At 40.2% G+C, this 144,179-nt stretch overlaps 1 protein-coding gene across 5 annotated transcripts; it reads left to right on the top strand.

Annotated features, from left to right (window-relative positions):
• Positions 1-26,453: 26,453 nt before the first annotated feature.
• Positions 26,454-92,192, top strand: RNF182 (ring finger protein 182). Of its 5 annotated transcripts, none has more exons than XM_036026485.1 (3): positions 27,239-27,354; positions 68,633-68,710; positions 89,100-92,192. In XM_036026485.1, the coding sequence occupies exon 3, from the start codon at positions 89,312-89,314 to the stop codon at positions 90,050-90,052; it is 741 nt and encodes a 246-aa protein (XP_035882378.1). In that variant the 5' UTR covers positions 27,239-27,354; positions 68,633-68,710; positions 89,100-89,311; the 3' UTR covers positions 90,053-92,192. The 5 variants fall into 5 exon arrangements, with proteins under 5 accessions (XP_035882381.1, XP_035882378.1, XP_035882379.1 ...); XM_036026484.1 differs by lacking the exon at positions 27,239-27,354 and adding an exon at positions 59,470-59,579; XM_036026488.1 differs by lacking the exons at positions 27,239-27,354; positions 68,633-68,710 and adding an exon at positions 26,454-26,539.
• Positions 92,193-144,179: the final 51,987 nt, after the last annotated feature.

Genomic DNA, 144,179 nt, shown 5'->3' with positions numbered 1-144,179 from the left:
TACATAATGGGCAAGGTTTGACTGTGGTGATGACAGTTAATGGGGGTAACACTGTGCTTTACTCCTTTCTCTGGGTAGGGTACCACCATTCACCTAGTTTTCCAAACGACTCTTCTCTTTGTTTTATCACTGGTGGTCAGTAAATCACATCATCTTCTTGAGTTCTACCTCTTCACTGTGACTCAAATTGCTGTAAGGACAGAAATTTCCTTACCAGAGGTCACCATGCTTTCTCAACTGATTTACTGCAAGAGTTCTGGGACTGGTCTTCATCACTCACCCTCTCTAATCCATTCTCCATTTTCCATCCAATCCATTCTACAGTCAATTTCCCTGCAAAACAAATTTTATCTCATTCTTTCCTAAACCCTTCAAGTAAATTCCATGTAAATTCCAAAGGCCTGGGATGGCCTGGTCACACTGTGCTCTTTCAGCTTCCCTGCTCACCACTTCATCCCCTCTTACTCTGCATTCTACCCTTCTGTTAGTTAACACACCATCAATGCTCATTTCCCTACCTTTGTCCATGCTGCTCTTCATTCCTAGAGTATTCCTTCTCCCTCTCAGTCTCATATCTTCTACTTATCCAGAAGCCCTCCATGACCACCCAAGTCTAATTAAGTGACCATATCTGTACTTTCAGGATGCACTCATTGTTCATCCTATATCATTGCCCTTACCATGTTATAATAATTACTTCTGTGTTTATAGTCTTCAAGAGGACAGGAACCATGCCTAGCATGCTCATTGTATTGTTAGTACATAGCATTATGCCTGACAGAGAGAAGGTGATTTATATTATTATTATTATTATTATTATTTTGGTGGATGATGAAGTAAATTGCTAGTTACATAAAGGAATTTATGATGATGGAAGTTAAGACAGGAATGGAAAACCTATTTGATAAATACTAGCCTGGCATTCTGTATTAGTCTGCTCAGGCTGCCATAATAAAAGACCACAGGCTGAATGACTTAAATAATAGGAATTTTTTTTGCTCACAGTTCTGGAGGCTGAAAGTCCAAGATCAAGGTGTTAGCAGATTTGGTTTGCTATGAGGAGGCATCTCTTTTTGGCTTGCAGATGGCGGCCTCTTTGCTGTGTCCTCACATGGCCCTTGCTGTGTGTGCATCTTTGGTGTTTCTTCCGTTTTTTAAGGACACCAGTCCTGTTAGACTAGGGCCCACTCACATGACCCTATTTAACACCAATTGCCTCTTTAAAGGCCCTATCTCCAAATAGAATTGTGTTCTAAGGTACTAATGTTGAGAATTTCAACAAAGAAATTTTGGGGAATAGGCTGTGCCAGTTCCAGAGTTCTTTGAAGGAGTTGCTGAGGTCCTGTCACAACTGCATTGCAAAGCAGCTTCTCCCTCTGCCCATGTCCTGCCTTTCTCATGTTTTTCCAGATGCCTCTTCTGAGAGCACTCTTCTTCATATACTGCATATTCTCATTTCTGCTTCAGCATTACTTACACTAAGTGTGATTGAAGAACTTATCTCTGAGGATAAGTACCATTTATAAAAATAGATGTGATAATATCATCAGCCTGAAAATGATATTTGTATAATACTTAATAGTTGAAAAACTGCAGAACAAAGAATATGAGATGAAGTTTCAACCACTGTGACTCATTTTATAAACTTGCTTTCTATTTCTTTGTGTTCATTTTGTAGTTATTACACTGCTAAAAATATATGGAGCCTATTTGAACTTCAAAGATTCTTTTCTAACAGGCTACTGATTTTGTTGGCTCTTTAACTGCAGATCTAGTAGCCAACATTTTCAAGACAAGAAAGATTATGTCTGATTTGTACTTGCATTGTAGATGGCAGAATAGCCCCAGATACTTAGGAAACTGTTTAATTAATTCAAAACTACATTTATCCCACCCCATGTCTTTTGAGGACTTTCCTGAAGAGTATGGGTGTAACTGGTTTAACCATTTTTGCCTTTGTATTTGCAAATATTTCTCTTCTGTGATGTGATTAGTGGCATTGGCTCCTTTGTTTTCTGTAAAAGGTAACCACCTAAAGTGAACCTGTGCACAGTAAATGAGGACCATCATGTAATGGGCAGAGAAACCCAATAAAGGCCTGTCATGGTGGGGGCTGCAGCTTTTGTTCCCCTTGAGAGAGACAAAAGCCATGCTGTCCCTTTTCCTCCAGCAGACTCGGTAGTCTGTGTGAATGTCTCATTTCATCCATAATGACATGGACAGTGCAGGCTGGTGCCTGCATCATGTAGGTAACTTGAATTTGCATCTTAGTTTAAAAAAAAATAGGAAAAAAGTAAAGTAAAGATATGATTGGCATTAAGAGATCTGGGTTCTGGCCCTGACTGGTGAAATAATTCAGTCCTTTGAAGGTTCACTTCCTTAACCTACAAAATCTTAAAGATGAGAAACCAGACAGCTTGGGACTGACTCCTAGCTCAGTCACTACTGTGATAGACTTTCTTGCCCTGATTATGTATTCATTTATTTATATGTCAATTAAAGATAATGATATCTATTTGATATGTTCCTGGCACACAATAAGTACTTCCCATTCTCTTTATTTTAGGGAAATTCTAAGTCTAAAATTCTGATTCTAGTTCAACACAGTTTATCTACAAGTGAAAAAATTAAAAATGGAGAGATTCAATAACTGGCAGAATATTTACTGGGTAATGACTGGGTTGTCCCTGGAACCCTACTTTTCTGCTGTTGGACTGTCACCCCTCCAGTAATCACTGGTTGTTCACTCGTGATTCTAAACTTAATGATTAGAATGATCTCCTTTCATGGGAATTTCATTTTTCATATTATCCATTTTTTCATTTAGCCTAATGAAAAAGTCTAATTTTAGAGCTATTGAGGGAAGAGGTTGGTAGTTTGCTCCAGAGCATGAGAAAGTTAGGATCAGTGGTAGCATTAGAACTTGATTTTCCTTAAAACGGACCTCTGGATGGAGTGAAAGACAAAATTGTGAATAAATTTATATGCCAGGACAGTCATATGAATGTTGCTATTTTTAAAACTATCAAGTGCAATGATTGCATCATTTTCCATTATAAATGTAATAAATAGTTGATTAGAAAATTTGAAAATATGAAAATGTATAAGGAAGAAAAATAAACAAGATTATTACCACTAAACAACACTATTCTTAACTCTGGTAAATTTCTTTCTAGTTTATTTTCCATTGAGAGATCTTACTGAACACATTTGAATATATAATTTTATATGTTCCCATTTCCCTTTAACTTTGTAATATAAGCATTTCATGTTATTTCACAGTCTCCTTGACACTTCATATTAAATGGCTATGTAATATTTTATTGAGGATGACAGTTTATTTAGCTATTCCCCTATTAACCTCTTGGGTTGTTTCCAACTTTATGCTTTTAAAATAGAATTGTAATAAACATCTTTATGAATAAAGGTTTTCTGTATTAAATATTACTGGATGAAAGAATACAAACATATGCAAAACTTGTGGCATTGAGTAATTCTCTGAAAAGCTATGTTCAGTTTACATATAAATTGTTATTTTAAACTTTCAGTTTATTAATTTTAAATTTATCATATTTATTTATACTTAAAATAAAATTGGAGCATTTTAAAAATTAACATGGGGATTGTAAAGATTTTACATAATGTAGAGATGAGTAAGATTGAAAATGAAATTACTCTATAACACTATTGCCTAGAGTAATTACTGCTATAGTTTGTTGTATATTCCTCCAGATTTTTAAAAAATATTTTATTGATTGTGCTGTAACAGTTGTCCCGATTTTTCCTCCTCTGCTGTCCCCACCCCACCAAGCTTATCCCCACTCCCCTCAGGCAATCCCCAACCTTTGTTCATGTCCACGGGTCGTGTGTATAAGTTCTTTGGCTGTTCCATTTCCTATGTTGTACTTTACATCTCCATGGCTATTTTGTAACTACCAATTTATACCTCATAACCCCCTCACATATTTACACATTCCCCCAAACCCACCTCCCATCTGGTAACCATCAAAATGCTTTCTATATCCATGATTCTGTCTCTGTTCTTTTTGTTTGCTTAATTTGCTTTTATATTCAATTGTTGATAGGTATGTGTTTGTTGACATTTTATTATTCATAGTTTTGATCACCTTTTTCTTTTTCTTTTTTTAACCTTATTTTTCTTAACTAAGTCCCTTTAACATTTCATATAATAATGGTTTGATGATGATGAACTCCTTTAGATTTTTCTTGTCTGGGAAGCTCTTTATCTGACCTTTGATTCTAAATGATGGCTTTGCTGGGTAGAGCAATCTTGGCTGCATGTAGGTCCCTGCCTTTCATCACTTTGAATATCTCTTGCCAATCCCTTCTAGCCTGCAAAGTTTCTTTTGAGAAATCAGCTGGAAGTCTTATGGGAACTCCCCTGTAGGTAACTAACTTCTTTTCTCTTGCTGCTTTTATGATTCTCTATTTTTAATGTTTGGCATTTTAATTATCATGTGACTTGGGGTGGGCCCCTTTGCATCCATCTTGTTTGGGACTCTCTGTACTTCCTGGACTTGCATGTCTATTTCCTTCACCAAGTTAGAGAAGTTTTCTTTCAAATTTTTTTCAAATGAATTTCCAATTTCTTGCTCTTTCTCTTTTCCTTCTGGCATACTTATGATGTGAATGTTGATTTGCTTGTAGTTTTCCCAGAGGTTTCTTACGATATCCTTATCCTTATCTTGTCTCTTCACAAGTTGCCCTGCTTGGTTATTTTTTTTTTAATGTTCCATATCATTGACTTGATTATTGGGTTCATCCACTTTAGTGTTGATTCCCTGTAAATTGTTCTTTATTTCACTTAGTGTAACCTTTATTTCTGCCTGGCTCTTTTTAAAGAACTCACTGAGTTCCTTATAACCAGTGTTTTGAATTATAGGTCTGATCAATTGCTCATCTCCATTTCATTTCATTCTTTTTCTGGAGTTTTGACCTATTCTTTCACTTGGGCCACGTTTCTTTGTCTCCTCATTTTGGCAGCCTTCCTGTGTTTGTTTCTGTGTATTAGAAAGAGCCACTATAACTCCCTGTCTTGGAAGCATGGACTGTAGGCTCCAGTGACACAGCCTTTCCTATCATCCAGACTGGGTCCCCAAGGTGTTCCCTCTGTGTGGGCTGAGTACAATCTCTTCTTTTAGTTGAGCCTTGATTGCTGTTAGCTGATCTATGGGAGTGATTTCCCCAGGCCAGTGATTTCCCCAGAACTGGCTGCAATCGTAGACCCCTAACCTCTGCCCTCTGTGGAAGATCAGCTGCTCTAGGGCAGGGTGGTGGTGTTCCAATTTGGTCTTTAGCTGTCCACTGGGTGCACAGGCTCTGGGGTTTCTCCAGTAGTACAGGTGTGGGTCATCCACCACCTGCTTTCCATCCATGGCTACCCAGAATGAGCTGCAAAGCAATCTGCAGGTGGCTGCTACTTGTGCTGGGTTTGGAAGTTCTCAGGCAGATCCAAACTATGATCCAAAGCTGGCTGCTGTAATGCTGGGCCTGGAGCTGCCTGGAGGTATGGGTCAAGGTGGTGGGCCTTAAGTTGGGTGGCATATAGCCTCAGGTAAATGCCAGGGTGGGGCAAACAGTGTAAGTCAGGTTGATGGGGTCTCAGATATTGCTGCCATCTGCCAGTTCTGTGGCTCTGTGCGGGGAGGGCTAAAAAAAAGCACAATGACCTCTGCCCACTTTTCTGTCTGGGAGAAACCTGTCCCTCAGCTTTCCTCCTGGAGCTCTGAGGTAGTGTGTCTAAGTTTGGCATGGGACCTTTGAGAGGAACTGCTTGGGAGTCTACTAGTTTTCTTTACTGACCCCAATCCTGCTGGTTTTTTACAGCCAGAAGTTATGGGAGCTTCTCTTCCTGGTATTGGTACCCTGAGCTGAGGGGCTTGGTGTGTGTCTGGGACCCCTTGTTCCTGAGACATCCCTCCCAAATTTTTATTTACCACACATGGATGTGGGATGTGCCTGTTCTGTACCTCCATGTTTTCACGTCTCCTACCAGTCTGGATTAATGTGGTTTCTTTAGTTACATAGTAGTCAGATTTCCATTCAACTTGATTCCTAATAGTTCTGAGTGATGTTTGGTCTGTAGTTTAGTTATCATTTTGATGTCGTTTTGTGAGCAGTCAAGCTGTGTTTACCTATGTCACCATCATGACTGGAAGTTCCCTTGTTGAGGTTTCAACTGGGTTTTAAAGCAAATGTATAAGTCCACCGAACTACCTTAGTGAATTCCTCATACACTTGCTTCATAAGGTATGCCATCATGGCTGTTCATGGACCCTCTCTCAGATTTTTTGATATGTATATACTGACATTTGTTGCTGTTATTGTTAGAAATAAAAACATGCATAGCATTTTGCATCTTTTTTCTGTTTATTGCAGATGTTAAATATCTTGTCACATTGGCACTGGCATACCTACTTCATTCTTTCTGATAGCTGTATGGTATGAGCATAACACAATTTCTTTACCTCATCTATTTTGATGGACATTTGGATTAATTTCAAGTTTTCTCTTACAAACAACGCTGCAATGAGACTTCTTGCATATATGGATTATTTTTTAATGAGCATTTACTGCTGCAAAAATGTGACTTTAAACATAATTGTTGGCAAGACTATTCTCAGTGAGCTGAAATGTCCAAAATGTAAACATCATTTAAATTTAGTTATTTCCATTAAAACTAGGTTAAAATCACAATGATCTTTTTCTTTTATACAGATATGAATCCTCTTGCTCCAGATGGGACATAAAGCTCCTTAAACTGAATTCATTGCATGGGGGCTCTAATGGCCCTTAACAGATGGGACAGCAATTTTGTTTGGATGGTTAGATTCTGTAATTGAGTGATTATCATGGCATCCTTCAGAGAGGAGGTGGCACATTAAGGAATGGTGGCAAAGGCAAGTAAAGAAGCTATGGACTCACTATACTTGTCTCTTTGTGTGTATTTATTTGCTAGTATCAATAAAATTAAACTAAGACCCGAGCAACATGACATAGTCTGGCTAATGGCTAACCTTCAGATTTCAGAAATCAAGCATTTGGATACCAGTTGCAATTCAAATAGTTTATTGTTAAATGGCCTTGGAAGGATCATTCCATTCTTCTGAAGGCCTTATTTTTACAAGTATGCCAGACAAGGCCTTTAGTAGGAGGGTATGGTATTAATATTCATTCATAGATATTAATTGAGCCCTATATATTAAAAACTGTTCTAAGTAATAGAGTTATAGTTATAAACAAAATAGATGAGAATCTATTTTTTCTCCCAAAGGCAATATTGTTATTTTCCTTAGTTGAAAGTGATATGATCTACTTGAATTTAGGCAACATACTATACCAAAGTTTAGCCTTTGTTCATTACACCATCTTAGTAATGCAGGTTAAACTATGGTAAATTTATTAGTCAAATCAAACTTGTCTGAGCTTATCCACTCAATGAGATACTATTCCTGCCTCATAATGTGCCTGCGTTACCAAAGTCAGCGCCCATTTTTTCAGCACACCCTACAATCCCCTCCTTCCTCCTGTCATTCCTTTTACCTATTACAATGCCTAGAATAAGCATCTAGAACAGTGCACAGTGGGTGCAAAATGAATTTTTGTTGACTAATATTCACAAATATTTATTGTTAAAACTTCAGCATTATGAATAGCTTCAGAGTATATATGGATAAATAAAATACTATTTCTGCTTTCAGAGCCCTCATACCTAGTTAGGAGAAAGGCATATCAACCAGAAATATGATGACTACTTTAAGAATTGTGTGCCCAAGTGTGTCTACCTTCATTTCCCTAGTTAAAGTTGCCAATTCCCATTTTCCTATATTATTTGCCTACCCCAGACTTTTTAATTTGCCTAAAAATGGCAGACAAGTTAAGTCCAAACAACTTTTTTGTTTCTGAATTTTGATGAATCAGAGATTACATTTCCTATTCTTTTCAAGGATGTGTTTGGAGGTAGAACTAGGTAAATGTTTTAAGACTTATATGCAAAGCTGGTATAATTTTTTCAGGACATAATTGAGCTTCTCTCATTAAAGCCAATTCTCTGTATGTGGAAATTTCTAGCTATGGAAAGTACTATTTTAAAATAATTGTGAAGATCCTAATTCCATGGTAACCACAACAAATGGACCTTCACTATTGATATAATAGGTTTTGATGAGCTTATTTTTTAAAAAATATTTTATTTATTTATTTTTTAGAGAGGGAAGGGAGGGAGATAGAGAGAGAGAGAGAAACATCAATGTGCGGTTGCTGGGGGTTATGGCCTGCAACCTAGGAATGTACCCTGGCTGGGAATCGAACCTGGGACACTTTGGTTCCCAGCCCGCGCTCAATCCATTGAGCTATGCCAGCCAGGTATGAGCTTATTTTTAGCTAGAACAATTAAAATTTTTGTTATTAAAAATCTCTTAGTCTAATTTAATCTTTGATCTCTGTGTTTTAAACTTTCAGTGAAAGGCTGTGGTGAACTACACAAATCAGAGTCAGTTTTTCAAACCATATAACATAATCCGTGAATCATTGTTCTCAGGCAGGCTTGGTGATATTTGTTTTGGGGCTGCTAGATATCCTAAATCTTCCTTCTTATGTTTATGCATTTAAGGAAAGTCAGTGACTAAGCAAAACCTTCTTTGGCCCTTTTTGTACAATTACATTTAAGTATACAGTAATGGATGTGATAAATTTTCATTCCCCGTTATGTCACTTTTAATGTCCTACCCATAGGTGGCAGCAAGTGACCACTCTGCTAACTCTTCTGGCCTCTAGTCAGTCCCTGTGAGGCCCCTGTGCTAGAAAACGCTGGTAAAAGGAAGAATGTGGAAGATGACAGAGTACATCTCTGGAGGATGCTTCAGTTGTCTGAGATGTGGCTCTTCTGGTCAGAGCAGGAGAACTTTGCTCTGTTTTGATTCTTCTAAAGTTTAAGAGAAAAACCCCAGTAGCATTGAAGGAATGGTCAAGGCCAGGCAGTGAGGGCCTGTGGCTTGGGGATTGCCAGGATTGCCTAGTCAGTTCCCTCTGCTTTTTGCTTCAACCCATTCAATTTCAGCACTATGAAATGGAAGTTCCCTCTGATGACGGAGCCTTGTGCATTTGGTCACTGTGGGTCTGGGGTCCTTCTCTCTAATTCCCCAACCACCCAGCAAATTATATTCTGGGGCAGCCCGTCTCTGAGTCCTGATGGGTACTGCTGTCCCCATGAGGTTGGAGAGTCAACCTGCATATGACTTTAGACAGAATAATTTAAAGTAACATATATGTATATATATATGCATATATATGGACACACACACAAATCTATGTGCATATATATGTGTGTGTATATATATGGCATGTAATACATCTTTCATTCTGTGCTTATTATTTGTCTAGCACTCTGACAAATGCTTTATATATAATATCTCATTTATTACTCATAACAGCTCTATAAATTAGAGATTAAGAATCTCTTTTGACCAGTGAGGAAATGGAAGTGAATTAACTTGTTCAAATTTACAAATCTGGTGTAAACTGCTTTGGCCAGTTTAAGGAAACTCCTCATAGAGATGTGGTAAGACTTTGACCTCCTCAGTCAGTACGTGCAGATTACTCAGATTACTTCCATGTGCATTAGGAAAGATACATAAGTGTTCCATACCTTGAACACAGTGGGAGAGCTTACACATATGAGAAAGACATTAAGGCTGCAGAATTTGAGTAAAACTAAATTACGGTTATTGGGACCTTTGGAACACACTGGAATAAAAGCATTTCCATAGAAAAGAAAGAGGTCTGGGTAGAAATGGAAGCTGAGAAGCCTTGTTGAACTCAATATACACCATCCTATTCTTCTAGTTTCCCTTGATTGGGATAACACTAAGAACATGGATAGTGTCCTCATCTTTTGAAGGTCAAATTGTATGAACTGAATCTTCCCAAACTCTCATGAGAACCAAGATTTGGATCTGTTCTCAGAGTATCTCTGGTAATAGTAGGTCTTCCGAAGCATCAACAAGAGGTGTTGTTAAAAATCCACAGGTTTCAAATAGCCAGTAAGGACATGCAAGGATGCTCAACATCATTAGATATTAGGGAAATGCAAACCAAATCACAATGAGATACCACTTGATACCCTTAATAATGGCTAGGATTGAAAAGTCAGGAAACAAATTTTGGTGAGGATGTACATAAATTGGAACACTTATATACTACAGGGGGAGTGAAAAATGGTACAGTTGCTTTGAAAAAACAGTATGGTGGTTTCTTGAATGATTAAACATAGAATTACCATAAGACTGAGAAATTCCACTACTAGATTTATTTTTTCTGTGAATTATATTTCATTGATTATGTTGTTACATTTGTCCTAATTTTTCCCCCTTTGCTACCTCCACCCCGCACCACCTACTCCCTCAAACATTCTTCCCACCATTGTTCATGTCCATGGGTCATGCGTTTAAGTTCTTTGATTACTCCATTTCCTATGCTGTACTTTACATCCCCATGGCTATTCTGTAACTACCTATTTGTACTTCTTAATCCCTTCACCTCTTCACCTATTGCCTCATAACCACCCCCAATCTGGCAACCATCAAAATGCTCTCTGTATCCATGATTCTGTCTCTGTTCTTCTTGTTTGCTTAGTTTGTTTTTTAGATTCAATAGTTGATAAATATGTTTTTTAGATTCAATTGTTGATAGATATTTTCTGCCATTTATTGTTCATAGTTTTGATCTTTTTCTTTTTCTTTTTTTAAATCTTCTTTTTCTTAACTAAGCCCCTTTAACATTTCATATAATAATGGTTTGGCGATGATGAACTCCCTTAGATTTTTCTTGTCTGGGAAGCTCTTTATTTGCCCTTCGATTCTAAATGATAGCTTTGCTGGGTAGAGCAATCTTGGCTGTAGGTCCCTGCTTTCATCACTTTGAATATCTCTTGCCAATCCCTTCTAGCCTGCAAAGTTTCTTTTGAGAAATCAGCTGGAAGTCTTATGGGAGCTCCCCTGTAGGTAACTAACTTCTTTTCTCTTGCTTTTTTTAAGATTCTCTCTTTATCTTTAATGTTTGGCATTTTAATTATGATGTGACTTGGAGTGGGCCTCTTTGTATCCATTTTGTTTGGGGCTCTCTGTGCTTCCTGGATTTGCATGTCTATTTCCTTCACCAAATTAGAGAAGTTTTTGTCATTATTTTTTCAAATAGATTTCCAGTTTTTTGCTCTTTCTCTTTTCCTTCTGGTATACTTATGATGCAAATGTTGGACCTCTTGTTGTTGTTGTCCCAGAGGCTGCATATACTATCCTTACTTTTTTTGGATTTTTTTTCTTCTTGTTGCTCTGATTAGTTGTTTTTTGTTTCCTTATATTCCAAATCATTGATTTGATTCTCAGCTTCATCCACTCTACTATTGTTTCCCTGTAACTTGTTCTTTATTTCAATTAGTGTGTCCTTTGTTTCTGACTGGATCTTTTTTATGTTGCTGAGGTGCTCACTAAGTTCCTTCAGCATCCTTACACCCAGTGTTTTGAACTCTGCAACTGATAGATTGCTTATCTTCATTTCATTTAGTTCTTTTTCTGGAGTTTTGATCTGTTCTTTCATTTGGGATCCATTTCTTTGTCTCCTTTTTTTGGCAGCCTTCCTGTGTTTGTTCCTATGTACTATGTAGAGCTGCTTTGACTCTCTGTCTTGGTATTGTGGCCTAATGTGGTAGGTGTCCTGTAGGGTCCAGTGGCACAGCTTCCCCTATCACTCAAGGTACTTGAAGTGTGCCCTTCGTGTAGTCTAAGTACACCCTCCTCTTGTAGTTGAGTTTTGGTTGCTGTTGGCAGATCAATGAAAGGGATTTCTCCAGGCCAGTCAGCTTTAAGGACTGGCTGTGACCACTTACCACCAACCTCTGCCCTCTGTGGAGGATCAGCTATGCAGAGATAGGGCAGTAGCACTCACACTGGGTTTGTAGTTGTCCATTGGGTGCACTGGCTCGGGGGTTTCCTGGGTTGTGCATGTCAAAGTCCACCCTCACCTGTGTTTTCTCAGGGCCACCCTGCATGAGCTGTAAAGCAATCTGAGATGGCTGGTACTTGTGCTGGGCTTGGAGATTCCCAGGCAAAGCCAAGCTGAGAATCTAGGCTGGCTGCTGCTAGTGCTGGTCCTGGGGCTCACTGAGGCCAACTGTTGCTTGTTTGAGAGGAATTAGGAAGTTGTTCAGCATGAGCCAAGACCAGCCATTCATATAGAAAAGCATTTTGGGTGGGCCCATAAGTTGGGTGGGTCAGTCTCTGGGGATCTCCAAGGAGGGCAATCAGTATTAGCCAGATTGATGGAATCTCAGATATGACACCTGCTTGCCAGCTCTGTGGGTGGAAGGTTTAGAAAAGGGACAGTGGCCTCTGCTTGCCTTGATGACAGACACTTCAGTTTCTCCCTGTATGCCACTGGTGCTTTTCATACTACCACCCTGGTGCTGGAGCTCAGAGGGAGTGAGTCTGAGTAGGTAAGTCTGTGTGTGGGTTCTCTAGGGGAAACTGCTTGGGAGTCTAGAAGTTTCTTTTTCTGACTCAATCCCCACTGGTTTTTGCAGCCAGAAGTTGTGGGTATTTATCTTCTTGGCACTGGAAACCTGGGCTGGGGGATCTGGTGTGGGGCTGGGACTCCTCACTCCTGAGATAGCCCTCCTGAATTTTTATCTACCACACCAGTGTGTCAGATAAGCCTATTTTGAGTCTACACCCTTCTTACCGGTCTGGATGGATGTGGTTTGAAACTGGAAAAGATCAGCATTTGTGCTGCTTGTCACATACCGAACCCAATAAGCAGAGACAGGGATTGAATCTTTTTTTTTTTCAAAGATTTTATTTATTTATTTTTAGAGAGAAGGGAGGGAGAAAGAGAGGGAGAGAAACATCAATGTATGGTTGCCTCTCATGTGACCCCACTGGGGACCTGGCCCACAACCCAGGCATGTGCCCTGACTGGGAATCGAACCGGTGATCCCTTGGTTCGCAGCCCACGCTCAATCCAGTGAGCTACACCAGCCAGGGCGGGATTGAATCTTTATGGGCATTTTATTCAGATGGCCGGTGATCTGAGAAGATGGCAGGTTCACACCCTAACAGACCATCTTATATTTTCTTTCCCAGCCAGCCTTTTTATAACAGAGAACAATGTGCAGTGAAAGGTTTTGAGATTCAGGAATAATTAGCTTAAAAAACTGCAGTATTCTCACCCTGGGCAGCTAGCTGTCCCCAGGTGGGTGGGTGGTATCTGTCTCTCCCTGGACCACAATGGCTTGGATGTCTCCAGCCGTGCCCCAGGCAGTGGCCTTTGGCTGTGCCCCAGGAGGTCAGCTGTCTCTGCTGGGAGTGGTGGGACTTATCTGCAGCTCCTGAAACAATAGCTTTAACATGTTCATTACCTACTAGGCTGAAAACTATTTGCCTTAAACTAAAATTTTCCCACTCTTAAGTCACCTATCAGTTTGTTTAATTCCATAGTTGTCAGACTACCATCAGCTCAACTTCTGATGGTTCTGAGTGATGGGTGTTCTATATTTTAGTGGTAATTTTTATGTGATTGTGCAAAGTGGTGAGTTATATCTGCCTACACAGCCATCTTGACCAGATGCACTCCTGCTTCCAGATTTATACCCAAAGGAAATGAAGATGTTATGTCCACATAAGCACTTGTACATGAATGTTTATAGCAGCATTGTTCTTATGGAAACAACCCAAATGTTCACTAATTGATGAATGTATATATCCAAACAATGGAATATTATTCAGCAATAACAAGGAATGAAGTACCGGTACGTGTTACAACATAGACAAACCTTGAGAACAATGCCCTGAGTAAAAGAAGCCAGTCACAAAAGACCACTTATTGTGTGATTCATTTGAATGAAATGTGCAGAATAGGCAAATCTGTAGACACTGAAAATAGGTTTGCTGGGGGGTAAGTAATGTGGGGTGTGGAGGATAACAGGGTGATAGCTAAAGAGTACGGGGTCTTTTTTGAGGGTGACAACATGTTCTAAAATTGATTATAGTGAGAGTTACAACTCTATAAATACGTGGAATTATATATTTGAAATGGGTGAATTGTATGTGTGTGAATTATATTTCAACAAAGCTGTTAAACAAAGGAAATAATTCATGGTCTGCTATAGCTACTTATGTAGAATTTATTTGCCAGGTAGTGCTCTAAGCATTTTGCATGTGTTAACTCTTAATTTTCACAACAATCTCATGAGTTGGTACTTTAATCTTCCCTTTTTTACAGTTAAGGAAACCTAACTATAGACGCAAGGCAATGAAGAATCTTGCCCGTGGTTATTCAGCTTTCAAGAGGCTGCTTTAGAATCTTGTGAGCACAACTATAGAACCTTCAAATCTCTGCTCTTAATCATAGGCCATACTGCCTGTAAGACAAAAAATCCTGGTGTACGATCACCTAGTCAAACCCTCCCACTTTATATATGAGGGGAAAGGACACACTTACGGTGGAGCTGGCATGGAAGCCCCATCCACTGCCTATCACCCCCAAACCCCCACTCTCCTTTGCCTCATATCACCTAGGTATGAAAGAGTTAGCAAGGACAAAGTCTGAGTCATTGATGTATTCAGAAGACAGATTTTTCTTGAACTTTGTTATTATTATTGTTGAATCTAGGAGAAGAGGTAGGTCAAATGCATACATGGTGGTGGTGAAGGAGAGTTAAAAAGAGGAAAATGAAAGAGCAGAAAGTAAAATTGGTTGGGGATTTGGGAATTTCTGAGAGGTAAAGTGAAATAATATGCAAGTGTGTCTATGAAATAGTGCCCATTTCATCTTTCATTATGTATTATCGAAGGTTTCAAGGGAACTAAATTTGCAGAAGGATCTTGCCTAAAGTTAGAGCCATTCTTTTTTATATGAGAAGCTATTAGGTATTCCATATTTCATTTCTCCTTCACTGTGAAATCTTTCAAGGAAGTGGGTGGATAGCAGCAGGCAATGGAGAAAGACAGGAAAGCAGAAACAAACCTTGACATTCTGTTAAAGTGAATTAAAGTCACAGAATACCAAAGAAAGACTTCTGAATCAGCATATGATGAAATTCTGCATGATTGTTCCTCCTCAAAGCTCTCTTTCAGGCATTATTCTTTTATTTACCTAAATCAGCCTTCTGTAACAGACCTCTGACAAGTATTGTGCTTCTCCTGTCTCTTTACAATATTGGCACTCACTTTGGCACAAGGTTTTCTGAGGGTTTTTTTTTAAACCAAGCTATCTTTCTATTCCCTGGCATTTTAGTCATTCTTCTAGAATTGCTCAATTGCTCTGTTCATTCCCCCTGCTGTCTCTTGAATGGTTCAATATGAAGCACAGCTCTGAAAGAGCACTGTGATATTTGGGGTCTTACCTTTGATTTGTAACCTTGAAGGTTTCCCTAGGGGGAACTTATATATCCCTGGGCAATGTTAGATTGCAGCATGATCAAAGAACATTTTGGTGAACATGTGAATGCAAGACACCAAAGCATGAGCAATCCATGCAAAAGTAAATAAAATAAATTTGAGGTGAGAAAGAACATCAAAAAAAGGAAGGATACAAGAAGCATACTGCGAAGCAGTGATGAAAGATAAATGACAGCTGTAGTCGAGCTAGCAGGAAGTAATAAAGGTTGGGGGACTCATTTTGAATAGAAGCTCATGATGAAGGGCAGATAGAGAGGAATTTTCCAACAAGTCAGGTTAAGCTTCCAGGCCCAGTAATTACGCATAAGCCACTATTTAATTTAGTGACTAACATGAAAAGAATAAATAGTGATAGCCTTTCAGATTAATTTAAGTAAACAGAAAAATGTTTCCAGTAACCATGTATAATAACATCCAGGACAATAAAACAAACAACAGCTTAAATTAGGTAGATGGTCTTGGTCTGTTAGATTCAGCTCTTCATCATCGCTTATTTTAATGATAATAATAAATTAATATTATTATTTGATTGGGTTTGGGTTAATCTACAGGCATACCTCAGAGATATTGTGGATTCAGTTCCAGACCGTGGCAAGAAAGCGAATGATGCAATAAAGCAAGTCATAATCTTTTTGGTGGCGAAGGGTTTTGTCTTCAATTTGTACAAAACGCAGTATCTGTGAAGCACAATAAAGCAAAGGGCACTAAAATGAGGTATGTCTGTGTATGGAAAGTCTTTCATTCACTCCTGTCAGGAGTGATTAACTGCCTATAATGTACCTTCTCAGCATTAACCTAGATGGAGAATATTATACAGCATTTGGCAGGTATAGTATGTTGTCTGCCCAATAACCATTTTGCCTTTTTTCTTACTCTCTGAACCCCATTTCTGTTTTCACAGTGATGTGCCCAGCTCCAGGGAATGATGTGATTGGCCTCCACCAATCATGGTTTTATTAGAGTTTCCCTTTGACAATGATTGGCCTAGCAGATGGGACCCAATTCAGTTCACTGAGACTTTTGCTGCTGAGGAATTCTGGGGGAAAATGTTCCTCTCTAGTTAAAGGGAGCAGCATGACGAGAAAAAGCTTTTATCACATCCTGTTTCTCCCTGTTTGGATGTAGTTACATGAACACATGAAGTTTATAGCCATGCCAGCCCTGTTGTGATTACAGGAAGGGATACTGCTGACTTTACTGGGAGAAGAGAGGAGAACAGAGACATAGCAAGAGCCCATCCTTGGCTGATACTATGAACTGCAGGAATTGCTTTCCTGTAGATGTCTTGTTTTGTGGGATAAAAACCTATTATTTGGACTACTTTTAGTCAATTATCTCCTTTTTTATAGTTGAAAGCATCCTACCTGATATGTGTTATTCTAGTCTGAATGTCTGTGTCCTCCCCAAACCCATAGATTGGAATGGAATGGTCCATGTGATGATATTAGGAGGTGGGGCCTTTGGGAGGTACTGAGGTCACGAGGGTGGAACTCTGATGAATGGGATCAGTGCTCTTATAAAAGAGACCCCAGAGGATCACTTCCCCTTCTGCCATGTGAACGTGTAGAAAAAGATGAACTATGAACTGGGAACTGGGCCCTCACCAAGATGAATCTGCCAGCACCTTTGTCTTGGACTTCCGGACTCCAGAACTACATGAGAAATAAACGTTTGTTCTTTAAGCGACCCAGTATCTTTTTATAGTGACCTATATCTTTTTATAGGAGCCCATATGGACTAAGACACAGGTACTTTAATAACTTAACATTTTGCTGTCATAAACATGAAAACACTCAAGATAAACATCTGGGATACATGCCATTAGTTTGTCCCAATGTCCCCCAACACTGATCTAACTTTCTGGCATTTCATTCATTGTAATCATCTGATTTTGTGCACACACATTCCAGTTTTACAAAGAAAGTTCCTGAAGAGAAAACAAAACCAAATTAAAAGTTTACTCAGACAAATTTATCCTATACAATCTTTTTGGAGTAAAAGCTGAAGAAAAAAAATGTGTCTGTAGTGGTAGGGCATTCAGGGCTATTAGGCTGGGCAAAAGTCCAAGAATGGAAAAAAACTTCCAGCAAAGGAAGCCTGCATGAGCAATTAGGAATGTAGGAAAGGGAGCTCAAATTGCAATTTCAAAGCTGTGCCAATAAGAGCACTTAGTGAAGCCTGGCTGGTGTGGCTCAGTGGATTGAGTGTGAGCCTGTAAACCAAAGGGTTGCTGGTTTGATTCCCAGTCAGGGTACACACCTGGGTTGCAGGCCAGGTTTCTGGTTGGGGGTGTGTGAGAGGGAATCACACATTGATGTTTTTTTCCCTCTTTTTCTCTCTCCCTTCCCCTCTTTCAATAAACAAATAAAATCTTTTTTTTTTTTTTTAAAAGGAGAGCCTTCAGAGCAATGGAATAAGTTAATTTCCAGGCTACATTTTGTACGTTGACACCCCTTCAGCTTACCTTCACACAAAACCCCGAACTACCAACCACCACCTTCCACACAGAACAGAAAAACAACAAATCTTTGATGTGCACTCCCATTTGACAGCTACACAAAATGCCACAGTAATGACCTCAGTGGAAGTTGCACCAGGCCTGGGAGTTCTGTATGCAACAAAATACTTAACTGATTAATTCAACAAACTGCTAACGAAGGGCAAGACACTGTGTTAGGAGGAAAGATGCCATGTTAGGGGGTTATGGGGAATTCAAAGATAAGACCCCAAACTTGGTGGTTTAGGAGTTTTTATTCCTGATGTACGGGAAAAATTCCATCTCACCACAAGGGTGAGAGATTGCTTCAAGGAAGTGTGGGCATTTGGAGTGAGCTTTGAAAGGTGGGTAATATTTGAATGTGAGGAGATTTGGAGAAAAGGGCATTGTAAGCAGAATAAACCTGTCACTAGAGAAGAACACTGTATTTTAGTTTAGTTGTAGCATGAAGACTGTGTAGTAGGCATCATAGTGGGAAAAGTAAGTTAGTGCCAGATCACAGAGAGCAAAACATTTGGGAAAGGTTGTCATTCCAGAGGCAATGGAGGGTTTCAGAGTGCGTGGGAGCAGGGCATGGCATGTCAAAGCTGTGGTTTAGCAAGATGGAGTCAGCAACAATGAGTGAAATGAGTGAGATGACTGAAAATGTAGGGGGGGACCACCTGACCAGTTAGTTAAGCAGCTACCATGGTATTTCAGGTAAAACATAGTAATGTCCTACTTAGGGTTATGAAAATGAAAGTGAGTAGGAGAACAGGTTTAAAACTTACATATAAAGGCAGAGTTGATGTAAAGTGGCAAATGCAGGGGAAAAGGTTCACCTAGGCTTTTGTCTAATGTGAATTTCTAAAAGGACAAAGTACCCTCCCAGCCTACAGCTTTTGTTTCATTAAAATTAAACAGTTCTAATCAATGTCTTTCCTGCTAAATGAGTTAACTAAAGCCCCTTGTGATCCCATGATCTCTGTCAGCCTGTGCAACAGGCAGCTTTGGAGGATTCCTGGCTCGCTGCCTTTCTCCAGCAAGCTGCCATTGATGAGGCTAACAATGGAACCGGTCTTGGCGACACTGGATATCCATCCATGGGAATCTGGACTGGGACCAACAGACCTCTTAACTTCCAATATTCTTTATTATTAATCACTTTTGGCTTTAATATTTGCTAAGCTCTTTCAAAGGCCGTCTCACAGAGAATGTCAAAGAGCATTTAAGGAAGGATGTGTGAAGTCCTAGTTACTCAGCTGCAATGATGAGGGCCCTCTGAGGCTTTAGTATTGAGAGTTACCAGTGGAGGAGAGAACCTGAGAGGGAACAGAGTCAGACTCTGTGAGGTTTGTTCATCAGGAAAGCATTTTTCCAGGGCTAGATTTTACTGTCCTAGGATTTAATTTTACTAAAGAGAATGAATTTTGCTTACACTGGTCCCACCACTATCCAATAAACACTCTGAATTCTGGCCACACAGAATTGAGCCATCAGAACTTGAGATGCTGGCTCAGTGCCTTGCACCTGCTGTTTCCTCTACCTGGAATGACCTCTCTTCTTTTGTTGCCTCAAAAGCCAGTGGGAAAATTTCCACCTTGGTAGCCTTCAGGGCCTGAAGCATGGTCTGCAGACCACTACAGAGAGCTTACCACCCATTCTGCCACTGAGTGTCACTCAGGTGTCCTCTGCAAATTGCCTTCCCTCATGGTGGGGCTGCCCCTTCCTCATCTCTGGTCTAGCCCAGAGATTGTGCATGAAAGGAAGGCAACACACAAAAACTAAAATCTTGATATATCTGTTCTAATTTTTAAAAAGTTGTGGCTTTTCCCTTTATTATGGATTAACACATCTCCTAGTCTTTGTCCAGCCCTCTGTTCATTTGGATTCCTATGTGTATTCTGAGATAGCCCTGGCTGGTCAGGAAAAGAACCCACTTGAAGGAGGTCAAAGAAAAGGAAAGACTGTAATAAGAGCATGACTATTTTATAGTAGCCAAGGGCAGAACACAAACTATAGTCACTCTCTGTGAACTAGAACCTGGAACTGGGAAAACATCCACCAGAACCTCATTCAAGAGGTATCTATTGAGGACCCACTGTACCAGGTGCTGTTCCAGGGGCTGGGGAGTCAGCATGAAGGAGACTGGCAATCTGTGCAGTCTGGGAACTTGCTTTCTAGAGGGTGGGGTGGTGGACTTGTAAACGAAAGACAATTTCAGAAGATGGTGTCTTGAGAATACTAAAAGAGAATAATGTGATAATGAAAACCTGGGTGCTATTTCAGACTGGGTGGTCAAGAAAGTTCCCTTTGAATGGAGGACATTTAAGTGGGTAGCTGAAACAGAAACAGGAGATAAATGTGGTGGGCAAGATAGGGGTAGGGAGGGAGCATTCTGAGTTAGGAAACAGAGGAGCAGGGGACTGAGACAGAAACACATTTGATGTGTTCCAAGAGCAGAAAGAAAGCTTGTGAGGCCACCCTTCCAGCCTCTTAGGGGGCCGTGGAGCCCTTGTCTCTGTTTTTCTTGTTGCTGTTGCTTATCTTCCTCCTGCCCTGAGACCAGCATGGCAGTTACCTCTGGCTGTGCATTATGACATGTCAACTATATCAGCTTCCACCACCTGGTCTCAGTTTCTTCTTTCAGAGAGGTAATCTAATTGGCCCAGTTCCTCTCCTCTACAGAATTCTCTGTCTCCCAGGACCTCTTCATTCTTTCTCCCAAATGCTTATTTAATCTTTTTCCGTCTCTCCATCTCCATTGCCACCACCCACCCTGCTCAATTCTAAACAATCTCTCACCAGATCTACTGAATTGGTGCAGTCACGGAGGTCTCCCTGTTTTCATCTTGCTCACCTCAAATCCATTCTCTATAAAAAGGAGTGATCTTCAAAAAATTGTCAGTTGGGGGATAGACTGATTTGTGGTGGTGATACATGTTAGAAGCTTTGGGGTGGACTTTTCAGGCCCTATCGATCTCCTTGTTGGGAAATTTGAAACACCCCTGGGGTAATATAAAGTGAGGTATTACTGAATGGAGACTTGGTTTTGTGGATGGTATGGAGGTAGAAACATTGAAAACCACCCCTCTAGCCCAATGTTTTGGGACTCGGCATCAGTTCGCTTTTGTTTGAGTGGCCTTGATCTTGTGCCCTGTTCTAATTACTGTGTTCTTCCTCTCCCCAAGTTTCTCTACATCTGCCCCCACCCCCTTCATTGACCACTTACCTGTACCACCATTACTAACCATTGATTAATATCATGTTGACTAGAGATATTGTTCTGCCCACTACAATTTGTTCTTCCATGGAGCTGCATCTGCATGAAATCCTCCTCCCTGGGCTCTCTGCCTAAGGCTCACTATTTAGCAAATAAAAATAGAGGATGCCCTGTTAAGTTTTAATTCTAAATAAACACAAAGAACAAGTTTTAATATCTGCAATTCCAAAATATTGTACATCCTGTGTTTTATCTGGCAACTCTACCTGCCTTTCGCCCAGAGTCCTCCTCACCCCACTGAGCAGAGCTTGTTTCAGGCCTCCACTCCTGCCCTAAATCTGCCACACCAGGCTACAGTTAACAAGCCCGCATCTGGGTATTTGCTGTGATCTGTGCCTAACTCACAAAGCAAGGTACGCTCTCAAAGTGCTGGTGAGGCGTCGGTGGACATGCTGCTGTGTGCCTTTCCTCTGACCTGTTGTCTACCTCATCCGTGAACAGTCACATCACCCTTGGCTGGCCTTTGATGGTGTGGAATTCTTCATTTATAATGTTCAAAAGACCTAGCCATAAAGAGAGCCTTTAAAATAGTTTTACTATTTTAATGAAGTGTAGAACACACAGTTTCCCTTTGATAACCTCTTCTGGTCTCTCACTCCTGTAGTGTTATGGCATTAGAGTCACACAGAACCTTTGATCAATGAGCTTTACTGAACAATTTAATTCAAACTTATGAAATCCTTTCCTGGGGATAAGGACAGTCTTCAACACCCTCATTTTATAGATGAGAAAACTAGAAACAAATGATTTCCATTCTGTTAAGAGCTCATTTTCAGTTGTGTCAGGAGTCAATAAGTAAATAACTATGAATTTAAAACAGATAATATTGGAACTAGTTCATATTCTGACACTTTTTTTTTGCTACTGAAATGAGATAAGCTCTGAGTGTGGAGAAGGTTTGATGCCAGGGAGACCTAGAAAGAGATGTAAACCTTGAATTAATGACCCAAGAAAAGGGAGTGACATCTTTACATTCACTCTCTGAATACATTTTGAACACAGCCAAATGTTAATTTATTTAAAATAAAATTTACTTAAACCAGATTAAAGAACATCAAAAGTTTACCTCAATCTGATCAATATCAAATTATACTTTTGGCTGAGATATCATGTTGGATCTCTCCAAAGGGAGCTTTTGGCAAAGAACTGTGATGTTTTTGTTTCTTTAACTCTCTGTTTCCCTGCCACTTTCCTCATTGGCAAATAATATGTATATATTTTTAAATGGACTGCATGATAAATACAAAGAGATAAAAAATGATGAACGAGACAATCCTTCTCAATCCCATCTACTTTGGCTGTGTTTTCCAGGATTCTTAAAACACACGTTTCTCTAATTAGCACAGTTTTTCTCACACTGATACTGACCGATGTGTCAGATAGCTCAGTGGTGAAATGTATGGCCATTACCAAGTATAGACGATATTTTTTTGCAATACTTGGCTAAGTAGCAACGTAATTTCAAAATTCATCTTATCTTTGTGGCATGGATTGCAGGGAAGAGTTCATTTCCTTCATTTCTGTAAGCAATCATGGAACTGTTTGGCATTGATAAGAAAGCTCGGTGTCTTTATTTCTTTATTGTTGAGGCCATTAGGGCAGTCCACAGTCTATTGTCAACCAACACAGTATACATAGCGCTCATTTGCAGTTAGGTGCAATTCTTGTCATTTGGATGGATCTTGTTTCTCTAAGAAAGTAACTATGATGAAGGAGCTGAGCATGTTAATTGAGCATCCTGAAGATTTTGAAACAAATATGATTTAAACTCTCCCATATGGCCAACAGGTTTTTTAGTCCATGGGACCAATATACCTTCTTTGAGCCAGGATATCCATTATGCTTAGGAGCAGCATACAGATAAGTACATTTTTCTCTACTTGCAGAGATATTTAGCCAATATTTGCCTTTTAGAGCAGATCTGCCTAGTGCCCTAAGGGGGATATTGGGAAGAGAGGAATTTGAGAATTCTGCATTTTCAGGTCCTATGGACTCAGCAGGGTGTTTTGTTTTTCTTTTTCAAGGCTTTGGAATAGCTGGAGCTGGGATTTTCCAATCAAAATGTAAAACTCTCCATGAAGAAAACTAATTTTAAGACATAAACAACAGAAGTATTTTTTCATGGATTCTGAATGTATTGATATCACCTCATTAAATAATATCAGACCATGACTAGAAGGCAGGGGTCGAAGGAGTTGTTGCTTAATGAGATTGTAACGAGAGAACATTGAAGTTTGCCTTTTTCTCTGCCTGTTCCAATACTCATGGCTTAATGGGATAAAATATATTTGAACTCAAGCTCTCAAATAAGATATTTCTTAGTGTGTCGTGGTTAAGAGTCTAATAATTCTTCTACTAAATAACTTTGTGACCTTGGACACAGTGTGTAATAAGTATTAGCTATTATGATTTATAATTGAGAAAAAAATAAGGGCTTAGGTAGACAAATTCCAAATTATAGAACAAGAAAATTTTTATTCAAATGCTTCAGTAGGGATAGCTTATTTATTTTACACATTAGAGGCTTGATGATAATAAACAGAATGTAAACTGTTTTAGATATTTGTTGCATTTTGTTAAACCTGGAAATTTTATTATCTATCAAAATGAAGTTATTATGAATGTAGATCTGGTGATTGGAACTCTTCATTTATTTTGCTAACTTAAAATGGATCAAAAGAGCTCTTTGATTTTGACGATTATTTTATAATCAGTTCAGGGGTAAGGAGAATTAAATTTTGATGGCTTAGTCACAGTTCCAATCAGCTTATTTAAAAGATGAAAGAATTATTATAAATATAGACTAACCTGGACTGAAGGTTAATAGAGTGTGATGGATCTGACAAAGTGGAATAATAACAGTAATAATAATAATAGCTGAAATGTATTCAGCATTGTGCATGATCAGGCATTGTAATCAGAGTTTTCCATGCATCATTGCTCTCATTGATCTCATTGCTCCCATTGCTTTCATTGATCTCATTCTCACAACTCAATGAGGCAAGCATCATTATCACCCCCATTTTACAGACGTAGAAACTGAGGACCAGATATAGTAAATAGCCACATTATCTAGTGGCTACTGAATTGGACAGTATACTTATAGAATGTATTTTTAGTAAATTCATTATTTTACATATTTCAAAAATGGTGAGAATAAGAAAGGCCATTCATACATCCATACAATAATTTTTAAATTCTAGTATCTTCATTTCCAAATTAAATAATTGCTGTCACTTAACCTGTTTAAATGATATACCCTGGCAGATAAGGTGACAAATTTTAGAAGGATGCTTTCCTTATAATCTTGCAATTTTGTCTAAGAGCTAAAATGGAGCTGAACTTAAGTTAAAACTAAATGTCCCTGGGAAAAGTGAATGTCTACAAGAATACCTACCTCACAGAATAATGCAGAACCAGGTGACTAAGGTATTCAGTAAGTGTGGACCCAATGTGGACTTTCCAGGCCTTCAGCATCAGAGGACAGGGCTGGCCAACTCAATAGCTTCTTGCTGTTCTATATTCAGTTCTCAACCAGGCAGTTGACAAACATTTGTTAAGGATCTTTGTTTCTGATTCTTCACTGAAAAATTACTAATATAGCCCTGGCCGGATGGCTCAATTGTTTGGAGCATTGTCCTGTAGACCAAAAGGTTGTGGGTTTGATCCCTGATCAGGGAGTGTACAGGAGGCAAATGATCCATGTTTCTCTCTCTCTCTCTCCTCCTCCACCCCAACCACCACTTTCTCTCTCTCTAAAATCAATAAAGGTATCTTCTGGTGAGAATTAAAAAATAATTACTAATGCATGCTCATCAAAAAGAAATGTCAAACAAATCAAGCAATACTGTATTGTTTATAATAACAGGTAATAGTTCCTTCAATTCTTACTCTAGTTCAGAGATAACCACTGTGAGCTATCAGGTATGTATTCTCTCAGACCCTGACCTATATGTCTATGTCTATGTTTCTACCCTATCTAGAAATTTTGTGTGTGGAAATGGGATTACCCCACACATATTGTTCTGCAGCCCCTCTTTTTTTATTTAAATGAAATCAGTCTCTATGTGTTTTATACATTTTATTCTTTTAATGGCTTCATAGTATTATATGGTATGAATGTGCCAAGTTTATTTAACCACATTACTGTTGATGAAAAAACAAGTTGTTTCAAATTTTTGTTATTGCAAAACTGCTGCGATGCACGTCCTTGTACATCTATCACTGCATGCTTGTGTATTTCTGCTTGAAAGATTTCTCAGAACTGAGATAGATGGGTGAAAGGCATGTACATTTAAAATTTGGCAAATACTGCCAAACTGCTTAACAGCCTGTGGGAAAGACCTTGTCTCTTGACTTCATCTGGAAGTACCAACATTTCCATTACAGGAAAGTGTCCAATCTTTCTCAGAAGCAAGCTGTTTCTATTCTCCACTCTAAAAATAATCTTATATTTTCATTAATATGTGTGGCTTCAATTGATAATGACATTGTTCTGCTTTATGGCTTTTCAGATATGTCGCGAACTCAGAAAACATCAGCTACTCCGGAGTTTTATCATAAGTTTTGGACATTCCTTTGGTGATTTATAAATGCTAGAAAATAAATTCCATGCCCCCCTGGGGTCTAAATGAAGACACTGTAGGTTTTGGATTCAGTAACTGATCTTTCAAGAAGACACAGTATGGGATGATGACTCATTCACCCCATGGTAGCTGACCTCTAGCTCTGTCCTTTAGAGGAAGCATTACCGTGGGTCTGCTAGTACTTCTCCCCCCATCTCCAAGAATTTCGTTAGGAGAGGATGCCTAGCATATGTCAAGGTTAGCCTTGCCCCTCTCTTTGCCGGAGCACCATGGCCTGCAGTCCGCAGCCCGACCTTGGCACAGAGTAAGCCAGAGCTCATGGCAGATGCTTAGCAGTCACAGCCAGTAGCTGAGCAGTGGCAAGGCGGAGATTCACAACGCAGCCCGAAAGTTGTGTTTTCGCCTGTGAGGTTACAAGTGTGTCCTGGGTTTACAGTTACAGAAATAAAGCCCTCTCCCCACTCTGTCCTACTGGAGACCTCCAGAAGACAGATGCAGGATTTGGATGGAGAGAAACCAGACCTCGCGGAGGCAAGCTTGGGGAGGGAGGGAGGGGGGAGGAGGAGGAGGAGGGGGTATGGCGTCCCTTGGCAGCTCCGCGCACGCTGCGGCAGTGGCAACCGAAGCGCCGAGTACCAGTTGCTCAACACTTTATCAGTTCGCACTGCTCTTTCTTTTTCTTCACTGAATTTCCATTTTGAGGGTGCAGCTCCACAGAGGAAAGGTGTGTTGAGGGGCTTTGGAATGTCCCGCGTGGGAAACCAAAGGGGGTGCCTCCTCGGGTGGAAGTAAGAATGGGCTCTGGGCTCCGGTCCGCTCCTGCCGGGAGAGACGACGCCTTGGTGAGGGAGACTGAGGGTGGTGTGTTTGTGTTGGCGGCGGCTTCTCGAGGGTCCTCGTCCCCTCGAGGCTGCAGAGAAGAGCGGGGATTCCGGCGGCGGCCGCCACCCGGAGGGTCCTAGACATTGGGTGTCCCGGGTCCCCACTGGGCCCGGGGCCCCCCGGCGGTTGCCATGGCGACGCAGGGTCCGCGGCTCCGCGCTGTGGAAACAAAGCGGCCCGCCCGCTCCTCGCCCGAGCTCCTCGCCGGAGCTCCTCCTCCGCGGCCGCCTCCCGCCCTCCCAGGCGCCGCCGCCGCCGCCGCCGCCGCCGGAGCGGCTCCGGGCCCGGCGGCAGCCGGGGGCCAGGTATGGCGGGCGTGCCCGGTGGCCAGGGAGGGGTCGGGCGGGCACCCGGGGGCGGGCGTCCGCCTGCCTCAGGGAGAGGGCGCCTGGCCGGCTGCACCCCGGCCCCCATGGGGCGCGTCCCCGCTGGGAGGCGGCCTCCCCTGCGCGGAGGAGTCCTCTGCCCGGCCGCCGACGCGCCGAGACCGGGGACCGCCGCAAACTTCCCGGGCATTGGCGGGCGGGCGGGAAGGCTGAATCTCCTCCGGCCACGGCGTCCGGGCCGCTGTCCTGGCGCCACTCGACGGTCGGCGCCACGCGGGGCTCGGAGCTCCGGCCGGGCGCTCGTTCGATGTGATTTTGCTTCTTAGAGGCGGTGGGTGGTACCTACCTACATTCATTCTCTCATTCTCGCTCATTCTCTCTCTCTCTCTTCCTCTCTCTCTCTCTCTCGTTATCAAGGCTTTCAGAAAAAAAGATATGGATATATTTGCCTTTGGATTTCCATGTTTCATAGTTTCCTCTCTTTGAGGATGGGATGGGGGCGTGTAAAAGGGAATATACAAGATATTTTTCACAATCTTTGGAAAGGGAGCTCATTTTCTATGCCTGTGACTGAAGCATTTCGAGGTGCTTCTGAAGTTCGTTTGGATTTTGAACATAACGACCATATCTCTGGAAAGTGTAGTTGCACCTGTAACTGAATGGGAGAGGTAGCTCGGGTTCCTCATCCAGCAATACCAGAGTCAATAGCAGGATCCGTACTTTGTAGATTAGATACTTGGCACCTATCTCATTGCTATTGTTTCTGGAATGTATTGTGTTCATGCTTTAAGGAACTGGAAAATGCCTTGCGTTTTTATACTCAAGGAAAAAATATAAAGCACCTCTGAAGGCAGGTAGATGGGCGGTATTTGCATGTGTTTATGAGTGTGATGAGGGTTACACCCGTTGCCAAGGGCATACGGGTGCTGGATGGGGAATTGCTCAAGTTATGGTACTCCCCCTCCTTTCTCAAGGGCCCCAAGCCCTGCCATCATTTCGTGACATTTAGTTGCAGAACAAAGAATGCATTAAAAATATGATTGTGAAGACTGTTTTGTGGCTACTTAGATATCATCTGTGTAATAGTGTGAAAGAAAACTATTCATTTTCAGAAATATAGCTGATCAATTCGGAAGGAAATAATATATTTGTTAGTATCATTTGTTTTAGTTGGTGAGAGATGTCACATTGATAACTGGAAAATAAGTCAACTAATTAAATTGTACATCCAATTTAGTAAAATAATTTGTAAGTTGGAATAGGTCAGTTATTGAACATTATATAGAATAAGAGAAATATCTTTGCTAAAAGGTAGCTAATGAAAAGAAACCAGTGGCACAGATCACTTTGAATTACAGTTAAGTTGATTAGAATTAAAGATATTAAAGCTACCAGAGGTGTCAGACATAAAGTGATTATCTAATATTCCTTCTCTCCCTTTCGGGATTTCAACACCTGTTAGCCTGCTGATTACTAGTTTTCTAAATCTGTTTATATTTCCTAGCAATTTTAAGCAATGTCACTTCATTAGAAGATTGTGTTGAAAACTAAAGAAGTAAGTTGCACCAATAATTTGCATGTTATTTCACAATTGGGTTTGTTTTTAACGGAGTTTCACTTGTAGAGTGATGTACAGATGCTCTGCTAACTACTCTTTGATGATGGTAATGAAATGGTCCATTGATTAAAATGAAGTAGATGTGTTTATAGAAGATAACCAGGAGAGGATATACATATTTTCTCATTTAAACATGAAAGGCAATCAGAACATTAAAGTCTAAACATATTAGATAGACATTGAATGTAGTTTCATGTTTTGTACTAAAACACATTTTGTGTTCTTTCTGAGCTACCAAGAGTGCAGCTTCAGATCTTCATAGCAAATCTAATATTCAAGTGCAGGGACTCTGGACCTGCTTTTCAGCCATACAGAACTCTCACTGTGAGTTTTAATCTGCACATATATTTGTGGCTAAAAAATGTACTTTGAAGAATGGAGGTATCCAGTGTTAATTCAGCACAGTAAGGATTTATGTTTTGCCTTTGCTGCTAGCTCACAGAAGGCCCAAGATTCAATATAGTTTGGCATTTTAAAGCAGTATTGCCTTCTGCCAAAAAATAAAATCAGTAAACGTCAGAAACAAATAGTCATGCACTATTTTGTTGTAGTGGTTTATTTACCCAAGCTCTGAAGCATGAAATGAAGCTTTTATCAGTGCAGCACAAAACAATAATTTGGCAGGTTTGTATAGGTTACTAGTGTTCTGCATAACCAGTTAATGAAAGAAAAAAAATACCATGATATCCACAGTATCTCCTTAGCAAATACACATGGAAAGTGTGCTTTATGTCCATGCTTTAGATTAGCCACCTGGTGGAAGTAGGGAACAGCACAACACATCCTTGAGTGTAAAACACCATTTGTCACTTTCACTGATTCACAATAGTATGAGACTTCTGCGTTTCTAGGGTTAAGAGTCTTAATTTTATGATCTAAAACTGGTCTCTATTTTTGGAATGGGTTAAAAAATATGGTCTATAATCGTAACAGCCATTTCTCTACCTGAAGAATTCTGTAATTTATCAAGCATGTCCAAAGATATAAATCAAACCAAGAAATGCTCTTGTTTAATTTAGGATTAACATTATACTTCTGCCATTGAAAGTCAGTTGTTTGTAACTGTATGAGCCTGCATGGGCAACATAAGGCCACTGAAGCCTTTGTTGGCTCTTTCTGGGATAACATTCTCTTGCAATTTCTAGTTGCATTGTGATAGATAATGTGATGACTGGTTGGCAATTTAGCATTCAGTACAATGTGTTACAGCATTTATAAAAACATGTTTAGGAAGGATGATAGTTTTTAATGATTTCTTCATTATCAAAACACTTAGGTTTGGATTTGTGGCTGGGGAGAATAATGTAGCCCTAAGACCTGGCTGAAAAAAAGCTATAAAATATAAGGTATTGTAAACTGACCTGCCGTACATGGGAGATATTGATCATAACTACCGTCCTGAGAAGAGGCAAGGGAGACACGAGATGGTGGGTGACAGGAAATGGTATTTTGTGACATGGATTATTGATAGTGATTGGTAGAGGTTGAAAAACTTTTGTGGGTATGTGTTTCATTTTTTGTGCTCCCATTAAAATGAAGATAAGATGACTTAAGTCATTTTGTAAACCACAGGTGCTTGGGGAAAATGCATACATTTACACTGTCTGGAACATAATTTGAGTTGTGAGTATAGTTTGAGGTTAAGGATTGATTTTCTTACGTGCCAGTTATTTGTAGCAGTTATATACTATAGTTTTGGAATCAGTCAACAAATATTTAACAAGTGTTTCCTTCTATATATTCCATATAGCTTGATGCAAGTCATATGAACTCTTATGGATGAGGAATTACTTGTTTTCCAACTATTACGATTATTCATTTTATTTTATGTATGACACCCAAATAGTCTCCTTTGGCTTAGATTTCAGCTTTTCTTTTCTTACAGAGAGAAGTTACCACTTAGTTCCTTAATGTTTTAAAAATAATTTTATATCCCTAGGGCTTTAAAAATATGATTTGATTAATTTGTTATTCAACCAGAAGAATATTGGAAACTAAGTTTTTAATGGTGTGCATTTAAAACACAGTACATATTATAAACCTTAATATCACATTGTGGACAGCTACAGATTTTGTATGGTGGATAGGGAAATTTGGCATTGATTGCTCATTGCCCTAAGTGTCTTGAACTAGATCCCTGCTTCTTTATTCTGTAATTGGTGAAAGCTAAAGGACCTGGAGATGGAGGCTTCAGTGACTTAAAAAATGGTAGTTAAAAAGGGAGGTTAATATATATTGACAGCTGGCTTGGTGGTGAAGGAGAAGAGAGGGAAAAAACTCTGATGGCTCTAATATTCTCTTCAACATGTTATGGTTCAGAATCCTGAAGCAATTATTCAAGGGCTGTTGATGTTTCCAAAGGTGGGCCACTTCTGCAACAGAGATGCTCCTTCTGATTGCTTACCCCCATCTTTTCTCCCGACTGACTAAAAAGTGACTCCTTTGAATTGTGGTGTAAGTGCACTTTGAATATTATAAACCACAAATTAGGGCATGGATATATTATGTAAACTAATTGGGCAGGTAGACCAGCTCAATAATCAAGATAGTAATGGAACTATAAAATCAGGTGATGTCTTTGCTCAACATATTTGATGTACCTGAATGAGAAATTGTTTCCATCAGTCTAAGTCATCTTCCTTCTCATGTGACCACAGTCATTCAAGGGAGACATGGCATTTTACAGTTTTATCACTGCATGATGTGTTGGGCATAGTTATAGATGCTTACTCAAACTCTTGAATTGTAAATCTACAATAAAATGTTTCCATGTGGTCTTACCTGGTATTTTCTCTTGATGTAAATGTTTTCCTCAGGCACTGTGCAGTATGATTGCAGTTCCATCTTTTCTATCATTCAGTGAAATCTTTACTAATGCTTCCAGTGGGCTGGGCACCATTCCAAGCACTTAGCAAATATTAACTTATTTAATGTTCCTATGAGGATTCGGTACTATTATGATCCCCAAATTTAAGAAGAAAGAAACTGATGTGATTGATCTCTCTCTGTTATATTAACCTAAAGGTATATAGAATATACCAGGATTCTGACTTCTTTATGCCAAGGAATGCAGCAAGGTTTGCTTTTCAATTCACTGATCTATTTTAAGTGTAGAAATAAAGGCACTAACTTTTATGGCACTTAGGCTTTTTATTTATATTGATAAAAAGAAACAAAACCTAAGGTCATAAAATAAGAAGCATTTCTTCCTAGCATACTATAATGTGTACAGTATTTTCTATACTGAGAAACCAGAACAGACTAATTTACAGAAAAGATACTTTCTGAAGATGGTTCTTTCACTCATTATTTATATTCATATACTAAAATAATGCATTTTTCTATGGCATTAGCCTTACTATATATATGTAAATGCATCTTTTAAATGTTTGTCTACTTTTTATTGCTTTACATGGTCTATTATCAATCTAGTCTCACCTTTTATTTTCTTTCCTTTAAAAACTTTTTACCATGTTTATTGACTTTAGAGAGAGAAGAAAGGAAAAAAAGAGAGGGGGGGAGGGAGGGAGAGAAACATCGATGTGAGAGAGAAACATCGATTGGCTGCCTCCCACATGTGCCCTAACAAGGGATCAAACCTGCAACCTAGGTATATGCCCTGACCAGGAATCCGACCCTTAACCTTTTGGTGTATGGGGCTGCATACGCTCTAACCAACTGAGCCACACTGGCCAGAACTCATTTTTTTTCTTAGCTAACTCTAGCCTGTCCTAAAGACACACACTCTCTTTCAAGAGAACTGTTTGTATACTTCTTTTTAAAAACAATTTAGCATGTTTTTGAAAATACATCTTTTTTTTTTGTTCTAGATCGTAAGGTTCTCAAGAACAAGAACTATGTCTTAATCATTTTCAAAGATAAAGTAGGTACAAGTATGCTTTCTTAATTGACTACTTATGTGATATAAAATATTATGTTTTAACTAGTTCCAAAGTCAGTATTGAGGGCCTTAAGAAAGTCAACATTAGTGCCATAGGAAACTGACTCAGGTTCCTTGTAGTAATACTTAAGTTATCTAAGTTTCAAAATGCATCATTAGGACACTATGAAATGAATTTGAGCTTTTAGTTACTTGAAATACATTTGAAATCAAATATCACAAATTTTGTTTTCAATTATTTGGATTCCTGATGTTGATGTCTTAAAAGTTTACATATAAAAAGCATAAAATACTATTTAGCTTAATTTTATACTAACAGTTATGAATAAGCTTTTGATAATTCTAAAGACAGCAAAAAGATGGATCTTTGAAAATCGCTTACATTTGTCTTTATAATCCTTTTAGTCCTTTACCTCCTATTAATACGTCCCTTTACATCCCCCTTACTGTCTCCACAGGAGGGTCATTAGCATTTTAATTTCAGGGGGGCCTTTCTTATTTTAGCTGTATGAAAAGTAAGTTAAATAAGAGACAGGAGTCCATAACAGCAAGCAATGAATCATAGTTCTGTAGGTTCTTTTAAATAATAAATATTGTAATGGCTACCATCTGCTGAATGCTTACTTGGTGCCAGGTACTCTATTAAGTTTGCTACACAAACTATCTTTTAATCTTCATAATTACTCATTTCCTCATCAATGAAATGGAAATAAATACTTTATCCAGGATTGCACACAGTCCATACATTTAAAAACATGATTTGTGTGGATAAATCCCACTCCAAAGCTGACTAGGATTGCTCTGTAAATCACCAGCAGACAAAGAATGCCTTCCTGAGGCAGTGGAGATACTTTCAGATTATGTCTGCTCTGGGAAGATTGGTAGTTCAGGACTGCTTGGTGGGGAAGATTCAGAATGGTAGGTGTGATCCACTTAGGCAGCGGAGATGGTCCTCAGGAGGTAACTAAGAAAAATACATTTTTGTTTACATTTATTGCTGCAGGCTCCAGGTGAGGTTTTTGGGTGGAAGGATGAGGAGAACTCTCTCTTTTTTTTTCATCCACCCCCAGGACATTTTTTTTCATTGCTTCTGGAGAGAAAGGAGGGGAAAGGAGAAACAGCCATCGAGAGGGAGGCATCAGTTGGTTGCCTCTCATATGGGCCCAGACTGGGGATCATATGCACCCAGACTGGGATGAACCCCACAGCCTTTTGAGTTCAAGACATGGGACTTTGCTCCAACCAGCTGAGCCACACTGGCCAGAGCAGGAAGGGGAGAACTCTTCCCTTCAAACATAGTTTTAGAATTAAAAACAAAATTAAATGAAATTTTTTCTCCCCTGAATTTTTTTAAGTTTTGTATTGTGCTCTAGATTTGGAGTTCACACAGAAAAGGACCATATTGATGGTATAGGATGAAAATAAATGAAATGAAAAGTAATCCAGGCTGGACTTTTCTGAGGGCCTTTGTGTCTGTAGGAGAATTCCTTATCTTAGGATGCTAGAGGTTTGGAATATTGGGCCCGGATGAAGTTAGAAGCCTTGAAAACTTCTCATCTGGGCCATTCCCCTGTACACCATAGGTTTTTCCTGTAATTCTTAGCCCAAACCTTTCTTGATAGCTAATGGGAAAAAAAGAGGACAAGAGACTTTTAGTTAAAATCTTAACAGCACGTAAAAGCTCACTTTTATGAACAACTAGTCAGTGTGAGCTCTTTTTCACTTTCAAGGGCGATATGAAAGTCAGTAAAGCACTATGGCTAAGAGCATGAATTTAGAAGCCAGACAACCTGGAGTTGAATCCTGGCTCTGCTGTCTGACCTTGCGGCATCCACTTAGTCATACTGTGACTTCATTGCATTACCTGTAAAATGGGGAGACCAATAGTCTCTGGGGTGTTGTGAGGATTAAACAGATTACTATATGTAAACTACTTAATTATGAGCTATTAAGAGTAAGTTTTGTATACAGAAAATACAACTGATATATATATATGTATACACACACACATATATATACCAGTTATATACGTATAAAGTACAGGTAAAAAAAATCTAGATTTATTTAGGCCTTTAAATTCAACTTATTATTCTGTTTATAAATCTGGTAAATGTGAGCAATCACATTCACTTTTTCTTTGATGAAACTTTGATTCAATTTTAACAGATTCAGTTCCTTTAGCTGTCAGTGTCATTTACAAACTTAGCTAAATTTAAATCCTTAAATATTTTCAATTGCACATATAAACTTGATGTATTTGTTTTTCTATTTAAACAAATTAGATGCTTATTGGACACATTTATGACCCAAATAAGTAAAACCTTTCCAAATACTTAGCTCAAGTTCTTTAGACTATATTATCACTTATGAAATTTTATTTTACATTAAAAATTTTATATCATATTTATAGACATAGGCAAATCCTCATAAACATTTCAGTCTAAATAAATCATATGTTTAAATTTATCACACATTTAAAATTGGTTTGGCCAAAAAATCTGTTTAGTTTTTCCATAAAAGAAAAACAATTTTCATTTTCACCAATAGTTGTTGATTTGGATATTTTGAATATGTCAGCTATCTCCCATGTGGTATAATGTTGATGGTTCTCAATGTCTCAATATGATCGCTGTCAACTTCAGCTGGTCTACCCGACTGTGGAGCATTATCCAGCAAGAAATCTCTAGCATGAAACTTTGCAAATAACTTTTTTTTGCAGTCTTTAATCATTTTTATTACACAAAAATAATGATAATCATAAGAAAGTTAACTTAGTTTTAAAATTTATGATTAAACAAATGTAGCTGAAGTAGAATCGAGCAATGTTAAATGAAATAAACAGATATATTTTTAATAAAAAGGAATAAAAGTAGCATAATTAAATTTAAGATTTTTTAATGTAATGTATATATGATGTTTTCTGTAAGCCTAATCCAAAAAGCAAAGGCAAAAGCAAAAATGTACAGATTTAGAAGGACTAAACATTTTAACTATGATTATAAACAACTTAAAATGTAAAAACACACATTCAAGATTCATTATCCTGGAAACTAATTTGAAAACTATAAAAATGATAAGTTTAGGCATACATGTACACAAACACAGTCTGTTCGGAAAAAGTCCAGCCTTTGTTAATATAATAAGAACTGTTTGAGCGACATTGATGTAACCTGGCAGCCAAGGAGAGTGGACTGGAATGCCCATGCATGAAACGTGATGACTTCATTGTACTGGTCATGGGGGTAGTAGATGCCATTGAGTGATGTGTACTGTGTGGCCGTTGGATTCAAGATGACTGAGCGAGTAGAGCAACAAATCTATATTAAATTTTGCATACACTTGAACATTCCTCCATGGAAACTATTCTGATGATTCAGAAGGCTGCAGCTATGGGAAGTTGGTTATTGACAGCTTCATCGCGACCACATACCCACTCATGTATCACATCTGGTGCAGAGTGTTTTGGTGAAACATCAAGTCACCCAGGTGACTCAGTTCCCTTACAACCCATTTTTGGCATCCTGTGACTTCTAGCTTTTCCCAAAACTAAAATCACCTTTGAAAGGGAAGAGACTTCAGACTGTCAATGAAATTTAGGAGAGTATGACGGGGACTGCTGATGGCAATTGGGAGAACTGTGTGAGGTCCCAAAGTGCCTGCTTTGAAGGGGACTGAGGTGTCATTATCCTATGTACAATGTTTCTTGTATCTTCTTCAATAAATGTCTCTATTTTTCGTATTACTTGTCTGGATACCTTCTGGACAGACCCTTATACTGGTAGTAAAACTGTTACACAGTATTTTATTTTATTTTATTATTTTATTGTTGTATTACAGTTGTCCCAATTTTTCCCCTTCTGCTCTCCCCACAAACTACTTTTGACACGATTGATCACTCACTGCTTCTCCATATACTGCACAAATAATTTTTTGTGTGTGTTTTGAGTTTTTACCTTTCTTGAAATAATAAAGCATAGTATGCCAAAATGTTGCATATTTTTTCCATCTTCAACATTAGAATGGCTACACAAAAATCCACCAATTTTGTTTTTTTTCAAATGCATGCTGATATGACAGCTGTCATAATACTAACAAAATTGTTTTTGAATGAAGTTAAAGACAACTAAGCACTACTAGAGCCATCTTACAGAGAAAAACCAAACGGTCTTTTTGGCCAACCCAATTGAATCATAAGTCTCATCTGCCAGTTTTTGTCAGATTCATTTAAACATTAAAAACATAATTATTCACAAACTGTTTCAATCAATATAAAACGTATTTCTAAACTTTTCTAAATAGTATTAATACGGGTCTGATTTTCTTCATTATCTCTGTACTTCTTTCTAAATCTTCTCTAGATTGGAGAGTCACTTCCCCACAGGAAGGAAGTTTATTATCTCAGGTAAGTGGCGGTACCACTTTAGGTAAGCTATTGTTATGCTATTCCACATTGACTGTTTTTCATGAAAGTATGGTTTCTTTTGACCACCTCCTGGATAATTCTTCCTGTGACGTGGATGAATAGGTTTGGCTTTCTTTTCTAGTCACTATGACAACAGGTGACTCCAAACCTTGCTTTTCAGATATTGCTGGTATTTTAATCCTAGGACAAATGCTATCCAATATGTAATTTTGTTTTGAGTAGGCATATTAAAGCAAAAAATAATTAATTTTAATAATAGATTTTATTTAACCCAATATGTCCACAATCTCACCATCATCTCAACATGTAATAAGTATAAAATTATTAACAAGATATTTTACATTCTTTTAATTTTTTTAATGAAGTCACTTATACTTAAAGAATATCTCAATTTGGATGCTAAATTTTTAGCAGTTACAATGAAATGTAGTCCTGACAAAATAGCAAAGTAGTATTTGGTGGAAAAATATTTTATGTTGCTTCAGTTTCTAAATTAAAATTAAATAAAATCAAAATTTTAGGTCCTTAGTTGCACTAGCCATAGTTCAGCACTCTAGCCAGTCATGGCTAGTGGCTCCCATACTGGACAGTGCAGACCTAGAGCCTGGGTTCAGACTTACTCCTGACTTAATTCTTTGATCGGCTTTAGGTTGTGCCCCACTACTGTTTCAGATAGCTTCTTTCACTCAGTTGGGTTCTTCATTTCTCTGGGTCACAGGAATTTTAATGACATATGATTGGCTTGACAGGCATTCTGATGTCATTTTGTTAAATTAGAATATTCCAGCTTTATCTATTTTCTGAATGGTTTCTCAGACAATTTAAAAAATTTGTTTACAACAGCAGTAGTTTTTTCAAAGGTAGCACAGTGGGGTAGGTTTGTGCCATCTCTGCTTCATCATAAGTAGTCTGCCTTTTAGATGGGAATGTTAAGATGTAAACATAATTCATGTGTGACTGGCAACCCTCCTCCTCTTCCTGCTCATTGTCCTGCTATCCTAGAAAACCATTTCTTCTCTTCTTTTCTCTCCTCAAACCGTATCCCTTCCTCCATCCTTGCCCTCTGTAGATGACCTTGCTTCTAGGAAGTTTCCACCATTGGGTCTTCGGCCTCTCCTGCTTCTCCACCCATACACACCACCACCTCCTGTGGAACCCTAAGTGATTGAGCTCTCTTTACAGCTTCCTCCTTCACTTGTGCATCATGTCCTTCCCCTCTTGCCAAACTCACGGGTAATGTGTTCTCTCTCATCAATTTTCCTCATTTTTGGATCTTTCCATCAATTTATATATAGTACTATTATAAACTATATTAATTCCAAGCTCATCTTAAAAACAACACAACACAATACTTCCTAACACATACATTTTTCTACCATTTCTACACCATTTCACTGCTCTCCTTTATAGCAAAATTTCTGGAAAGAATTGTCTACACCGCTCTTTCCTATTTCTGCCCTTTTATTCTTGAACATATACCAGTTAGGGCTTCATATCCATCACATTACTGAAAGTGCTTCAGAGTGTCCTTGCCAAATCCAGAATCAGTTCCCAGTCTTCCTCTTACTCATCCTATCGGAAACATTTGACATTGATCAGTCCCTTCTCCTTGAAAGATTTGTTCTTTCATTTGGGGTATACATTAGGTTTTGCTTAGTAATACTGCATTTCAAAGCACTGTAAAATTCAGTTCACACTTAATCTTTTGTTTGGGGTCTCCTAGGTTTACTGCTTTAGCTGATCCAGGATGGGCTGAGCTGAGTGGCCCTGCTCCAGGCTGTGGTTTGCTTTAGATCTGCTCTTAATGTATTTGTTCTGGGATTTACGCTACAGGGACTACCCGGTATGCTCTTATTGTGGCAGGAATATTGGGGTTCAAGAGTAAGTCACGCCACATAAGTACACTAATAAAAAGCCTTTTATTACATTTGCCTGCTAACATTCGTATTGGCCCCCAAAATTCACATAGCCAGGAATAACATCAGTGTGCAGGGAAGCACACTCCATCACAATGGGAAGGAAATGGGAGTGAATATTTGCTGAACAATAACCGATCATACCACATGTGGTCTCCAAGACATCTTTCTTTGTTGATTCTCTGTGCATCTCACTGGCTCTCTGCTCAGTGTTCTTGGATGGTTTCTGGAGGTCTCTCCACACATTGCAGTGCCTGCGAGTTCAGACTTTGGATTTTCTTTTTTTGTTCACTGCCATTTCCTAAGTAGCTCATCTTGTGGCTTTAATATCATTTACCTGCCAATGAGTCTCAAATTCATGTCTTCAGTAGAATTTCTTTCCTTATTAAGAAAAAAAGAAAAAAGAGAGAAAGAACTTGTGGGCATGGACAACAGGGTGGTGATTGCTAGGGGGACGAGAGGTGAGGGGGTGTAAGAGGGTAAAGGTATAATTTTGTTAACCAGTGTCACCCAAAAAATTCAATAAAAAAGAAAACAAAATTCTTAATTTCCCATCCATAAACTGCTTGGACATTTCCATTTGTATGTTTAAATAGTCATCTCAAAACTCAACATAATCCAAAAATGAGCTCATGGTTCCCTGTACCAGCACCTTCCCGACCTGCTGCTTCCATAATTTTTCCCAATTTAGTAAATGGCATGTCATTCTTTGAGGGGCCTTGCCCCATAACTTTGGACTTCTTCATAACTTGATTTTTCCCCCTTTTCCCTTCATACTTTAAATTGAGTCCACCTGCTGATTTGACTCTTACTTCAAATTTGATCCTTTCTCCCACTATAGTACAGTCTACTACCATTTCCCTTTGTTTTATTGCAGGTACCTTCCAGCTGGCCTCCAGCCTCTTCCTTTATAGGGCAGAATACAGTCTTATTTCCTAGGTAGCAGCAAGAACAATCCTTTTGAACCTGAAATCAGATCCTATGAGTTCCCTGCTCAAAAGACTCTGATGCCAAAGAAAACAAAATTACCCCCCCCCATTCCCTGGTTCCCTCCTCACTCAGTAAATGGCAGAGCCAGTTCAAGGAGCCTATATGCTCCGGCCCCCACCACATCTCCACCTTGCCACATTACACTCCAGCCTTACTGTTCTCTGAACACACCAAGACTGCTGTGGCCCTGGACTTTAACACTGCTGTCCCCTTTGGGGACTGCTCCTTCTCAAAATATTTGTGAGGTCCACTTCCTTGTTTTAGGTTTGTACTCAACTGTTATCCAAGTGGCCTTCTATACAAAGCATTCTAAAAAAATTGCTTTGTTTTTGTCTCCTGTACTCTGTCTCTCTCTTACCTGTTCTTTTCTGTATGCACTGTTACACCTGGCACAACATGTAAACAACAAAAAGTATACATCTGTTCGTTCCTCTTTCTTTTGTTGTGTAAAATCCATAAAGACAGTGGTTCTATTTTTTTGTTTTTGCTGTATATTTTAAGCTTCTAGAACAATGCAGGAATATAGAAAGTGCTTAATAAATATTTCTTGACTGAATAATTTTATATGATGCCGTTTCCAGCCCAGGATGGTCAGCATTAAGAAAACTCCAGAATATTACAGAAAACTTTATATTTCTGTAGTCAAGCCTCTGTGCTTGGTGTTGTCAAGTGGTTGTTTCTGTAGCTTATTAAATGGCCTCAGAGAACAGTGTAGAAAATGCTATTCTCTGTTCTGGTAAATGAATCAGAATTATTATTGGTAAAATCTGAGACTTCTATAATCACTGCAACATGAGCATATCAAGGCAGGAAACTTCATATTTTAACTATTTTCTCACAGTCTTAAAAAGTATAGTTCTCTTCTCAAGGCTTTGTAAAGATGGATATAAACAATTTGAAGATAATTTTTGGAGCCTTGCTAATGTTAATATGAGTTAGAATTTCTTATGTGCAATTTTAGAGCTAAGAAATAAAGGAAGACACCTGAAGCCCACTTCTCTATAAACTGAATTAGCACTTTGCTTGCAGATATTAAAGTACTGATGATAATAACACACTTTAACAAGCGTGGTGTCTCGGGGGTGGTGGGAGGGAGGTACATGAGGTATAAGGAGGATACATTGTGATGGAAGGAGACTTGATGGGGTGGTGAACACAACACAATATACAGATGATGTATTACAGAATTTTACACTTGAAACTTATATAATTTTATTACACAGTGTCACCCCAATAAATTCAGTAAATAAAATAAAAACATGGTGGTCTCCCGAGATAGAGGCAGCAAAATCAAGTAAGTCTCATAGTTATCTGATTAGCTTTTTAAATAAAGTAAAGATGTTTTCTAGGGGAGGGGTTGGGAAGTTTAGCAAAAACTTTTAATGATTTTTTAACCATTAAATGTGAACAGATTATAGAAAATACAAAATAACATCCCCACTCTCAGCCTGTGAATGAAAAAAATTCTGCTATTTGTGTATATGATGTGTATGTGTCATTTATGAACCTTTTCAGCTTGTTGTCCATGTTTCCTGAGAAGGGAACAGACTTATTGCAGGTTGTTAAATCAGCAATAAGTACTAAAAGATGGAAATGAATCCGAATTATTCACCGGTGCATGGTATGCCTTGCTGGTTCACTCTGCCCACATTGCACGGATGGTAGGAGCCCTGGCTTCCTAGTCATCAGATCTGGGGCGGAATCTTGGCTTTGCCCTTTAGCAAACCGTGCGATCTAGAACAGGCTCCCTACCTCCCCTTACAAGATTCATGTACCTCATTACGAAGTGGAATACTAACAGTACTATCATGGTGAAATAAATGTCTAGAGGGTTAAAGGATTAAATGAGGTACAAGAACACATGTATTTAGTATTTATTATCAGCTTATTATTGTTTCTTATTAACTATATAACATTTTAGCTTGGGGAGATTATAATAGGAGTGGATAGTAGAATTATAATTTTATATGCAAAGATGGTATGACCACCTTGGACATAAACTTTCTAATACTGGGAATTGATTTGTGTTGATTTAAAGGTGTTTTTGTCATTTAATTTCCTCATAAGTGATATCAGTTTCATTGGAATTAAGATGCATCTGAATTAAAGTGCGTGTTCTTGCAACTTGATACCAGTTTGTAGGTGGGAAGTAATTAGATTTAGCTCACCTCTGAGCAGAGAGCTGAGATTGAATAACTTGGAGAATGTTGGGAACAAATAAATCTGTTAGGATAAAGAAAATTCTTCCTACTGACAAATGATGGTGGTGTGAAGTTGGAAAGAGCAAGGTAGATGACTCTTTCCATTAAGTCTCTTGTATGTATAGTTCTGAAAGTGGCAGTCCTGTACTTAGCCCATGAATTTTTGGTTTTATAAAAGAACATATTCATTTACAGAATACATGTGTGCAGGTAAAAAGTGGCATGTGTGCAAGGAAGAGACCAGGAGTAGACGGACCTGAACTGTGATAATGCCGTCACCTGGTAGGGTTGTTGTGGGGATGCAGGGTGGATGGATGCGTGGAACATGCACAACGCATGTGATCAATAAAATGCACTTAATAAATGGCAGCTCTCTGCTATTTGGCATCTTTCACCTCCATCCCATGTCCTCTCATTTCTGGCTTTTCCTCTAGGAGATGAAGACTTGTACTTAAAGGTCATTTTTAATCATTTCTTTAAAAAAATAATTTTGGCATTTTACCTTTTTTTTTTCAAGGACCATGTTTATATTTAGTCACATAGTTCTTTATTACCTCTCTTCAAATGCAGAATCCTATATAATTTAAACACTGCATTGTGAGTCTCTTTAAAAAATTAATAGTGCAACATTAAAATTTCAGATGTACTTAGAATAGTATTAATAATATTTCAATGAATAGAATCAGGGTTTCTTATTAGAACAAATCTACAAATAAATTTTTATTAATTGACATGCTTTATAAAACATTTTCCATGTAACAGTTTTTTTTAGATGGAGTAATCTATTGAAATCAGGTCAGAAAAATAAGAATAGATATTATTAAATTGTGGGATTTAGGTTAAAATATAGTAGATCCTTTTTTAAAAATATTACTAATTGAATGCATTTTATCCTATTATTTATGCCTGCTTTGGTTTTGTTATGAATTAATTCTCTAGTGTTTTTGAAAGCATGTACCTTTTGTTTTGTTCAAATCTGACAAGCATATTAATTTCATTGTATAATACTTGCCTTTGTATCCTTCAAACAGCTAACAGATCTCTCCTAACATCTTCCTCAGCTATTTTTTTTTTTTGTACTCTGAGGTCATCTTATGGGTCTTCTTTTAATCACTCATTTATGCAATGCTCCCTCCTGCCCCTGGGTCTTTGAACTAGCTATTCCTTCTATGTGGATGTTCTTCCCTTCTCTCTTTACTCAGTAACTCACACTCATTTTTCAGATTTCAGTTTAGTTGTTACTTCCTTATTCCCTCATGTGCCTAACCATGTCCAACACCACTCCTCATTCAACAAATACTTATTGAGTGGCTATATTAGGCCAGGTAGAGTTCTAAGCTGAGAATGTAAACAGACAAGTTTTTCTTTCTACAGTGCTTGCATTCTAGAGAGGAGATAGTTGCGCTCATGCACGCACACACACACACAAATCCAGACAATCAAGAAAGCTAGTGGAGAGAAACAATGTGTGGATAATAAAAATAAGGCACATTTTCGATGCTACCTTAGATTAAGAAGGAAGGTAACATTTAAGCTGAGACCTGAATGAGAAGGGGAGCCCTTGATCAAGAGGAGAGCATTTCAGACAGAAGGAGTAAGTGCAAAGGTCCTGAGGCAGAGAGAAGGCAGGAGAGGGATATGAAATGAGGTTAGAGGGGAAGGAATGACCAGATTGCTCAAGGCTTTGCAATTCAGGGTAAGTGCTTGGGTTTTATTCTATGTGCAATGGGAAACCACTGGAGAACTTTTTGCAGAGGTGGGAGTTGGGAGAAATGGGAATAATTTAATTTACATTTTAGAAATATTCTTCCATGTAGAGATTAGATTGTGAGGGAGCAAGAGTGGTAGCAGGGAGAACTGTTAGGAGCCTATTGTAATAGTCCAGCTAAGAGATGTTTTTATTACAATTGTAATTTTACATTTATGTGTGTGCCTGTCTGACTGATATTGTCCTCACTGGACTGTAAGTTCCCTGAAGACAGAGACAGTGCCTTTTTTTTTTTTTCTTAATGGTATTCACGCTGCTTAGTCCAGGGCTTGGCACCATATGGACACTTAGTTACCCACCACTTCAGGGGCTAGATAAGGATTTTGAGAAACAATGAATAAGATGTAGTTCATCTATGTTGACATAACTATAAATTCAGTTGTAGTTAACTGATACAAAAGATAGATGAATAGTATCACAGCCAAAGAAATTATTATGGCTGGCAGAAAAAAATTACAAAGTTATAGTATCAAGGTCCTTATTCACTTATTCAGATCAGAATTGCAAATCTTTCATAGTTATTCTGACAGTGGAACTGCTACAGGTCACATACTAATAAGTGGAAGGTATTTTCAGGGAGAATCTGTGAGAACATTAGATAGTCCAAAAAGGATAACATGTTAGTGATAACCATGGGATGTCACTGAGACTGTTGAGATTGTTAGGGTATTTTAATCATGGTAATGGATGGGTAGAAAAATTACTCACTGTATCTTACATTGAATATGTATAAAATATGTTTTAAAACATTTAATTTTTAAAATAAGACATCTATGATTCTTTTAAGGTAAACCTTGCTTACTATAATGGGACATTTGAAATGGACCATGAGATTGATTTATATCATTCTGTTATGGAACTAGCCACTTAACAAATTTAATGTTTTCCCTTTCCCTGTCTTTGTAGAGAATGATAGAAGAGTTTGAAACCTTTAAACAATTTTACTCCAACAGTGGGACACATAATTAGGATGAGCTTAAAGCATTTAGAACTTAAAATTATATCTAGGCTAAGATTCAATTATTCTTTGTCTGCAATAAATTTAAATGGCTTGATTATTAACCTCTGGGTCATGGTTGATTGGTCTATACATGATAGATCTTTCTGCTGGAGAAAGTCAGCCAAAAAAAAAAAAAAAAGGAAATTTAGACAGCCCTTGTAAAAATCTTGCATCGTAGAAAGGAGGACATTTTTTAGGTAACTGCATTTAAGGATTCTCTTTTCTTTATTACTTTATTTATTCAGTGAGTATTGAATACCCACTGTATGCAAGGCACTGATGACCCAAAGATGAACACCCTCTTGGGGCTAACAGTGTGTAGAGACCAGTCTTATCACTAGAGTGTGACGTGAGGGCAGGTAATGATACCTGTGGAAGCAGCATGTAGGAGAGGCGTCCAAACCAGATCTGGGAGTGAGAAGTGTCTATGCTGAATGATGGATGTCCCAGGCCAGGGACAAGTATGGGATTGGTTAGAGTGATGAGAATAAGGAAAAGATCTAGGATGAGGGAACTTTGCATACTAAAAGCCTAGGAGCTATTCTAGAGATAATGTGGCTTCTTTTGGAGGGTAGGTAGACTTGGGGAGGGGATGGAGTGAGGTGGGGGAGGAGGAGGGAGTTCAAAGAGATGTGGCTGATGGGAAGACAGGACAGATGAGGGAGATAATAAAATATTTTCAGTAGGGGAGTAAATTATCAGATATGAGTTCTAGAAAATCTCTGGGTACTTTGTGTAGGTTTTAAAAAAATCACAACATTCTTTTGCCTGTTTTGTGTTGTATGTATCCTGTATAGATTTAAGGAAGCAGTATTTTTTAAGTACACTTTGTTATTAAGGTTAACATGCATACAGAGAAGAACACAAGTCATAAGTTTGTAGCTCTCTGAATTTCCTAAGCCACCTGTGTAACTACTACCCACATCAAAAAATAAAATATTGTCGTCACTCTGGAATCCATTTATTGCTTTTTTTCATGATAACCTGTGCTCAAAATGTAACCACTAGTCTGAATATATCATGATTTATTAGTTTTACCAATTTTAAAACTTTAAACAAATGAAATCATATATTATGTGTTTTTTGGGATCGCTATTTCTTTGTGATATTCATCCATGCTGCTGGGTATAGTAATAGTTCATTTTTTCTTCCCCCACATCTTGATATTTCATTGTTTATATACCACATTTTAAAAATTCACTTACAGTTCATAGACATTTGGATTATTTCCAGTTTTTCTCTATTACAAATACTGCTGCCATGAACGTTCCTTTCACATGTGCCTGCGGGCATTTCTGTTGAGTGTATACCTCGGAATGGAATGGGTTGCAGGCTATGTGTGTGATATGCCTTTGATAGTGCCACCCAGTTGCCCAAAGTGGTTGTACTAGTTTACATTCCCAACATCAGTATATGGACGTTCTAGTTGCTTCTTTTTCTAGCTCATATTTGGTATTTGTGGTCAGAGTAGTGGATGAAAAGTGGTATCTCACTGTGGTTCTTATTTATACTTTCCTAATAAAATGCTTTTGAGCACTTTTTATATGTTTTTTTTAGCCATTTGAATAGCCTCTTCTGTGAGATGGTCGTTCAAATTTTTTGCCCATTAAAAAAGGGACTGTCTTTTTCTTACTAATTTTGATGGAGTTCTTTATATTTTCCAGATACACATCCTTTGTCAGGTAAATATATTGTAGATGTCTTCTATGCCATCTTTTTAATCCTGTATTGTTGTTTCTTTGAGGAACATAAAATTTTAATTTGAGTGGATTTCATGTATAAATCTTTTAGGTTAGTGCTTTTTTTGTCTTGTTTAAGAAATTTTTGCTTGCCTCAGTGTCATGAAGATGCTCTCCTGTGCTAACAAGAAGTTTTATCTTTACCATGTACATTTAGATCTGTAATCTGGGAATTGAATTTTGTGTGTAGTGTAAGGTAGGGGTCAAGATGATTTTTATTTATGTGAATATCCTATGAACCCAGCATTATTTATTACAAAGATTATCTTTTCTACACTGAATTGCAGGGATGCCTTCTTCATAAATCAGGCAGTCCTGTGTTTGTGAATCTGTTTTTGGACTCCATATTCTGTTCCTGTCGTGCTATTTGTCTTACAAAATGCCTTATATTAGTCCTGAAATGAGGTAGTATAGGTAAGTCTTTCGATTTTGTTTTACTTCTTGATTTTCTTTTGCCTTTTTAAAAGGTGTTTGGCATTTGCTTATAAATCCTAGAATCACTCTGTCAATTGCCACAAAAAAAATCCCAAAAAACCTGGCTGAGATTTTGACTGGAATTGAATGGAATTTGTAGATCAATTTGGGTGAGTTGACATCTTTATAATATTTAGTCTTCTAATCAATGAACACAATATAGTTCTCTGTTTAATTAGGTTATCTTTAATTTCTCTAATGTTTTCAAGTTCTCTCTGTATCATTCTTGCACATCTTTTATTAGTTTGGTTTGTTTTGTTATTGCAAATTACATCTTTTAAAGTTTCACCTTCTAATTTTTTGTTGCTTGTACATATAACTGCGATAGATTTTGACATATTGACCTCAATTGCAAGGACTTTCATTTGGGTTTTCTATGTGCATAATCATTTTATGTGATAGTTTTTTTTGGCCAGTTTTTCAACCTTTCACATTTTTTTATTGCCCCACTGCACTGGTTAGGACCTTGGCTGTGATTTTGAATAGTTGTGATGATAGTGTGTGTTTGTCTTGTCCTCATTCCCAGTTGCAGGGGAACACTTCCATTACTTAAAATATGACATTTACTTACATAGAAGTGAGTTGAAACTTTTTTTCAGATTAAGAAAATTCTCTTATTTCTAATTTGATAGGCATTTTAAGCATGAACTTGCGTCAAGTTTTAGCAAATACTTTTCTGCATGTATTAGGATTATCATATGATTTGTTTCCCTTTTCCTTTGTCAAAGTGGTGATCACATTTTCAAAAATATTAAAACAATCTTTATCCCTGTCATAAACCCAACAGATGTGCTATGATTTTTGTGTTTGCTAATATTTTGTTTAAGAATTTTGTGTCTACCCTGGCTGGCATAGCTCAGTGGATTGAGCGCGGGCTGCAAACCAAAGTGTCGCAGGTTCAATTCCCAGTCAGGGTACATGCCTGGGTTGCAGGCCATGGCCCCCAGCAACCGCACATTGATGTTTCTCTCCCTCTCTCTTCTCCCTCCCTTCCCTCTCTAAAAACAAACAACAAACAAACAAACAAACAAATAAATAAAATCTTTTTTAAAAATAATTTTGTGTCTATGTTTAGGGGAGAGAGTATCTTGTATTTTTTTGTGTGTGTGTGCGTGCTTATAATGAACTTGTCTTGTTTAGGAATCAAGGATATGCTGGTCTTATAAAATCAGTTGGGAAGTGTTCCCTTTTTTGTTCAACCTAGAAGGAATTGGTATCAGTTCTTCTTTAAATGTTTGATAGGTAGTTAATCAGTGGAACCATCTGAGACTGGAGTTTTTTATATAGGAAAGTTTTAAATTTTGAATACAATTACATTAAGTATAGACCTACTCAGATTGTTCCGTTCCTTCTTGCATTGATTTTGATAGATTGTGTTTTTTCAAGGAATTTGGTTATTTTATTAAATTTTCAAATTTGCCAGTGAAAGTCGATAATACAGTCCTCTTTTTCTTTTAAAGTTTGTGGCATCTGAGTAGTGTCTCCTTTTTCATTCCTGATGTTGACAATTTGTGCTTTTATTCCCCTTGATTAGTCTTGCATAGAGTTTATCAAGTTTATTCTTTCAGTGAGACTATTTTGACTTTGTTGGTTTTTCTTTTTTTTTTTTTTGCTATTGTATGCTTATTTTCTAATTCATTAATTTCTGTTCTTGGTTTATCCTTTTCAAATGTTTTTTGCTTCAATTAACTATTCTTTTTCTAACTTTGGGGAATGATACTTATGTTCTTGAGTTTCAGTTTGCTTTTCTAATTATACAAACATAGCTCTGCTCCATGAAGCCATGGCTTTAATAGCATCTTACAAATTGAGATGTTATATCTTAATTTTTCTGCTCAAAGTATTTTAAAATGGCCATTATACCTTTTTCTTTGACCTATAGGTTATTTAAATACTTACTGCTTAATTTCCAATTATTTGGAATATTCTAATGATTATTAAATTATTTTTTAGCTTAATCCCATTGTTACCAAATAACACGTTGTGAAGATTTTAGTGTTTTGATATTTTTGAGAATTGTTTTATGGAGTGACTATGGTCATTTTTGGTAAATGATACATTACACTTGAATAGACTGTACAGTGTATTCTGTAATTACTGGTGCAGTGTTCTGTACATGTAGATTTAATAAAATTTATTAATTATATTAATCAAAGTTCCTGTCAATTTTTTTTACCTATTTATTCTGTCAGTTACTGAGAAAGGTAAACTAAATCTCTCACAGTGATGACAAATTTTTCTGTTTCTTTTTAATTTTACCAGTTTTTTCAAATATGTTTTGAAGATATATTATTAGATACATACAAATATATAATTGTTATATCTTCTTGTTGTATTGGAACCGTTTGTTATAATTAAATGCCTCTCTTTAGTAGTAGTAGTGGTTCTTGACTTACAGTCTATTTGCCTGATAATAGCATTGACAAGGCTTCCTTTGGTTAGTGTTTTCATGGTATATCTTCTTTAAAATTTTGACTTCTAGGACTTTTGAGTTGTTTCTTTTATAAGCCACATGTAGTTGGTTTTTTCCTTTTAAATTATATTTTACTGATTATGCTCTTACAATTGTCACAATGTTTTCTCCCTTTTCCCCCTTCTACCCAGCACCCCATACCCCTCAGGCAATCCCCCACCACAGTTCATGTCCATTGATTATACTTATGTGTTGTTTAGCTACTCCATTTCCTATGCTGTACTTTGCATCCCTATGGCTGTTCTGTGACTGCCAATTTGTACTTCTTAATCCCCTCCTCACCTCTTCACCCACTCCCCTTAACCACCCTCCCATCTGGCAACTATCACAGTACTCTTTATATCCACGCTTCTGTCTCTGTTCCTTCTGTTTGCTTCATTTGTTTTTTAGATTTGATTGTTGATAGATATGTATTTATTACCATCTTATTGTTCATAATTTTGATGTTTTTCTTAAATAAGTCTTTTTAACATTTCATATAGTAATGATTTGGTGATGATGAACTTTAGTTTTTAGTTTTTTCTTGTCTGGAAAGGTCTTTGTCTGCCCTTCAATTTTAAATGATAGCTTTACTGGGCAGAGCAATCTTGGCTGTAGGTCCCTGCTTTCATGACTTTGAATATTTCTTACCAATCCCTTCTAACCTGCAAAGTGTCCTTTGAGAAATCATCTGACAGTCTTATGGGAACTCCCCTGTAGGTAACTAACTATTTTTCTCTTGCTGCTTTTAAGATTCTCTCTTTGTATTTACCTTTGGCATTCTAATTAGGATGTGTCTTGGTGTGGGCCTCTGTATCCAACTTGTTTGGGACTCTCTGTGCTTCCTGGACTTGTATGTCTATTTCCTTCACCAGATTGGGGAAGTCTTCTTTCATAATTTTTTCAAATTAATTTACAATTTCTTATTCTTTCTCTTCTCCTGGCTCCCCTATGATGTGAATGTTAGTACCCTTGAAGTTGTTCCAGAGGCTCCTTACACTATCCTCATTTTTTTAGAATCCGTTTTCTTCTTATTGTTCTGATTGGTAGTTTTTGTTTCCTTATGTTCCATATCATTGCTTTGATTCTCGGCTTGATCCATTCTAGTGTTGATTCCATGTGAGTTGTTTTTTATTTCCATTAGTATATCCTTCATTTCCCCCTGGGTCTTTTTTATGCCGTTGTGGTACTCACTAAGTTTCTTGAGTATCCTTATACCCAGGGTAATGAATTGTGTATCTGATAACTTCCTCATCTCCATTTTATATAGTTCTTTTTCTGGAGTTTTGATCTGTTGTTTAATTGGGTCATGTTTCTTTTTTTGCCTTATTTTGGCAGCCTCCCTGTGTTTGTTTCTTTGTATTTGGCAGAGCTGCTATGACTCTGTCTTGATAGTGTTGCCTAATATAATAGGTGTCCTGTAGGATTCAGTGGCACAGACTCCCCTATCGCCCAAGCTGGGTACTCAAGGTGTTCCCTCTGTGTGGGCTCAATACACTCTGCTCTTGGTAGTTGAGCCTTGATTGCTTTTGGCAGGTCCATGGGAGGAATGTACCCAAGCCAGTCAGGTGCAAGGACTGGCTGTGACTACTGATACCAACCTCCACCCTCCATGGAGGATCAGCTGTGCAGGGGCCTAGTGGTGTTTGAATATGGTCTGTATCTGTCCACTCAGTGTGCAGGTTCTGGGGTTTCCTGGGGTGGTGCAGGCCAGGGTCAGCCCCAACCAACCTGTGTTCTGCCTGGGGCTATCCTGCGTGAGCTACAAAACAATATGTGGAACTAGGGAAATTCTACTTAGTGTTTATCAATAACTAAGAGACTAAACTTTTGTATAAAAGGAAGATGAACAGACCTGAATGTTAGTATATTATTGGCCTTTTGAAGACTTTCTTTGAACCAGTTAGTTCTTTATTATTTCTTACAATAAAATCAATTAAATATTAAATACACTTTATAAAAATTTAATAATGACTTTTAGTGTAGATCTTTATTTGTATTTTTAGAAAATTAAGACCAACTTTATTTGAATTTATTATTAGAAAAACAAAATATAACTTAATTCACTACTGTCAAGTTATTTTCTTAGTTTTAGTGAAATGACACAGAATGCTTTATTTTTAACTGCACTTGATCTTAGCCAAAGAATGCTTAATTTTTTGCTAGTTTCTTTAGGGTTTAGTACTTTTAATTATAACATAGAAAGTAAAAATTCTTGAAAATGGTTTTTACAAAAATTATTAAGTTAAGATTTATCAATTGTAACAAATGTACCACCTGGTGAGTTACGTTGATAATGTGGGGGACTAAGCATATGTGCGAGAGTATATGGGAAATCTTTGTACTTTCCTCTAAATTTTTTTGTGAATCTTAAAGTGCTCTAAAAAAGTTGTGTTTAGAGAAATTATTAGACCCTCAGAAGTTACATTGTCAATAACACAGGGCAAACAAGGGTATTTTCTCATGTACCAGTGTTATCCTGATATATCATTACAGAAACCTTTTAATTATTAATTCTAAATTATTAAGCTAAATATGATAGGTTCTGTTTTTCTATATACCACTGTAGTAAATAATCAATATTATGATGAACTATAAATGCCTTACCTGTATGTTTTTGAGGCAGGCAGTGATTTGAGTTTATATAAGCTCAAAAGTTGAGTCTATAGCATTTAAAATTTTTGTTGTTCAAGGTATTAAGTTTATGAATATTTATAGTACACTGAAAAATAAAAGAGGAAAATCAATGATTTTTAAAGAACATATGGAAGAAGCCTTTTTTTGGTCTTTGTTTTTTCCTGAAATTCTGATTTGGTAGATTAGTATAGATACAAAATATGCCTTAATAGAATTATAAATATTTAATTATACTAGGGGACACTAATGGCTACCTTATAGATGTTTAAATAGTGAAAGTTTTTAAATTATAAAGTACTGTATAATTTGATTCATCCAAATATAACATAACCAGTAACAGATATATAGCAAACCCTAGATAAAATTACAGAATGCTATATAATGTAAGACATTGTTAGTAGGGCCATGGAGCTCATTTCTGCTTCACAGTCCATAGAGAAATAGGACTTTTTATAGCAAATAGGTTATGCTACTGGAGAAGAGAATATTGAGATTCAGGAACTGTTTACCACCAGTGCTTATCTCACTGCCTCATGACTGCGTGTTTGTGTGTGTGCCTGTCCTGGTCATTAGATTGTGAGCTCTGTGAGGAAGGTGATAGCATCTTGCTCATTGATACGGTGCCTGGCACGTGGGAGGTATTCGGTAAGTGTTGAGTAAGGGAGTAATGTTAAAGAAAGTGTTTGCCCCAGATGCTTTAAAAAATGGTAGGTTTTACTCAGTGCTACTGCAGTGGTGGGGAGAGACTTCAGTGTAAATTGAATTCAAAGCCACCGAAACAAAAGGCCAGAGGCCTTTTAGATCCTGGGGTGTGCTAAAGGAAAGGTACTAAAGGTTGTTAGGAGTTGGTCTCTGTGGTTAGGCAGTCTGGGTTTGTTCCTTGGCACTTACCTGGAGGAGAAACAAACTTCTCATATCCTTAGGTCAGAAAGTAGTTCTGCACTTTGGAACTAGGTGCCCACTGGAACTATGCTCTTAACCTGCCAAGACCTGGGAGACAGGAGAGCTATCTTCCGGATGTTTGCATTTCAAAGAGGTGACTCCCAGGTTCTTGAGGAAACATTTCTGGTTGGTAGAAGAGTGACATCTCAAAGGGGCAAGGAAAGGATTTATAGTCGCAAGCTTTTTAGAGTACATGCTCTAAGAAAAAGGAAGGTCAGTGGCTTATAGTCAGGTTTTGGTTGTAACAAACAGTAAATTCTTTTGGAGCATCGAGCTGTCTCAGGCAGGCATTTTAGGGAACTAGGCCATCTTTCTAGGAACATGGCCTTGAGCTAATAGAAATTATGTTAGTGTTTAAGTCTCAGTGTGGGAGGAGGGTGAAATCAATTGTGCTGAAAGTTACAGTTCTTACAGGCGAAAGTCAAGGCCTAGTTGAGTAGAGGGTTCAGAGGAGCCTGATTAACGTTTCATCAAGGAGAGAGTCTGTCAATAACACAGGGCAAGCAAGGGTGTTTTGTGAATGGAAACTCCGGATGAAACCAGAAATGGGGTTAATATCAGTGATACCTAGAAGACTTTAAAGTCCAGAACTGGCTAGGGGAAAAGGAATTAATATTTGTTTAATCAGGCACATTATATCTTTTATTCTTCTAACAACCCTGTGAGGTTAGTGCTATCTTCATATTACATCAAGAGACAGAGGCTCTGACATTTTAAATAACACAATCAGGGTTATATAGTTGGTGATTGGTGGAGATGGAACTCAAACCCAGATCTTTTTTTTTTATTTCAAAGTGGCATCCTCTGATCAACAACAATTCATGTTAATATTGTTATATGTTTTCTTTTCTTAAAAGTAAATTACATTAACAACAGTTAGTGTAGATAGATTAGTTACTTATTCTGTGCCAGACCCTAAGAAGAAAATTTAACAAGGCTTTATCCACACTGAATAGTGAGAAAGTAAGAGTGTTACTAGTGCTTTGCTTTGCCAGGATGTAAATGCTCAGTTGTCATTTGAATTCCTGCTAACACCACAATGCATATGGAAAGCTGCTCCTAATCATAAATCCCTGTAAGGCTGAACAGGAAGGTCTTTAACCATTAAGTCCAGAATCTTAATTTCTCTGAAGAAAAAGCCATGACCCAGAAAGGTTAAATGATTTCCCCAAGTGATATTTCCTCGAGATCCTGGAGCCTGCTTATTAGAGAGAGCTGGGATTTGTTTAACTAAAAACAATTGTGTGCCAATCTGAGGATTTACCTTCAAATGTTGTTATCACAGTATATGTTTATTAAATGTCAAACTGCCAGTGTTGCCATTGTATATTTTTAGAAAATAGCCTTAAAAGATGAAATTGCCCATAGGTGGTGATGACAGTGACTTAACAGTGTCCCTGGTAGTCCCATCAGGTGATTTAACAGAACTCCGTTGTCAAACACTTCTGTCTCAATCTGCCAAATCTCCTTTAAGTTACTTCCACACTGTAGCTTAGGCAAAAATAAAGTGACAGCAACATGACAACAAAAAATAACAGATCTAAAGAAGTAAATACAACTTTAGAATTTTTTGATTAAGTGTGACCACTACAGTATTTTTTGATTAAGTGTGACCACTACAGTATTTTTAAAATGTCAAAGGAGTACCACTTCTTTTCCTATGTTAGAACCTATTAACTTACGCTATTTTGAGTGTTAAATAGTAAGTTGGGTTTTGTGTCCTTTATTGTTTTATCCCTATTATTGCTATGCCTGCATTTCATGTTGATAGTTTTCCTGTGCTTTTTTTCAGTAATAAAATAACCCATTAAAAATTGTAGTAAGAACACTTAATATGAGATATACTCTCTTAACAGTTTTATGTGTATAGTGCCATATTGTTGATATAGGTTCAGTGTTGTTAAGCGCATCTCTAGAACTTACTCATCTTGCTTAACTGAAACTTTCTGCCTGCTGATTAGCAACTCCTCATTCCTCCTTCACCCTCCCCCTGGCAACCACCATTCCACTCTGATTCTGTGAGTTTGACTACTTTAGATACTTCATGTAAGTGGAATTATCTTTCTGTGACTGGCTTATTTCACTTAGCATAATGTCCTCAAGGTTTATCCATATTGTTGACAGTGACAGGATTTCCTTATTTATGACTGAATAATGTTCCATTGTGTATACATGTATATACCATATTTTCTTTATTCATTTGCTGAAGGGCATTTTGTAGTTTCCATACCTTGGCTACTGTGAATAGTGCTGCAATGAACATGAGAATGCTAATATTACTTTGAGATCTGGATTTCAATTCTTTTGGATAAATACCCAGAAGTAGGATTGCTGGATCAATTGATAATTCTATTCTTAATTTTCTGAGGAACATCCAAAATGTTTTCCATAGTGCTGCAGCATTTTGCATTCCTACCAACAGTGTGCAGGGGTTGCAGTTTCTTTACATCCTTTCCAAAACTTGAAACTTTATGATTTTTTTGATAGTACATTAAAAGTAACAGATATGAAAGGATATCTTAATTGTCATTTTCAATTTCTTGATGATTAGTGATGAACATTTTTTCATATACTAGTTGGCCATCTGTATGTCTTCTTTGATGAAATTTCTATTTAATTCTTTAGCCCATTTTTAAACAGGATCATGTAGTTTCTGCTATTGAGTTGTAGTAGATTGGGGCTGTCAGAGTACGTCACAGAAGTAGAGGACCCGTGAGGGGTAGAGTAGAGGCAGGATCCAGTGTCTCGTATTCATCAAGCCACAGAATAGACAATAGGAAACCTCTGGATTATAAGATGGGGTAAGTCAGGGACTTCCAGTCAAGATGGCAGCATAGGCAGACATGGGTCACCTCTTCACACAACCACATCGAAATTACAACTAGAATATAGAACAATCATCACTCAGAACCATCAGAAATTGAGTTGAATGAAAATCTGACAACTGCAGAATTAAAGAAACCACATCCATACAATCTGGTAGGAGAGGTGCAGATGCAGAACAGGCTGGTCCCTCATTCATGTGTGGTGGATTAGAATTCGGGGGGATATCCTAGGAGTGAGGAATCCCAGCCCCACACCAGATAACCCCAGCCCAGGCTTCCAGTGCCAGAAAAATAGATCCCCACAACTTCTGGCTACAAAAACCAGCAGGGATTAAGTCAGTGAAGAAACTTCTGGAGCCCCAAGCAGATCCTCTTGAAGAACCCACACATGGACTCACCTACTCACACTAACTCCCACTGAGCTCCAGCACTGGATAAGCAGCTTGAAAGGCACCAGTAGTGTACAGGGAGAAACTGAATAGTCTGGCATCAAGGTGAACAGAGGCAATTGTTGCTTTTCTAAACCCTCCCCCCAACAGAGCTGGCAAGCTGGTACCATATATGAGATTCTATTCAACCTGTCTAAACACAGTTTGACCCCTCACCTCAGAAATCCCCAGAGGTAGGCTCTGTCCTACCCAATTTATAGGTGTACCCAAGCTGCTTTTCCATATAAATGACTGGTCTTGGCTCATGCTTCACAGCTTCCTAATTCCTCTCAAATAAGTAACAGCTGGCCTCAGTGAGCTTCAGGCCTGGCACTCTAGCAGTAGCTGGCTTGGGAATCTCCAAGCCCAGCTCAAGTAGCAGCCATCTCAGATTGCTGCTACTTGTAGCTCAGGCAGGGTGGCCCTGAGAAAACACAGATGACAGCTGACCTTGGTCTGTACCAGCTGGAAAACTGCAGGGCCAGTGCACACAGTGAACAGCTACAGACCATGTCAGAGAACCACTTCCCCTATCCTGAACAGCAGATCGTCCACAGAGGGCAAGATGTTGGTGGTCAGTGGTCACAGAGAGTCCTTGCACCTGACTGGCCTAGGTAAATCCCTCCCATTGATCTGCCAACAGCAACCAAGGGTCAACTATAAGAGGAGGGTGTACTCAGTCCACCAAAGGGCATACCCAGCTTGGATGATAGAGGAGGCTGTGCCACTGGACCCTACTGGACACTACTACTCCATTAGGCCATGCTACCAAGACAGAGTCAAAGCAGCTCTACCTAATACAAAGAAACAAATGCAGGGAGGCTGCCAACATGCAGCAACACAGAAACATGACCCAAATAAAAGAACAGAGCAAAACTCCAGAAAAAGCGCTAAGTGAAATGAAGCCAAGTAATCTATCAGATGTAGAGTTCAAAAACACTGGTTATAAGGATGCTCAGGGAACTCAGTGAGGACCTCAGCAGCATAAGACCCAGTCAGAAATGAAGGATACACTAATCAAATAACAATTTCCATGGAAACAACAGTAAAGTGGATGAAACTGAGAAAGCAATGATATGGAACATAAGGAAGCAAAAAATAACCAATCAGAACAACAGGAGGAAAAAAGAATAGAAAAATATGAGGATAATATAAGCAGTCTCTGGGCCAACTTCAAGGGGTCCAATCATAGAAGTGCCAGAAGGAGAAGAAGAAAGAGCAAGAAATTGTAAATTCATTTGAAAAATTATGAAAGAAAACTTCCCTAATTTAGTGAAGGAAATAGATGTGCAAGTCCAGCAAACAGAGAGAGTCTCAAACAAGATGGATGCAAAGAGGCCCACTCCAAGATACATTATAATTAAATGCCAAAAGTTAAAGATAAAGAGAACCTCAAAAGCAGCAAGAAAAAAACAGTTAGTTACCTACAGGGGAGTTCTCAAAGGACACTTTGCAGGCTAGAAGGATTGGCTAGAAGTATTCAAAGTGGTGAAAAAGAGGGACCTACAGCCAAAATTGTTTTAGCAGCAAAGCTATCGTTTAGGATTGAAGGGCAGATAAAGAACTTCCCAGACAAGAAAAAACTAAAAACTAAAGTTCACCAAACCATTGTTATATGAAATGTAAAAGGGGCTTATTTAAGAAAAAGATCAAAACTATGAACTATAATGTGGCAAAAAACACATATTTATCAACAATTGAACCAAAAAACAAACTAAGCAAGCAGGAAGAACAGAGGCAGAATCGTGGATACAAAGAGTATTTTTATGATTGCCAGATGGGAGGGTGGTTAAGGGGAGTGGGTAAAAAGGTGAGGAGGGGTTTAAGAAGTATAAACTGGTAGTCACAGAATAGCCATGGGGATGTAAAGTACAGTATAGGAAATGGAGTAGCTAAAGAACTTATACCCATGACCCATGACCTGATTAATGGTAAGGGGACTGCCTGAGGGAGTGGGGGTGGGTATTGGTGGTGGGAGACAAATGGGCAAAACCAGGAAAACTATAATAGCATCATCAATAAAATATAATTAAAATTTTAAAAAATAAGATGGAGGAGAGGTAGGAGGAAAAGGTAGAAAACTACTTGAACAACAACAACAACAAAACGTTAAAAAAAATAAGATGGAGTAAGTCAGAGCCACTTAGAGAATGGAGATCTATTGTGTAGGACAGAAAATGTAGAATATCAGGATAGGTGAACATGTTACAGAAAAATTTTCAGGGGTGGGAATGAGGAGCACAGGAGGGTGTAGCTCCCCCTTCTGTCCATTTCCTTGGCATCCTTCTCTTGCACCAAGTACTGTCATAGCTGAGTTACTTACTGGGCTGTACCTCCCAACTGTGCCTTCCTTGAAGATAATATTGACAGCACCTAGCGATTGTTCAATAAATATTTGGTTAATCAGTAGATGTACATGGTAGATGGGCAGGGGCAGAAACTAGACATCCATGAGCACAAAATGTTGAAAGTAAGCTTTCCAACAAAAGCTTTGCTAATGGTTTTTATTTTTGTATTTTTATTATGGAAAAACTTGAAACATCTTTAAAAGTAGAGAAGATGGTAGAATGAATTCCTTTTACTTAATCACTCAGCCTTAACAATGATCAACATATGTCTAATCTTGCTTCATTTATCTGCCCACCTCCCCTTGGATTATTTTAAACAAAACCCAGATGTTGAATTATTTCATCTTTGAATACATCAGTATGTATCTTTAAAAGAATGAAGGGACTTGCTTTAAAAAATATATAACCACAACACTATTAGCACACCAGAAAATAGTCCAATTATTCCTTATTGTCATCAAATGTCTGCTCAGTATTCATATTTCCCTGGTTGTCTTGTAAATTTTTTGTGTAGCTGATGTGTCTGAATCAGAATCCAAATAAGGACTACAGATGCATTTAGTTGATAAATCTCTTAGGCTTCTTTTAATTTAAAGGTTCACCTTTTTTTCTTTCCTTGGAACTTATTTATTGAAGAAATCAGATCCTTTGCCTGTAGAATTTCCCATTGTGAATTTTTACCAATTGTGCCCCCATGGTGTAGTTTAATTTGCTTTTCCGTCCTTTATATTTCCTAGAAACTGGTAATTAGAGCCAGAGCTTTGATCAGATTTTTCTTTTTTTTTTTTGTCAAGAAGACTTCAGAGGTGGCATGTGTACTTCCTGTTGCACGGAATGAGGGAGACACAACACCTCATCCCCCTCCTTGTCAGGTTGTTTGACCAGGAAGCACAGGTATTGTCAGCCTGTTGCCTCCATTATAAACTTCCCCATCTGCTTTTTGCTTAATGTGTTTTGGCAACCATTGATAGTTGCTACCTAGATCAGGGGTCGGCAAACTTTTTTTGTAGAGGGCCAGACAGTGAATATATTTCAGCTTTGCAGGCCAAATGGCCTCTGTCGATGTAGTGCAGGAGCAGCCTCAGGCAGTCTGTAAAAGAATGGGCATGGCTGCATTCCTGCAAAACTTCACTTAGCAGATCAGGTTTGATCTGCTGGCCATTATTGGCCAGGTCCTACCTAGTCAATTATTTCACTAGGGGATACAAAATAATATAATTCTATTACCCTTTCTTTCTTTATTAATTAAAACGCATCTATAAAGAAGAATTTTTGTCTTTTCAATTATTTGGTTACTCTAAGGAACTTTCTGTAAAGGAAAGACAGGATAAAGGCTTGAGTCTTGCCCTTTATTTCTTATCCATTTTCAGAATGAGGTGGTTTCCTACCATCTCCCAAAGATGATGTTTGTTTTTAAAGTATCATTGTGATGTTATGGGTTTTAAACATATTTGAGGTTTCAGCCTTCCTACACACACAGGGGAGACCTGTGGTTGGTGTCTGTCACCTGTTACTCTGCAGCTGTGTGGCACTGCTGAGGCATCACTAACTCCATGGCAGAAGTCTCAGTTGTAGTTATAGAATAAACCAGAGGTCTTTGTCTGCAGCTCCAAAATCCATGACGCTACAGTTTTCATTTTATTAGGTAAAAAATAATTAACATTTTTCAAATTTGGAAATTAGATTCTTTCTCACAATTTTACATATTTTTAAATCTATGTACTTAATGTACTTCTTTTGGTCATGACTAGGTTTTGTTGTTAATCAAAATTGACATTAAAATATTCATAGTGCAATATTATTTTGTTAGCCTACAACCTGAAATTTGATTAGTATCCTTTGGTTTTCATTAGTGCCGGTGGGAAAAAAAATGGGCATATCTGAAGAGCTCAAACTTAACATTATACATACCAAAATGTTTTCTTATTTATTATCCATATTTGACTTAAATCAGTTGACTATTCTAATGTTCCTCCTTGCTTCTTTTCTCTAGTATTTTAACTGTTCAAATTCATTGTTAGCATTTTCTCTCTGACGTGGCTGAACTTTCATTCTAAACCAATTCTAGTCTGTCTTCCCCTTACACATCTGTGGTTATGTGTGGTCTCCTCTGAGTGTTTTTTTATTTTTAAAATAAATTTGTTGGGGTGACATTGGTTAATAAGATCATATAGGTTTCAAGTGTACATTTCTGTGATACATGATCTGTATATTGCATTGTGTGTCTACCACCCAAAGAAAATAATCTTTTCTCACCATATTTGGCCCTCTTTACCCTTTACTACTCCCCCTTCCCTCTGGTAACCACCATACTATGAGTTTCAGTTTTATAGCCCACACGAGTGAAGTTGTATAGTTCTTAGTTTTTTCTGACTGACTTATTTTACTTGCATGATAGTCTCAATGTCCATCCATGTTGTCACAAATGGCAGTATTTCATCTTTCCTTATGGCCGTGTAGTATTCCATTGTACATATGTACCCCATCTTCTTTATACAGTCCTCTGTTGAAGGACACTTAGGTTGTTTCCATGTCTTGGCCGCTGTGAATAATGTTGCAGGGAACATAGGGGTACATATATCTTTGTGAATAAATGTTTTTAAATTTGGGGGGTAGATGCCCAGAAGAGGGATTGCTGGGTCATATGGTAACTTTATTCTTAATTTGTTGAGGAACCGCCAGACTGTTTTCCATAGTGGCTGCACCAGTTTACCCTCCCACCAGCAGTGAATGAGGGTTCCATTTTCTCTACAACCTCTCCAACACTTGTTTTTACTTGTCTTGTTGATAGTAGAAGAAAACATAGGTACTAAACTTTAGGGACTTTGGTCTTAGAGAAGGTTTTATGAATTTGACCCCAAAGGCAAGGGAAGTAAAGGCAAAAATAAATGAATGTGACTATATCAAACTAAAAAGTTTCTGCACAGCAAAAGACACTGTCAGCAAAACAGAGAGGCAACCAACTGAATGGGAGATGATATTTGCAAACAACAGCTCCAACAAGGGATTAATACCCAAAATATATGAAGAACTCATATGACTCAACACCAAACAAACAATCCAATTAAAAAATGGGCAGAGGGCCTGAACAGACACTTCTCCCCAAGAAGACATACAGATGTCCAACAGATAAATGGAAAGATGCTCAGCTTCACTATCAGGGAAATGCAAATCAAAACTACAATGAGCTATCACCTCACACCTGTTAGAATGGCTATTATCCTCTAAGTGTTTCTATCATTGACCTAGTTGGTGCTTTTGACACCTCCTTGTCACCCCTTTCTTTTCTTGGCTTTAAAGATGACTTTGACTTCTTTTTTAATCCTCTTGATGTTTAAACTTTGACTTTTTCTTTCTAACGACTGGAAATAAAATCTAAGAGAAAAGAGTACATCATGTTCTTCAAGTACCTTTTAAATGTATTCATGTCACCCAGTGAGCACCTGGTTACTGGCTGAGAAAAGATTTTGAAGTCCTGTTTAAAGCCCTTGAAAAGAGGTCTTCTATTTTTACCTTCTTGCTGCACCCTGTCCCTGCTTTGGCCCAGTACCTGCTGGCTCTCCTTTGCTTCAGACTATTCTGTGGCATTCTTTGTCTGTTTAATATATCTTGTCCCACTACAAGTTCCCTTTGTTCCCAGGCAGATATTCCAGACTAATTCTGACCATCTTCAGGGATATTGGCAGTTGAGCTTTTTTTTCTCAACCATAAAATGAGGAGGAATTTTTAAAAATAACTTAAAAGCTTCCTAAACCCACATTTTCTGGGCTGATAAGAAAGGAAACAGGGCTCTTCTGGGTTTGCCTCTAGAACATGAGAGTGTTTAGTATGTCTGTCACACAACAAAATCACTTACCCTTAATAAGTAATAAATATAAAATTATCTTTCCTAACAGTGTGCTGCTTTTCTTACACAGATACCATTTTTATCTCATTAAAAATATATTGCAGCTTTGTTCTCCTAATCTTCATGGTTGAGTATGTCAATCAATAGTGTCACATTATGTGGCTGTGTTGCAAAGAGACACATTAAGATGAGTCTGAAATGCCTATTGAGAAAAGTCATTCAGGGCAAATAAATTCAATAACATGTATCTATATTTCTGTTTCTCCTTGTCAAGCTTGGATTAGGGCATATAGTAAATGTGGTAGAATTTAGAAAGTGATTTTTTTCCTTTTTGGAAAAAAGAGAGGGAGAGAAATATCTATGTGAAAGAGAAAAAAATCGATTGGTTTCCTCTTGCATGTGCTCCAACCAGGGACCAAGCCTATACAATCCATACATATGCCCTGACCAGGAATTGAACCAGTGACCTTTCGCTTTGTGGGATCATAGTATGGCTAAACCAACTGAGCCATACCAGTCAGGACATATAAAAATAACATCTTTCTAGCTCTTACTGTAGTTATAATTTTGAGGAGGCTGTGAGTATTGAAATATAGTAATGGTGACTGTTTTTCTCAATATAAGGGAACATTCAGAGAAAATATAAAAGCCTTACATACAAAAATATACCCTCAACTTGATATCTAGACATTTACACAGAAACAATCCTATAGGGATTGTAGTCTATGAATTTTATTAATGGATATGTTTGATGAGCCTAAACCTGTGGTTAATGTGGACAAATATTTATGAATATTGGGAATTCTCAATGATGAAGAAAGAGAATTTATTCATTTGTTCAACATATATTGAGAAGTTCCTAGATGCTATGAGTTATGTATCTTTTTTAAGTATATTTTATTATGATTATGCTATTACACTTGTCCCAATTTTTTTCTCCCCTTTATCTCTTTTCCACCCTGTACCCTCCACCTTCCAACAGCATTCTCCCTACCTTAAACCTTAGTTCATGTCCATGGATCATACATATTAGTTCTTTGGCCTTTACATTCCCTATACTATTCTTAACCTCCCCCTGTATATTCTGTACCTACCACTTATACTTCTTATTCCCTTTACCTTTCCCACCCTCGTTCTCCCCATCCCCATCCCTATTGATAACTCTCCATGTGATCTCCATTTCTGTGATTCTGTTCCTGTTCTAGTAGTTTGCTTAGTTTTTGTTTTTTAGGTTCAGTTGTTTATAGTTATGAGTTTTTGGTCATTTTACCGTTCATAGTTTTGATCTTCTATTTCTTAGATAAATCCCTTTAACATTTCATAAATAAGGGTTTGGTAATGGTGAACTCCTTTAACTTTACCTTATCTGGGAAGCTCTCCATCTGCTCTTTCATTCTAAATGGAAGCTTTGCTGGATAGAGTCATCTTGGATGTAGGTCCACCTTGCATGGCTTTGAATATTTCTTTCCAGAGCCTTCTTGCCTGCAGTTTTTTTGAGAAATCAGCTGATAGTCTTATGGGAACTCCTTTGTAGGTAACTGTCTCCTTTCCTCTTGCTGCTTTTAAGATTTTCTTCTTATCTTTGATCTTGGGTTACTTAATTATGATGTGCCTTGGTGTGTTCCTCCTTGGGTGCAATTTCTTTGGGACTATCTGGGCTTCTTGGACTTCCTGGAAGTCTCTTTCCTTTGCCAGATTGGGGAAGTTCTCCTTCATTATGTTTTCAAATAAGTTTTCAATTTCTTGCTCTTACTCTTCTCTTCCTGGCACCCCTATGATTTGGATATTGGAATATGTAAAGTTTTTCTGGGGTTTCTAAGCCCCTCCTTATTTTTTTGAATTCTTGTTTCTTCATTCTGTTCTGGTTGGATACTTACTTCTTCCTTTTGTTCCAATTCATTGTTTTGAGTCCCAGTTTCCTTCCCTTCTCTGTTGGTTCCCTGTACATCTTCCTTTATTTCACTTTGCACAGCCTTCATTGCTTCCTTCATTTTTGTGACTGATCTCAATCAATTCTGTGAGCATCCTGATTACCAGTGTTTTGAACCCCGCATCAGATAGGTTCTCTATCTCCTTGTTGCTTAGTTCTTCTTCTGGAGTTTTATTCTGTTCTTTCATTTGGGCCATATTTCATCCTCTCAGCACACCTGTTAAGTTATAAGAGGCGGAGCCTTAGGTATTCACCAGGGTGGAGCAACCCTCTTTGCTGCCTTGTGGCTCAGTCTGTGGGGGAGGTGTCAGAGAGGGAATAATGCCTCTGGCTTGCTCTGCTCTTGCCCCACTTTCCCACAAACTCTCCTGTGACACTGGGAGATTCTCCCACCTTTGCAACCCCCACAGCATTTTACAGGTAGAGGTTTTGAGTCTTTAGTCTCTTGGTCAGCCAGCCTTGTGTTGCCTGCCTGGTCCTCCAGTAGCTGCCTTGCTGTGCATCTGCTTTGCCCCTCCTACCAGTCTGGATGAGTGCTTATTTAATTCCTTGGTTGTTGGAGTTCCATGAAATTTTATTTCCTGGCAGTTCTGGTTGTTTATTGTTTTTAAATTGGTTGTTATCCTTCTTTTGGTTGTGTGAGGAAGCAAAGCATTTCTGCCTATGCCTCCATCTTGGCCAGAATCCCCTATGTATCTTTTTACAGACTTTATTTTATGGTTAAAGATTTCTTGGGAAGTTTGACTGATCAGAATCAATATTTTTTATGGAAGTTATGGAGTATTATATTTATAATTCAAAAACCTACATTAAAAATGTATAGTATTCAAGAATATTTATCAAGACAAAGTACTGATTTTCACACACTAAGAAGGGCGTGGTGTGCCATCACAGACTAGTGGAGATAGGAGGACTCTTGGAGATGGTTCAGTGTATTTATTTATAGAGCAAGTAATTAATGAGTATTCACTCTGTGCTTGCTTATGATAAGTGCTTGTGCTACAGGGTAAACAAAATGTCAAGGGCTCTTGTATTCTTTTTTATTTTTAATCCTCACCTGAGGATATGTTTATTGATTTTAAAGAGAGAAGAAGAAGTAGGGGAAAGATAGAGAGAGGGAGAGAGAGAAGCATTGATGTGAGAGAGGTTGTCTCCCCAATGCACCCTGACTAGGGATCAAACCCAAAACCCATGTACGTGCACTGACAGGGAATTGAACTCACGCCTTTTGGTGTACAGGATTGTGCCCTGACCAGCTAGCCACCTGGCCAGGGCAATGTCTCTTGTATTCTTATAATGTATATTCTAGTAATAGAAATTGAGAACAAACTAATTAGTTAAACACTGCTAGTGGAAATTGGTTGAAGAAAGTAGAAAGGTGCTGTAACTGAAAATAAATGTTAAAGGATTTTAAAAGTAAAGTAATTGGGGAGAACCTGCTTGAGGATTTTATATTGAAATTGAGATCTATGAGAAGGAATGTGCTCTGTAAGGATATTTCATATCGAGCAAACAACCTAAAGCAGGAAGGAGTTTGGACTGTTTATGGAACTTAGTAAAGGCCTCTGTGATGGGAAGGTGACATGGACAGTGGTTCAAGATGGTAGTAGAAGGGTGGAAGGGGCCAGATTGTACAGTACCTTGCTGTATGGAGTTTGAATTTTAATCTCTATGTAATGGAAAACTATTAAACAATGATGTATTCTCATTTTTGTTTTTAGAAACCATTTTTGGCTGTGGGAAACAAAATATTTGGTAGTGGGGCAAGATTAGAAGCAGTAAGATAGGTTAGGAGGCAGTTTTGCAATGGACAGGGTCGAAGGCCAGATGTTGGAAGACTGGAGATGCATTTTGGAGGCAGAAATGACTGGAATTGCCAGTGGATCAGGTATGAGGAGTGGGACACAGTGTGGATGACTCCTAGGTTTTGACCTGAAAAACTGAGAGAATGGTGGTGCCTTTGTCATGACGGGGAAAACATGTTGGGTGAGGTTAGAGGTGAGAATTAAGACATGTCTTAGACTTCAGGTAAATTTGAAATTAGACTTAAGGTAAATTAGAAGAATACAAATGGTGGTATCCAGTAGGCAGTCTGGAATGCAGAGGAGAGGTGTGAGCTGCACACACAGAGCTGGGGGAGTTGTCAGGTGGTATTTAAAGCTGTTGGAGTAAATGAGAGTCCATGGGCAAGAGTGCCAACAGAGAAGGAGCAGTGGTTCCAGACTAAGGGCTAGAGCGCCCCAGCATTTAGAGATTTGATGGAAGAGGAGCTGGCAGTGAACACTGAGAAAGAGTGGTCAGGAAGAGACCTGGAAAAGTGTGACAGCACGGAAGTGATGAGAAGAGAGGGTTTCAGGAGGAAGGGTGTTGCCATTGGGTAGAAAGCCCTGGGAGGAGAAATTGGGTGAGGGCAGGAAAGGATTCTTTTACCTTCATACTCAGCTTCTGCTATTAGAAATCTCATCTGATTTACCTTTGTATCCCCAGCATCTAGCTCATAGCCTGACACATACCAGCAAAGGCCTTAAGTAAATACTTTTTGAATGATTAAATGAAAGAGATCAAAAGAGGGTTACATCAGGAGTCTATCAAGAATTAAAATCCAACTGTTGCTCTTTTAAGTGAATTTCTGTAGAAGCCAAACATGACTTTCCTATCAATTAGCAATATACTGGTAAAAATATATTGAAGGTTTGTGATTTTAGTCGTGGATTTTGGGGTATATCATGTACTTTTTGACCTCCCCCCAACCAAAAAGTGGTTATATTGGTTTGGAAGAAGAGGGAACATTGGAGCGTGTGTGAGTGTGTGTGTGTACTGTTAGTTTTATTTAGTGAAATTGGCCTCAAAATAATTAACCTACTTCCACCTAATTTTGAAATTGTAGAAAAAGTGTAAAGCACCTGTGTTAGTTTCTTTAGAAATTTTATTCTTTTTTGATACGGTTACAGTTTTATTAAGCTTTGGCCAACGGAAATTATGGAGGAAGAAATTAGTAGGAAAGAGATTCGTCTACTGAGAAAGGACTCCGTCACTTTTAATGATGTAATTTGCAGCCTGTATTTCTATTAACCCTTGATCTCCTTCCAAGTAAAGAATAAGATACCAGGAAAACAATATAAACTTACAAGACTTATATGCAGTGGTACCCCACCAAAACCAACCAACCAACCAACCAACCAACCAACCAAACAACCAGTGAGTGTTCTAGGAACCCATCTGTATCAGTGTATCAACTGGCATTGTGAAAGGCTGCATTTGGCTTCTGTGATTTTTTTTGAAGACTCTTTCAATATATTTACCCATTTCATGATAGGTAATTTGTGAATGCGCTTGCCCACACTTCTGCTGAGTGTTCAGCAGTTTTGACCAAAAAAGGTATGACCTCTATGACCCACCTTCCCTAGTCACCCAATGTTGCCCTGAGCAACATTTTTGTTGTTTGTTTCGCCCTATGAAAAAAAGTCCTCAAAGGGAAACATTTTGTCCATGTGGAAGAGGTGAAACAAAATTCAGCAGAAGCTACTAAAAGTACCAAAATCTACAAGCTCAAAACTGTTTTGAGCAGTGGATAAAACATCTCAATAGGTGTATTGCATCAAATGGAAAGTACTTTGAAGGTGACTGAGGTTTAAACATGAAAGAATAAATATACAACTTTTATACATAAATTTCAGTTTTTTGGGGGTCTCTCCTTGTGCATTAGCTGTTAGTGCTCCATAGAGGTACAATTAGCAAGAAAAAATAATAAAATTTCCATTTTAATTCATCAGGTAGTGGAGATTATGATGTTTTGCAAAATTGGTAGATTATGCTTAATTTGGTCTGGGCTCTATCTATGGACAAAAAAATCTGTACCTTTTGATACTGTGCTCAATGCATATTATAATAGTTACTACCAGTTTAGAATGCTGATGTACTTTTAAAAAATCAATGGGTATATTTTTCTAAATTTCTAATAGCATCCATATAGTGCTTGTTTATGCAATATGTATATATATAGGTACACACACACACACACACACACACCCCTGTATGATTTCATCAAATTGTTGCAACAGTCTTGTGAAGCAGGTGTTATTTTTTAGTCCAGGACACGTAATCGTCATGTCAGAGCCAGGCCCCAGCTCTGGGTCTCCTGATTCCAGCTTCTATGTGCTTCCATTTCAGACTTCCTGCAAGTGATAGCCAGGTTCCTGCCTACACATCCAGGGCCCTGGGTTGCAGATGTGGATAACTATACATAGGGTGAGGAGTACCCGCTTTTTCTCCTTCCTTGCTGGATACTCATTGGTTTGAAATGAAAACTCCTGTCAAAAGATGCATGATAACTCCTTCCTCCATATACTCATATAATAGTGGCCTCTCATCCAAATTCAGTAGCCCAGAATTCTAGATCAATAACTTGACTGTATTCTAATTAACAACTATGATTCCCCACCAAATGAAATTGCTTGGTCTTGGAGGAGTGGTAATTTAAGAGATTTAATCTTTGAGGGAAGTTTTCTTGTAGGCACTCAATGCACTGCCAAGCAACCATTAAGGGTTATTGGTGTTAAAGGTTAAATTCATTTAGAGTCAGCTGTTAGTACTTTAAAATGAGTACTTGGCAGCTGTTGAGCCTATTATTTTAGGTTTTTTTAAATTAGAGCCCTTTTTTTTTACACTAAGAAGGATTATTTTTAATGAAAAGCCATAGCAAAAACCTGAATTCTGAGATTATCACACTATACAAAATTTCAAATATTGTTAATGTTCTCTAAGGGAGAGCTATGGTAATTGGGACTAAGATCAGCATATTATTGGTGACTAGTAATTATTAACAGTAATGTAAGTTTTTCACACTCTCACTGGAAACCAACTTACAAATCTTTGGATGGAAAAATGACTTTCTTGAGGGGATATGCCACATGTATGGTTTAAGCTCAATTTGAGACTCAGCTGTCATAAAGACTAAGATTTGGAGCAGAGGATTTTGTGAACGAGAGACTCGGCATTAGAGATAGGGCAAGTGTGTGTCATTTATCAATAGCTGAGCTTAAAAACCAATGTCCTGCCTTGATTATTCACAAAGAAGAATGATGGTAGAGATGCCAGATCCTCTCATACATTTTAGGAGAGTTATTAGTCAAAGAATTTAGGACATCGTAAAAATTGATGATCAAGAAATAAAAATGTTTGGAGAGTGATGTTCCATTTTGCACTAAAAAATTAAAGATAGAAGCAAACCTTTAGAATTATCTCTAAAAACAGTAACCACAGAGAATGAAAATGGTATTCCTTAATTTGTATCCATTTTTTCTTAGAGAGCACTTTAATATATATTGTCCCATCATGTAGAGAGCTATGTTAATAATTTTTATTTTCCAGAATGGGAAGAAGACCCAGGTAATGGGAATTGAAACTTGGCAGCTGTTGCTGTTTCATAAGGGTAAAATATAACCTGTCCTTTTAATGCCAAAGTGAAATGGTTGATGGACTCTGTGAGCACTATTCAGGCTCAATGAAACCTGTGTGAGACACACTTTGAAGGAACTAAACTTACCCTGACACATCTGAAATTAAGTTGTATTGACAGTAGTGGTACACAGGATAGAGCCCTGGACAGGCAAAAAACAGGATTACAGTGGCAGTTTAGTTCTTGACCTCCCTTTGTCCTGACTTCTTATGTAATCTTGGAAAAAAATGCTTACCTTCTGTGGGCATTTACACATTTATAAAATTGGAATTATATAGAATTATATTGCCCTTCACTATTGTGAAGGTATGCAGTGTTTCTAAAAAAAATTTTTTTAAATATATTTTATTGCTCTGGCTGGTGTGGCTCAAAGGATTGAGCACCGGACTGTGAAGCAAAGGGTTGCTGGTTCCATTCCCAATCAGGGCACATGCCTGTCTTGTAGGACAGGTTCCCCAGAGCAGGGCACATGAGAGGCAACCATATAACATTTCTCTCCCTCTCTTTCTCCTCTCTAAAAATAAATAAATAAAATCTTTAAAAATATATATTTTATTGATTATGCTATTGCAGTTGTTTCAATTTTCCTCTTTGCCCCCCTCTACTTAGTAACCCCCATTACCTCTGGCAGTCCTCCCCTTAGTTCATGTCCATGTGTCATGTGTACAAATTCTTTGGCTATTCCATTTCCTATACTATTCTTAACATCCCCACCTATTCTGTACCTACCAATTTGTACTTCTTAATCCCTGCACCTTTTCCCCCATTCCTCCCAATTGATAACCCTCCAAATGATCCCCATATCCATGATTCTGCTTCCAAGCTTATTTGATTAGTTTGCTTTTAGATACAATTGTTGATAGTTGTGAATTTATTGCCATTTTAATGTTCATAGTTTTGGTCTTCTTCTTATGCTTAAATAAGTCCCTTTAACATTTCATATAATAATGGCTTGGTGATGATGAATTCCTTTAGCTTTACCTTCTTTGGGAAACACATTATCTGCCCTTCAATTCTAAATGATAGCTTTGCTGGATAGAGTAATCTACGCTGTATGTAGGTCCTTGCTTTTCATCACTTTGAATATATCTTCCTAATCACTTCTAGTCTGCAAAGTTTCCTTTGAGAAATCAGCTGACAGTCTTATGGTAACTCCCCTGTAGGTAACTATCTGCTTTTCTCTCGCTGCTTTTAAGATTCTTTTTCTATCTTTAACCTTTGCCATTTTAATATGATGTGTCTTGGCATGGTCCTCTTTGCATCCATCTTGTTTGGAACTCTCTGTGCTTCCTGGACTTATATGTCTATTTCCTTTACCAAATTAGGGAAGTTTTCCTTTATTATTTTTTCAAATAAGTTTTCAATTTCTTGGTCTTTTTCTTCTCCTTCTGGCACCCCTATGATTTGAATGTTGGACCTCTTGAAGTTGTCCCAGAGGCTCCTTAGCCTGTCCTTGTTCTTTTGGATTATTTTTTTCTTATTGCCGTTCTGATAGAATGTTTTTCTCTTCCTTGCAAATTATTGATTTGATTCTTGGCTTCCTTCCCTTCATGGTTGATTTCCTGTAAATTTTTCTTTATTTCACATAGTATAACCTTCATTTCTCCCTTTGTCTTTTTTATGCTGTTGAAGTACCCAATGAGTTCCTTGAGAGTCCTAATAACCAGTGTTTAGAATTCTGCATCTGACAGATTGCTTATCTTCATTTTGTTTAGTTCTTTTTGTTCTGTTCTCTCATTTGGACCATATTTGTCCCCTCATTCTGGTAGCCTCCCTGGGTTCATTTCTTTTTTTTTTTTTAACAATTTTTAAAGGTTTTATTTATTTATTTTTTAGAGAGGGAAGGGAGGGAGAAAGAGAGAGAGAGAAACATTAATGTGTCGTTGCTGGGGGTCATGGCCTGCAACCCAGACATGTACCCTGACTGGGAATCGAACCTGTGACACTTTGGTTCGCAGCCTGTGCTCAATCCACTGAGCTACGCCAGCCAGGGCTGGGTTCATTTCTATGTATTAGGTAGAGCAGCCTTGACTCCTTATCTTAATAGCGTAGCCTATTGTAGAAAAATGCATTGGTAAGTTGCTTAGGGTGGAGTCTTTGGTAATTGCCTTGGCGGGGCAACCCGAGTGAACCAGATGGAGTCTAAATATGGTGTTGGGCTTTGTGGCTTTGTGTGGGGGAGGGCTCAGAAAGGGAACTGTTGCTGCTGCCTGGCCTCTGGAGTTTTGTCTGGGAGAAAGCTGTCCCTAGCATTCCCCCTGATGCCAGACACTTCAGTTTCTCCCCATATGCCACGGGTGCCCTTCCAGTTGCTGCCCCAGTGCTGGAGCTCAGAAGGAATGAGTCTGCATAAGTGTTATATCTGTTGCAGGCTTTTTATGAGGCCACACCTGAGAGTCCTACAGTTTTTTCTGCCATCTCTACCCCCACTGGTTTTCACAGCCAAAATTTATGGGGACCTATCTTCCTGGCATTGGAACCCTGTGCTGGGTGGCCTGGGGTGGGGGTGGGATCCCTCACTCCTGAGGTTTCCCTCCTGATTTTTATTGACTACACATAGGTGTGGGATTGCCCATTCAACATGTCCCTGTCTCTGTGTCTGCACCACTCCTACCCATTTGGACGAATGCGATTTCTTTAGTATCCTGGTTGTTGGACTTGCATACAGCTTGATTTTCTGATGGTTCTGAGGGATAGTTGTTTTGTAGTTGAGTTGTGATTTTTGCTGTGGTTGTGTGAGGAGACAAGCTGTGTTTACCTACAACTCCATCTTGACCAGAAGTATTCCTAAAAATTTTGAACACCTTAGAGAAACTCTCTTAATTAGCAGACATTACCATAATAGAAATGATAGAAATTATATACAGAAGAATATTCTAACACAAACAAAAATCACAAGAACTGCAAGGCTAGGCAGCTTCACAGTACATAAAATCTTCTGGGTAGGAATGATAGCCATTGATAAATGAAGAAAATAATTTATTTAGACAGAGATGAACTTTAGATTAGGTTGGAAAGGGGTAGTTTAACCTGATACAGTGTTTATCTATTGTCACAAAACAAACCACCATTAAAATGTAGTGGCTTAAAACAACAGCAATTTTATTTGCTCATGCTTCTGTGGATCAGCATTTTCTTCTGGGCTGAGTAGGGGTGATTCTTCAGCTGGTCTGTCTTCAGGTCATTCATTGAAATGGCTGAAGTCACTTGGTGATTCAAGCAAGGCTGGTTGGTCTGTGATGGTCTCACTCACATGGTGTTGGTGCTGGTGTTTGTAGGGCTTTTCCCTTCTTCCCTCCATCCCTCCCTCCTCCCTTTTTCTCTCTCTCTCTGCCTCTGTCTCTTCCCTTTCTCATCTTCAGGGAAGCTAACCTAGGCTTCTTCACACAGGTTCCAGAGAGCAGGAGCACAAGCTATAAGATTCCCTGCAGTGAGGGTTCAGAACTGCCAGAAAGTCACTTCAATTTTATTTTATTAGTCAAATTACGTCACAAGGCCAGCCTTGATTTAAGGGCTGGGAAAGCAGATTCCTCCACCTATTGAAGGGATGGATGGAAAATCATATTTCAAAGGCCATATAGGACTGTGGGGAGTTATTGCAGCCATATTTACAAACAGTCTACTGTATGTGGTGTGGGAAGGGCAAAGGATATTTAGGTAAAATGGTCTGGTAATAAATTTAAAATGGAAATAAAAGAGTTATATCACAAAAGGTGGTGAAGGAGAACCAAAACAGCCTAAGACTCAAGCAGAGAGACCCAAAACAGTCTGAGCCTTACTCTGTGTGTGTGTGTGTGTGTACATATACACACATTTTGAAATAGAAACATATGAAGAATTTTTATATAATGGCTTTTTGATAAAAGTTGTAAGTGCTAATACAACTCTGTGAATTAAAATATAGGACTTGAAAAATATTATTTAGGTAAGATAGCCAAAGGAAAAGTAAATGGGTTCTTGTACTCTTTTGTATCAAGTTTATGGCACTGAACATTAGTATCTGATGAGTCCTGGGGAAGGATCAGAATGCATTAGATACTATAAAGAGTTTGACCTAGAAGTCAGGGGAGTCCTGGGAGGAAAATTAAAAATCACCCCCCCCTTTGTATCTGAATGAGTGCGTGCTTGTGTATGTGTATCCATGTCCTGTTATAGACCAGTGAGAATATGGACACTTGGGCTGAGCCCTCCCTGTCTCGGAGGCTGGGAGAGTGCTGGAGAGACTCTGGAGCAGAATGTCTTCGCTCCTGGTGCCTTGGCAGAGCCCTGGTGCCTGCCTGCTGTCGTACTGTTAGATCACAGGAGCAGAGACTGTTGTGCTCCCACCACACATAGAACTGCAGTCATGTGGGCCCTCTAATACCTGAACCCCAGTAATATAACAAAAAGATATAATGGCACTACAGCCAAAGAGAGGATAGTCCATGAGAACAGATAGAACAGACAGAGGGGCAGCTGGAGACAGATGACAACCTGACAAAAAATAGTAAGAACACATAAGGGGATTTAAATACAGCACAAAAAGACTTCCTGGAGATGACATGCATGATCTTCCAGTCAAATGTTTTAGTAAATAAATTGAAGGAGGTGGTGAACATTCTCGAGACTTGAATTAGTAGCTTTGTCAGTCAAGTGGAAGAAGCTGAAAGCACAGAACAAAAATATAAAGGGATAGAGTCTGAGAAGATAGATCTAGGAAATATGTGAATAACAGGAGAGCCAGAGGAGAAAAAGAAACAGATGGAGGAAAGGCAATAATTAAAGTAACATAAAGTTTTTCTGAGCTTAAAAATTAAGACCAGTCTATAAATTCAAATGGTTCACCAAATTCCAGGCAAAGTTTATGAAAAAATGCATCTCTGTATATATTAGAAATGATCTTAAACTCTTAAGACTTAAAAGCAAAATCTTAGAAGCTTCCAGGCGGAGAGAATAAGCTACCTACCATTAAGAAATATTAGACTTGCAGTAGATTTCTCATGTGTGACCCAAGAAGCTAGAGATGATGGAGTAAATTCTGAAGACCGTGGAGACAAACATCCAGCAGCCTGAAACTCACATGCATAGCCAAGCTGCCATTTCCTTGTCAGAAGAGAACAGATTTACTGTTATGTTAGAAACCTACATCCCTTGAATACAGAATATTCTTTTATGGATTTTTTACAAAACTGGATCATATATCGGAACACCAAGAAGACCTTAAGGAATTTAAAGGAAAAGAGATTTTTTACAGATTTGGTTTTCTGATCAGAATCCACTAATATTAAAAATAAATAACAGAAGGTAATAAAAGAGAAACTTTATTATTTGGAAATTTAAAAATATTCTTTATAACTTTTGTATCAAAAGCAGAAACAAAAATCAATTTACAGGGTATCTAGAAGTCACCAAAAGGAGCACAATTTATTCCAAAAGCTATGGGATGAGTTAAAGCTGTAGTTAGTAGAAATTTTGCAGTCTTTTGATATTTTCATTATTTAAGAATAAAGACAAAGTACACTCATTTTGAAATGAGAAAAAAGTGACAAAACAAGCTAAGATACATTAGAAAGAGAGAGTAAAGACAAAAGCTGAAGTTAATGAAACAAAAAAATATAGAAAAGATAAATACAAACAATAGCTGGTTCTGACTTCCAGCCAAGATGGAGGCATAGGTAGATACACTTTGCATCCTTGAACAATCAAAAGGTCAACAACAAATTTAAAAACAAAAAATAACAGAACTGCCAGAATATGGAACTGTATGAAGTCCGACAACCAAGGAGTTAAAGAAGAAGCAATCATTCAGATTGGTAGGAGGGGCAGAGACGGATAGCCGGCATGGAGAAGACATGCAGCAAGGAAATGGCTGGAGGACTAGGCAGTGAGGGGGTGTCTGGTGGACTGGGTGGTCCCACATTTGTGTGCAGATAAACCAGGAGGAACAACTGGGGAACAAAGTGGATTGCACACCCCACGTTTCCAGCATAGGGAAATAAAGCCTCAAAACTGCTGACTCTAAAAACCATTGGGGGTTGCGGTGGTGGGAGATACTCTCAGCCTCACAGGAGAATTAACTGGAGAGACCCATGGGGTCCTAGAACATACACAAACTCACCCACCTAGGAATCAGCACCAGAAGGGCCCAAATTGCTTATGCATAGCGGGGGAAGTGACTGAAAGCTGGCAGAGAGCTGAGCAAGTAGCATGTTCCCTCTGGGACACTTCTCCCACATACAGCACCACAAAGCAGCAACGTGGGTTGCCCACCTTGGCAAATACCTAAGTCTCTACCCCTTAATACATAATAGGCATGCTGAGACAAGAAAAAATGACCCAAATAAAAGAATAGATCAAAGCTCCAAAAATAGAACTAAATGACGAAGAGATAGCCAACCTATCAGATGCAGAGTTGAAACACTGGTAATCAGTATGCCCACACAAATGGTTGAGTATGGTGGCAAAATAGAGGAAAAAGTAAAGGCTATGAAAAGTGAAATAAAGGAAAATGTATAGGGAACCAACAGTGATGGGAAGGAAACTGGGACTCAAACCAACAATTTGGACCAGAAAGAAGAAATAAACATTCACCCAAAACAGAATGAAGAAACAAGAACTCAAACAAATGAGGAGAGGCTTAGGATGCTGTGGGAAAACTTTAAATATGCTAATATCTGAATCATAGGAGTGCCAGACGAGAAGTGTAAGAGAAAAAAAATGGAAAAGTTATTTGAAAAAAGAATGAAAGAAAACTTCCTCAATCTGGCAGAGGAAATAGACTTCCAGGAAGTCCAGGAAGCCCAGAGAGTCCCAGAGAAGTTGGACCCTGGGGAGCACACATCAAGGCACATCATAATTACATTATCCAAGATTAAAGATAAGGAGAGAATCTTAAAAGCAGCAAGAGAAAAGAAGAGAGTGACCTATAAAGGAGTGTCCATTAGGCTATCAGCTGATTTCTCATAAGAGACCTTACAGGCAAGAAGGGCTGGAAAGAAATATTCAGTCCAGAAAGGCAGAGACCTACATCCAAGATGACTCTATCCAGCAAAGCTGTTATTTAGAATGGAAGGGTAGATAAAGTGCTTCCCAGATAAGGTCAAGTTAAAGCAGTTCATCATCGCCAAACCCTTATATGAAATGTTAAAGGGGCTTATCTAAGAAAAAGATGATCAAAACTATAAACAGTAAAATGGCAACAAACTCACAACTATCAGCAATTGAACCTAAAAGAAAAAATAACCCCCAAAGCAAACTAAGCAAACAACTAGAACAGGAACAGAATCACAGAAATGGAGATCACATGGAGGGTTATCACTGGGGGAGGGGGGGGAAAATGGGGGAAAGGGAACAGGGAATAAAAAGCATAAATAGTAGGTACAAAATAAACAGGGGTAGGTTAAGAATAGTATAGAAAATGGAGAAACCAAAAAACTTATATGTACAACCCATGGACATGAACTAAGGGGTGGAGGAATGCTGGTGGGAGGAGGGGTGCAGGGCAGAGGGGAAATAAAAGGGAGAAATAAAATGGGACAACTGTAATAGCATAATCAATAAAATGTATTTAAAAAAGGCAGATGGCCAAAAATATGGCTGTTTCTTTGAAAGAATAAAGGAGAGTAAGATGTATGTGTCTGATTAGACAATTCAGAAAGAATAAAAAATTTACACAAGTAGAAATGAGGAAAAGGACATAATCAGAGATGTAGGAGTGATTCAAAGAAGATAGCAAAGTTAACTGCTTTCAACTCTATAGCAAAGAATTTGAAGAACCAGATGGCATGGATTATTTCTTTGCCCAATGTAAGTATCCAAATTTGATTCAGGAAGAAGTGGAAAATTTGTATAGATTGTAAAAGTGAATAAAAATCTACTATTTAAAAAGGCAGTGGGATCAGGCCATGGGAGTTATAGCCAAGTTTCATCTAACCTTTAAAAAACAAATAATTGTATCATTACTTCAACTGTTCCAGAAGATTATGAAACGGTACTAATTCATGTGTGAAAAAAAAACATACATTTAACTACAAAACTCAGTAGAGTACAAAACAAGTATGGAAACCAGTTTAATGTTGGCTGTAGAGGCAACAGTTCTATATAAAATATTGGCAGATAGAACCCATCGGTGTATTTGAGGCCTCAAGGATGTCCAGGTAGGATTTATTCCAAGAACACAAAAGTGAAAACCTATCAGTATGATTCCTCAAATTAAAGATAGAAAATCATATTGTCACCTCAGTAGTTGCTGAAAAAGCATTTAATAAAATGTATAGGCACTACTAGTAAAAAGTACTTAAAAAGTAAGAACAAAATGAAAGGGAAAATTGGGACAACTGTAATAGTATAATCAATTAAACAAAAGAACAAAATGAATGGAAAGAAACTACTTTTAGTATAATAGACTACTTACCAAAATCAACAGTGAGTGTCATCCTAAATAGCATAACACAATAAAATTACAGTTACTGTATTTTGCCATGTGTAAAGTCTACTTTTCTGTCCAAATTTTTGAGGGAAAAATAAGGATGCTCATTGTACATGGATAGTACCTGAAATATCTTTTATCTCTTCTTGTGTTTGGTAATTATTTGTTATATAACATTTTTTGGTACCATATATGTTCAAAAATAAATAATTAAAATTCCTTTATAATACAAAAAACAAGTATCTAATATAAATTAATAAAATTTTAATTAAAAAATTAAAACAAATTATTTTTTTCCTGAAAGTTGGAGCCAAAAACGTGGGTACGCATTATACATGGTAGAATATGGTAATAACCAGAATCAAACAGCCTTGCTATCATTATGCACATTCATTTAACAAATATATTGTCTCTACTTATATTGGGCCAGCATACTGTTCTATGTTCCGAGGAATAAAGAGTTGTGACAAAAAGGACAAAAAGTTGTTACTTGTGGGCCTTATATTCTTGTGGGAATTACTATTTAACATTTTTAAGAGTTTCTAGTGATTCAGTAAGATAAGAAAAATGAAATAGCTGGAAATAATATTGGAAAAGACAAAGTTAAACTATTTCTCTGTTCCTAATTATATGATTGTTTACCTTCCAAATCCAAGGAGCTCCCAGTAAAACCTATTAAAATGAATAAGAATTCGGTAAGTGGCTGGGTTGAAAATAAAATCACCTTCCCACCCTATAATAGCAATAGGCCCTTAGAAATGAAAAGCAGGAAATACATAATAGTGAAAAATGTAAAAATACTAAAGAATAAATTGAAAAGAAGGTCATGAAACATGGAGAAAATGAATGTCTTATTAGATTTGAACAAGTGAGACATACCATGTCCTTGGATTGGAAGTCTTAATATTGATGAATACATTTGATGCCATTCCAGTTCCAATCCCAACATTTTTTTCAATTTGATAAAATGATCTGAAAGTTTATAACAGAAGGTTAAGTTCCACTAATAGCTGAGAAATGAATTTCCCCACTGCTCCTTCCCACCCCCTGCAAAAACCACTGTGTGTAAACTCCATGAGGGGAGGGATTTTTGCACACTGTTGCATCCTTAGCACCTGCGACTGCATCTGGAATGTTGTAGACAATAGAGTTGAATGAGTTGATAAAAAAGACTACTAAGGGACAACTTACTAGGTACCAGAATATACTAAAAAGCCATGGTATTCAAATTATTATGGTCCAGGCAGATGGCTAGATAAATCAATCACTGGAATATAGTAGAAAACCTGAAATGGATCTCAGAACACATAAGATTTTAATGTGTGATGAATATTATATTTTAATCAGAAAATAATGAATTATACACTATAACAAACAGGATTGACACAAATCGTTGTTAGTCTAGAAGAAAATAGAATTAGAATCCTATCTTATGCCATATATAAAAATAAAATAAAAAATAAAGCAAGACAGTAGGAGAGATCACAATATCTGATACCAGACTGTACTACAAGGCCACTGTAATCAAAACAGCCTGTACTGGCATAAAAACAGGCACATGGACCAGTGGAACAGAACAGAGAGCCTAGAAATAAACTCAAGTCTCTACAGTCAATTAATATTCGACAAAGAGGGCAGCAACATAAAATGGAATAAAAATAGCCTCTTCCACAAATGGTGTTGGGAGAACGGGACAGCTACATGCAAAAAAATGAAACTCGAGCACCAACTTACACCATACACAGAAATAAATTCAAGGTGGATAAAAGATTTAAATATAAGCCATGACACCATTGAAGTCCTAGAGGAGAACATAGGCAGGAGAATCTTAGATGTTTCACGCAGCAACATTTTCACTGATGTGTTCCCTAAAGCAAGGGACATAAAAGAAAGAATAAACAAATGGAATCTCATCAAAATAAAAAGCTTCTGCACGGCTAAAGAAAACAGTATTAAAATAAAAAGAGAACCAAGTGTATGGGAGAACATTTGCTAATGATACTTCAGACAAGGGTTTAATCTCCAAAATATATGAAGAACTTACATGACTCCACTCTAAGAAGAAAAGCAACCCAATTAAAAAATGAGCAAAGGACTTGAGCAGACACTTCTCCAAGGAGGACATACAGAGGATCCAGAGACACATGAAAAGATGCTCAGTGTCGCTAGCTATCAGAGAGATGCAATTAAAACCACAATGAGATGCCACTTCACACCAGCCAGAATGGCCATCATAAACAAAGCAAAAAAACAAACAAACAAACAAAAAAAACCAACAAATGTTGGAGAGGCTGTGGAGAAAAGGGGACCCTAGTGCACTGTTGGTGGGATTGCAGACTGGTACAACCACTACGGAAAACAGTATGGAATTTTCTCAGAAAACTAAAAATGGATCTGCCTTTTGACCCAGCAATTCCACTGCTAGGATTATATCCTAAGAACCCTAAAATACCAAGCCAAAAGAACCTGTGCACCCCAGTGTTCATAGCAGCACAATTTACAATAGCTAAGTGTTGGAAGCAACCTAGATGCCCATCAGTAAATGAATGTATCAAAAAACTGAGGTACATTTACCCAATGGAATTTTATGCAGCAGAAAGAAAGAAGGAGCTCCTGCCCTTTGCGACAGTATAGATGGAACTGGAAAGCATTATGCTAAGTGAAATAAACCAGGTGGTGAAAAACAAATACCATATGATCTCACCTTTAACAGGAACCTAAACAACAAAACAAACAAGCAAAATACAGCCAAAGACACTGAAATAGAGAACAGGCTGACATTGACCAGAGGAGAGGGAATTTCAGGGGAAAAGGGAAAGAGTTTGCAGGAACAAGTATAAAGGACACATGGACAAAAACTAGGGGGCGTGGAAATGGGAGGGAAGTGGGGAGGACTGCGGGGGTGGGCTGGGATGGGAGTAAAAGGCACATAACTGTACTTGAACAACAATTAAAATAAAATTAAAAAATAAAGACAAATTTTGTAAGAAAATAACGTGTATAATTTTAAGAGCAGTATTAACTAAGATTAGAGACTCAGAAGCTAAACATATCACTACAAAAAGTAAAATATTTTGTATTCCAAAGGTTATTAAGCAAAGCCAATAAAAGTAAATTTTGGAGGAAGCATTTGCAATACAGAGGGCAGAATTTAGTATTTATAATGGCAAAGAGTATTTATAAATTGATTAGAAATGCCAAACAACCCAATAGAAAATAAGCAAAAAATATGAAGATGTAGTTCAGAGAAGAGCAAATCCAGAAGGCAAACAAATAAGATATTCAGACTCAAATGATGATGTGCCTGTTGCTCTTAGGGGGTTGCAGTATGCATTATAGTCTACTGGGAAGCAATCCAGCAACATATGTTAGAAGTAATATCTGATTGACCCAGGAATTCCATTCCTTGTTCTCTTCAAGAAATAAAAGCACCTGTAGGTAAGGATATGTATTACAAGGTTGTGTTCTGCAGTAATGTGTAGAGGGTAAGTGGATATAAACAAATGTTCACCAGGAGAGGAATGTTGGCTATATCACAATATATCCAAATGGTGAAATATTATGCAGTCATTTATAAAGGAACTTAGGGCTCTATCAGTTGATTTGAAAGTTTTTTATGAGCCATTATTGAATGGGAAAAGCAAGGTACAAAAAATTGGGTATGATATAGTGGTTAGAAAAAACATGGAAAAAACATGCTTATGTGTGTCTTAACAATTATGTGTACTAGGATAAACATGTACATGGAAGTATGAATGTAAGAAAATATACCAGGTAGTTAATATGGCTTCCTGGGGAAAGGGGTGGCATTCAGGATGATAAGGGTGGAGGACAGTGCCAAGGGGAAATTAAAACAAACAAAATACAACACACACACACACACAGACCATTAATAAAGAAACAACAGTATGTATGACCACTTTTGTATATACATTTGTGCGTATATGTGTGGGCACGTGCGTGTACACCCACGCATGTTCAAATGAATTTTTGAAAGTAAAGAATTCCTATTGGCTCTGGCTTGTTTTATTCCATTGTTCATCATTTCCATAGTACTACTAAGTGAGAACCTTGATCTAATAGTGCAGTAAATTCTCTAAATGGTAATTGTATCATGGCTCTTTTTTGTTGTTAAATAGCAAAACTCCAATGAAAAGAGTTGCATAAGCAAAAAAAGGAGATTTATTAGCCCACAGGAGCCTTCACACACAATTAGATCCAGAACCCCAGTTCATCTCTCATTAGGTGTCTGTCTTTTGCTGCTGTCTGCATCTCTGCCTCCTGTTTCTACTTCTCTTTTTATTTTTGGCTTTTTTTCTCTTATTTTCCCTCTGGATGGTACGGTAGTTCCTTGATACATCTTTTTTTTTCCCCCTGGTTCTGTGTTTCTCCCATGTTCCTCCAACCTCAGCTTCAAAAAGAAAAGTCCCAGGAAGGAGTTTTGACAGGCCTGGTTTGAGTCACATGCCCGCCCACCCGGACCGATCCCTGTGGGCAGGAGGTTAACTGAGTACTGCAATTAGTGGGGCCTGGATCACAAATCCACACCTTGGGAGAGAAGGGAGATACAGTATAGCAATTAGGGGATGCAGCCCAACCACAGTCATGTAATTTGAGTGAGTGGAGAACCTCCCCAAAGAAGCAGTGGTACCCTGGCCTGTGTGGTTCAGTTGGTTGAGTGATGTCGGGTACACTGAAAGGTCACAGGTTCAATTCCTGGTCAGGGTGTGTGCAAGAGGCAACTGATCAATGTTTCTCTCCCTTTCCCCCTTCTTCCCTCTCTCATTAATGTATAAGCATGTCCTCCAATGAAGAGAAAAAAAAAGCAGTGGCAGTTGGGAAGGGAGCAAGATGATGTAACGGAGAAAAAGAGATCCTAGGTAGACAAAACAACAGATGTCCACTGGAGGCACTGTACAAGCCAAGTTTGCATCTTCAACATAAAGGGAATTGAGTTGTGGAAAACGTGGATTTGAGTCAACTAGTCAGTACTGTACATTTAGGGCAGTGAAAATACTCATTTGTGCAATAGTTTATGTTGATTTATGAGAATTATGGTAGGTAATCATCCTTTTGTATATTCTTACCCCAGATGATTTATGATAGAGTTAAAGACAAGTGATTAATAAGCAATATTAGCTTCATATATTTGAATGTGACATATTTTTCTAATTAAAGACAACCTTTTGTATTTCTTTTTCCAGCTTTTTAAAAAAAGATTTTACTTATTTATTTTTAGACAGAGGGGAAAGGTGGGAGAGAGGGAGAGAAACATCAATGTGTGGTTGCCTCTTGCACTCCCCCTACTGGGGGGCTCGGCCTGCAACCCAGGCATGTGCCCTGGCTGGGAATCAAACCAGCGACCGCTTGGTTCTCAGGCCAGTGTTAGATCCACTGAGCCACACCAGCCAGGATTTTTCTGCCAGCTTTATTGAGACATACTTGACATTACGTAAGTTTAAGATAACATGATGATTTGATACACACATATATTGTAAAATAATTACCAGTATAAGGTTAGATAACATATTTATCACCTTTTGTAATTACACATATTTATTTCTAGGGCAGTTTTAGTATGTCAGACTCCATGCCCTGTACCTGTTGAGACATTCTTTTAGCAGTTGTTTTTATCGAAGAGTGCTCCATACTTGCTCATCTTAAAGATTTCGCCTATTTTAAGATTGATTTATAATAATGTTTAGATATTTAGATGATAAATAAATGACTAACATTTTGATTTTGTGAAAAATTAAGAAGCTTATACATCATAAAGGAAGAAAATAAGTTGATTAAAATATCCTTTGGCAGAATTTTAAGGGCCATCAAAATAGTTAAAGTATTTAGCACAAACTCTTTTCAACACTAGTACAGAAAAATACACTGCCTGAAGGTGAAGCACAGAGTGAACACTCATTACAAGCAGTACCCAGGTGAGACACAGAAGCTTTCAGGCCCTCTGCACACCCTCTGCACACTTGCTCTTCCCCAACACACAGTCCCCTCAAAGGTGTCTGCTGTCCTGACTCATGCCAGTCACTTCCTGGCTTTTCTGTTTAGTTTACCATCAAATTTGCATGCCTACTACAGCTTACTTTTGCCTATTTTGTGAGCTTGCTAGAAGTGAAATCATACAGTATGTGCTCTTTAAGGCCCAGCTTCTTTCACCCAACACCATCACTGTTGTCCACAGTCACAGAGTGAAGGTAGAGTGGGAACAGGCCGGAGGACAAAATAACAGCTGTGACGGATCATAACCCTATAAAGTGATAGGTTTTAGGTTATTATTGGAGTTTGTAGAGGGACCTTAGAGTCATAATGAGACAGATAAAGTATTTATTGAGAATTCTAGCAGTTGGTACCCCAGCTTCCCAAGATGGGCAATCCCCAGGCTGTTTCATGTTGTTCTGGGAAGGTGCACTTGTGCTGGCTGCATTCCCAGTGATGTGACCAGAGCTCAAGGCTGTCAGGACCTACCAGCCCTGCCCGGAAGTGACCCTCTGAGGGTCAGGGCTTGATGAAGTATTTCAGGCTGATGGCGTGGGTTTGCTGGAATTGTCTTTAGAATTAAAATAGGTGTCTTTTTAATTGTATATTTGAACATTTCATGTTTTCTTTGTGTGTTACCAAGAAGCCCTCAATGTGAATTTTTATGAGTATAACATTATGATTATATACACTATATCTTAACATATTCAAGGTCTAATAAAGCATTTCTATGAAGAAGGAAAGCATTGTTTCAGGTAATAGTTTAATATCATCTAAGCAAATTATTTATGTTCACTGAATTATAAAGTAGAAATTGTGGCAGGCCCAACATAAAACATTCCTGCTGTTCTTCTAATGGTTGGAGGCTTGGTACAGAAAGTATGAATGTGCACAGCTGACAATATAATGTATTCTCACATACATATAAGCCTTTTTAAAGTTTTTATTTTTCCCAGTTTTATTGAGATACAGTTGACATACAACACTGTACTTTTTTTTTTAGATTTTATTCATTTATTTTTTTTTTAGAGAGGGAAGGGAGGGAGAAAGAGAGAGAGAGAGACATCAATGTGCGGTTGCTGGGGGTTATGGCCTGCAACCCAGGAATGTACCCTGGCTGGAAATTGAACCTGGGACACTTTGGTTCCCAGCCCGACAACACTGTAAATTTAAGGTGGACAGTGTTAATGACTTTATTTACATATATTGTGAAATGATCACAGTAAGTTTGGTCAACATCAATCATGTCATATAGATACAAAAAAAGGAACAAACATTTTTCCTTGTGATGAGAACTTGTAGGCTTTACTCTCTTAACAACTTTCAAATATACCATACAGCAGTGTCAACTGTAGTCATCATGTTGTCCCTGGTATTTATTTATCTTATAACTGGAAGTTTGTACTTTTTGACAACCTTCATTCAATTCCCCATCTCCCCACCCCCCAGAAATCTAATCTTTAGATCTCTTTCTGTGTGATTGTTTTTTTTTTAGATTCCACATTTGAGATCAAACATGTGCCAGACGTGTTTCACTTTAGCATAATGCCTTAAAAGCCCATCCATATTGCTAAAAATGACAGGAATTCCTTTTTATGGCTGCGTAATATTCCATTGTGTGTATGTATGTGTGTCTGTGTGTATATGTCACATTTTTATCTATTATTCACCCACTGATGGACACTTAAGTTGTTTCCATGTCTTGGCTATTGTAAATAATGCTGCTATGAACCTTGGAGTACATATATCTCTTTGACATTGTGTATTCATTTCCTTTGGATAAGTACCCAGAAGTGGGATTGCTGGATCATGTGGTAGTTATACTTTTAACGTTTTGAGGAACCTCCATACTGTTTTCCACAGCAGCTGCACCAGTTTACATTCCTACCACCAGTGCACAGCAGCGCCCTTTGCTCTGTGTCCTCACCAGCATTTGTCGTCTCTTGGCTTTTTAATCATGGCCCTCCAATAGGCATGAGGTGATACCTCATTGTGGTTTTGATTTGCATTTTATGATTAGTGATGTTGAGCACCTGATTTTCATGTACCTGTTGACCATTCATATGAGAATCTTCTTTGGAGAAATGTCTATTCAGGTCCTTTGCCCATTTCAATATTGGATTATTTGTTATTTTTTTGTTTTGTTTTGTTTTTCGCTATTGAGTGGTATGAGTTTTTTATGTAGTTTGGATTATTACCCCTGATCAAGATAAATGATTTACAAATATTTTTCCCTTCCCATAAGTTATCTTTTTATTTTGCTGATCATTCCGTTGCTGTGCAGAAGCTGTTTAGTTTGATGGAGTCCCACTTTTTTTTTGGTTTTGTTGCTTGTGCTTTAGGCATCATATCCAAAAAGTCATTGCCAAGACGCATGTCAGAGAGCTTTTTCCCTGTGTTTTCTTTTAGGAGGTTTACATTTAAGTCTTTAGTTTATTTCAAGTTAACTTTTGTAAGTTGAGTGACATAAGATAGGTGTCTAATTTTATTATACAAAAGCCTTTTATTGGTGTTTATGTATTTTCTGGCTGTCTGTGTTTTTAGATGTAATTTTGCTTATTTATCCTCATTGACTAGTATTCTCTGTTGTGTATACATTGACATACTTTTTTTTCTTTTTCATACAACTTCACACACATCAGTTCTTTCGATGGCAATAGGGGCAATCAATCACTGCTGCGAATTCTGTTAACTATCCACCTCAGTAGGCCTGTAATTTAGAGGACATGAGACTGAGTGGGAAGGCAGCTTTGAAGAGAATGTAACATGTTCAGCCTGGGTGGGCCTTAGTCTCTGTGTGGCCACCAGGAGGACTGAATGAATGGGAACTGTCCAGTAAGTAGGTCACCAATGGCCTGCCCAGGACAGGGACCATTCTGTGATGGCAGCTAGGACTGGATGTGGTGATAGTGACAGAACACCTTCTTGTCCTTGACTGTCATCCTGGAGATGTTCATCCCACAGGAGAATAAGAAGCCAGCTTTGTGGGCAAGATAAAGTCACACTTTGCAATGACATAGGCACATGTATTCTGAACTGGATCAGGATCAGAAATGAAAATATTTAGGCCACACAGAAGGAAAAAGGATACAAGAATACAAGGATACAAGGATAATGCTTGTGTTTGTATACCTTTTTTGTGTTTAAGAGTGGATACATGGTAATTGGCTTATGGTAGCAATTTTGAAATACATGCATTTATATATAGTAAAACTTAAAAAAATCCTGCATTCACTTTTTGGCTGATGTCAGGTTCTATTTATTGATTAACTTCCTTTTCCCACCAAGAATGTTGCTACTGGTATCCATTATAATATACATTCTTGTATTATATGGTCAATTAAAAATTTAGTTAAAGTCATGAATAAAAAGAAAGGTAATATATATTCATTTACCAGTTATTCATGATTTTGGAAATTGTCCAAGTTTACCTACCCACTGCCTCTTCTCTGCTAAGGCAGTATGATCCATAGAAAATTTTAAATTCTAGAATAGTTGCACTCTATTTCTTGAGATTATGGCAGCCTTCTGCTGTTATTGTTTGGGGTGTGCTCTGAAATACAAATATATTTTGATATTTTTCTGATCAAAACATAATTTAAGACAAATCCACTACCAAAATCACATCTATAAAAGCAAAATAAAAAATTATTTGGATAAGTGTCGCAGGTTCGATTCCCAGTCAGGGCACATGCCTAGGTTGCAGGCCGTGGCCCCCAGCAACCGCACATTGATGTTTCTCTCTCTCTCTCTTTCTCCCTCCCTTCCCTCTCTAAAAATAAATAAATAAAATCTTTAAAAAAATTATTTGGATACTTCCCATATTGTTTCTCTCTTCCATTAGTACTAATAATTGACAACTAACTGTGCATTTGAAATCAACCTTCGATCATTTGTCCAAAGCCAGTAATAGCAACTAAAGGCCAACATTAAGGACAGTTGATAGTATGCTTTCTGCTCACAATAGAAAGAGAGTTTACATGAAATACAGTAGGCAGATGGGTAAACCTTGAGTATGTCTTCACCCATGCATGACTGGTTCTTTGTGTTTGCAGATATGACTGTGTATGTGTTATGGTGCATATACTCTTTCTTGAAAATTAGACTTGTTTATAATGCTTATGTCAGGTGTCATAGGCTTCATTCTTCCTTGAGTGAATGTATATGTAAAACTATGGTTTTTAGGACTAGCATTGAAACACAAAGTTTGAAATTGAATACCAAATGGTAGCGGCATTTATAACAGATCACTCTGGGAAGGCGAAAACAGTCTACAATAATTAATATGCTGTCATCTCTGTCATGTCAAAGTACTTTCTGAAAACACTGTTAAGCATTTATCCTTAAAACTTCTCTTGTGTGTTCCTAAGCCCTATTGAGAGTACTTAGACAACTGGTATAAACACCAGAATCCATCTGTATTGAATTGAATTTGATGACAAATGTATCTATTTCTGACATGTGTCCCATTCTATTTTCAGAGAGGCCAGAATTTGTTACAACTGTCAGAGAGAAAATCACTGTGTCTAGCTATCCTCACAGTGCCCTGGAGTGTGTTTTACACTGTTAAGACCCTTAATTCCTTCTTTACTGTCATATTTATGGGCTGAAAAGCTAAGCATGGAGATAACACTTTTCTGTCCTATGGGCAGAAATATGTGAAAAGATGAAGGGGATTTAACCTGTTAAGTTTTCTGCTTCTGATCATTGAAGCTTGGAAAATTCCATAAAGCGCTTTCCAGTAGAACTTTTTACTATATTAGAATCTCTTTTTTCCTTTGCAGACCCCCATGTGACTTTTTCAGATATGTGTTCGAGACAGAGCATTATGTGTGGAAGCTGAAAATGCCTGGAAGATTTCTTGCTTCTGTCACTGCTTTTCCTGCCTTTTCACATCCCAGCCTGATTTGGATGATGTGATATTCAGAGGGACACCTTAATCAAACTCATTCTTCAGCAAGACACGTCTGGCCAAAGATTGTGCAAATACTTCAAGATGGCTAGTCAACCACCAGAAGACGCCGTGGAGTCCCAGGTCTCCGATGAGCTCGAGTGTAAGATCTGCTATAATCGATACAATCTGAAACAGAGGAAACCCAAAGTGCTGGAGTGTTGTCACAGGGTTTGTGCCAAATGCCTCTATAAGATCATAGACTTCGGGGACTCCCCTCAAGGTGTCATCGTCTGTCCTTTCTGCAGGTTTGAGACATGCCTGCCAGACGATGAAGTTAGTAGTCTTCCTGATGACAACAACATCCTTGTGAACTTGACTTGTGGAGGCAAAGGCAAGAAGTGCCTGCCAGACAACCCCACTGAGCTGCTGTTGACCCCCAAGAGGCTGGCCTCTCTCGTCAGTCCTTCTCACACTTCCTCCAACTGTCTGGTTATAACCATCATGGAGGTGCAGAGAGAGAGCTCCCCGTCTCTGAGCTCTACTCCTGTGGTAGAATTCTACAGGCCTACAAGTTTTGACTCTGTTACCACTGTGTCACACAACTGGACTGTGTGGAACTGTACCTCCCTGCTGTTTCAGACATCCATCCGGGTGTTGGTTTGGTTGCTAGGTCTGCTCTACTTCAGCTCTTTGCCCCTAGGGATCTACTTGCTGGTTTCTAAGAAGGTCACCCTGGGGGTCGTCTTTGTTAGCCTCGTCCCTTCGAGCCTTGTTATTCTGATGGTATATGGTTTTTGCCAGTGTGTGTGTCATGAATTTCTAGACTGTATGGCACCTTCTTAATCAATATGCAAACTAAGAAATTTGACACACATTGCCATGTTTCAAGTTAGGCAATTCATTTATTTTCTTTTCTGGTCTCTATGATTAGTGTTCATGACATTAACTAAGCCATTGGCCATATGTCTGTGGTCCATTTTCCATCAAATGTTGACATAGTCGGTTTTCCTGTATTCTGGAAGTACAAATGTTCACTTCATTTAGCAAAGAAGCAAAAATATGTAAGCTAAATGAGGCTTCTCAGAGAAAGGGTAGGATTTCACTCAGCCCTGCAAGACAGACACTGAGAGGGGTTGTGTTCGACTGCAGCCAAGGTCTTTGTGGAAGGTTAGGAATGTACCGATTCCTCTTCTCATCATCACGGGTAATCTCTGATGGGGGGTGAACATGAGAGGAGAGCGTTTCCAAGACACGTCCATTTGAAAAGTGTGCACTGCCCACTGGGCTCTGCCCTTGGAGTGCCCCATCCCCTGCGGCTGTCTTCTCTTCCGTTGATGCTGCTCTCTGGGGGCTGCTGCTCCAGCTGAGGTGCTTGTTTCCTGCGCACTTGCTCCCTTGTCAAGAGGAAACTCAGCATCATTCCCTTCCGTGGTTTTAATTAAATATCTGTTTTGCCACAATACTAAAGAAAATTAAAAGCATTGAGCCATTTGCATCACAATAAACTTTATGACAGGGTGGTCACTTGTCTTTGAGACACACCCTCCCCCCGTATTTATTTTTCTCTCTCCCCTGTCTTCTCTGAAATTCTCATGGAGCAGGCATTGCTCCTGCAAATCTTCATTTGTGTCTTTAAACATTTTAGTTCCGTTTTTTCTTAAAACCACATTGTTCCATTAGTTCCACCCCTATCCTGAAAGATGTTTCATTTAAATTAGTTACTATAAGTTTATGAGGGTCTTGGTTTTCCCATTGTACTTTAAATTCTGTTGTGGACTTATTTAACTCCGCCCTACAACAATTTGGGGATAAATGTGACAGTGGAAACCCAGAAACAATGAATGAGATGTTCTGGTTCACAGCTTGACATGCTGAGAACCTCAATATTTTGCTTTACTCTACTGAGTTAACTAAAAAAATGATGGTTTAGGCATCTGTGCAAGACTGTTGGAATATACAAGGCAAAAGGATGGGCAAGAAACCCAGAAAGCTGGTGCCCTGCTTGAAAAGACCCTTTAAGGAAGTAAAATGAAGGTGGCAGAGGCCATTTTAGAATGGATTCAAGTTCTTACACAACTTTTTCAAATAAAATTATAAGCTGTTTTCATGATGTAGAGGAAGTTGAATTGTATATATTTATGAGAGGAAATTATTTACCATTTTTTAGGTTTGAGGGGATAGAATGTCCACAGAAACTAGAGAACAAAAAGCTTATTAGTCTCTAAAACCCATTACCAATGATAAACATTAAAATCTTTATTACTCTTAGAAGGGGACATTACTCAGACAACTTTAGTTTGTTTGTGATGAAACATTTGTTGTGTGATATAGTTGTGGTGGACCAGTTCCAATATCCTTATTCAAGAAAAATTGACACCTATTTCTAGAATAGTAGTTTGATTTTAATTACATAACTATTACCTTTGAGAATATATATGCCCAAGATAAGTATGACAGAAAAGTATATGTGGGATGTGGTCCAATGAATTTAAGCCTCAAGACCCAGCTAAATACACTTCTGATTTCATAAAATCTACATTAAATAGCATTGTGAATGCAATTTCCAAAAGTCTGTTTGTACTTAGAGTAAATACACAGTTAGGAAACATTTTGTGGTTTGGATTTATATATTTATAAGGTTTTTTAAAGAAATGTTCATTTTGTCTGAACAAAAATGATGTTAAATTTGATATTAGAGATATAACGTCATATAAATTAGGTATACAGTGAGACTTCTGGAAAGCTCTAGACATGGGTACTATGCATTTTGCTTATTTGTGTAATGTCTGCAGTTTTAAACTTGTATCTTTCTGTGTATTGTGATAGTCTTTTTTGTTGCTAGTAAGTTGGCTTGGTTGTAAAAAGTTTTAATGTATGACAACAAAAAACTCTTTATGCTGTTGAATGAAGAAAAGGACAATGTTTCAATGTTTTATTTACTACAATGTTTTGTTTGTCCATTAAATTGCTATTAATTTCCAAACTGGACGTCTGATTTCTCTGGCTCACAGTTGAGAGTTAATGGTTACTCTGGACCTCTGTGTTAGATAACCACAGCCTTCCAGAAGTGTTCATGTGGCCAGTGCCTTCATCACATGCATGCAGGGTTCAGAACCTTCGACAGTGCTGACCTAGTCCAACCCATCCCACTTCTAAAAGGCCTTCATACAAAAAAAAGGGGGAGGGGGAGAATTAGGGAAGGTGAAACAAAAATACTGCCATTATCTTTAAATACATTTTTCAGTTTTAATTTATTTTGATTTGCTTCCCAGATTTTGCCTAGCTGCAACCAAATGGAATTCATTTTGGTCAGAGAATCATTCACTTCATGTGGTCTGGGCAAATTTTAAAAAAATCACTTGATGTCTAAATTTGACCACTTTTAGGCAAAATAGAAATAATGTAGAATATGTAGCAGTTATATGCTGATGATAATTAGTGAATTGGTATCAGATATTAATCAAGAGTTATGGTTTCATTCACTTCCCAAATCTTTACATAAACCAGCAAAGAATCGGGTTAAGGGAAGCAGTTACCTAGCTACTCATAATGTGAGTGTGAACGCATGCTCATCGCCGAGAGGCCCTCAAATGATGAGCATTTGCCTGGTTGTACACAGATACTAGGCCTCAGAGACACCATGAGTTTGAAGAAATGTCCTAACATGTCGAGCAGGTGGACGTGGAAGTGAAGAGACCCTGTGCTGACAGGCTGGCCGAGCCCCTAGTTACAAACACACGCTCTGTGACCGCGGGGCACGGGGAGGAGTGATGGAGGTGAGCTGCGATCCCATGCACTTCTGCATTTTCTGAAACTTGTTCCTTTTGCATCCTCTTCTTGGTAAAAAACAAATACTTGCCTTGATTCTTTTAAAACAACACAGAAGCACTACATTTTATTTTAGAGCTCTCAAAACCTGAAAAAGTTTAATCAATTGCTTTTCAAGCTGGAGTCTTATATGTTTCCCACTTCTTTGCCCTTTTGATGTTCACGTCTCTTTGCTTTAAATCCTTTATGAATTCTTACAGCTCTGTGAGAAACCTGAGGTTTAGTATTGAGTCTTCCCTTACAAGTTTACTTTTATGTAAAAGAGTTTTTTTTTTAAAAAAACAAGAATTTAGATTACTAAACTTTGAAATTTGAGTAAATACCAAGTGAGTTCTGAGGGTATACAGATTCAGCTCAATTGCTTATATGTCATTTAAATCTTGGTATAATCCAAATCTAAGTAATACTCAGTGTATAGATATTTATAGTTTTAACATAAAAGTGATTTAAAGTTAGGAATAAAAAAATAAATTATGTCTTGAATATTGTGTATAATAAGTAGGGATATGTGCAAATGTATTTTTACAAGTAGTTGAACCTTGATTTCAATAAAGCATTCAATTACTTGGAGCAATTATTCTAGAAGCATTTGAGTTAATCAGGATTTGATTAGATTTGCAACATATTAACATTTCCCCTTTAAATTGAGATAGTTGGGATTTTATAAGATTAAAGAATGAGCTCTGGCTTACTAGGTCATTTTAGATCCTGGTTTGCCCAGGAAGTGTGATGCTTTAGGTAAGGAAGTTTCTATGTTCAGAAACACATGCCTCAGATAAATGATATGGCTTGAAGACTTAGACTTGGGAGTCTCTGGTGCTTCAATAGCCATTGAGATAAGGGAGTAGAGAAGTGAGGAGTGAGAGGAAGCAGAGTGCCAAGACTGAGCTCTCTCAAGCTGTAACTTTGAATGATGGGTAGAGGAGCAGGCAAAGGGACTGCGTTGGATCAGCCAGCACTGTGGAGAGTGAAGAGTGGGAACTGGAGAATGTGTGGTCCCTAGAGCCCAGAGAAAGGAGGTGGAATTAGGATGATTAGGTGAATGCAAGTAGGAGAAGATTTAAGATTAGTTTACTTAGAAAAAAGGACTTCCCACCAAGATGGAGGCGTAGGTAGATACACCGTGCATGCCTCCTCACACAACCAAAAGAACAACAATAACAAATTTAGAAACAAAAAATAACAAGAAGTGCCAGAAAAAATGGAACTGTCTAGAAGTCCGACAACCAAGGAGTTAAAGAAGAAGCATTCATCCAGACCAGTAGGAGGGGTGGAAACGGGTAGCTGGACAGAGAGGCCTTGTGGCAAGGCGGTAGCTGGAGGACCAGGGGAGACAGTGGCCTGTGGACTGGGCGGTCCTAAATTTGCATGCAGAAAAATCGGAAGGAACAACTAGGGAGCAAGACAGACTGTGCAACCCAGAGTTCCAGTGTGGGGAAATAAAGCCTTAAAACCTCTGATGGAAAAAACCTGTGGGGGTTGATACGGCAGGAGAAACTCCCAGCCTCACAGGAGAGTTTGCTGAAGAGACCCACAGGGTCCTAGAATGTACACAAACCCATCCACCCAGGAATCAGGACCAGAAGGGCCCAATTTGCTTGTGGGTAGCAGAGGAAGTGATTGAAAGCCAGCTGAAAGCTGAGCAAGTGGCATTGTTTCCTCTTGGACCCCTCCTCCACATACAGTGCCACAAAGCAGCAATGTGGGTTGTCTACCCTGGTGAAACCCACACCTAAGGCTCTGCCCCTTGCTATGCAACAGCCATGCTGAGACAAAAGAAAATATGGCCCAAACGAAAGAACAGATCAGAGCTCCAAAAATAGAACTAAGTGATGAAGAGATAGGCAACCTATCAGATGAAGAGTTCAAAACACTGGTGATCAGGATGCTCAGAGAAATGGTTGAGTATGGTCACAAAATAGAGGAAGAAGTGAAGGCTATGCAAAGTGAAGTAAAGGAAAATGTACAGGGAACCAACAGTGAAGGGAAGAAAAATGGGACTCAAATCAACGGTTCGGACCAAAAGGAAGAAATAAACATTCAACCAAAACAGAATGAGGAAACAAGAATTCAAACAAATGAGGAGAGGCTTAGGAACCTCTGGGACAACTTTAAACATTCCAACATCTGAATCATACGGGTGCCGGAAGGAGAAGAGGAAGAGCAAGAAATTGAAAACTTACTTGAAAACATAATGAAGGAGAACTTCCCCAATCTGGTAAAGGAAATAGACTTCCAGGAAGCCCAGAGAGTCTCAAAGAAATTGGACCCAAGGAAGAACACACCAACGCACATCACAATTACCTTACCAAAGATTAAAGATAAGGAGAGAATCTTAAAAGCAGAAAGAGAAAAGGAGACAGTTACCTACAAAGGAGTTCCCATCAGATTATCAGCTGATTTCTCAAAAAAAACCTTGCAGGCAAGAAGGGCCTGGAAAGAAGTTTTCTAAGTCATGAAAGGTGAGAACCTATATCCAAGATTACTCTACCCCGCAAAGCTTTCATTTAGAATGGAAGGGCAGATAAAGTGTTTCCCAGACAAGGTAAAGTTAAAGGAGTTCATCATCACCAAGCCCTTATTATATGAAATGTTACAGGGACTTTTCTAAGAAAAAGATAAAAAATATGAACAGTAAAATGACAACAAACTCACAACCATCAACACCTGAACCTAAAAAAGAACAACAAAAAATAAAAACTAAGCAAACAATGAGAACAGGAACAGAATCACAGAAATGGAGATCACATGGAGGATTATCAGCAGGGAGGGAGAGAGGGGTGAATGGGAGAAAAGTTACAGGAGATGAGCATAAATGGTAGGTACAAAATAGACGGGAGGTTAAGAATAGTATGGGAAATGGAGAAGCCAAAGAACTTATATGTACAACCCATGGACATGAACTAAGGGCTGGGGGAATGCTGGTGGGAAGAGGGGTGCAGGGCAGAGGGGAGAAAAAAATGAGACAACTGTGATAGCATAATTAATAAAATATATTTAAAAATAAAACTAATTTCAAAAAAAGCTTTCAAGATTTTTCATGAAGATTTCCAAATATACAGAAAAGTTAAGAGAATTGTATATTATCATTTCTACAGTTAGCACTGAGAGTAACAGTTAACCTTTCACTATAGTTTTTCCTCTTTCCCCTAAAAATAAGACGTTCTCTAATTTGACTGTAATATTATTACATCTAAAACAATTAAAAATACTTTCTAGCCCTGGCTGGTGCGGCTTAAATTGGTTGGAACATTTTCTTGTGCTCTGAAACGTCACTGGGAGGTCAGGGCACATACCTGGGTTGGGGGCTGGATCCCCAGATTCCAGCTGAGATGTGTATAGGAGGCAACCAATCAATGTTTCTCTCTCTCTGTGAATCCACATACATGAAATTGTCAGGGAGTCCATGTGCAAAAGAAGTTCAGACATGGGAAGGGGAGTTGAGGTATGTAAGACATCCCGAGTGAGGGGTAAGGCAATACACTTTGGGGGCTTCAAAGGTCCACTGCAGGATGATATGGAAGAAGAGACTTCAGTACATAGAAGTTTGTCCTGCCCTATAGGTCAAGTGAAGTTATCTCTGATAATCTCCTATGGGCAAGGCCTGTAATTCAAGTTCTAGTTAGTTAAGAGGTGGGAGTAGAAGCTTCACCTGAGCTAATGTTGTCTTTAGCTCAAAACAATCTGCACACCACTGAGGCATGTCCTGGGGTGACTTGTTCTGTACCACACAGTTCCTGCCTGTGAAACTTTCCCAGAAGTTTCACGTTCCAGATATTGAGTTGGTAGATTGCCCTGCAGCTCATTAAACCCTCTCCCCCTAATTTGTGCCAGTGCAGTTCCAATTTAGTTGAGCCAACCGAGAATTATCTCTTGGCTAATAGTAGTATAATAGGCTAAGTCAGATAATTCTAAGAGCTGGCTTAATGTTTCAAATTTTTTCTCAGTAGTTTAGAATAAATTTGGCTTTTATTGCTTTATAGTTGTGGATAAGGAAGCTTATCTTCTAACATGGACTTTAAATGAATGAAAATAACACTTTAGCACTGAAATATTATTTTTAATGCTAAATAACATTATTGGTCATTAAATGATCATCTGTTTTGTTACATGCTTAGCCAAAACCTCTTGCAGTCTTCCTTTCCCCCCATTTCCTTTGGTTCCTTTAATGCCATTTATGGAGGAACCTAGCGCCTCTCACGGGCCCCGTCCTCCACCCCTGCGCACACACGCCTTCCACGTGTTCCCGTGTCATCAAACACAGATCTGTGAAAGAGACCACATCCATCTTCTGCCAGTTGATAATTATGCACTTAAGTACTATTTTAAAATACTTCTGTGACCTCTCACAACTATGTGTATGGCTTCTGTAGAATAATGGAGTCAGCTGCTTATCTCAGAGGTGCTTACTCCTCTTCTGCAGGATCCACCCTTACTGAGCAACAGAGATTATCCCTAGCCCCTCGATGGACTGGTTATTGACGTTGCTTCCATTTGATGTGATTTCTCAAGATATTTCAGGAGGAACTATGTATTTTTATGGTTAAATTTATTGACATTACAAATTTTATTTCTGGTTGGAATTTTAAAAATTATATATAATTATTTCCAGACCATGATTTGACTAACTCTGATCATCAGTTGAAAGGGAGCCTAATGCACCACAATGCTCTGGGATTTCTCTGCTGCTAGAGAGGAGGGTGGAGTGAAGCGGCAGCGGGCGACAAAGAATGCTGAGTTCTGTCTGGAAGCGGGGAGGGCGGCTGCGCTGCCGATTGCCTGACCCTCTTCCTTACTGACAGTTACGTCCCAAATGGGAACCTTGTCAGATTGCTTGATAAGACACCTGAAGATGCATTATTGTAACTCATATTATTGACTACCAATAATATGAGTTAAATAATAATACATAGTATACAAATATTCTTTGACTCTTTGACATCATACCCATTTTATTGATAAAATACAAAGATAATGATGGCATTTAAAAGCAGTGTTTATTAAGGCAGTTGTTCCAAAATATGACAGAGAATATGTCCAAGTAGATAAAAAGCCCAGGAAGAGAGGACTCCTGGCTGAGTACGTGTAGGAAGCTGTGCATTCTGTCTCTTCCTCTGAGGTCCCCATGGAGTGGCAGTACCGTAAAGTGTGAACACATTCGGTTAGAGAAAGCTGTTTATCGGTTTGGCAGTTTAAGCCAATGTTTCCTCAAACTTATGTAACCGTGAAATGTTTTCTCAAAACATCTAATATTTTGTGGAGTTAGTGTTCTATGGAGACCACTTTGTGAAATATTTCACTGGAGAATTGATAAAACAGCCATAATATAGATTCTGACTACAGATGTCAATCACTGAACCAGTGCATGAATTGAAAAGACAGTGGAGAGGAACGTCCTGACGAGGCAGCAGGTCCAAGCAGACTGGCAAAATGCAGAAGGGGTAGGAACAGGTTTCCAACGTAAACATTTTGCATCCTGATCAAAGTTTATGGAATGACACATTCGAACCACACCTCTAATGCCTGCATCAGCAACAGTCTTCGCATTACACAAGGGACATGTCTAAATAAGTGGAGAGGGAGCTCCCAAGCAGAATGATTAACTACTGGTTCTTTTTTCAGCCTCTGAAAATTCCACAATTAATTTGCGAAGAATTGGAAACCAATGTTCCAAATTTTGAAAAACCAGCTGCATATTTAAAGTTTTGATCAAATGCTAGCTAGGACTGGAAAGATTTTAGAGATCACAGTGCAACTGCCTTGTTTTACAGACAGGGGCTGACACTCTGAGAAATGACCCAAGGGGTCACAGCCCAAGGGAGAGCCCAGCCCTTGGCCAGAGCCAAGTTTTAACCAAGGTCTTTGAAGCCCAAGTCTGTCTTTTACCTTATACTTCCCTGTTGCTTAGTCAGTATTAGTCAACTTATTTTATCAAATTATGGGCAAAGAAACATGCAGCTAGACGGAGGTTGTTTTCCTAGAAGCTATGTTTAGCTACAAAAATATGTAATAAAGACAGGAAATATAATCATTGGAATAGTTCAACATCCTAATTTAGTTGGAGAAGATCAAAGATTTTGAGCATTGAAAACTATCCATAAAACCAACAGTGAGAGCTTTACCACATGCGACCTTAGTGAGAATATTAATTCCAGAGTTTTTATGTGTCTTTTGTTCCCTGCATTGTCTGTTTCATCAGAGTTAATTTTATGTGTTTATTTTGGTCTTCGTGTTTCCTGGAGGACCATCCTTTAACTATCTGATCCTTAGCTGTCTTTTCAGGTTAGTGAGGAGCTAAACAAGACAGTTGGAAACCGTGCCAGGCCGGGGCCTATCAACTCGTGGGCCGCTGGGGACCGCTCTCCTGTTCTGCGGGCACAGGCTCTGTTCTCACTCTGTCTAGGCCTTTCTTTTAAGTTGATGAGTCCTCCACAGAGGAAGTCCTAGCTGCCAGTGTTGGAAGCTGAGCCAGGGAGGAAGGTGTCCGACTCCCTTTTCAATATGGAGCCTGCCATTCAATACCTTTGCTCTCAGGAGGACTTCTTACCTCCTCCCTCAGGTGCTCCTGGTGTCTCTGGGGACAGGACTTCTCTGATGCAACTTCTCTCAGTCTTCAGTGGGTCAGGGAGGAGGCAAGAGGATCTGGGAGGCTACCTTCCTGTGTGCCAACTCTCAGCCACTCTACCCGCACCTTCAGAGGTAGCTGGGCCTCTAATTCTCGAGCGTTTCCAAGGTTCTGGCATGTGAATCAGCTTGCTTCTTTTGAACATACCATCTTCTCCTCGCTGCAACTGCCATTTGTCCTGCTGGGGGCTCAGGGGAGGCTTTCAGTAAAACGTGTGCTCACAACAGTTACCAGTCGTGGTGATTCTACATGAGCTCCCGTAGGTTCCAGACATTTAGAACTTTTTCTTATAATGTGGTTGAAGTTGTATGCAACACAAGGTTAAACATGTTCAGAAAGCACATATGGTGTCATGTACTGTTCCCACTTGCAACATGGATGGACTCACTTGGAGTTTGGAATTGCGAGGGAGACAGCTGTCCATGGCAGCAATCTCACCAAGAAGGACTCTTTGTCAGCGGGTGTTAGTACCATCTCAGGACATCAGGCTGTGAAAAATGTGCAGGGCAGCCTGGTAGATTTTTTTTAAAAGCCTGCTCTTTTCTGTGTTTAATGAAGATATGAGGGAAAAATGATTGCTGGTTTAGAGATTACATTTAATAGAATTTGAATGGCCATGAGCAGAAATTATTTTCTTTTTTAACTTGTCTAGTAAATATACCACGGCCCTGAGGGTACAAAATAACTCTCTAGGACAAATGAGACATAACACTTGCAGTGATTAATGATCTCATAAACCTAAAATCCCAGAACATCAAAGCCAATATTTTCCTCCGAAAAGGTTTCTGGTGGCCAAGTTATTCATCAACATCTATTTTGCAAGATGCTGACATTGTTCTAACAGAAAATTCAGAAATAATTAAGCATTTGTCAGGCATCATTTGCTTATAATTATGCAGGTAAGTGTGAGACTAGAGCCTGTTGCCTGTAAAAGCATCCGACATCGGTACACTAGCCAATTACCGTTCAACATTGGGTCGCAAAATTGTAACATGCTGTCCATTAGGCAGTGCTAAAACTGAAGTGATGCACTCTGTTGAGCAATAAAGTTGTTTTGTGCAACTTTCTGCAAAGCTGTTTTAAGTTACATGGTGCTTATGAGTTAAGATCCCTGTGGAATCTGCTCCGGTTGCCTCCTCCCGCAGCACACACCTGTGTGTGTGCTGCAGCAAGAGTCCTGACCGGGGCTTCCTGAGCACTGCCCAGGGCCACACTTGGAGGTGGGGGGTGGGAGGCGGGGTGGGGGAAGGCAGGCAGGGACTGCCTGAAGGACATCATCTCACTCCTTCATCACAGCAAACGTATTACCCTCATCTAGCAGCTAAATTCAGGATGATACCAGGTGAGAAATACAAGTTTTCTTTTCTCAAACCCAGCTCTACTTCTTAGAAGTATTCCTTTTTAACTATTTACATTTTTTTTAATGTTCTACTACTCTACACCTCTAAGAAGAGAAGTACTTCATTCCTATGACCTCCCACTCACTCGTCTCTCCAGTTTTGTTAGTTACGCTACAGTAATCTCTCCGCTGACTATCTTTGTAATGTAAATAACACACTTTATCCCATAGGCTTATTTCTTCACGACTGGCTGCCTCTCCCTGTCCCCTAAACGTTGGTCCTTAGATCTCAGCTTTCTGTTGATCTGGGATGGAGACGCTGAGATCAGCTTAGTGCCATTCTTCCCAGCAGCATTAAATAATACTTCTTAAGCTTTTTATTTCAGAAAAGGTTTAGATTTACAGAAAATTTTTTATTACAGTAGAGATCATTTCCATATACTCCACACCTGGTTTCCCTCCTAATAATATCTAATATTAGCATGGCACACTTGTCACAACTAATGCACCAATATTGACATATTGTCAACTAAAGTTTATACTTTATTTGAATTTCCTCAGCTTTGCCCTAAATTTTTTTTTGTTTCAGGATCCCATCCAGGATACCACATTTATTTAGTTGTCACGTTGTCCTGTCTCCTTAGGTGTCTGTGGCTGAGACAGTTTCTCAGACTTCCCCTGTTTTTGATGATCTTGACAGCTTTAAGGAGACCGGCAAGTCATTTTAAGGAGTTCCTGACAGTGTAAGAGTTTGAGGATTTTGTACAACGTCCCTCAACTGGGATTAGTCTGACACCTTTCTCATGATCAGACTGGCCTTAGGGGTCATGGGAAGGAGGACCACAGAGATAAAGCGCCAGTTTCATCATGTCACATGGTGTGAACTGTCAACATGACTTACCATGGTTGACACTGGCCTTGATCACAGAGCTGAGGTGGTGTTTGTCAGATGTCTCTGCTGGAAAGCTCCCCCACCCCACCTTTCCATTTTGCCCTCTCTGGAAGGGAGCCCCTGGGGCAGCCCACATGTCTGGAGCAGGGAGTTCTGCCCCACCCCTTTTGAGGGTAGAGTATCTACCTATCTCAGTTATCTGGGGTTTTCCTCTGAGGAAGATTTGTTTCTTCTTTCTCATTTAGTTATTCGTTCCATAATTTATTTACTTCAGTATGGATTCATGGATATGTATTTTATACTTAGGGTTATAACTCAGTGCTCCTTTATTTGTTTTATTACTCACCTTGCTCTGTCTTTGGCTGCTGGGGATTCTTTTGGCTGGCTTCTGTTCCCTTTGACATACCCCTCCACGGTGGATGTTTGTTTTGGTTTGGCTTTTGAGCACGTGCCTACTTTCTGGCACTACAAGGTGTTCCAGGCTCCTCTTGCATATTTTCTGTCCCTGTTCTACAATCAGTCACTTTCCAGACGATCCTGGTTCTTCATATTGGAGGCTGCTCTCACACAACAAGCCACAGGCACTGAGAGTGCTGTTGCCCCCAGGCCCCTCAGCTGGCAGAGCAAGGACAGATATGTGGATGTACCAACGTTTGTATATATATATAACTGTTTGTATATTCAATTAAGCCTTAGTTCCAATTATTGTCTCCAACCTTAATTCATTACCACATGGGTCATTCTGGCCTCCTCTCTTTGCTTACCTATAAAGACCCACTCTTAACAGTGAGAACCCTGGCTGCCACTGTCCACCATCCATCTACTTAATTATTCAGTTCTAAACTATGTCTATATCATGTCAGAATTGTTAACCCATATCTTCATGGGATACAACTTTTATCAATTGAAGTATAGTGATTTTGTAGTTTCTTTTGCCTTTATAGACTCCATTCATTTCCTAAGTTATTGATGTGTCACCCTTTCCCCTGCCTTCTTCAGTGAGGTTGTTTCAGAGACTTATAATACAATAACATTATTTAGTCACATTTTGTATTCTATCGTGGGATCCCACAATGCCCTAAATGACTTTTTGATTTGCATACATTAAGGTTCACTCTTTGTGCAGTAAAGTTTTATGAGTTTTGACAAATACATAAGGCCATGTACGCACCATTACAGTACCATACAGAATGCTTTTGCCACCCTAAAATGTTCTCATTGCTTCACCTATTCTATCCTCACTCTGTTCCCCAAACTCTTGATAACCATCGAACTCCTTTACCATCTCTGTAGTTTTGCCTGTTCCAGATTGCCATATAATTACAATCATACAGTATGGATGATTGGTTTCAGACTGGTTTCTTTCAATCAGCAATATGCACTTAAAATTCATGCATGTCTTGATCATTTCTTTTTCTTTTAGAATAGCATACCAGGGCATGAACACAGAGGCTTGTTTTCTTATCCATTCACTGGCTGAGTAGCATGTTGGTTGCTTCCAATTGTTGGTGATTATGGGAAACAGTTGCCATAACTGCATTTCACATGTAAGTTTCTGTGTAGGCAAAGTTTTCAAATCATTTGGGTAAATATCTAGGAGTTTGATTGCTGGGACTTATGGTAAGATTATGTTTGGCTTTGTATAAAAACTGTGAAATTGTCTTCCAAAGTGGCCGTGCCATTTACATTCCCACCAATAATGAATGAGAGTTCTATTTCTCTGCATCCTCACTAACAATTGGTATAATTAGTTTTTTGGATTTTGGCCATTCCCGTAAGAGGATAGCACTATCTCATTGTTTTAAGTTGTAATTATCGAATGACAAATGATGTTGGGCATCTTGTCATATGCTTACTTGCATTTGCATATTTCCTTTGGTGAGGTGTTTGTTCATATCTTTTGCCCATTTTAAAATTAGATTGTTTGTTTTCTTATTGTTGAGTTTTAAGTGTTCTATGTATATTTTAGACACGTGCACTTTATCAGACATGCATTTTGCAAACATTTTCTCTCAGATTTGTCTTTTCATGTTATCAGTGTCTCTTTCATAGCAGAAGATTTTAATTTTAATAAAGTTCGATATATTGATTTTTTCATGGATTATGATTTTGTAGTTGTATCTAAAAGTTTATTGCCAAACCCAAGATCACCTAGATTTTCTCCTTTGTTTTATTCTAGAAGTTTTATAGTTTTGTGTTTTATGTTTAGATCCAGGATCCATGTGGAAAGTTTAGTGTCTGCCTATAGGATCTTTTCTTTTTCTTTGTTTATGGACATCCAATTATTCCAGAGCCATTTGCTGAAAACTCTCCTTGCCCCATTGAATTGCATTTGCTCCTTTGTCAAAGATCGGTAGATTATATTTGAGGTTCTCCATTTCTGGGAGAAAACATGGAGTCTTCCAACATTAGGTATGATGTTACACAGGGTATTGTAGATGTTCCTTACCAGCTCAAGGTAATTTCCCTCTTTCCTAGTTTGCCAAAAGTTTTTGTCATGAATGGGCAGGTGTTAGTTTTGTCAAATGCTTTTTCTGAATCAATTAGTATGATCACGTGATTTTTTTTCTTCAGCTGTTAATGCTGTAAATTACATTGATTGATTTTCAAATATTCAACCAGCCTGGCATACTTAGAATAAATTCCATTTGGTCTTGGTATATAATTTTTATACATTATTAAATTTGACCTACTAATATTTTGTTGAGGGTTTTGCTTCTATGTTCATGAGAGAGTTTGGTCTATACTTTTTCTTTCTTGTATTGTCTTTATCTGGTTTGGGTATTAATGCTGGCCTCAGGGAATACATTAGAAAGTATTCCCTCTGCTTCTATTTTCTGGATGGGCTGGTGGAAAATGGTATAATTTCTTCTTTAAACTTTGTAGAAGTAACGAGAAAACCATCTGAATTTGGTGCTTTCTTTTTTGGAAGGTCATTTATTATTAATTCAATTTTTTAATAGATACAGGGTTATTCAGTTTATCTATCTCCTCATGTGAATTGTGGTAGTTTTGTTGAAAGCTGGACATTTTGTATTGCACAATAGGAACTGATGTAAATAAAGCTTTAATATTAGGATATATGTTAATCTGGTTAACAATAATTAAAAGATACATATATTTATAGATAAAAATAAAATTAAAAGCTTTACAATGAAAACCTACAAAGACTTCCTATTATCAATAAAATTGAGTTCAAATTCTTTAGCTTGGCAAAGGCCTTCGCATTTTGGCTGCAGTCTAACTTTTTAGCCTTCTTTTCAAACAATAATGATGCTGTCATTTATTGGGCCCCTACTATTTATAAGTGTTTAACACAATAACATTGCAAGTTATATGTAAGTGTCTCCATTTTACAGATGTGAACTCGATACAGAGAAGTGAAGTAACTTGCCATGATCACATAGATCGTAAATGACTAGGCCAGGGCTGGATTTGAGGTCTGTCTGGTTCTGAGTCCTGTGCTTTTTCTCATTAGTCCTCAATGTTGATTCCCTTTATCAGGCCCTCCAGTTTAACTCAGTCAAATCTGTCTGTCCCTCATCTCCCAAACATACTAATATCGCTAGCTGCTTTCCTCCAGATGCCTGATCCACCTGTCTCAGAAATGGAATCATCAACCAAAGTATTTTAAATAATAAAGGCATAGTTATTTCACATATGGATAATTTGGAGGTGTGTGGTCCAGGGTTGACAGAATGGTTCTGCAGTGTCACCAATGACCCAGATTTGTTTATCCTTGTACTCTGCCATCTCCATTGTCTTGGTGATGTTTCTAGATGTAACATTGACTAGAAAGCCAACTCAGCTTTAAGACTCTTATATTCACAGGTCAGGAATCCAAGAAAGGAACAGAATGGGACAAAAGGCAAGAAATATTTTCCAGAATTTAAGTGGGTAAAACTAGACCCTAAACCAGCCCCAGATCCATCAACTGCAAAGACAACAGGATTGCTATAGGACATGGTTTATTTCCCAGAAATGCACATATTGCTGTTCAGACAAAATCAGGGATCTGGAAGCAATGAGAAAGGAAGAATGACTTTGGAGGCCATCTCTGGAGTTTGCCAGATCATCCACTCTTTAATGCCCAGATCAAGAATGGTGCCCTACCCCAATGGTCTTACCACATCAAGTGGCATGGTTCTGTCTTTCCACAGAAGTCTCACAGGTATTGCCTCTACATGTGATTAGCTTTGAATTCTCCTATTATAAGTTATTTCAAGTCTTTTCAAGACTCTATATTCTCTTTAAAGATATCTTACCAGTGTCATGTGAATAGAGGCTACGTCTTAGGCATTGCTTTCTCTCCCACACGTCCAGGATGCAGTGGACACCTGGAGTGTTTCCTTGAGGCGCACAATGTGGTCTGGTTAGCAACATCACCTGATTGGCTGTGCACTGCTTGTTTCTCATTTCTTGGATATCTGGATTCCTCATCTCTCCTCTTATTATATACGTAAAATAAGAATTTGAGAAAATAGCTTTGAAAATGATGAATACATAAAATTGATTTTTAATACATAATTCACAGAATGAGTAACAGTAGACTTTGAAACTAGAGTCCAATCTTCTGAAGTCAAAGGAAATCTCATTAATGAACAAAGTAGTTTAAAAACTGTGGCTTTGTAATAAGGCATCTTTCCCTCTTTTGCAAATAAACCTTTTTAAAAAAGCATTTTCATTCATTGTTTTGATGGTGCTATTTGACACTTTGAGATAACGATACCAGTTAAGAATATTGAGAATCCAACAGACCAAGTCATTGGCTGAAAAGCTGTGTTTTCAGTGTAAATTGCAATTGTGACTTTTCAAATTTCCAAGCATGTATTTAAATAATCTAGGCTGAGAGAGCAGCAGGTTTACAGGCAGTTTCTCAGTGTAGTCAGTGGGATGGAGAAGAGAGAAGGAAACCTGGGCACAGGGAGCGGGTGGTGTTAAGGTGCTCAGCCCACTCCCAGGATCTGAGAGCAATCTGCTCGGTGTTCATTTATTGTAAGATCACCCAGGACAGTAACTGATTCTTACTTCCATAATATAAGATACTGTACCAGGTAATTTAAACACATCATTCTTAATTAATTTGTTTAGCAATCCACCAACATAAGTGCTATAATCCTGACTGTGTCAAGGGAGAAACTGATAGTGAAATTGCCTGAGATTACAAAGCAGTGACAGACCCAAGGGTCTTCCGAGAGCTGGCAGACTCCAAAACCTGAGTTCTACTCTGCGTTTCTCCAGGGGTATCGTTTTCCGTATTGGCTGCCCATTAGAATCACATGGAAGCCTAAACACTGTTACCACCCAGGCCACATCCCAGACCAATTTAGTTAACATCTCAGGGGTTAAGGCCCGAAGACCCCACTGATTCTAACTAAAGTACACCAAACTTAAGAACCAATGTCTCAAGATGATGGCTTTTGCAAAATAGATACAGAAATGTAAGGGTATATTGATTTTAAATTTGTTAACATAAGGTGTGGGGTGGTGAATAAAACACTGCTCTGGGTTCATCTTGCCATTTGCTCATTATAAGCCTTGGAAAGTCAGTAAATGATTCAAAAGGAAATGTTTCATCATTAGAAAGTATAGAGAAGAGCATAATGATCAGCTATATCGAATCTCACTTCAAGCTGAAGTTGTGCTGTATTGGTTTCAGTTTTCCTTAGTAATTAAAATGATGCATGTGCATTAGAAAATTCCTCTGTTTCTGACCTTATTACCATCTCATTCCAATTGCGTTTGCAATTGTCATTTCTGTTCATGCTTTCATATGCTTACTATTGTATATATATATTGTCATGAACTGTATAATAATGTTTTGGTCAAAGATGGACTGCATAAACAACGATGGTCCCATAAAATTATGATAGAGTCGAAAAATTCCTATTCCCTAGTGACATTGCAGCTGTTGTAACATTGTGGCACAATGCATTACCCATATGTTTTTGTTGATGTTGCTGTACAGCATGTACAAAGTCTAGAGTAGTGCACAGTGATGTCTCAGGCCTTCACATTCAGTCACCACTCCCTCACTGACTCACCCAGAGCAACTTCTGGTTCTGTATACTCCATTCATGGTAAGCGCCCTATACAGGTGTGCCATTTCAAAAATCTTTTATACCAACCCTGGCTGGTGTAGCTCAGTGTGTTGAGTACAGGCCTGCGAACCAAAGGGTCACTGGTTCAATTCCCAGTCAGTGCACATGCTTGGGTTGTGGGCCAGGTCCCCAGTAGAGGGTGTCCAAGAGACAACCACACATTGATATTTCTCTCCCTCTGTTTCTCCTTCCCGTCCCCTCTCTCTAAAAATATATAAATAAAATCTTTTTAAAAACCTTTTATGCCATATTTTTCCTGTACATTTTCTATGTTTAGATATGTTAGATACACAAATATTTATCACTGGTTATAATTGCCTACAGTACTCAGTACAGGCACATGCTGGACAAGCTTGTAGCCTAAGTGCAGCGGCTCTGCCATTGAGCCTAGGTGTGCAGTGGGCTACCCATCTAGGTCTATATGTAAGTGCACTACATGATGTTCGCATAATGATGGACTCACATAACTACAAATTTCTCACAATGTATCCCTGTCATTAAGTGATTCATGACTGTACCATATATGTATATATCTATTAAAGTGTACATGTTTCAAACTTCACTTAGATGGAACACATACCATACAACTTTCCTCAACTTATTTTTTTTAATGTTATAATTTTTAGATTTATCCATGTTGACCCATGAGGTTATAGTATTCCATTGCATGTATCACCAATTACTAATCTGCTCTGCTGGTTATGGATATTTGAATTGTTTCTAATTATTTTCCATTAAAACAAGCCTGCCAAAAATATTTCTGATTACATATCTCCTTGTGCAAGTCTGTAGGAGTTCCTTTAGGAAATACAGTGAGAAAAATTATTATTGAGTTGAACGGTATGCATGTCCTCAGGTTTACTAGATTTGGCCAAATTGCTCTTCAGTGTAGTTTCTCTCTTTATATCCTTGACAATCTTAGATAGTACTAAATTTTACATTTTTACCAAACTGAGCAATGTAAAATGGTTTAAATTGCTTTAATGTGCATTTTCCCAGTTATTAAATGACTTCAGCACTTTTCCCATATTTTTATTGTCTTTTCATAACTTTTGTCCATTTTTCTTTTGGCTTGTTTGTCTTTTCTTTATCAATCTTTAGGCTATTTTATGCATGTTCTACACTAATCCTTTGCCAGTTATACACACTGTAAGTTCTTTTCTAGTTTGTGGCTTATATGTTTAATTTATGTTTTTTTTCTGATGAAGGGAAGACTTTACTGGACGTAGTCAAATACAATGATCTTTTCCTTTGTGGTTCACAATTTTAAACAACTTAAGGAAGTCCTGTACTCTGAGGACATGAAGATATTTATCTGTATTATTTTCTAAAAATATTTGTTTCCACATCTAAGTCCTTAACCACCTGGAGTTTAATTTTGGGTTTACTTTGTATTAATTAGAAGAGGCTAGGTTATGTTGAAGAAACATCCCCAAACCCTCCCATTTATGTCGCATTTATGCTGTTGTCTTCTGTGAGTGTGCAGCCCAGCTCACCGCAGTCCCTTAGGGGCCCAGGTTGATGAGGGCTTGTCTAGACAGGGCATCCGAGGTACTACAGCTGGGAGGAAAATGTGGCGAGTCACAGTGGCACTTAAGGCTGTGCTTGGAAGTGACATGTGTCTTCTGATTACATTCAGTGGCCAAAGTGAGTCATGTGACCATGTCTAACTTCAGAGGGGACAGGGAAGTACAGGAGGAAGAGAGAACTGGAGTATTCTGTGAATGAAATTAACTTTTTATTGCAATAATCAATTCTTCCAACCCCATTTTTGGAAGAGGATTCTATGCTTTCCTGATTGATGTGTGATGTCTCCTCTGTCATACCAAGTTCTCACATTATACAGATGTCGATGTGCACAAACTGCCTCCATCCTTGTAAGTTCCCCATATACCCTATTTTCACTTTAACTTTGACCAATTTAACTAGTCCTGGCCAATATACACAGGCCTGTAGTTAATGATTTGCTGTGCTCTGTAGCATGTACAATATAATCATGAAGAGGGCCTAACAACCAAGATGCATATCACATTGGTATGAGCATTGGTGCTAAACAGTTATCCGACGCTACTTCCTAGCAGATGAGGTTCTCTCGTGTGGATCACATGCTTTGTCTCCTTGTCTTGTCAATCATAGCACTCTTGGCCATACTATAAAACTTTGATGTAATCCCATGTAGTATAATGGAGATAACCTGTGCAGACTGCTGGTTTGTCTTTCTGGTCTCACCCAATCCCTGTAGGTAAATCACCCTATAATAAATTCTGTTGCATTCAATAAATGTGCTTGCTTTGTTTTGGGGTATTGAGGTACCTTTACAGTTCGGGGGTCACTTACCTTCTCCCCTCTACCTTCAGACCTGCCTGGATGTGAGTTTGCTTCTGACTTTCTTCTGGATGTCATTGGTCATTCTGCCATGACACCACAGTGTTTTCATCACAATAGCTTCCCACAGCTATTAATCAGAAGACCCTAACCTTGGTTATCACCTTCAAATTTGTCTCAGCTAGTCTCCACCCTTTGCTTTTCCTATGAATTTCTAAATCAGTTTGTTGTATTTTCTGAAATCCCTCCCAGGATTTTGTCTAGTGCTCTACAGCAAGCAAATACCAGTGCCAGATTATCAGCTTAGGTTTCTCTGATTCCCACATGACAGAGAAAATAGAAATGTCAGCCTGTGAACTGAGGCCAGCAAGTGGAGACAAAGTAATCACCTTGCTTTCTCCCCAAGCTCCTTCAGAGCACAGGGGCTTATTTTGGTAGCTTCTATAGCACCTCACGAGGGGCCCGCCCGGAGTAATCACCTCTCAGTGAGCATTGGTTAAACTTAACTCAATGTGAATGTTAAATTGTGGATGAAATGATAAGTCTACATGCACCCAGTGGAAAGAGGCTTGAAACATTCTTAATAGACCTAGAGGGTGAAAATACAGAATCTGCTTCCTACAATAGGATGGCTTCATCTCATCTCTGGAGATTAGAGGGAGGCCTCCAATGACAGAGGAGGGACAGAATTTCTCAGCACCCAGAGTCAGGCATTCTGGAAATGAAACCTGTTTGCTGAATCTTCCTAAAGCATTGATCTCTGATCATGAGTCAGCTAGCCCCCAGGCACCTCCTCACAGCTAGCTCCTAAGAATTAATTAGTCCATCGCTGTAGTTATTTCTCCCTGGGGCAAATGGCCAGTGTTCACACAACAGATGCTCTTTGAATCAGACTGAAAGGGAAATGGCAGCAATCTAGCTCTCCATCCATTCTGACATGTGACTGGTTGGAAAAAAGAATGCAATGGGATATATCAAAGTAGATGTTACCCATATCCCCTTGATGTCTCCAATGGCATTTTCCCATTACCAGTATTACTCTATGACTCAGCTCTGTTTCATTTGCTGCCCTTTTGTGTAGTGGGAAAGGAAGATGCTGTGCTTGGCTTGGGAATTGTGCTTTGTATGAGTCAGGCAGCCAGCCTGTTAGCGTTGGTTTGTTTTGCGGGGGGGGGGGGGGGGGGGGGGGGGGGGGGCACTGTGTTGGGCAGGAGGCTCTGCAAACATCAGAGGAGAGTGTGAAGTGTGTTCTTGCCCTTTAGTTTATATCAGTGAAGCCAGAACTCAGAGGTTGTTTATTTCCATGCAAGTACCTAGCACTTGGCTGCCTTGGCATGAATGATGGTGCCCTGGTGATGGGATAAGCTAGAGATGCACACATACTTTTTTCTTCTACCCAGCATCTTTTTATTGAATGTGAAGTGGAGCATTACATGGAAAAATAGCAAAACATAACATTTGGTCCTATCGCTAATAATTATATTACAAAAGCATGATGCCCACAAATGAGGTAACTGGAGTTATTAAATAACTGAATGCATTGTCCCAAGAACAATGGCTCCATCCCTGAACTTTCCCTTGGAAAAGTGAACATCTGTCCTCATGGGGAAGGAGATCTTTATTAAATAGGAAGTTGAATGAAATAGCTTCTAGGGTTTCTTCTGTATTAGTTTCCTGGGACTGTCGTAGCAAAGTTCCACAAACTGAGTGGCTTAAACAACAGAAAATTATTGTCATACAGTTCCGGGAGCGGGAAGTCTACGATGGAGGTGTCAACGGGGCACATGCCCTCTAACAGCACTGGGGAAGAGACCATTGGTTTCCAGGCCTCACTCGGAGCTTCTCACACTTCCTTGACTTGTGGCAGCATACCTTCAGTCTTCATTTGGCATTCTCGCTGTGTCTGTGGGTCCCTTTTCATAAGGACACCAGTTATATTGGATTAGGGCCCACCCCAGTTGAGTACAACCTCACCTTAACTAGTTACATATGCAGCAATCTGATTTCCAAATAAGGTCACATTCTTGGGTTTTAGGGACCAGTATGTCAAAATATGAATTTGGGGGGAACACAATTCAACACACAATACCTTCTAACTCTCTGATTCAAATAGTCTCAAGTAATATAAAAGTCTAATTAAAATGAATAGTCATTTACATTATTTCTTAACTGTTTTTAGGTATTGCTTCTCTAACCCTGATATTCCCCATGTTTGGTCTTAAAGAGAATACATCTCTCTTCTCACCCTGAATTCTTTTTTTTAAATATATTTTATCAATTATGCTATTATAGTTGTCCCATTTCCTCCCTTCACTCCCCTCCACCCTGCCCACCCCCTCCCACCCACATTTCCCCCCTTTAGTTCATGTCTATGTGTCATAAGTTCTTTAGCTTCTACATTTCCCATACTATTCTTGCCCTCCCCCTGTCTATTTTCTACCTGTTGTCTATGCTACTTATTCTCTATATCGTTTCCCGCTCTCTCCTCCTCCCACTCCCTTGTTGCTCACCCTCCATGTGATCTCCATTTCTGTGGTTCTGTTCCTGTTCTATTTGTTTGCTTAGTTTGCTTTTGTTTTAGGTATGGTTGTTACTAACTGTAAGTTTGATGTCTTTTTTTACTGTTCATATTTTTTATCTTCTTTTTCTTAGATAAGTCCCTTTAACATTTCATATAATAAGGGCTTGGTGATGATGAACTCCTTTAACTTGGCCTTATCTGAGAAGCACTTTATTTGCCCTTCCATTCTAAATGAAAGCTTTGCTGGACAGAGCACTCTTGGATGTAGGTCCTTGCCTTTCATGACTTGGAATACTTCTTTTCAGCCCCTTCTTGCCTGCAAGGTCTCTTTGGAGAAATCAGCTGACATTCTGATGGGAACTCCTTTGTAGGTAACTGTCCCCTTATCTCTTGCTGCTTCTAGAATTCTCTCCTTCATTTTTACCTTGGGTGATGTAATTATGATGTGCCTTGGCGTATTCCTCCTTGGGTCCAACCTCTTTGGGACTCTGAGCTTCCTGGGCTTCCTGGAAGTCTATTTCCCTTGCCAGATTGGGGAAGTTCTCCTTTATTATTTGTTCAAATAACTTTTCCACTTGTTGTTTTTCCTCTTCCCCTTCTGGTATCCCTAAAATTCAGATGTTGGAACGTTTAAAGGTGCTCTGGAGGTTTCTAAGCCTCTCCTCATTTTTTTGAATTCTTGTTTCTTCATTCTTTTCTGTTTGGTTGTTGTTTCTTCCTTCTGGTCCCTTCCATTGATTTGAAACCCAGTTTTCTTTCCATCACTATTGGTTCCCTATGCATTTTCCTTCATTTCTCTTATCATAGCCTGCATTTGTTCATCTAATTTATGACCAAAGCCAACTAATTCTGTGAGCATCCTGATCACCAGTGCTTTGAACTGTGCATCTGATAGGTTGGCAATCTCTTGTTTGCTTAAAAGTACTGGCCGAGGGGCTTTTAATTCTGTTTGAGCCATCTCTACCCCCTACCTTCGGTCTGGTTGTGCGTGTTGCGTATGAGGGGTGGAGACTTCGGTGTTCACCAGGGCCGGGCACCCCAGTCTCTGGGTTGTGATGCTGTATGTGGGGGTGTGGGTCTGAGAGGGAACAATGGTGCCTGCTCTGCTCTCTCTAGGATTTCAGTCCCCTCTGCTGCTTCCCACAAGCAGATTGGGCCCTTCTGGTGCTGGCTCCCGGGCGGGTGGGCTTATGTATTCCAGGACCCTGTGGTTCTCCCCAAGGAGCCTCCTGTGAGGCTGAGAGATTCTCCCGGCCTCGGCCCCCACAGGTGTTTTCAGTCAGTGCCTTTAGGCTTTGTTTTCCTGAGCTGGGTCCCTGGGTTGTACAATCTGTGTCGCTGCCATTTTCGCCTAGTTTATCTGTGCATGAATGTGTGGCTGTGGACAGCCAGCTGCCTTGCACGCCTCACTGGGTCTGCTTGTTGACTCCCACGCCCAGGGTCTGCCACCGGTCAGTCAGCTGCCCCTGCACTTCTGGGGTCTGCCAACTGCCGCCTGCGCCCTGTGCGCCCGTGTCTGCCAGCCACCTCTTTTTCCTGCCGAGACCCCTCGACCCCTCTCTACAGGCCTCCGACTCTGCCCCTCCTTACCAGTCTGGATGAATGGTAGTCAGACTTCCGTTCGGTTCATTTCTTTCTGTTCTGGTTGTTTTTTGTTTCTAAATTTTTGTTGTCCTGAGTTTTGGTTGCGTGAGGAGGCACAGTGTGTCTACCTATGCCTCCATCTTGGCCAGAAGTCTCACCCTGAATTCTTTTCTGAAGTCCTTTAGCTTTCCTGTGGATTTGTGTGTGCATGCGTGCGTGCGTGTGTGTGCGTGTGTGTTTAGCTCTACCAGGACTAACTGCCAACCACCTTTGCTTACCTCTAACAGGAGATTCTTAGATTTGAGAGTACTTAATGATCAGCAGTTAATTCGATTGTCTCAATAATCCCTCTGCTCTCTTTGTCTCTGTATTTGCCAGCTGGACATTCTGGCACTGTCTTTTTTCAACCTGAGGAGAGTCTCTATCACATGCACATTAATGGTCTGCCCTTTGAACCTGGAGTGTGTGTGAGTCCCCTAGCACCCAGCCCATACTCAAGATTTAAAGCAAACTCCCCAACACCAGATCGTCACATGACAACCCCTACTGAATCAGAACCCAGTGCAACCCAGAAATAAAAGCATTTAAAATGTGATGAATGATTCTGTCAGCAGGACAAAGGCAAAACAACTCATTAGGAAAAAATCTTGCCCACTGGCTTCTCTGATAATAGTGGGACTAGTCTTCTTATAGGTTGAAAGGAAAATAATCGTGAAATAAATGTACATTTTTAGTACAATTTCAGCTGTAGGGGTGAAAACAGAAAAGGAGCTGGAGTGGCTAAAGGCAGCTATATTCTAAGTGTCTTTCAGACAGCCTGTGTTTCTTTGATCCTTTATCTTTCTTTTGGTGATTAAGGCACAAGGACATAAGTTCCTGCCCCTCGAAGGCTGAGCTGTGTGTCACAGGACCTGCTGGACGCAGTTCTCTGGCAGCTGAAGGTATTCACTCAATATAGGTTGAATAACTATAGAAGAAAGATGGTTTGGGCTGTGGAGTTTTGTATGAGAAATCGTGCGGCGTGGATATTTTTCTCATTTTCTTTTCCCATTACACTTCCAATGCATATCACATGCAGGATATGCATATGATTGGGGTCATTTCTGGTCTTCGACGTAAGGGCCAGAAACGATCCCATAAACTGCTTGTGGTGGTGTCCAATTATACAGGCTCTCTTCTTGGTTATCTTGGTAAAAGATACTTGTTATTTTGTTGCTGGAAATGAATGAACTGGGGGGACAGGTATGGAAAGAGATTTGATGACTAAGCCGAGATATCTGACTTGCTAGCTCTCTTTATACATATATATATGTAATTGTGTGGTGACTGAGACCTAGACCAGAATACATACTTTGGTTTCAAATTCCAGGGTGAAGGCAAAAGTCAATGTACTTCCTCAACCCATGCAAATCTCCATAGCAACATAAATAGATGGGCCTCCCAGGTGTGAATGATGAGGAGCCATTGACCGATGCAGGAAAGACACTACTCAGCTGCCATGACTTTTCCCACCAACATGCTGTTCTTGCCCCAATGACTAAACTCCGTGGTGCACTGCTCTGAACATGAGAAAATTCCTTATTAAGCTTCTTGTTTTTATAACCTAAACAGAAGACTTCTGGCTACTTCCAAAATGAGTATAGGCAAATAGTCCAGAGCTCTCCAATGGTAAATTCTCAGGGCAGCTAACAGAAATTCTCAGATGTCTCCACTCAAGGTTATGGGCACATAGCCATGTTCCCTGCTCTACCTGATGCTTCCTTTTATTCAGCATAAAAAGAAGGAATAAAAGCATCTGCTTCCCTAAATTTCAGGGAAGCATTTCCAGTAGGAAGTTGGGTTCTTCTTTGGCACTGCTCCAATAAGGACCCATCTGTGGGATTTCAAGGCTCCTTTAACACAACATCACCATTGCTCTTTGTCCCAAATAAATGGCTCATCTCGCTGAGACTCCATAGGAGACTAATGAAAGCCCAGAGCACAGGAAGAAATCTGCATCTTAGAGATGGGATTCTTTATACCTGCTAAAGCTCTGTATTTCATTGAGATTTTACTAAAAACAAATATCCTCTTTTGCAGACAGGAAACAACCCCTTTTATAGACGATCTGACAGGAAAGTTTGCAGGTGGTTTTCAAAGAGACGCCTCGGGTGCCGGGTGCCGTCCTCCCTTTGGTAGCATACCCCTCCTTGTCACCCTGTTGGGTTTGTCCTGCTGCCAACTTGATGTCAGCAGCCTGACAGTCAAATCTGCCTTTTGTGTTCTTTCCAAAGTGAGAGTGTCCCATTGCCTACAGAAAGAGAGCTTAAGACTCACACTCTGATAACAATTTGTTAGAATTCATTTTTTCCAGTTTATTGTTTTTCTTATAATACAACAAGATTTATTGATTTATTCTTTGGGATTCTTGTACCATATTTTCTCTGTGCTGAAGTCATGCCTGGCAGGCAAATCAGGTGAAGCTGGTAACTTGGGAAGATGTTTCCAGCATGGTGTTGAGTATATGTCTTTATAGTCTACCAGCGGTGTCAAACTCATTTTCACTGGGGCCTGCATCAACCTCATGGTTACCTTCAAAGGGCCAAAAGTAATTTTAGGACCGTATAAATGTAACTACTCCTTAATTGTTACAGAGTTGAAACTACATTTGGCCCTTTGAAGGCAACCGAGAGGCTGATGTAGCCCCTGGTGAAAATGAGTTTGACGCCTCTGGTTTGGGCTGAATTCCCTTCCCTTCCACTTTCCCTTACCGTTTCCTTTCCCCCTTCCCCTTTCCCTTCCCCTTTGCCTTCCCCTTTCCTTTCCCCTTCCCCTTCCCCTTCTCCTTCCCCTTTCCCTTCCCGAATCCCCTTCCCCATTCCCCTTCCCCATTCCCTTCCCCTTTCCCTTCCCTTCCCCATTCCCCTTCCACTTCCCCTTCCCTTCCGCTTCCCTTTCCCTTTCCTTCCCTTCCCCTTTCCCTTCCCCATTCCCCTTCCCCTTTCCCTTTCCCTTCCCCTTCCCTTCCCCTTCCCCCTCCCCTTTCCCCTTCCCCTTCCCCTTCCCCTTCCCCCTCCCCTCCCCCTTCCCCTCCCCCCTCCCCTTCCCCTTCCCTCCTCCCTTCCATTCCCCTTCCCCCCTTCCCTTCCCCTTCCCTCTTTCCCTTTCCCCTTCCCCGGCAATCCCCGTTGATCCCGTCCCTTCTCTCCCTCAGCCCTTCCCTACCCTTTCCCTTCCCATCCCTTCCCTTTCCCTTCCCCGTTCCCTGCCCGTCCCTCCTTCCCTCCTTCCCGTGCCCTTCCACTTTTCCTTCCTTTCCCTTGCCCCTCCCCTTTCCTTCAACTTCCCGTTCCAGTCACCCGGGCCTTCCCTTCCCTGCACTCTTCCCTTCCCCTTCCCTTTCCTTCCCCTTCCCGTCTCCTTCCCCTTTACCCTCCCCCCCTTCCCTTCACCTTCCCCTTCCCTTCCCTTTCCTTCCTTCCCCTTCCCTTTCCCTTCCCTTCCCCATTCCCCTTTCCCTTCCCTTCCCCTTTCCCTTCCCTTTCCCTTCCCCTTCCCCTTTCCCTTCCCTTTCCCCCTTCCCTCCCCTTTTCCCTTCCCTTTCCCTTCCCCTTTCCCCTTCCCCTACCCCTTTCCTCCCTTCCCCCTTCCCTTTCCCCTTTCCTCTCCCCTCCCCCTTCCCCTCCCCTCCCTTCCCCTTCCCCTTTCTCTCCCCTTCCCTTCCCCTTTCCCCTTCCCTGTCCCCTAACCTTTCCCCTTCCCTTCCCCTTTCCCCTTCCCCTTTCCCTTCCCATTCCCTTTCCCTTCTCCATTCCCCTTCCCCTTTCCCTTCCCTTTCCCCTTCCCCTTTCCCTTCCCCATTCCCCTTCCTCTTTCCCTTCCCCTTCCCCTTTCCCCGTTCCTTCCCCCCTTTCCCTTCCCCCTTCCCCTTTCCCTTCCCCATTCCCCTTTCCCTTCCCCTTTCCCTTCCCCATTCCCCTTCCCCTTCCCCATTCCCCTCCCTTCTCCTTCCCCCCTTCCCTTCCCTTCCCTTCCCTTCCCTTCCCTTCCCTTCCCTTCCCTTCCCTTCCCTTCCCTTCCCTGAAATGAATGATGAGGATTCATATGCCTCCCTCCCTGAAGTTCCCTCCCTCCCTCAAATTATCTCCCTCCTTACTTCCCTCTCTTTCTTCCTTTATTCCAGGAATAAATGTTTTTTGGAATTCATGGCTCCTTTAAGGTGGAGGAATGAGAATCTGTATATAGAGCTGTTCTTATCTTGTACTACACCTTCATTTGAATTTTTCCAATATACAAATTTCATTTCAAGGACTGTTCTTGCTCTGTATCCTCTACACACATTTTCCAGAGCCCGTCACTGGTAACTTTTTTCACGGGCACCTTTCCAGGGTGGCTGCCTTGACCTGTCATTGACAACAGTGCACTATGACTGGTTCCTGCTGCCACCCTGAGAGAGGCTCAGTTGTGAGGGTTTTTTTTTTTTTTTATTTCTTTTTTCTGTCTTCTTTTTTAAAACCTGACAATTTTCTCCAACTCACCCGAGATTTAATTTTAACTTCATGATCCTTTCCATGTTTTGACATTTAAGAAATCAAAACGTCAGTGAGATTATCTCCTAGCAGAGTTTGATCACAAATTACACAGACTTTACCAAAACAGTGATTAGTTTTGCCTGTCTGTTTTCTGTTGAAGGGAGACATAAGCGATGGTGCGGCTCAGAGCATGTCAGCCTGGGACTGGGTGGGGAGGAGTCAGGAGGTCTGCGTTCTCCCTGGCTCTGCCACTTACTCCTGCTGCTTTCAGGTGTTTGCCTTCTCTGCCTCAGTCTTCCTGTCTGTAAAACAATCAGTAAAGGTCCCTTTCTAAGTGGATGTTTGCTCTGTGCCTCTTTTTTACTTACTAGCAAGCCATTTCTTGCATTGTCAAACATCCTTCTGAGATAATAAGTCAGATAAATTCTAGACCGTCAGTAGTAAAGTTAGGGGTGTCAACAAGTTTCTCAGCCTTAGGTCAGAGGACTTACTTTCCTGTCACCATCAGAAACAATGTTTTTTGGGTGCTATCTGCAGGTGTCCTGGGCAACCTGCCACCCCATTCTCTGTGCAGTGTGCCAGTGGGCTTCAGGAGACTCCTTCTGGGGTTGCTTTTTCTCCATTTGTGAAACAGACACATTGACTGCTATCTCCCCTCCCTCAGAAAGCTGTTATTAGGTTACCTGGACTGCCTGCCTCAAAATGCTCTGGCCTCATTAGAAATTTTTCCCCCTGTTTTCCTGTTGTTCAAATTCTTCTGGAGGGATAAAAAACAAAATTCATCCCCTTAGATATTTGTACCCGGTCCAGGCATACCTCAGATATACTGTGTTTCCAGACCTCTGCAATAAAGCGAGTACCACAATAAAGCAAACCATAATCTTTTTTCTGGTGGAGGGTCTTGCCTTCAATTTCTAAATGATGCAACATCTGTGAAGTGCAATAAAGTGAATCACAATAAAATAAGGTATACCTGGATTAATCATATAACTGCTGCCATTATCAAGATCTTTGAAGTAGTCCTCAGCCTCAAAGAGCACACAAATACGTGGTTGCATGAAACAGACCACATTGAAACCTAGAGAAATAAATGTTGGACTCAAGTCTCTTTTGTTTTTTTGTTTGTTTTTTTAAGAAGAGAAAAACCTGTCATGGGGTGCTGCCAGTGTATGTGTCCAAAACACGGAAAGTAAGTTACTTCAATGGAATTCCTGTTAAGGTCCATTACCTTTCTAGAATATGGCACCTGAATTAAGTAACATAGGAGAAAATATAGGCTAGTTTTGCGTATACCAGCCTCAGATCTTTCTGCATCTGCTGTCAGAGCTGTCTTCACTTTGACCGGCTGCTTCTGGGAGACGCAGGCCCCAGCCAGCCTCGCGCCCAGTCCCTTCTGCCACAGAGGCTGCAGGCCCCAGATGGCTCCCGCCACTGCTGCCCTTTCTGCCATCCACCTCCTCTGACCCAGTGCTTCTCGGGTTTGCTGCTTCCATGCACAGATGTCTTCAGCTATATCCAAAGCCTGTCTCTGTAAAGTTCATACACACATTTGAAATATTCAGAAAATTCAGAGACATGGGACTAGGCAAATTCATGCATTGTTATTGCTGTTTGACTTATCAAGACTGTCTATGAATGTCCTCTGAAAAACAGGGCTCTTCAGCATGAACGTTAGAGGATTCCACAAACATAGGATAGAAAAGGCATCTTATGAGAGTGGGTCTTGCCCAGTACACTGTTCCCTCTTTATTCCACGTTTATTTCCTCCTATGAGCAATCACTTTTTGAAAGTTAAAATCTCTCCACGTGCTCCTTCACAGTGTTTCACTGTTTGCAGCCTTCCACAACCGCAGTTGTTGTCAGGAACGAGCACATTCCATACTCTGCAGATCAGTGACTCTCACCAGACACTGAGGTGTCTAACAATAGGATCACATGAACTAGAACATGAAGCATCGTGATCACTGTTTGCTTAGGACCGAAGCACCCATGTTTAAAATGCCTAGATCAGCGGAAGTAAATGTCTGTAGAGATGGAAATGAATGGACAGGCCACACTAAGTGTGTGTTTTGCATTTTTTCCAGTCTTTCCCCAGGAATAGTGAATTCACTGATAAACTTATAATGTGGGTGGTTTGAATTAATACATAATTGTTGATGCAAATTAGCAAAGACAATTTTTTACCTGTGTGTAAAACTTGATAGGTTACAAAACATCTCAATGTTCCTATAAACCAAACGAGTAGACAAGAATTGATTAGGTGATGATTTTGAAGAGTGACCTGTTGTTACTCAGCCTTAGAAATTCAAGAAAATGCCCTGTATGCCTTTGTCTCTGTGGGCTCTGTGTTGCTCCAACCCTTCCAGAAGCATTTTTCTGGCGGGCTTTTCAAGTTTCTAGTTGTCTTATGGTTGCAGAGCCTGCATGCGTAAGTATACTGGGGTCAGTTCAGAATTAAATCCTGCTCGGTGTATTTCTCTTCTGATACAGGTTGCGGGAAGTCACCTAGCCACAAGCAGGACCTGCCCAACTCTCAGAATTTCCACTTGCTCATTTGATCGGGCCAAGTATTCTGCATGGTTTCCAGAGGGGGATGAGGAGGTGTTTGAAGACAGGCATGCCGTACTCTATAGGCGATTAAGGGGAGGTGGGAAAATTATCCCAGGGAGCTGTGGTAGAGCTTGGCTGGTTGATGACAAACCTGTTTTCTCTCCGTCCTGGACATTGACTAGACTACCCTTCCAACCTCCCTAGCAGTTTCAGACTTTTTAGTTAAGTCACTGAGGCTTTCGCTCATATTTATTTTAGCAGCTAGCAGTTACCTTACCTAATACAATAACCTTCAAGGTTCTATAACAATGTGATATTCTAGGATTCTAAACCAAGGTTCGGTTCTAATTCCTTGTGACTTTCTCATTATTCATGGTTGATTCTTTTAAAATATTTATTTATTTATTTATTTTAGAGAGAGAAGGGAGGGAGATAGAGAGAGAGAGAGGAGAGAGAGAGAGAGAGAGAGAGAGAAACATCACTGTGCAGTTGCTGGGGGGTTATGGCCTGGAACCCAGGCATGTACCCTGGCTGGGAATCGAACCTGGGACACTTTGGTCCCCAGCCCATGCTCAATCCACTGAGCTACGCCAGCCAGGGCTTTTTTTAAAAAAAAATATTTATTTATTTATTTATTTATTTATAGAGAGAGAAGGGAGGGAGATAGAGAGAGAATATGATTAATTCTTATGTCTTTCTCTCCTTCTGGGTTTCAACAGCATTTCCATTTCCTCCCCTTTTATTTTTATAGGGCCTCTGTTTCACTCACAGACAGGAAAATGCTAATGTGGGTTTAGCTTTCCAGCTCTCCAGCTCAACAGCAAGCGTGCTTTCTGGGCATGCATTTAGCTTGCTGTGGTTGCCACATGGGACAGGGGATAGGATAGGCTGAGTGCATGGAGCAAAGCCTGGCACAGAAACAAGAGTGCTATAGCCCCAGGATGTGGCAGTAACAGATGGCATTTGACAGAGCAGATTACAGGGCCCGAAGTGGGCATGGGGAGGAATCCACAGGATCACGGTGTTTGCTAAGAGAGTTGTCTGCAGGGAACAGCTGGGCTCTGGTTTCCACAGCACCACTGACGCTGACTTCTGTTTGCCCACACGTCCACTCACTGCGGAAGCTGGGTACGCAAGCGCTGACAGGCTCTAACATTCCTCCCGGTGTTTCCAAATGGGTCCCTAATACACTTCGCAACCTTTAAGTAATTAATAGAAGCAGAACTTTGGAGAAGGGCTTAATAAAATCTGTTTTTAATGGAAACTAATTATTGATAAACCAAGGGAATCAACTCTAATTAGCATAAACCTCTTCCTGAGAAAGTGGCTGCTAGTTTTATAATGTTTCGAAGAAAAAAATTACTTTAAAGTATATCTTTCTGAAAATTTCTGTTTTTGTTTTAAAACCTTTAAAAATCATCATCATCATCATTTTTAGAATCTGAATAAAGGTTAGAATTCTGGTTAAAGAGATTGAAACTCTTGACCAATACTCTGATTATTTTTCATAATGTACAGGGTCTCTGGCTGAAGTAAACCCTACTTAAGTGTGGTTGGTAGGGTAATAATATGGGTGCAATAATTTATAGTTTTAACTTGTACATTTCACCTAATATGCCATATGGTGGGCTTGAGTGTAATATTATGTTGCAGAATTACACGCTTATGATTTTGTAGTAAAAGAGTTTGTAATAAAAAAGGGGCATTATTTGTGCCAGGCCCTGTTTATGATAAAGTGCGAATGAGTCTGATCATCCTCTCATCTGGGTAGAGGTAGTGTGCATGTGTGTATGTGTGTGGGAGAGAGAGAGGGAGAGAGGGAGAGAGATATTTTCATCAAAGACTTTCAAATATAACCATTTTATACATAATATTTGTCAGTTACTGTTGACCCCAATGAATGTGTGATCATATTCCAATACACAAATACGAACACTGAAGTGCTTTATCTAATTTAAAACTTTGCATTGTTTGAATATATTTATTCACCTGAAGCCTTTTAATAAAGTGCTTTTTATGGAGAATTGGATTCTCCATAACCAGCACTGAAGGGGAGACAATTACCAGCTGTGGCATACAGTATCTGAGGGTTTTTATTCTCTTCTTTTACTCAACTCTTTGATGTTGCATAAGCTATTCACAAATATCGGTTGCTGTTGACATTGAAACCAAGAAATATATTTAGCACAATACACCAGAGGTTGAAAAATAAAGTTTTAATTAACCTTCAGGGAATTTTCTAAGATCATAGGTTTAAGAAAAAAAAATTAGAGGCAGGAAGTTACCTGACAAAGGTAACATGCATTTCCCTCTGACTTTTGGATGTGACCACAGGCAGAAATGATCCCTGACCCATTTAAGGCAGTAGATTATCAGAGAAAAATTTTGTTTGCATACTTTGAATGACCCAATACAATGACCCTGCCCTGCTGAAAAGAACACTAACATCCAATAAATGTGTTACTATGATTACTTTGAAATTTCAAAGCCCACCAGCCCTAGGCTAAGTTGCGAGAAGTGTGCTCTGTTCCCTCCTTCCTTTTGGCATCTCTTCCCTCAGAGAACCCTCCTCCCTGCCCCAGGACCTGGTCCCCTCCTGCCGCTTCCTCCTTTTCAAGGGTTTGAGGAGCCCAGTCCTTGCAGGTAGCCTGTCTTCTCCCACCTCCCATCACCTGGGTCCAGCTTACCCATCAGGATCCCCATCCCTTGCTCTCACTTTCCAACATCTCTATGTTCCAGACATGATGCCATGTGTTACATTTAATCCCTAAGATCATACTCTACAGTAGGCATTCATATTCCTACTGTATAACAAGGAAGCTGAGGTGGGAGAGGCCAGTGGCTCGCCCAAGCATTGCATACATGGAAGAAGCCAGTCCTTTCCATGTGTTCTCTTTTCTTAAGGGAGGTTTCCTGGATATAACAACTGCTACTCTCCTCTACTCCTCCTCGTGAATACTCCGTCACTTAGACTTAGTTGGCCACCATTCAGCGGGCTGTGTGTTCTTCCTTTGGACTACCCAGTCCCACAGCCAGTCAGCTCAGGCTCTGCATTTTCTTCCCTTCACTCTCTTCACCACCCTCTTCAATCTACTCTCTCTAACTAACACTTCCAAGACTCATTGTTCTCAAATACATCACTGTGTGGCTCTCAGGCTGGACCTGCAGGGCCAGGCCACTTGGTTGGAGATGCTGGAGTAGGGATGGGCAGCTGGACAGCCTGAAGGAGTAGGTCTCCATGATCATGCTTCTTGTGCCCTCCCCAACCTGTCTCTTTTTCTCCTCCCCTCTCCTTCACCTCTCTCTCCTCCTCACCTTCTGAGATCATCAGATGGAACAGGAATGAAGCAGCAGTAGTGTCTGTTCTCTCCTGGTCCAGCTCCCCTTCTCCTGCTTTAGCATGCATCCCCCTTACCACCACCACCACCACCTGGCCCCAACCACATCATCTAGACTCCTCTGCCTGCCTCTGTCAGTCAGGGTCCAATAGGGAAACAGAAATCACACAGTAAGTTGCACTTGGGAAGTTTAATATAAAGATTTATTGATTCTAACAAGGGAGTAACTATAAAGAGGTAAAGGAATTCTAAAGAATATTCTAAGGCTGATGAACAGCACCCATGGAAGGGCAAGCTTGGAAGGGGCCCCTCTCCTAGGCGGGAGTTCAGACAGTACTGGGGAGGCTGTGATCACAGCCTGCTGAGTGGCAGATATTCTCTGCGTGTTCACAGATGCTGGGCAGGGAGGGGACGGGCACCTGGAGTGGAGCTGCACTGAGGCTGGCCAGGGAGTGCACAGAGGGCAGTGGGTGTCAGGGCCCTGCTCTCCAGCAAGGTAGGATAAGGACTGAGGTACTCGGGGTCTGCATCAGAAGCACCATGGTCATGGTCACCATCAACAATGAGCTTGAGCACTGTGTGCTCTGGGTAGGAAGCTGGGGAGAGCCACTGGGAGAGATGCAGCCCAAGGCAGAGAGAAGACAGCAGCACACCAGAACTGGGAAGAGGAATGCCTCCTCCGTGTGGACCCACAGCTTTCTGCTGACAAAGCTTAATATTGCATTTGCTGCAAAGGAGAAATGCTTAAACCTCCCTTATCCCAGAGCAGGTGAAGAAACAGGACTTTGCGGCTGAAAGGCAAGAGGGTAATGGAGCAGCCCTGGCCTTGGACTGCTCCCCTGGTCTGGCTCACACCACTTCTCTGGTTCCGTTTCCCAGCACACCCTCTGGCCTATCAGCTGGGCTGCCTAGTTGTCTCCATGTAGGCTCTGCTGGGTGGTGAGTGAGTGTTCCTTCTCTCTTCAAATGCTACCCATTCTGTAGGCCTGGCTCAAGGCCAGGCAGGTGTCCATGACCTGCCTCCTACCTATTCTCCTATTGCAGTGCAGCCACCATCATCACATCTAATTCTGTGATTTCACAGTTGTCTCCGTAGTAAGACTGTGAGTTCTTTGGGAACAAGGACAGTTTTTCTTTCACCTCTCCTGTGGTGCCTGAAGTAATGCCTTGCCCTCATCGGCCCCCAACAGATACTCTGATGTGAGTGATTGATGACCTGCAGAGCTAGTTTGAGAAATGCTTGGAAGTCTCTTGAGAAAAATTCAGTGACTACACCTTTTTCACTTGTACCCAAGACAGTCTGAGTGATCACAAGAGATTGAGAGCCTCCTTAACATGTCGCACTACATATTTCCCTCTGGTGGTAGGAAATAGAGTTATTGCAATAGCACCAATTAGTGCATGTAACTCCCTCCCTTAATTCTGTGTGCTGGGTGAAGGAGATGTAAAAATGTCAGGCTAATGAAAATGATTTTGTCTACTCTGACCTGAGTCTCTTTGTCACTATTTAAAAACAGAGTTGCTTTTATAACAGGCTTATTTCTTGAGATGAAATACTGGAGATCATAAAGTGGAGAAAGAATGACCTGAGCGCTTTATAAGGGACAGTTTATTGGATCAATGCCACTTCGTCTTATTACCCTGGGTTTTCCCCAATGGCCTGTAAGTGATTCTTGAATCACTGTGATCTCAGCCTCAGTAGTCAGGCCCAAGATATATTAAAAGCTTTGGTCTGTGCAATGAGTCACTTGTTTATCAAGTAAGGCTCTGCTACCTGCTCTGCTGGCATTTCTAGGCAGCGTTTATAAGTTATCAATTTCCTTTTTTATCTGAATGAGGTTTTTCATTAGACTTTGCTGATTTTCTCTTTTGTATTTCCTTAGCATTAAAAAATTGGTATGTATGTGTAAATATCTCACGTCACTCTGTATTAAAATTGTTTGTTAACTCCTTGTCATTCTGGAATGTGCCATCTTTAACTATTAGCTCCAGGATCTGAACCAGTGACGTATACATAGTAAAGACTCAGTAAATATTACTTGAACAAATGGATGGTAGAATGACAAAGCAGTCATGGTTCTTCTGATGAAAAACACAATAACCCAATTTAACCTCTTTTAAACATAAAAGAAAATTTACTGGCTCATGTAGTTGGGAAGATCAAAGGGCACTGTGTCTAGCTTCAGACAGGACGGCATTTAGGGAGTCAGACTCTATCATCAGGGCTCTATCTTTCTCTCTTTGCTGTATCTTGTTTTTTCCATCACCCACATTTGCTTTATTCTTATAAAAGATCTCTCCACTTGGCATAAATGAATAAATGAATGAATGAATGAATGAAGTCAGTGAAGGCTGTAGCCCAGAGTTTCTTAATGTGGGTGCTCTTGATACTTTGGAATGGATAATTCTTTGTTGTGTGGCACTGCCCTGTGCGCTATAGGACAGTCAGCATCCCTGGCTTCCAGGTGTCAAATGCTATCAGGGCTTCCATACACTGGGATTACTAACTATGCGTTCACACTTGCAAATGTCCCTTAGGGACACAGTATAGCCTCTGGTTGAGAGCCACAATTCTAGGCTTACTTTGATCATAGAGAAAACAGCCTAATTCTCTGTCACCTAGTCTTCATATCAGTTTTTGGAAATGATTCTGATTGGCTGTGCTTGGATTGTGTTTCTACCCCTGGACCAATCATAGTATTCCATGAGTTTGAGAGTTTGGCATAGTCTGATTGGCCAATGTATTAGTTACCTATTGCTGCATAGCAAATTACTCTGAAACTTAGCACTTTAAAACATTCATTACCTCAAATAATTTCTGTGGGACAAATATCTGGAAGCTGTTACATTGGGTGGTTTGGACTCAGGGTTTCTTAGAGGTTGCAGTCAAGCTTTGACCAGGGTGGCAATCTTCTCACGGCTCACCTGGGGTTGGAGGACTCCCTTCAAAGCTTACCCATGTGGATGCTTGCATGTCTCAATTTCTCTCTGGTTGTTAGGCATCTCACCATGTGGCCTCTCTGTAGGCCTACCAGAGTGTCCCTTCTGCATGGGAGCCGGCTTCCTGCAGAGTGACTAGTCCAAGAAAGAAAGAAGAGAGGGCAGGAGAGAAGAGAATAGAAAAGTGAAGAGAACCCTATGTGGAAGCCACCTTCTTTTACAACCTAATATTGGAATGACATATTGTCAATTTTGTTGTATTCTATTGGTCACAAAGACCAGCTCTGGTACATGTTGGGCACGTGCTACCCAAGGTGTGAGCACAAGGGGGCAGGATGGTTGGGTGCCATTTTGGAAGAGGCCTCCCTCAGATCCCCAGGGTACAGACCTTTCTTGTTCCTGTGCATGGAAGGCAAGATTACTGGAATGACAGCTCTGGGAAATCAGGGGGTTGGGGGTGAGGGAAGGCTTTTCCTAAAAGGAAGTCATAAAGTTTAAACAAAAAATAAATGTATGACATGAATATCTAAATTCACTTTGTCTCCAACTCACTCAAGGTAGTGAAGGGGAAGGTCTAGTGAAAAGAATGCTATGAATTATTTCTTTCTACCTGTGGAACATCCTTTGTCCCTTGAGAATCTTTTCCAACTGTGGACTCATGTTCCTAGTCAGCATTTGTCTGTGGAAAGACATTCATAAGCAATTCAACTGCTGATTTATAAGTAGGTTTTGTAGATCTTGGGAGCAGACCAGTGTTTGAGTGTGTGTCTCATATAAATTGCTTTGACAGCTGCTTACTTTCCAAAGTTTTCCTTTTGGGGGAGGTTATGCTTTTTTAATGTTTCTGATTGCCAGCAGAAAGAAAACACCAGGTATATCCTAGTATGTTTCCACCAGAAAGAGGAAGGGTGCAGGACTGGAGCAGCCCTGGGCATAGGACACAGCTGAACCCACAAGATATGAGACAGTTATTCAAAAGCAGGTATTTTGAATATCTGTGCATTCAGATGGATTTTCTGTAATTATGTTTCCCAGAGACTATGTGGAGTAAGTAAGTGCTGTTTTCTCATTAGGGATTAATGGCATACAGAGGCAAGATGATTTTTGAGACTTCTGTCTTCAAAGTACTGCCAGTAGTGAGCGATCCTGGCACCCCTCTGCTCTCAGTAATGAGAACCACTGTTTGTCTCCCACTGCCTACCAGTACGAAGGCTGCCAGGTATCACATACCCAGCTACCTAGATAGTTGATTTAAGACTTGACTTCTTTGGACCCTTCCTCCAAAGCTCTTGGAAAGTAATAACAATGTAGAAAACAAGGGACTCAGGAGATGGATTGAAAAGAAGTGCTAGGGTTTAATCACACAAATGGAGAAACTGCATTTCCTTTACTCTCTCAACTAATAAAGACAAAGATGCTGAGTGTGAGACCACAGGTTACCCAAGTCCAGCTTCACACAAATCTTGCACGTCAAACTGGGCGCCAGTCAGCAGTGAAGATCCCATGCAGCACGAGAGATGTCTGTCTGTGACTGGGGGCGGCTGGGCAGGCCACCACGCCGAGAGCGGGATCTGTCAGGTCTGGGGTGGAGTTCCCAGGACTGGGTGTGCCATGCAGCACGGCAAAGGGGGCAGATTCACACACTGGCCTTGGCAACTGGTCTTCAAAAACGATTAGACATTTGAAAATGACATTTCCCCATATTTACTTTGTCCCTGACAATTCCCACTGCTTTAATTTTCTGGGTAGCTGAGCAGAGGAGAGGAGAGAAGGTAGAGGAAAACACCATCATGAATGAATACGCAGCACTCTCCTGCCAGTCGCAGAGCAGACTGAAAGGGAGGGAAAGAAGACGCCACACATAGTAAATTGGTTGTCTTATGTTGTGTCTCACTGGGCTTGATGTTTTTGATTTACGTTTGTAGTACCCAGAATATTGGGCAGAACATTACCTATGGCTAGCTGGAGTCGCAGGATAGGTGTCCTTCCCAAGGGCAACTGGGAGGAGTGGGGGTTAGGGCTGGGATCATCGCTGGAGACATGGATGGGGTATCACTTGCCCGTATCTGAGTCCTTTTTCCTCCCTCTACTTAGGCTGTGGCTGTTCTGCTTGACCCTGTTCCTCACCCATTCCTGGGCCCCTGAGCGGCCGGTTGGCCGGGCTCGCATAGAAAGGAGCTGATGGCTGCATTCAGGCCAGCCACGGAGGCAGATGGTTAACAACAACAACAACAACAAAAGTTAGCATCTGACTCTGGGCTTAGACAGTCCTGGGTTTGAATTCTACAAGCTGTATGAGCTTGAACAAGTTACTTAATCTTTCTGAGCTTCTGTTTTATTATGGGAACAGCGGAGATAATTATAGTTTAGGCCATGAGGCTGTAGTGAAGATCAAGTCAGAAAATGCAGAGCCTGGCATGACTCGAGAGGATCACTCTTCTGGTCTGCAGTGCGGGCCCTCCTCACAGGTGTGTCACCTTCCCAGTCCCGTACCTCCGTCTGGAGTACAGAACAGGAGAGCTGGAGGGACCTTACTGCTTACAGGGTTCCCTTCCCTCCTTGGCTCTTGGGGTCAAAACTCAGTGTTATTGTTCAATCAGTCCATGGTTTTTCCTTTGGGGGAGTTTGTAGTGGTCCACAAGGTTTATGTCAGGGAGGGGAACCTCCAACACAGGCCTTGGAATTATGAGATCCCTGCAGTTTTACTAGAAGGAGCAGGTCCTGAGGAACTACTGCATGATCTTTCTTGAGAAAGTTTGCCTCAGTAAAGCTTTATGAGGCTGCAGACAGACACTTTATCGTATCATCCGACCTGGTTTTTGTTAAACGGAGGAAGGTAGTTATTGTGAAACGCAGCCTGTGGGGTGTAAATAAAATAGTCTGTGCTTAATAAGCCTTTCATTTGTTTGCTTAATCTCCTGCTAGGTGTTTTCATTTTCTTTTTTTTTAATGGAAAATTATTTTATGTATTTTTTTTCACTGTAAGATCTAAAAAAATATTCTCGGATATTCGGTCCTCCCTAAAGCTCTGCTTCAATCACAGCAAAGTGGGGCAGGCACACTGTAGAATCCAGGCAGGATAACACAGGACCAGGGTGGAGCCCCCGCCTGGGCATCTCACTGGCTGGAGCTGCACACAGTGTGGTGGGCTTTGCCCTGCACCGCAAAACATTGGCATTCAGTGTTTGATGCACAGAACTTTATGCCAAGTGCCAGCACACTGGTGCCTGAGTCCAGTCCTGGCCCACGAAACTGGCCTGGTGGTCCCTGTGGTACTGGGGGTGCAGCTGCGGGCCAGGTGTGTCAGGTGTGTGGGAACAGAGACCAGCCACACAACACTCAGGGCAGAGCGCAGGCTGAAAGGCAAACAGGAAACAGGTCCCTGACAGCTGGAGTGAGGAGCGGTGAGCTGTGGGCTGGGAACTCACTCTTTCCTGAGTGCCAAGAGTCAACAAAAATCTCTTCAATGAGGTGTTTTGGAAAGCTCTTCAAATAAACTATTCATCATTGAACTAGGGGAAAAAACAGAGGGTGGGGAAGTGGAGAAATGGAGGAATCAGAACTACACAGTAGCCCACAGCCCATTTGTACAGCCTTCCTCTCTGAATGCTTTAGGGCGAGAGCTCACCTTCTGCCTCACCCAGAGCCCGGTGTAGCCGGGCACCAGAGCAGTGCAGAGAGAGAGCCAGGGCTGTTGGAGAGACAGTGCCACCCTGGGCCTTCAGAGGGCGCTCTTAAAGCCCAGCCTTCCAGACCCTACTCAGGTGTGGGCTCCAGCTTGGGGCCCGCCTCAGGGATGACTTTGATAATGTCATGCCTCAGCGTCTTTTGTTTGCTTGCTTTTGCAGCCAGGACAAAGCCTAGCCATTGCTTTGGCCTTTCAGCTTCTGAAACATTTTCCTTCACCTCTTCTTTCAGACTGTGTCTAAATGACATGGCGAAATGAAACTGGAGCAGTCAGATCTACCGCCCTCTCTAAGGTTTGCAAATGAATGACAGTGGCGGTGGCTTCCCTCTCCCGCCCGCATATTTAACTCAGGCATCAGTGAGCTCACCCCTCAGGACTGGTGCAGTGGCAACCTCACTCTAATAACTTCCCAGGCAGAGGCAGAAGTGACAACCAGGCCTGAACCATTAGATCACTGCCCACCCCTTCCTGGGACAGACAGCCTCTGGCAGGTTCCCACCACATCTGATGCACCCAGGGCTGATCCTGGCCCGCAGTCTGCGAGAATGTGGCCCTCCTGCCTGTCCAGCCTCTGTCCCACACCACCCCCATGCAGCCTATGTTCCAGGAAACAGACCACTCTTTCCTTAAGATTCTCTGCACCTTCCCACTTCTGTGCTTCTTTCACTGAAGGCACTGCCTTCACTGGGATGCCCTTCCCCCACCTCTACCTGTTGCAACCACAGGGGGCAGAGTGCAAATGCTATTTCCCGCTGAAGCCTTCTGTGACTTCTAGAGCCAGAAGTGATCCTGGGCTTCATCACCACTGTTGAACTGTTATCTCCTGTCTACCTCAGACAATGCTTAATCTCCTCAGCCCCCATCTCTGGTATGGGCCTTCAGCTTTCTAGACCCATTTTTTTTGTAAAGAAACTTGCTTTTTTTTTTAAGATTTTATTTATTTATTTTTAGGGAGGGAATGGAGGGAGGGAGAGAGAGAGAGAGAGAGAGAGAAACATTAATGTTTGGTTGCTGGGGGTTATGGCCTGCAACCCAGGCATGTACCCTGGCTGGGAATCGAACCTGGGACACTTTGGTTCCCAGCCTGCGCTCAATCCACTGAGCTACACCAGCCAGGGTTCTAGACCCATTTTTGCTCCACAAACATCTACTGAAGTTCTTTGAGTTTCAACTACTATATGAGGTCCTGGCGGCCTGAGAAGGAATGACAGATTAAACATGCCTTTGAGGACATAAAAAAGCCAGTGGAGGACAGGTAGGTACACACCCAATTGCAATGAATTGTGCTGAGGCACAGGAACTGGGTTCTGGGAATACACGGGGCAGGGCAGGGCCCAGAGCTGCTGATGTGTTGGTGTGCCCAAAGAACGAGTCTCTGAGTGGCTGGAAGAAGGGCCCATGCAGGGGCACGTTTGAAAAAGAAACAGGGAAACCATATTTTTGATGGTTAATTTATATGTCATTTTGGCTGGAAAACACTGTACCTAGATATTTGATCAAATATTATTCTAGATTTTTTTGGTAGAAGTTTGTTTTAGATGAGATTAACATTTAAATCAGTGGACGTGTAAAGCAGATTACCCTTCATAATGTGGGTGGCCTTCATCCAACCAGTTGAAGGTTCTAAGAGAAAAAAGACTGACCTTCCCGAGGAAGAGGGAATTCTGCCAGCAGGCTGTGCTTGGATTCCAGACACGGTGACGGTTCTTCGCTGGGTCTCCAGCCTGCAGGTTTTGAACTTGCCAGCCTCCACAATCACAAGAGCCTCTATCTTAAAATAAATCTGTCTCCTCCAGAGATAGATTTAGATAGACATAGATGATAGATTATGACATAAAGTTCTCATCTAATGTTGTCGGTAGGTTCTTGGAAACTGTGACTAACTGAAATGACATATAACAGAACCAATTTTACCACAGGTAATTGATGTAAACAAGAGTTGAGTTCCTATGGCTTATTTCTGGTCTCAAAAACATCTATGTAAAGTCTTTCTATGTAAAGACTCAAAACACTTCTAAGATTAAGCATTAAAGTAAAAGTGAGATACACATACACTTAAGAAAGATTGTCCTGACTGGGTGGCTCAGCTGGCTGGAATGTCATCCCGAACACCAGAAGGTTCTGCGTTCCATCCTGGTCAGGGCATGCTCCTGGGTTGCAGGTTCAGTCACCGATGGGTGCATGTAAGAGAGGCAACTGATCGATGTTTCTCTCTCACATCATTTTTTCTCTCCCTCCCTTTCTCTCTCTAAAAACATCAATAAAACATATCCTTGGAGAAGATTTTAAAAATGAAAGAAAGATGAATAAAAACGAATAGGATAACTATTTTCCAGCTCAGGGGTGTGAGTGCTAGAGCCTACCCCACAGTTCAGGGTGCAGGGAGGAGCCCAACTGTGGACAGGTGTAGAGGACAAACTGTTTCATGATCTGACCACTGTCTGTCTGGCCAGCTGGACCCAGGCCAGAACGGAGATTGCTTACTCCGGCCTCCCCTTAGAGACTGTCTGATCACAACCCATACTCATTATGATGTAAGTGAGCACCCTCTCCTGCCTCCCACTGCGTGCTGGCTCCTGCAACAGGCCTCTGTCCTGACAGGGTCAAGCATGTGAAGTAATTTCCCATACCTGGCAGCATTCTTGCACTAGTGCTTGTGACTGTTCCTGCCCCGCCCCTGGCCCCCATTTTTACCCTATATAATTCTTTAGTGTCTATCAAGCACTGTGGAGAATATTCACATCATCTTGCAGTTGCCCAAGACCAGCTTCTTATGTAAGTTTTCCTTAATAAACTCTGTTAGTTGCCAGACTGGAGTGGCCAGCCTCTTTCTTTGGTCCTTCCTTGCCCCGAGGTAGATTTTTAGTCTCTGGGCTTTCCCCTGGGTCTGTGTGTCACTCACACACACCCACAACACTCACATGGGCACGATTTAGACACACTAATGTGCCTAAGGGATGTGGGAGGAGCCCCACACAGACATGGGGAAATCGTGGAAACATCAGTTCTGTTTCTCTGGAAAGCCCTGGCTGATACAATATTGATCCTAGATTACAGAGGAAGTTGTGGATCCAGCTATTCTAAAGACAGTAGAAAAGCATCCAAAGTCATTAAGTAGTGGAGTGATGGGTCTGAGCTGTATTTAATAAAGGCTTCTTTATTAAAAGGAGTAGGTTCTAGCCCTGGCCCAGTTGCAGCTACTAATTTTGGGTACCCAGCCACCTCAGGGTGCCTGTCCCCTCCCTGGTAACAGTGGCGTCCTGGCCCATCAGCCATCAGTAAGGCTTTCTTGTCCCATGATCTGCAGCATTTGGAAAGCTGGTCCTTTCTTCCCATTCCCGCAGACTCGGATTGGACATTCATCATCAGAAGCTGCAGAGACTGTCCTGCTGCACCTCTCCTGCCCCTCCCATGTGGCGGAAGGGTCTACTTTGCCCTGCCTGCTCCAGGAAACAAGTTATTGCTTTCTGGAAGCTAAGTGAAGAAAGTAGCATGTGGATTGGGAGTGACCTAGGCAGAGCGGCTGTCTGGGGCTGAGCCTGGAATCACAGACACGGCCACACAGGACCTGCTGAATCCTGTGTACTCATTGATAGACATTGAAAAGTGAGTGGCCCTCCACAGGGTGAGGTGGGAAGAGCCAGCTTAAGGCTTATGAACTCCTGACTTTAGGACTGCCCTGTCTGGGCGAGTGAGGGACTGGTAAGCAGGGCCAAAAAGTGCCCAGCTCTGGGGAGTGGATCTGGACTACAAGGGCGGGCAGTGCTCCCACTTGAGGCAGGTGGATCTCACCAGAGCCCAGAAGGTCACCACATCACCATCTGGCGGATCACACCACACTGGTCATGCGGCTGAGGATGCTGGTTTTTCCTGTTGCCGTCTGATCAGGCTTGGGTGCTGGAGGAGTCCAGCAGTGGACGTGGCTGTGGGTGGCTGGAGAAGGTAAAGGCAGGGGGAATGAGGCAGGGCTGACAGTTGTCCTGGTATCCTGAAGACTTTCTTAAATTAGCAGTGGCAGAGGAAACAGGGGAGAAGAACCAGAAAGTCATCAGTCAGACTTTTCTATGCCATCTGTGACGGGAAGCAGAGAGCTGCCAAGGAAGACCATGTGCTACGGCTAATTGGTAGAACTTGAAAACAGAAGTAACATGCCACTCCACTAAGTTGAGAAGTTTTTCTTTTCTTTTTTCCTCTCCCTTCAGCCCTCCAGCCCTCCCTCCCTCTCTCCCTTCCTCCCTTCCTTCCTTCCTTCCCCCTTTCTTTATTTTCAAAACACAAAGCTGGCTCTATGGAGCTTCAGAGTAATGGTAATACTAAGAAAATACAGATGTAAAGATCTGAGAAGCATGTAAGCTCCTGAGCCAAGATTAAATGGCATCATACTTGCTGATCTAGTGTAAGGAGGTGCTAGCTGTGAGTGTAAAGAGAAGAGGGGTAGAGAGAGAAAGAGAGAAAGAGACATTGATATGAAAGAGAAACATCCATTGGTTGCCTTGAAGTACACACCCTGACCAGGGATGGATTGCACAATTGAGTATGTGCTCTGCCCAGGGATCAGACCCATGACATTTCGGTCTATGGGACAAGACTCCAAACAACTGAGAAATACTGGCCAGGGCAGAGTTTTATTTTTTAAAATCTTGCTACAAGTTGAATTCTTAATTCATAACACCATTTGAGGGGTATGGTTTTTCAGAGAAAATAATCACAATTGGGTATTGGCATGCCTCAATTTCTCACTTCTTTCTATTACTCAGGATGAGAAATAGTTTGCCCATGGGGCCTATGCTATCATGTCAAGCATCACTAGGCACCTGGTGAGCACTCTGTGTCTTGGAAAAAGTAAGGAGTTGAGCCTCAGAAGCTTTTAGCTTTATTTAGATACCTCAGAAGCCTCATAGGGGCTTGCATTTCTTAGGGGTGGAGCATTCCATTGTTCTGCAAGCGGATGAAGGACACAGGGCTCTGAGGAGCTGTGTAACTTGAACTAACTTGACAGCCAATGGTTTGGAGAACCAGCATCTCATTAGGCTTGTATGCTTGGAAAACCAGTTCTCTTTCTGCCGCATCATCTTCTTCCCACTGCCTCTTCACAATTACTAAGGGATCAATGGATCTTACAGTCAACAGATAGTAACAGAGTGACCTAAATGCTTGCTATGGGCATGAGGGTGGGTGGGGGCAGCATGGAAGTGGAGAAAATTGACCCTGATTTGCTTTAGCCAATCTCTTATGCCTCTAGCCTTGACCTCTATGTCTGCAGAAATCTCTGCCCTACGCCGGCACCCAGGTGATGTTATGCACAGGTGCAGAGAACTGGTTCAGGCACGGCATTGCCTGAACACAGCAGTGTACCTTTAAGTGCAGAGAAGCCTACACTGTTTTTTCTCTCCTGGGGCCTATAGCCTGGCAGCCCAGCCCAACGCTCCCTCCTACACCACCTCCAGCAGTGAAACTTCATCTTGCTCTTTCAATAGCACCCTTAACAGAGTGACCCACCCAAGCTTGAACTTGGAGCTTGTTACTATGGATGGGAAGGGTCATAACGTGGTCCCAGCTGCCTGGTTCTGGGTTTTTTTTTCCTACCAGCTTGACACTCAGTGGGGCATCTTCAAAAGGTCTCCTCACAGTTGGCAGGACCATGGTTGAAAAGACTACTTTGCTCTTTCTCTAGCTGAATTGATCACTTTTAAATTTCAAGCTAGTTCTCTTCCTATTGAGGTATCAAATCAGTAATTGAAATCCATTTTGGCTACATAGACTCTTGACTTTAACATTAACAAACTCTTGACTTTAAACATTAACGAAGAACACTGTTTTCTATGACACAAAGACATGAACCAATAATGTGTTTCTCCTTGTGAAATGGAGTAAATCCTAGTCTGAGAGTCAGAAGACCTAGATTTGAGTTCTAGCTGCTTGCACTTGGATGGTTCCTATAACTTGGTTACCCTCAGTTCTTCATGTGCATAATGGGGGTTCTTGGTGTAACCTCCATGCAGGGCAGCTGTGAGAATCAGAATGCGATTGTGTACATGAGAGGACTCTGCACTCTAAAAGTTTAGGCAGATGTCAGACATCGAGGGTTAAAAAATATTCTGAGTGCTTCCTCCTCCAGGATCCACAGGCTCAGAGCTGAGCTCTCACGTTGGTGGCGAGAACGCCTGGGTTGTGAACTACACAAAGCCCCAGTGTGGTCTGGAAATTTTTATACTCTCACTGCTTCACCTCCGTGAGAATCAGCAACAAGGGCCTACAAACCAAGAGAATCATGTTTCACTTCAAATGATCTAAACTTGCAGGGACGTCCAACCTTTTGGTGTCCTTGGGCCACACTGGAAAAAGAGTTGTCTTAAGGCACACATTAATTGCATTGTGACATGTAATCATAAAAAAAATCTCATGCTGTTTTAAGTAAATTTATGATTTTGTGTTGGGCCACATTCACAGCCATCTTGGGCTACATGGGGCCCATGGGCCACAGGTTGGACACCCCTGGAAGGTAGGAGAAAAACGGTTGCATCTTAACATTATTTCCTTCTTTCCTTCCTTCCTTCCTTCCTTCCTTCCTTCCTTCCTTCCTTCCTTCCTTCCTCCCTCCCTCCCTCCCTCCCTCCCTCCCTCCCTTCCTTCCTTCCTTCCTTCCTTCCCACCCTCCCTCTGTTCCTTCCTTCCTTTCTCCCTTCCCTTCTTCCTTCTCTCCAACTTTCACTGACCACCAGTTAGGTCATGTCAAAGACTCAGGATATACAATTGATTAGGTCACATCAATTCTGCTCTTTGGTCGTTTACTGTAGGGAGAGAGATAAATGAGTAAACGGAGAAGTAAAATAATACACGGGCAAGTGCTGTAAACTAATCAAGCAGCCTCCTCCCTCCTTCCCTCCCTCCCTCCCTTCCCTTCTTTCTTCTCTTTTTCCCTCCCTCCTTCTTACCCTTCCTTCTTTCCATTCCTTCATTCTTGGCATACAACAGGGTGCTCCAGGGGAGCCTAGAGTCCCTTTTCTTTATTCTTAGAAGCACTAATATAGGAAGGATCTGCTTTTTCTGAAGCTGACTATATAGTGTTTGATTTTCTCTAAAGATAGAAGACAGATTTCTTTGTTTATTGCAGAATAACACTTAAATGGACATTTTGGTTATGAAACTTGCAAATCCTAGATCATCTGCTGGAATAGAATGGTTAAGACAACAAGAATCTAAATGTTTTGCATAAATGTCTTTACTGAGGGCAGCATTGCAAATTTCAGATGACGATTTTCCTCTAACAACAACTTTTTTCTCCTTCTCTGGGATCCTCAGAAAAGACCTTCCTGGATGCCAAGTTGTTTCTTCGGGAGCTGGGCTGGGCTCTTCATCACCAGCACAGAGCAGGGTCTCATGAGGGCAGTGCCTGGCACACACTGTGAGGAAGGCTTGGCCCCTGAGCTCCAAGAACAGCCAAACCTTTTGTTATCCCTGAGCCTTCTCCAAAGCCTTGTCAATCATTGCAGTCTGTATTTAAGAGAGATCCAGGGTTCGAGCTTGGACAAAGTGGTTCTAGAAATGAGAGAAGTCCCAGGAAGCTGCTGTCTACCCCATCATACAGTGACTGGATGTGGGCTGGAGGAGCAGACAAGAGCTGGATGGAGGACAAGGCAACCTTCACAGTGAGGGCACCATCCCTTGGGGAGTAGCAGAGTACAGGGCTTGGACCAGTGTTTCCAGGGCATTGCTGAGCATGCCACTTCTATAGGATAAAGGGTTGGGGCGCCTGGGTGTCAGGCAAATACACCTAGCAGTTTTTCACCTGCTATGTGCCTAACATGCCATCCTAGAATCACTGGCTGAAATTCTTTGCTAAAGGAAACAAAGAACATCAGCCTACACTTGCTCCCCAGGGAGATGGCCAGCATCCTTTAAGAGCAGGGCAGGAGCGGACCCTGAAGTCAGCCTCACAGCTGTGGGTGAACTTGAGCTGGGCTTTCCACAAGGCACCACCCCCTGATTGTCCATTCCTCACGCACATCCTATTTTATAGTTTCCTATTTTATAGTTATGGGGGTGGGGGGCAAAAATAGGTTTACAGAGTTTATTCTTGTATTATTTATGAATTATTATATCATTTATGTAAACCTACTTTTGCCCACCCGTCTACTCTGCTTATGCTCTGATTTTCTTTTTCTCAACCAGGCTGAACCTCTCTGAAGGCATCCTTCCGTTCACGGGGTTTCCATAAATACCTGCGGAAAAACAGCTGGTGCCTAAGGTCTAGAGCTCCTTTTCCATAAAGCCTGTAGGAGGCACAACAGAACCAGAGCTTAGGAACGCAACATCATAAAGCCCGAGGATGCTGGGTCTACTTGCCCGGAATAGCCTGCACCTCACCAGGTCTAACCTCCTGAGAATCCACCTGTTCCTCAGTTTTCTAAAGACTACTAGGTCTGCACTGGGGAAGAACCTGAAAGGAAAGAAGGTAATACTCAGGAGTGCAAAAAGGGTCTCCCATTGGCAAAAACTGTCCCTTGCTGTAAAGGTCACACTAGTGGGAAAAAAACATACTGTAGTTAAGTTCACCAGCTTTGGACTCAGATGGATCTGGTTGAATCCCCAGAGACCACTCACTGGCTGTATGACCTTAAGTCACATATACATAGTTTACTCATTTAATTTTCAAATCAGCCAATGAGGGACCTGTTGTTATTTTTATTAAAAGTAAGAAAAAGGAGACTGAAAGAGGTTCTGGTGGAACCAGCGCGGCACGGTGCATGGCCACATTGGGTCTGTAATAGGTGCTGGCAGTTACTGTTGCCACTGGCGCTGACCCTACACCTCTCCAGGCATAGGTTAGAGGTTTTGCCTCTGAATCGTAATGCTGATGGTGTTGTAAAGAAGGCTTGCATTTGTAGAGCCCTTCAGAATTTACAAAGTACTTTCCATTTGTTATCCTCAGCAGAGCAGCATCTGCTTGAGGAGCTGGCCTGAGAAAGAGGCCTTGGCGACTGATTTTTCTACTTCACAGAAGAGGAGGGTTGTCTGTCCCCTTACAAACTCCCATGCTTCCATATGTGCCGCCCGACAGAGGTGTGGTCTGGTGCACAGCTCTGGGGAGATACCCCGTGTCCCTATGTGTCCTCCATCTTAATGCCTCCCACTGGTCCAGATCCGGAGATTCTGGGAGAGGCAGCGGTGTGGGGGCCCCTGTGAGCATTCGGTATGGACACAAGGAGAGGCTGGACTTAGGCCTCCCAAATGGAGGAACTTTCCCATGAGACCCAGTTCTTTATTTCTGAACCCTAAGTAGTTTATCATTTTGTTGCTGTCTTTATTGCCTTCTGCAGTGGGTTGAATGGTATTCTCCCTTCTCCCCTCACAAAAAAACTCATCAGGTACTCTTTTCAGAAACACATTAAGGATCTCAAGTTTAGATCATCCTGAATTATACAGATTGCCCCTGCATCCAAAGACAAATGTCGTTATAAGAGACAAAAGAAGAGACGGTATGGACACTCAGAGGAGAAAAGCCTATGTGAAGTCAGAGGCAGACATTGGAGGGGTGCAGCCATGAGGCAAGGAGCACATGGGGCCACCAGAAGCTGGACGAGGCAAGGAAAGATTTTATGGCCCCGCTGACCCCTTGATTTGGGACTTGCAGCCTCCAGAACTATGAGAGAATAAATGTCTGTTGTTTTAAGCCATTAAGTTTGTGGTAACTTGTTATGGTAGCCCTAAAAAACTAATACACACACACACACACACACACACACACACAGACACACACACACACCTGCCGAAAAAGAATGAAGAAATGAGGAGAAATGCTGAGGTATGGCTCTTCGTGCGTTCTTGACATTCAGATGATGAACATTCATGTGCGCGGAGAAGTACTGCTGCCACGGCCCGAGGAGCTGAGGGACAGAACAGTGGGAGGCGAGTGCTCTTTCTTTTTTTAATCCTCACCTGAGGATGTGTTTTTTTAAACATTGATTTTAGAAAGAGAGGTGGAGAGAGAGAGGGGGAGACATTGATGTGAGAGAGAAACATTGATTGGTTGCCTCCCATATGTGCCCCTCCCCCACAACACGTACATGTCCCAGCTGGGCATAGAATTAAAACTTAGGCATGTGCCCTGACCAGAAATGGAGCCTGAAACCTTCTCCTGTACAAGATAAAGTGCCAATCATCTCAGCCACCTGGCCAGGGCGCACTCTCTTCTTCTTCTGGTTTTTTTTTTTTTTTTTTTTGCTTACTCTAAAGCATCAGGGAAAGGCTGGTGGATTCATTCAGCTGCTTTAAGCAGTTGTCCCATTTGTATTCCCTCCAAATTCATCGGTTCCTCTCAGTCACAGAAGGGAGTTGCTGAGCACAGCCTGACATTTTCTAGTTCCTGGGTCTGTGCCTGGAATCAACAACCTTCACCAGGCAGGCTGAACAAATCCCCAAGATGTCAGTGTAGAATTCCTTTGACTGCCCAGATGTGGCTTTTCCTTCTCTTCCCCAAAGACAGCACAGCATGTCTCAAGGCTCCGTGTTAACAGATGAACGTTCTCTAAGCAGAATCAGAAATGTGGCTTAGGCAGAAGCCTCAGTGGCTTCAGGGGAGTTCAGACCAGGGTGGTCCTTCTTGCTCCAGATGCAAGTTTGGCAACTTATTTAAAGGTTAGTTAAGTTTATGGGGCAGCTTTGCTTACTGGCCAAAATTTAAGCTTACCTGAAGCCTGAGTGAGTGGTAATCCGCAATGTCAGAAAGCTCCCTCAGCCACATAAGGTCCACCTCCACATGACTGGGATATGTCCCAGTGTAGCTCATGGAACTAGTTCACGGAATGAGGAGACTTGGTGTGGTGGAAGCAGGATGAACTTGATGCTTCCTCACCACCCATCGCCGCTCTTCCCCAGCTCTCCCATGTGTCTGTCTGATCCCACAGCATTCCCTGTCAGTTTTAGTTCTAATGAACAGACTCCCTTTAGAGGTTTAAAAACCCTAGTTGCATGTAATCAGAGCTCGCGTGTCTCCAGGTAAAGCCCGCAGTGGGCGAGTGACGATGGGCCCTGCTTCTTCAGTATTTCCTCAGCTTCTGTCTCACACTCACCTCCCACGTCCTGGGAGGGCTCAGCCTCCGGGGTGAGAAAGAGGAAGAGAGAAGAGGCAGGAGGAGAGTCACACTGCCTGCCTCTGGGAAGGCAGGCACCCAAATGGGAGCCCTGATGTTTGTGAGTTCTTTGGAGATGTCCTTCAGGGGAACCCCCTTTGTGGGCCGTCTGTCCACTGAATGGCTCAGTGGTGCAGTGGTGCAGGTGGTGCCCCTCTGACTGGTCATCTGGATTTTCCCTCTCAGCTTTGTTTCTGAAGGTTTGCCCTTCATAGACTGTTCTTTTGCGCTCACTTTCCTGTTCTAGGCAGACCTGTGGGGAGGGTCCCTTTCAGGGCAGCTCAGGCCTCCAGATCTGCTGGTTTCATTCTGATCCACTGGAAATGCTCACTCACTCATCCAAGCTAGGAAGGCAGGCTGCTCCCAATTGCCCACTTTCTTCCTTTGCTCTCCAGAGAGGGAGCCTCTGGTCAGACTCCCATTTTCAGAATGCCATAGGCAAAGGTCAGACACCAGCCTCCGTGGGGGTCCTTCAGACACCTGGGTCACATCAAATTCTTCACGGAATTCTCTTTGAAGTCCCCTCATCTGTCTTCAGGAAGGGAGAGAGGACCTTCCTCCCTTTTTTGCTGAGGGGAAGAGAACCCAGAGCCCCTCAGACAACCAGAAGTCTTCCCCTCCATTCTTTTTTTTCATCAGTCTTGCTGCACTTGCATGTTCTTCAGGTGATAATAAGCTTTAGGTCAGAAACGTGGTTTCGGGCACACCTCAGGAAGTCCCGCATAGGTGGTGCAACTCCTTTTGTTGAACTTGGATGCACTGGACAGCGTGTTAGTCCCACTCTTGGGCCCTCAGCTGGGGGTTCACTGATTCTGCCTTTAGTGTGTTCTTGTTTCTTTAGTTTCTTCCCCCTAGTCTTCCTTGGGTTGTTCTACAGCCTCTTCTAAGCCCTCCCTGCTGGGTGCCCATGACTTCTTCAGAGCATAGATAACAAACTTCTTGTGGCATAACTGAGTTCTAGTCTTAAGACTTCCTTGAGATTTGCAAACTGGCCATGCCAGGCTTCAGCCAGATGTCAGTGTGTCTGCATTTGCTCTAGCTCCTGAAGACTCCTAGGAGAGAGGGCAGAGATGGCCTCAGATCCACAGAAAGGGAGACAAGGGCAGGAGGCCTGTGGGTGTCTCCACTTCTGTGAGGTCTCTTTCTAATGCTGGTGCCAGGGCCACCTGTGTTCCCCAAGTACATAAAAAAAACTTAGGGGCTGCTCTGTGCAGTGCTTCTCTGGTAGAACCTCCATCTAGCTATACAAGAGAACTTACTGGGGTAATACTGGTTAGGAAAATTATATAGGTTTTAAGTGTATACTTCTATAATACATCATCTGTATATTACATTGTATGTTTATTAGCCAAAGTCCAGTCTCTTTCCGTCACCAGCATATCCCTTTTAACAGGAATATTTTGACCTCAGTCCTTGCTAAACAATGACCTGGAGCTATGATGCGAAGTCTGGTCATATTCTCCCTTTAAGATGAATGGCAGCACCTTGTTCAAGTGAATCCTTTCTGCTTTGCCACACAGGAACATTACATTCAGTCTATCGAGACAGGTGGGAAGGAATGTGGGGACAGTGCGTGGGCAGGAGTCAGAGCCAGGA

This window comes from Phyllostomus discolor, chromosome 5 (assembly GCF_004126475.2).
Source record: "Phyllostomus discolor isolate MPI-MPIP mPhyDis1 chromosome 5, mPhyDis1.pri.v3, whole genome shotgun sequence".
NCBI lineage: Eukaryota > Metazoa > Chordata > Mammalia > Chiroptera > Phyllostomidae > Phyllostomus > Phyllostomus discolor.
Note: the sequence above shows the minus strand (reverse complement) of the source record. Positions and strands in the feature narration are given on the sequence as shown.

What these genes read in the sequence shown, in the direction of transcription:
- RNF182 (XM_036026488.1), top strand. Translation starts at nt 89,312, where the DNA reads ATGGCTAGTCAACCACCAGAAGACGCCGTGGAGTCCCAGGTCTCCGAT.